This window comes from Saccopteryx bilineata, chromosome 2 (genome assembly GCF_036850765.1).
Source record: "Saccopteryx bilineata isolate mSacBil1 chromosome 2, mSacBil1_pri_phased_curated, whole genome shotgun sequence".
Lineage (NCBI taxonomy): Eukaryota > Metazoa > Chordata > Mammalia > Chiroptera > Emballonuridae > Saccopteryx > Saccopteryx bilineata.
The window spans coordinates 378,584,697-378,704,910 of NC_089491.1; the positions used below are offsets into that span (position 1 = coordinate 378,584,697).

Consider the following 120,214-nt stretch of genomic DNA (forward strand, 5'->3'; position numbering starts at 1 on the left):
GGAATGCCCCCTTGTTCATCGTCAGAGCTCCAGGACGTGGCACAGCGTCTGGTGCGTGGTAGGTCTCAGCAGTTGTGGGCGGAAGCTCTTGGGGGAGTGAGGGGAAGTAGCTCTGCGAAGGCTTTGAGGTCTTAGAGCAGGGGTCTCAAACTCGCTGCCCACGGGCCGCATGCGGCCCGCCCAACAATTTTGTGCGGCCCGCAGACTAATCCACGAAGTTCAAAATATTTTGGATAAAATTAAGTAAGCCTAGGGGCCTACTTGTATTTTTCATTTCTCTAGAATCCTAGCTAGATATTAGCTAACAGCAGTTGTGATGCAAACTACAGTTTCTGGTCGTTTTGTGACACTGAGTAAACTGCATGTACGATTGTGCTTGTTGTACTGATTTTTTTTTGTTTTCAACTGCAGTGAGAAAAGTGTTGCGTAACAGTTACCTTTTGTAGACCTAGTGCGGCCCGCCGAACGGCTGTGATCTTGCTCTGCGGCCCACATGCTGAGTTGAGTTTGAGACCCCTGTCTTAGAGGGAGGCCCGACCAGCCACAAGAAGGCAGGTACGAAGGGGTAAACTTGGGTGCTAAGGACACATCTGAAAGAATCCATATGCCCCAGTCACTGTCTTGGATTGACCCGGAGGACCCCTGGACACACTCCAGTGAGGACCCAGGAGGCCTAGTCCGCTTCACAGGCACAAGGACTCCAGACCCAGCAGGCGTGGGGCAGCACCCACTGAGGTCGCTCTGAACAGTGCCCCCAGGTGGTTTCCTTGGCCAGCAGCCACAGAACCCTGTCCTCTGGAAGAGTGCCAGCCACTGCTCTGTCCTCCTTCCTCTCCTCTCTCTTCCAGGAACCCCTTCCCTCAGCCCAGGCCCCGTGCCTTCTGACTCATGGTGCAGCTCAGCTGGGAAGCATCTGGCCATGCCCATGGCCCTGGCCGCTGGCCCACTGGCCCTGTAAGAGGGGCACTACTCCCTCAGACTTTCCATGAAGTCCTCCATTAGGATGCGGGCCATGGAAAACTTCCTTACCGCCCCCCCCAAATCCTCTTTAATAAGTGGGGGTGGCAAAGCACCCCACCCCCAGTGCTCCATACCAGGTAGAGTGGGAGTCACATTCCACACATTCCTCATGGGTGGGGGAGGGTGGCCAGGGAAGAGAATGCTGCTTGACTAGGATCGCCCCGGCGTCTCAATTTGCTTGTTTCTCCCCAACCCGGACCCAAGCCACGGGCTCAGTTCTTTCCACGAAACTCCCAGGTCCTTGGACGTTGGACTTGTGTCTGAATCCTTACTCCTTCCTTTTCTGGTCTGTTCTGTTCTTTCCTCCCCCTCCATTTTCTCTTTTCTTTCTGAGCCTTCTCCTCTCTGTCACCCTTAGAGTTTGTGGTAGGAAGTGGAGGGGCCAGGCTAGAGTTCTCCGCCGGGACTTTGTCTCTTTTCTAGGCATCCAAGCACTCTGGGTTGGGTCTGCCCCCAACTCGGCAGCACTGCCTGCATCTCTTGGGTCCAGGACCTGCCCTCTCTAGTGTGAGCTCCTCCTACCCTCTGGGGCCCTGGAGCCCTGAGGTCCTAGGGTCCAAGTCCTTGACCCCTAAGCCTCTTATAGATTGATGGTCTGGGTCCTACCTGGAAGTTCCCAGAGGCCTTCTTCTAAATAGTACAGGTCTAAGAGTGAGGGCTAGCTCCTCCACCTGCTCTGCTTCCCACCTCCACAGGTCCTGAGCCCCCTTCCTCTCTGGCTGAAGGAGGGGCTGCCTGCCTACCTTCTTTACCCAAAAACTGTGGGTTTTGGGCCCAGTACGTGAACAAAGTTGTCCTATTCTTAAAACACTTACACGTACATTGCTTTGCCTTCTGACCACCTCTCAAACCCTGACCCCAGAGCAGTGACTGAAGAGGGGCTGGGGTCCAGGAATCTTGAGTTCTAATTCTGACTCTGCCACTAACTTGCTGTGTGACCTGAGCTAGTCCTTACCCTGATCTAAGTCTCAGTTTCCTTGAGGAATGACAGGAATAGACTGCTGGGCTCATGTTCTAGAGCCAAAAGAAAATACCCAGTGACTCCCTACACTAGACTAAAGCTTTGATCAGGTTTGGATGGAGGACATGGATGGGAGTCACCATGGAGGTTTCCTCCTCTGGAGCCAAGTCTGTTTTGGTTTTTGAATGAGAAGCAGGCTACTCCCAGGGGTCCCCTTCCCTCCAGTGCTCCTCAGACCATTCTCTTATCAGAAAAGTGTGTCTAAAAAGAAGTACTATGAAGAGTATGAAGAGTACCTCCAACCAACCAACCACACATACACACACACATACATACACAAACACACACGTACACACACACAGAGTCAACATCAAGCTTAATGGTGAAATATTGAAAGCTTTTCTACCAAAATGAGGCACTAGACACTACATCTGTCCAGCACCATAATGGGAGTCCCAGACAGAGCAATAAGAAAAGAAAAAAATGTTAAGAGTTGTAAAAGAAGAAATAAATATGTCAATATTTAGATGCATAATGGTACACAGAAAAAACCCCCCAAAATATCAAAACTGTTAGAATAAGTAACTGAATTTAACAAGGTCGCTAGATACAAGATCAGTATAAGAAATAGAATGTTCTTCAATATACTGCCAATGCACAATTAGAGAAAGGAATTAATAAGACACCATCATTTATACACCATAAAAATTTCACATACCTACCTAGAAATAACTTTAACCAAAAATGTGCAAGATCATGCAATACACAGTAAACTACAAAACATTATTGAGAGATAATTTAAAATACCTAAATAATAAAGGGGTTATACCAGGTTCATGGATTAGAAGACTCAATATTGTAAAGGTGTTAATCCTTCTCAAATCAATCTATAAATTCAATGCAATCCCAGTCAAAATCCTATCAGGAGTGTGTGTGTGTGCATGTGTGTGTGTATGTGTATGTACTGACAAGTTGACAAACTTCAAATTTTGACAAATTTGTAAATTCTTGTAAAAAATTTGCAAATTTGTCAAAATTTGTAGTGACAATTGATAAATTCTAAAATTGATATGGAAAAGTGAAGACCAAGAATAGCCAAGACAGTGCTGAAAAAGAGCAAGGCTGGAGGACGTCTAGCGTCAGGGATTAAGACAGTGCAGTGTTAGTGCAAGGACAGAGCAGTAGAATAAAATAGAGAACCCTATAAAGCAGGGGTCCCCAAACTACGGCCCACGGGCCACATGCGGCCCCCTGAGGCCATTTATCCGGCCCCCGCGGCACTTCTGGAAGGGCACCTCTTTCATTGGTGGTCAGTGAGAGGAGCATAGTTCCCATTGAAATATTGGTCAGTTTGTTGATTTAAATTTACTTGTTCTTTATTTTAAATATTGTATTTGTTCTCGTTTTGTTTTTTTACTTTAAAATAAGATATGTGCAGTGTGCATAGGAATTTGTTCATAGTTTTTTTTATAGACCGGCCCTCCAACGGTCTGAGAGACAGTTAACTGGCCACCTGTGTAAAAAGTTTGGGGACCCCTGCTATAAAGGATCCACACAAATAGAGCTGCTTGAGTTTTGACACAGATAACACTGCTCTGCTATACTAGGAAAAGAATGTTCTCAAATGATGCTGGGTCAATTGGATATTCATATGAAAAAAAGTTATCTTGACCCCTACATGCCATACCAAAAATAAATATCAGATCAATTTAGATCTAAATATATATAAATGATAAAACAACTCAAAGAAAACGTAGACTTTTTTCATGGCTTTGAGGTAAGCAAAGATTTCTTAAACAGAACACAAAAGGTACTAATCATAAAGAAAAAACCCTGATGAATTATTCTCCGTTAAAATCAAGAATTTTTGCTTTTCAAAAAGCACCATTAAGGCTCTGGCTGGGTAGCTCACATGGTTAGAAAAACATTCTGATAAACCAAGTTTGCCATTTCAATCCCCAGTCAGGGCACATACAAGAATCAACCAATGAATGCATAAATAAGCCAAACAACAAATTGATGTTTCTCTCTCTCACTCTCTAAAATCAATCAATCAATCAGTCAATCAGTCAATCAATCAATAATTTATTAAAAGTCACCATTAAGAAAGTAAAAGACAAGATACAGAGTTGGAGAAGACATTTGCAATACAAAAGGCTCATAATCCAGAATATATAAAGAACTATTACAGATCAATAGGAAAAAGAGAGGAAGAATCTGAACAGGCACTTCACAAATAAGGCTTTCTGGCCCTGATCAGTTAGCTCAGTGGTAGAGCATCAGCTTGGAGTGTGAATGTCCTGGGTTTGATTCCCAGTCAGGGCACACAGGAGAAGCGATCATCTGCTTCTCTACTCTTCTCTCTCCCCTTTCTCTTTCTTTATCTCTCTCTTCTCCTCCCACAGCCATTCTTTGGTTGGAGCAAGTTGGCCCTGGGTGCTGAGGATGGCTCAGTGGCCTCGCCTCAGGTGCTAAAATAGCTCAGTTGTCAAGCAATGGAGCAACAGCCCCAGGTGGGCAGAGCATCTCTCCACAGGGGGTTTGCAGGTTGGATCCCAGTCTGGGTGCATGTGGCAGTTTGTCTCTCTGCCTTCCCACTTCTTACTTAAGGAAAGAAAAAAACAAAAACAAATAAGGCTTTCTGAATAACCTGCAAACATATGAGAAGCTATGTGATACCATTAGTCACCAAGGAAATGCAAAACCTGCAATGAGCTCAAAGGAAAAAGACTGACACCATTCAATATTGGCAGGGATATGAAGCATGTAGCACTCTTGTATCCAGCTGGTGGGAGGATAAAATTGGCACAACTTACTTCGGAAAACTTTATAACATCAACTAAAGCTGAACATATTAGATCCCCATGCCCCAGCAATCCCACATCTGAATATGTGTCCAATAGGAAAGCAGACAATATGTGTGTTCTCCAAAGACACACATGAGAACATTCACCACAGCACTACTGTCAGCAGGCTGAAACTGAGAACATCAGATGTCCATCAGCCATAGAGGAGATAACTAAAGGGAGTTACATTCATGTTGGTACCCTCTACAGCAATGAAGGAGCAGACAGCAATCACAAGAAGCAATACAGATGAAGCTCACAAGCTTCAAGTTAAACATATGAGCCCTGGCCAGTTGGCTCAATGGTAGAGCATCGGCCTGGCGTGCAGGAGTCCCAGGTTCGATTCCCGGCCCCTGGCCAGGGCACACAGGAGAAGCGCCCATCTGCTTCTCCACCCCTCCCCCTCTCCTTCCTCTCTGTCTCTCTCTTCCCCTCCTGCAGCCGAGGCTCCATTGGAGCAAAGATGGCCCGGGTGCTGGAGATGGCTCCTTGGCCTCTGCCCCAGGTGCTAGAGTGGCTCTGGTCACAACAGAGCGATGCCCCGGAGGGGCAGAGCATCGCCCCCTGGTGGGCAGAGCATTGCCCCCTGGTGGGCATGCCGGGTAGATCCCGGTCGGGCGCATGCGGGAGTCTGTCTGACTGTCTCCCCGTTTCCAGCTTCAGAAAAATACAAAAAAAAAACAAAAAACAAGTTAAACATATGAAAGAACACATACTGACCTCAGCTGGTAGCTCAGTTGGTTAGAGCAGTGGTCCTCAACCCCCGGGCCGCAGGCCATTTGATACCGGTCTGCAGAGAAAGAATAAATAACTTACATTATTTCTGCTTTATTTATATCTAAGTCTGAACGATGTTTTATTTTTAAAAAATGACCAGATTCCCTCTGTTACATTCATCTAAGACTCACTCTTGACCCTTGTCTCGTAAGTTCGACAATTATTTAAAAATACCACAGTTTTTACGCCGGTCAGATAATTTTATTTTGTGCATTTATCCATCCCACCCTAAAGGCTGGTCTGTGAAAATATTTTCTGACATTAAACCGGTCCGCGGCCCAAAAAAGGTTGGGAACCACTGGGTTAGAGCATTGTCCTGATTCAACAAGGTTGCAGGTTCTATCCCCGATCAGGGCGCAAGAGTCCACTAATGCATGCATAAAAAAGTGGAACAACAGGTCAATGTTTCCTTCTCTTTCTCTGTAAAATCAATTAAAAGGCCTGGCCAGTTAGCTCAATGGTAGAGCATTGGCCTGGCATATGGATGTCCCAGTTTCAATTCCCGGTCAGAGCACACAGGAGAAGTGTCCATCTGTTTCTCCACTACTTCCCCTCTTGCTAAGAAGAGCTCCGTGGTTGGAGCAACGAAGCAACACCCCAGATGGGCAAAGCATCGCCCCCTAGTGGGCTTGCTGGGTGGATCCCAGTTGGGGGAACATGGGGGAGTCTGTCTCTGCCTCCCCTCCTCTCACTGAATAATAATAATAATAATAATAGTAAAATCAATTAAAAAAAGAACGCATATTGTTTAATTCTGTTGATAGAAAGTTCAAAAACAGGCAAAACTACGCTATGGTGATAGAAGTCAGAATGGTAGTGACTTTCGGGGAAAGTAGAGATTAGGAGAAGGCATGAGGGGTTTGGGGGATGCTGAAAATATTCTATTTTTCTCTCTGGGTCTGGTTACATAAATGTGTTCATTTGTGAAAACCCACCCACTTTTCTGTCTGTATGTGACACATCAATAAAGTATTCACTCACACTACAATAGAATAAAATGGTGGTCCAGAAAGACTGATTAACTTGCCCAGAGTCACACAGCTTTTAAACGGGCAATTAAAAGTCCAAGGTTCGCCCTGGCCAGTTGGCTCAATGGTAGAGCATCGGCCTGGCGTGCAGGAGTCCCAGGTTCGATTCCCGGCCCCTGGCCAGGGCACACAGGAGAAGTGCCCATCTGCTTCTCCACCCCTCCCCCTCTCCTTCCTCTCTGTCTCTCTCTTCCCCTCCCGCAGCCAAGGATCCATTGGAGCAAAGTTGGCCCGGGCGCTGAGGATGGCTCCGTGGCCTCAGGCACTAGAATGGCTCTGGATGCAACAGAGCAACGCCCCAGATGGGCAGAGCATCGCCCCCTGGTAGGCATGCTGAGTGGATCCCAGTCGGGTGCATGTGGGAGTCTATCTGACTGCCTCTCTGTTTCCAGCTTTGGAAAAATGCAAAAAAAAAAAAAAAGTTCGAGGTTCTATTTTTGCTTTGTTCCTCACTTTTTAAGGCCCTTGCCAAGTCATTTTCTCTTTGGGGGCCTCAGTCTTCCCATCTGGGTGGAATGGGGAGAAAAAAAATCACACTTGCTGTTGTAAGAGCTGTTAACAGAATCTCTGTGGGAGAAAGCTCTGTCTGGGAAAACACTTTGCTAGACTCTCTCTGGATATGAAGTGAAGTGTGGCTCCAGCTAATAGTCTAAGAGCATTCTGGGTTTCAGGAGAGAGTTCTTAAAGAAAGATGTGGGACAAGGAGAGGGTTGTGGAGAAAAGAGAGAGAGAGAGAGAGAGAGAGAGAGAGAGAGAGTCTGAGACCCAACAAGATGACAAGATGGTGGACAACGGGGGTGAGATAAAACCATGGCCGTGGGCGGACAGGGCCGCCATGGTGCTTGAAGATCAGTAGTATCTTATATTCAGCAGCCTCCTCCCTCCGCCATCACCCACCCCTCAGGCTCACTGCCTTGAGTGAATAGTATTTAGGGAGGAATTACAGGAAAGGGGGCTGCATTCCACACCTGGGCTGACAAAGTGCAGAGCCAATGGCCCTCAGGTGAGAGCAAGACCTGGAGCATTCAGCAAAAGCCTGAATCAAAGGGAGAGGGGAGCACCCAGGACCTTGGGGGTGGGGGTTTAAGCTTAAAACCCCAGTATGGTTTGAATGTGAGAGGGAAAGGGGGAGCCCGGAGGGTTGGAGAATTCAAAGTTCTGGGTGACTGACCCTTGGGTTTCATGAAAAGTGATCAGGGGAGGTTAGACACGGTGTAGGACCCATCCCTAGTGGTGAACTTGCCTCAAGCCCCTTCCTGCACTGGCGCAGGGCTGTCTGCAGAACCCTCTGAGACAGACACAGCACAGACACGTGGCCAAACACCAAGATGGCTGAAGGAGGCCATGCAGACTCACCTCACTGATATCCAAAGGCTGGAAGGAAAGACAACCTTCTCAACCCCCTCCCCAGGCCTGGCCTTGGGTAGCTCAGTTGGTTAGAGCATCGTCCTGATTCACAAAGGTTGCAGGTTTCATCCTGGGTCAGGGCACATACAAGAGTCAACTAATGAATGTGTAAATAAGTGGAACAATGATCAATGTTTCCTTCTCTCTCTCTCTCCCTAAAATCAATTAAAAAAAAAAAAAAAGAGCACATATTGTGTTCATTTAACCCCAAAGAAACAAGGGGTTAAATGCAGGCTACAGGCCCCAAGGAGAGAGTCAGCCCTCAGGAGCTGGGAACAGTGTCCTACTGCCTTGAGAATGGGGAAGGGGAGGGACGAGCAGCTTGGGGGAACCGAGACTGAAGGCCAGGGGTCTTCAGCCCCCCCCCCCCGGGACCAGCGGAGGAGAACATTGACCTGCAGTATCTCTTCTTCCTCTCACAAGTCGGAATTCCCTGCGCTCTGCTGCCTCTGCTGCGTCCCCATGGGCCCTACACGGAGGGAGCCCCTTATGCGGGACCTCACCGTTCAGGGGAGCTGTCAGCAGCACGACCCCAGGCCGTCAGTGGGAAAACCACGAGAGTCAGTGTTTTACTCTCTCCGTTGCACAGATGAGGCTCCGAGAGGTCCCGTCACATGTCACATACCCCAGGAGCACGGACTCCGGGAACATGACGGAGGTGGGGCTGCAGAGAGGAGGCTGGGCCTTGGGAGAGTTGCAGGAGCGCAAGGAGCATGCGTTTCGTTTCTGCTGGTGGTTAAGGAAGTTTCGTCAGGTCAGTGTGGGGGTGAGGGGCCACCAGGGTGGACATAGATGCCAAGAGAGATAGGGCCCTCTTCATCAAGACCCTTCTCCAAATGCCACCTCCTCCAGCAAGCCATCCCAGATGCCTTCATCCGAGAGGCCACCCCCATCATCATCTCCCTCCACCCAGCCTCCCAGAAGAACACAGGCCACACTAGCCTTCCCCCTTGAGTGGGAGGCCTGTTCTGCCTGTCTCCCCACTTCGTGCCGACCGACATCTGAGCAGCGGAGGAGGGGCTCCTCTGGGTTTCTCCCGAGGTGCCCAGAGCGGGCTTTGTGCAGGGTAGGTGCTCACTAGCGCTTTGTGAGTCACCCAGAGGGGGCTCAGCTTCCTGAGGGAGGGAGGAGCCCTTGACCTCAGGAGAGGCAGGAGGATCTTCCAGAGGAGTTGGTGGTGGTGGGGGAAGCAGTGGTTTAGTGCTGGGGAGAAGGACTCTGCTCTCCTACGATAGACACGTTTCCCACCACGCATCCTGCTTCCAGGGTGGGCCTGCCCTTGCTACCCTGGCTGGGAGCCCCCACAAGGTATGAAAGGCCCAGTCCCCCCCCCCCCCTGACCAGCCCCAGCCAGGAAAGCACAGGTCAGGGAGAAGAGAGGTCCTGACTGACCAGAGGGTCCATCGCAGGGCCTGGAGTCTCAGGCCAAGAGCCCCTCCCCACACTGGCTGTGAACGGGATGCATCTTCCCCACACGGTCCTCAGGGGTGTCTGTGGGGAAGGGTGACCTTGGGGCAAAGAGGGGCAGATGTTTACCTGCTAGGAGAGGCTTGGCTGAAGGACTCGCTTAGCTACTTACACCACAGCAGGAGAGAGAGGTGCGGTTTGTTCCTACGCTGCTGCCCGAACCTTTCAGAGCACGGTGGGGACTGGACGGGACAGAGGAGGCCGATGGTCTGGGCTCTCAACGCTCTAAGAGGGGCACAACCACTTCTCCTGGCCTAGACCCCTCCTCCCACTAAGCTCCTGCCAGGTGGGCAGCACCTGGACTCCTTCCTGCCCCAGCCCCTCTGTTCAGAGATGAAAGGTAAGGAGAGGGGACAGAGAGACAGGGAGACAGAACAAGGGGCCAGAAGTGGGGTGATGGAGGCTGAGGAGGGGCCAGGGAGAAAGCTCCAGAAGGGCCCTGGGAGTGGGGCAGGCCCCCTGTTGTCCTGGCCCTGAGGGACGGAGCTACGCAGGTGACCCCTGTGCACTGCGCAGACTGTGTCTTAGCATCCCGGAGGCCACCCCAGCCTAAGGCTGCAGTGCATGTGACCTGAGCATGTGCCCTGGGGGGGGGGGGTGGCTGCTTGTCAAGTGAGGGAGACAGGCCCAGGGCAGAACCCCCAACCCTGTCAAGCGCCTTGATTATTTTTTCCTGTCGGCTCTGCCTCCAGGGACTACTTCCCGCCCAGGATGGAAGGCAGGCCACAGCTTGTCTGACCCAGCCTGGCCCTGAGGGAGTCCAGCTCTTGGGGGTCTGGCTAATCTGAGCCACGGGAGGGGGGGTAAGAGCGACTGCTCCCACCCCTACCCTGAGAGCCTAGGAGGCCCCCTCCAGGCCTCCAGTTTCCCACCCGGAGAGCAAGCTCGGGCCTCTAGGATGCAGCCGGATCCCTGCCAGGCTGGTGGGCTGTGGGAGGGAGCAGCAGGCAGGCTACTGCTCTGCGTCGCCCATCCCCCCAGCAGCGTGAGCCAGGCTCCTGCCTCCTCCCGCCTCCCCTCCCTGTGTCCAGGGCCTGCTTGCCTGAGTGAGACAAGAATAATGGACACAGCCAGGGCCTGACCCAAGGGCCCTGGCTCCAGGCCCAGCGCTAGGAACACAGTCCGTAAATATTTGGGGAGTGAATGGTGCCCACCCCTCCGCATACAGCTGTCTCCTTCCTACAGCAAACGGAAGGCTTGCAGGGGATGGAGGAGAGGAGGCCATGACGTCCATCCCTCTGCCTCTGAGCCGGGATCGGCATCAAAGATCCTGGGGTCTAGCCTCCTGGGCCCTCAGCCAGGTCTGGCCACAGACAGGACCACCATTTCTTCATTGCTCAGTGCAACTCTGCTTAGCCGTCTGCCACCTCCTGCACCACTGTCAGCTGCAGCCTGGGGCCCCCAGCCTTGTCTTTTAGGTACAGAATCCTTCCTGGGGAAGTTCTTTCTGCAGTCTAGCTTCTGCCCTTCCAGGACCCCTTTATTTGGTATTGAGATGGAAACAAACCCTGTCCTGCCTTTGGAAAGTTAACAGTGGACCTCGTCCTGCTCTTCTGTGCCCCTTCCCGGAGTGCTGTCCACGGGCTGTCACCCTGTCTGTCACCCTGTCTGTCACCCTGTCTGAAAGGGCTCAGCTCCGGTGGATGCCCCGAAACTCCTTGGGGGGGGGGTGTCTCCTTCTTTGACCCACCAGGAGCCAGGAGGGGGACACACAGCCCTCAGCCATCTCTGATTTTCCAGCCTAGTGCAGCCTCAGATTGAGATGAGACCACAAGGGTGTCTTCGGAAGGACCTCTGAACAGCTCCCACACCAGGAAGCAGGAAATTTGAGGGACCCACCAACCGCCTGGGGCAGGGGAATGGCTAAAGTGCCTCCTGCCCCCACTCCTAGGGTCTCCTTGTGGAGCAGGGAGGCTAGAATTGGGGCTGGGACAAAAGCAGTTGGAAAAAGGCCGCCCTGCTCCATGGGTCAAGTTATTGTAATCCTCTGGGCCTCAGTTTTGACATCTGTAAAGTGGGAATAATAATGGTACCTATTTTATAGGATTTTTTTTTTAAAGATCAGATGAGATGATGTATGTAGGACACTTAGCTTTGAACAGAGGAAAGAGTAAGTACTCAATAAATGTTATGACTAAGACTTTTAAGACTTAAAGGTCAAGTACCCCATTGAAGTCTGGGTACGTTTCTCATGGCCTGGTGGAAGAAAGGCTAAGTGGGAAATAATATACTTTGGGACCAGACAGACCCCTGCTCTTACCTGCTTGGACCCGGTCAGGCCAGTCTGCTCCCACCCACTGTCACCGTCCTCACTGGGCTCTCCTGAGCCCCCAGATCTGTTGCCTGCTCCACCCTGCCCCGCCCCTGTCCTCTCCAGCCTGACCAGGCTGCTGCCCATCCCACTTCCAGGAAGAAGGACATAAACACGGCTCGGACAGATGAAAGCCGCCAACATCCTCTCCGGAAGCACCAGGGTGGTCAGGGCTCCTGTCTGGGTCAGGGAGAGTCTGGGAGTTCCTGGGTCTTAGGTCATGGAGCCCAAGAAGGGGGGAAAACACCCCTTCTGGGAGTTATGGAGAGAGAGGGTAGGGTGGTCTCCCCAAAGTCCATGTCCAGACCCCTGCCATCCCTGCCTCCACGTCTAGCTTGTATGAAGCGATCTCACTGTGGTTTTGATTTGCATTTCTATGATGACAATAATGTTGATTATCTTTTTAAGTGCTTACTGGCCAATTGTATATCTCTTTTGGAGAAACGTCTATTCAAATGCTTTTTAGCCCCCCCTTGCTGGCACCAAGCCACTAGGTTGTCCCTCCCCCTTTCATTTTCCCCACCACTAGCCAGGTCCTTCCTTCAATGGCTTAAACCTTCAATGACTCCCTATGACCGCAGCCAAACTGCCCAAGTTACACTCTGTGAAAAATGTTTCATGCGAGGTTAAGAGAGGTTCCTCTGAAGATGGTTCCATGATCAAACTACGATCAAAGTTTTGGAAAATACTGCATATTCTAACCCAGCCCAGGAGTTTGCCAATGTATATTGGCCCAGAGAAGTCCCAAAATAAACATTCTCCTTTGTAACCCAGCTTTTCCTAAATGAATTTGATGATTCAATCTCACCCCTTGTATTTTCGTTTTCACGGCTTTATTGAGATATAATTCACATATCATACAACTCACTTCCTTACAGTGTACGAGTCGGCGGTTTTTAGTATAGTCAGAGCTAGGCACCCATTACTACAGTCAACTTTGAAATATTTTCATCGCCGCCAAAAGAAACCCTGGACCTTGTAGCGATCCCTTTCCCACCTGGGCTCCCTCGTTTCCCTCTCTCAGCCTCAGGCAACTACGAATCTACTTTCTGTCTATATTTGCCTGTCCTAGACATTTCATGTAAATGGAATCATCCGATGTGCAGCCTTTTGTGAAGGGCTTCTTTCACTCAGCAAAACGTTTCCCTGGTTCACCCAGATCGTAATGTGTATCAGTGCTTCACCCCTTCTCACGGGCAAATAATGCTAGTCCCCCGTGGGAATCAACTACATCTTGTTCATCCATTCATCAGTTGATAGACATCTGGGTTGGTTTTACTTTTGAGCTATTACAAATAATACTGCTCTCAATACAAGTTTCCATGTGGACATATATATTTTTTCATTCTTTTAGGCATACACTTGGGAGTGGAATTTCTGGATCAAAAGGTAGCTCTATGTTTAGCTATTTGAGGAAATTCCAGACTAGTTTTTGAAGAAATTGTATCATTTGACTTTCCCACCAGCAGTGAAAGAACTCAGTTTCTCCCCACCTTCCGTCACCAACACGAATCTGGCTTTTTGGTTCTAGCCATTCTTGTGGATGTGAAGGGGTATCTTGCTGTGGTTTTGATTTGCATTTCCTTAATAATTAGTGATGTCGAGCATTTCTCCCATGCTTATTGTCCATTTGGATGTCTTCTTTGGAGAAATGTCTATTTGGATCCTTTGGCCATGTTTACACTGGGTTGTCTTTGTTATTGATTTGTAAGCGTTCTTTTTTTTTTTTTTTTTTTTTTTTCATTTTTTCTGAAGCTGGAAATGGGGAGAGACAGTCAGACAGACTCCCGCATGCGCCCGACCGGGATCCACCCGGCACGCCCACCAGGGGCGACGCTCTGCCCACCAGGGGGCGATAATCTGCCCATCCTGGGCGTCGCCATGTTGCGACCAGAGCCACTCTAGCGCCTGAGGCAGAGGCCACAGAGCCATCCCCAGCGCCCGGGCCATCTTTGCTCCAATGGAGCCTTGGCTGCGGGAGGGGAAGAGAGAGACAGAGAGGAAAGCGCGGCGGAGGGGTGGAGAAGCAAATGGGCGCTTCTCCTGTGTGCCCTGGCCGGGAATCGAACCCGGGTCCTCGGCACGCTAGGCCGACGCTCTACCGCTGAGCCAACCGGCCAGGGCCTGTAAGCGTTCTTTATATATCTTAGATTCAAATCCCTTTATTAGATATATGATTTATACGTATTTTTATTCTTTTCTATGGGTTATCTTTGAGCTTTTTTTTGTAGTTTTTTTTTTTTAAGGTATCCTTTGTAGCACAAAAGTTTTAAATTTTGATGAAGTTCAATGTCTTTATTCAGGCTGCTATACAAATTATAGCTTATAAACAATAGACATTTATGTCTCACAGTTCTGGAGGCTGGAAGTCCAAGGTCAGGGTGCCAGCATGTTTGGGTGGGAGCCCTCCTCTGGGCCTCAGAGTTCTTACTGTGCCCTAACACGACAAAGGGGTGAGGGAGTTCTGTGGGGCCTCTTTCACAACACCAATCCCTATCACAAGGGCAAAGCCCTCGTGACCCCATAACCTCCCAAATGCTCCATCTCTTTAAGCAATTACTTGGGGATTAGGGTTTCAACATATGAATTTAGGGGTGGGGCACAAACATTCAGACCAGAGCATTCAGTTTATCTATTTTTTTTCTTTTGCTGCTTATGCTTTTAGTGTAATACCTAAGAATCCATTGCCAAATCCAAGACCGCAAAGATTTAGCCTTATGTTTTCTTCTAAGAGTTTTATAAATTTAGCTCTTATATTTAGATCATTTTGAGTTAGTTTTATATAATCTGAGGTAAGAATCCAACTTTTTTTCTTTTGCATGTGGACATTCAGTACTCCCCCCTCACTTCCCCTTGTATGTTTGCAAAACATCCAGTAGCAACTCATGAAACTCAAGTGCCCCGGGAAACACCAACTGGGAAATCTAACTGATAGGATCAGGCCCCAGTATTTCAGGCCCGGGCCAAGGTCTCTCAACATCTCCTCCCAACTTGCCTTTTCCCAATGTATCTGGGCCGGCCTCCTGCTGTCCCTTCGGCTTGCACCGTTCCCACACTCTCCACTCCCACACTCAACACCCATCTTTGCTTGCTGAAATCCAATACCTTCAAAGGAGTAATAGTAGCTCTCTATGTACCAAACATTTTCCTAAGCACTTTGTATTAACTCGGCTAATTCTTATACAAACCCATGTGACATATGTTTTCATTACTCCCATTCTGCAGGTGAGGAAGTCTAAGTGAAACATGGTTAAGTCACTTGCCCAAGGTTACACAGTCAGCAAGTGTGGAGGGAGCGCTGGAACCAAGGCCATCTGACACCAGAGTTCCTGCTACCCTCCCGTCAACTTTTGCTTTTCACCACCATTCTGTTCGCTGCTTCATTGGTACCAAAATATATTTACTGAGCTCTGCCATGTATTTCGCTGAAATAACAAGTTAGCCAAGTGAGTAAAAGAATTAATAGAACTGCATTGCTGGAGCTGGAAGGGACCCAAGCAGCGGCGTGCATTGCAAGATAACGGCCGGCTCTAATGGACCGGGAGCTCCTCCAGGGTCACGAGGTGGTGCAGAGACCATGTCAGGACCAGGTCCTTCCACCGCCCGCCTGGCAGTTTTAACGCCACGCCTACTGCATCTCCATTCAACACACGCTTGTTAAGTAACTTCTCTCTGCCAGGCCCCAATCTGGGCTCTGTCTGAGGCTAACAGAACAGGAACCCTGGAACCCTGCCCTGTCTCTCTCCTCAAGGACAGGGGACTTAGGTGTGGCAGGGTCCTCCTGGACTTCAAGACCCTCCTGGTTGCTCCGCCATGCAGGGCCATCCTCTGGGACCCAGGGACGTCTCCTTTTCCTTGGAGGGAGTGCTGGGAATGGGAGGCGGCCAGCAGCTGGCCAGGGGCACAGGGCGGGCCGGGAGGAAGGGCCCTGGGTAGGGTTCATTTCCTGGCAACCTTGTTTGCCGCGTGCCCTGGCTTCTGGTGGCTGTTTCCGCCCCACCCACAGCCTCCCTGGCTGAGTGGGTCAGCTGGCCTGGACTGGAATTCTCCCACCATCCTTAGTTTCAGCTGTCTCTCAGCTGGGCCCTCTCCTCGTAGCCCAATAGTCCCGGATGCGAATCCTGCTCCACCTACCAGCTGTGTGACCTTGGGCATGTCATTTTGCCAGTGTGGGCCTTTGTTTCCTATTCTGGAAAAGGGGATAATAGACTGACCTCACAGGCTTTTTTTTTTTTTTTTTTTAAAGATTTTGTTTATTGATTTTAGAGAGAGGACAGAGAAAAAGAAAGGAAGGGGGAGGAGCAGGAAGTACTCGTAGTAGTTGCTTCTCATAGGTGCCTTGCTTAACCTGGCAAGCCCGGGGTTTTGAACTGGTGACCTCAGCATTGCAGGTCTATGCTTTATCTACTGTGCCACCACAGGTCGGCCTGACCTCACAGGCTTGTCATGAAGAATAAAGCACATATCTCTGGCTGGATAACTCAGTTTTTAGTTAGACTTAGAGCACTGTCCTGAAGCGCAGTGGTTGCCAGTTTGATCCCTGTTCAGGGAACATACAGGAACAGATCAATGTTCCTGTCTGTCTCTCCCTCTCTCCTTTCCTCTTTCTCTAAAATTAATACAATAAACATTAAAAAAGAAGAAGAAGAAAGAAGCCTGACCAGGCGGTGGCGCAGTGGATAGAGCGTCGGAATGGGATGCGGAAGGACCCAGGTTCGAGACCCAGAGGTCGCCAGCTTGAGTGCAAGCTCATCTGGTTTGAGCAAAAAGCTCACCAGCCTGACCTGTGGTGGCACAGTGGATAAAGCGTCGACCTGGAAATGCTGAGGTCGCCGGTTCGAAACCCTGGGCTTGCCTGGTCAAGGCACATATGAGAGTTGATGCTTTCAGCTCCTCCTCCCCCTTCTCTCTCTCTGCATCTCCTCTCTCTCTCTCTCTCTGTCTCTCCCTCTCCTCTCTAAAAAATGAATAAATAAATAAAAAATATTAAAAAAAAAAAAAAGCTCACCAGCTTGAGCCCAAGGTCGCTGGCTCTAGCAGGGGGTTACTCAGTCTGCTGAAGGCCCACGGTCAAGGCACATATGAGAAAGCAATCAATGAACAACTAAGGTGTTGCAATGAAAAACTGATAATTGATGCTTCTCATCTCTCTCCATTCCTGTCTGTCTGTCCCTATTTATCCCTCTCTCTGACTCTCTCTCTGTCCCTGTAAAAAGAAGAAGAAGAAGAAGAAGAAGAAGAAGAAGAAGAAGAAGAAGAAGAAGAAAGAAAAGAATAAAGGACATAATTTACATAAATAGCCTGGAACAATGAGACTCCCAATATAAATTATTACCCCTTTCCTCAGCCTAGCTCTTCCCATTTTCCTCCTTCGGGAGGCCTTCCAGGATGCCTGCTTTCCCTTGTCTCCCAATTCCTATGTTGGGTCCCAGGCTGAACCCTGGGAGAAGCCTGTGATGAGAGTGATATGATGGGATTCCCTAGGTGTTGATACCCCCACCAGCTCATGGGTGTCCATTTCCTTGACATAGGCCCATGTCCCACAGTAAATGAGACCAAAGGGGACCCTCAGGGAGCCTCATCAGTTTTCAGTGGACCAGATTCAATTTGATACATAGCAGTGACCCCCATTCCAAGCAGAGCACTGTAGTGGGAGCTATTGGGGGGGGGTCTGACTTGCTTTTCCTGGAGAACAAGACTATTGAGGGAGAGATAGCCACTGCTACTCCTACCCGCATTCCAATAAAAAGATAACATTTATCGAGCTAATGCTATGTAGCTGGCACTGTGCAACTTCTCTTTACTCTCAAAATGACTCTATGATCAGGGTACAGTTTTTAACTCAATTTTACAGTAGAAAAACTGAGGCATTGCATGCTAGTCAGTTGATTTTAAAGGAAGGGGAGCTGTCAACGGGCAGGAGGAAGCTGGGGTGCTCCTTGCAGGCAAAGGTTTCAAGAAAAAGGCCAGCTTGGCCTTGGAGGCGCAGTGGATAAAGCATCGACCTGGAATGCTGAGGTCACTGGTTCGAAACCCTGGGCTTGCTGGGTCAAGGCACATGTGGGAGTTGATGCTTCCTGCTCCCCCCCTTCTCTGTCTGTCTGTCTGTCTCTCTCTGTTTCTCTCCTCTCTTGAAAATGAATAAATTAAAAAAAAATCTAAGAAAGAAAAGGAAAAGGCCCGCAGGCGTATGGGGGATGATGTCCCGCCCAGTGGCTGTGTGGGGAGGGTGGGAGTGTGAGGGCTGAAGGTAAGCAGGCAGTCATGGAGGCCCTCAAACCCCGGGCCGAGGCAGCCAGGTTGGGTTTGGAGTGGGGTCAGGTCAGAGGGAAGTAGCAGGGCCTGTTGGGGCCAAGTGACGATTGTCTAAGAGAAGAGAGGGAAGGACACCATGTGCAGCCTGCTGCCTGCTGCCCTTTGTATGACCTCAGTTAACCCTCCCACAGTTCTCAGAGTTGGGCACCATCATCACAGCTTTACAAATAAAGAAAGTGTGGCTCAGAGCTGATAAGAGGTGAGTTAAGGCATCAAGGTGGGGAGACCCCACTGTCTGCGGTGGGGTCAGGGCCCAAGCCATGTTTGCACCCTGGCATCGAGGGTGGTTGTACAGAGAGAGCTATGACGTCTTCTCAGTGCATCTGTGACTGCAGAGAGGAGGGGAGGCCTGGGTGAATGAAGTGGGGCCCAGGAGGTTATAGCCGGGGTCACCAAGGAAACAGGGCAACCATGGTGCTGGAAGGAAGGAAGGAAGGAAGGAAGGAAGGAAGGAAGGAAGGAAGGAAGGAAGAAGGAAGGAAGGAAGGAAGGAAGGAAGGAAGGAAGGAAGGAAGGAAGAAGGGCAGAGCTCATGGGCTCGAGCCGAGGAGCAGGAGCTGAGCAGCCTGTGGGAGCTGGGGCCCCAAGGGGCTATGCGGGCTGAGCCTGCTTGGGCCCACCTGATACCTCGGAGCCAGGCTACGTGTCCTGACCGACATCAAAGCCAAGGGTGGTGCTCCTGGGGAAAGGCCTCTAAAAAATCTCTTCTGCTGATGGGTTTGGGGTGCACCACCTTGCGATCCCTCCTGGGCTCTGGCCTCCTTATCGATCTCCACCCTTGTCCTGGGGCCTCGGGCAGTTACCAGCAAGACCTGTACCTCTACCATAGAGGCCCTAGAAGTCTCCAGCCTCACTGGCTGTCCTTGATGCTGACCTGTCCCTTGCATCTCACAGCCACCAGCTCTTGCCCTCACCCCTCAGCCAAACACAATTCCACGTATATCTCTATAACAGGGCAGCCTTCATTGCTTCGCATTCCTATCCCTGGACCAGTCCCCCTTTGGGTCTCCTTGACTTCCAACCAGAGAAAGCTTCTGACTCCACAAAAGCTGTCAGCTCATTCCAAGATCAGCACGTGGGAGCCCAAGCTCCTGGCCGCAGTGCCTCCCTGAGCGGTTTCCTGTAGCCAGCAGTGCGGTGCTCACTGCCCTGCGGCCCTCGGAGGTGTTGTCGTCACTCTGCCTCGCTGCCCTGCCCATCCTGGGCTGCCCAGGGCGGTTCTGCCACTGAAGGAGTGGCCTGGCATCCCCAATCCCCATCTGATTTCTTCCCTCACAGCCAGGTGGGGAAGTGGACCTCCAGAGGGAAAAGGTCAAAACCCTGGTGGTTTGTGTTGCAAGAAAGTGAAATCTCCTTCACTATGGCACCCATCGTGCTAATAGTTAACTGGGGAGGGCAGTGCCAGGGACCTGTGTGGAGCCCCTGCCTGCCCCACCCATCTCCACTAAATCATTCTTTGTCTCCGCTCTTCCCTCAGCACCTTACCAACAGTTTCACAGCTGCCTGAGTCACTTGTATGTATCCTAGGGCCCTGATCTCTGAGGGTGATACTGTAATACTCGCCCCGCCCCTACTAGGGAGCCCACGTGTTACCACGCCTGCCTGCGTTTCATAGAGACGTTTTGGAGAAGCCTTAAGCTTCGGAGGATGGGCCAACCATGAGTATTTCTGTGACCCAGGCAGGAAAGGAGAGGGGGGACTTCTGCTGCCCTCCTGATCAGGTTCCAGAGGGGCACCCTGCCTTGCTCAACAGAGAGCAAGCAGGGCCGGTGCTTCCCCAGCTGCCTGGTAATCTACTCTTCAGCTCCCACGTGGGTGTCAAAGGCATGGTACCCGGCTCCGGTCCCCTTCTGCTGCTGGTGGCTCAGAGGTGAGGTCTGCAGTGAGGGGCGGGAGGAGGGGTTGTGTGTGCCAGGATGAGGGGTGAGGGCTAGGTGGAAGCTGCAGCCTGTGTTACTCAGGGCCCTGGCCTCTCGGTCCGGAGCGGGCGGGCGGGGAGGAGGAAGTGAGTCAGTGGGCACAACGATTCATGCCTCAGAAATCTGACTTTCCTTTTCAACCCACTGAGCCGAGACATTTGTGTCGACAGGACCCTGTGGTGGGGGAGGGGACGGGAGCCAGAGGCTATTTACAAGACAGAGCTAGCCTGCCACTCACCTCCACTGGATACTCTCTGTTTTAGGGCCAGAATGACTATGTGGCCGACTGAATTTGGTTGGACACAGTGGTTGAAGACCTACTGTGTGTGAGGGACTGTCACAGGTGCTGAAAGTACAGGTGTAATCAAGAATGAGCTTAACTGCTGGGTCCCAGTTCCACTCTTTCTCAACACATCTGTGAGTCTGGTATCCTTATGTCCACTTCACAACGAGGATACTGAGGCTAAGAGAGGCGAAGGGACTGGTCCCAGGTCACAGCCTGGCCAGTCTGTACTCACACAACAGGCCCAGGCTACAGTCAATGCAAGGCCTGAAACATTCAAGAGGGACCACATGCGAGGTGGGGAGGAGTGTGGGTAATACAGGAGCCCAGGGTGAGGGAGGAAAATGAAAACTCATGAAATATTTCAAAGAACAAGTGGATATTTTCCAAGCGAACAAGGGTGTAAAGCAGGGGTCCCCAAACTACGGCCCGCGGGACACATGCGGCCCCCTGAGGCCATTTATCCGGCTCCTACCGCACTTCCGGAAGGGGCACCTCTTTCATTGGTGGTCAGTGACAGGAGCATAGTTCCCACTGAAATACTGGTCAGTTTGTTGATTTAAATTTACTTGTTCTTTATTTTAAATGTTATATTTGTCCCCGTTTTGTTTTTTTACTTTAAAATAAGATATGTGCAATGTGCATAGGGATTTGTTCATAGTTTTTTTTATAGTCCGGCCCTCCAATGGTCTGAGGGACAGTGAACTGGCCCCCTGTGTAAAAAGTTTGGGGACCCCTGGTGTAAAGGGCACTCCAAGCAGAGGGATCAGCATATGCGAAGATCACGTGACATGACTGGCTCCAGCGTGTCGTGGAATCCTGCTGGACACAAGGTGCTGAGACAGAGGCTTCACAGGGTAGTGGGCTATGGAGACAAAGAGGAGATGCTGAGCCCGTTGTGGACACTCAGAATCTGAGGAGCTCGTGGGTGACCAGCCGCTTGGCTGGCGAGAGTTAAACACCAAGGCAGGAGCCTGGAGGAGCTTGGGTGGGGTCAGGAGGAGACAGGAGAATGCTAACACATGGAGGGTGGTCTGAGAGACAGAGGGAGGGATGAGGACCGTGAACAGAAGCCCAGGGTGGGCTGGGGAGTCTCGCAAGGGAGTGGGGTGTGCTGGGAAGGAGGAAGGCCAGGAGAGGGTTCAGAAGAGCTTAATACAGAGGGCAGTCAGGGCCACTACTGCTGTCCTAGAAAGGTCAAGGGCAAAGAGCCAAAGACAGCTATTGGGTTTGCCCATCAGAGAAAACAGGTGCCAGAGATAACTTTCCTGTGAGATGGAGGGGGCTAAAGCCAGGTTGTGGAGCTGGAAGGGGCCATGATAACCCCAAAACAGGAGTCCTTCTCCAGGGAGAGAGACAGGTGACTCCACTCAGAGAATGTGACTTCTAAGCACTGGTGTCCTGGAAGAATAGAAAATAATCAAGATGATTGTGGTAAAGGGTACAGGGGGCACCTGGTGGAGATCCTCACACCTCTTGCACCATGGGCATCTCAGTATTTTTACCTGTAAATTGGGAGTCATCTTTGCCTCATAGGGTTTTGGAATAAAAATACATAAAGGACCTGGCTCACAGTAAGGGTTCAATAAGTATCAGCTCCCTTTTGGCATTCAAATGTGCATATAACATCAGAGACACATCGTCACCTAGGCACAAAGGACTACGTGCACAGACACATGTTCTAATCAAGACACAGGCAAGAACATTCCACTGAGAAGCACACAAGGTCCTCCAGCCCAGGAGAACCTCTAGGGAGTTAGTAGACTGAGGGGAAGATGAAGCCCCCCACCTGCCCAGATTTCCCATCTGAGCACAGAACTCTGCCAGTAAGAAGGCATCTCCCCCAAAATGCCAAAGCCCCTGGGGGCTGATGACTCAGCTCAGCTGGGATGAGCATGTACATGGACCACCATGGCCTCCCAGCCATGAAGGGGCCAACTTGGCATGAGGTAGGAAATGCCGGAGAGCCCACCAGTGTTCTAGCTGCCAGCCAAGGAAGAGCGTGTTTAGCAAGGCCAGGGAATGGACCGCAGTGAGGGGACCGTGAACAAGGTCGGAGGAATCAGAGTGACTGGGGGGGGGGGTGTTGGCTGACAGGGAGTTTGCTGATTTTTGGGGTCCGTATACCAGGCCTGTGTGGGGGGCATTGCCTATTAATTCTATAACCCTTCTGCTCTTTCTCTCCCCCATCCCCGGCATGCGCTGCCACACTTGTGCCTGGAGTGCAAGTCAAATCTGTGACATGGGGCCTTCTCACTCACAATCTCTCCCTCCTCTGCCCCTCACCCTTTGCCCAAATCATTATAGCAGCCCCTTCTTGCTGGCTCTGTCTCTTTAGGCAGTGCCAACTTCATGCTGTAGCCAAAATATTCTTTCTAACATTGCCCATTGCCCCACAAGCACCAGCCCTAAAATACAATGTAAATTTGAGAGCTTTCAGAATGGGATGAAACCCCAGCCTCTGGAACACACTCTGGTTCATCTCTGACACCGCTGGGTGTTCCCAGCTCTGGGCCAGTACTTATAAGGTCGTCGATGAACGTTTGAGGCTGACAGATTCCGAGCTAGGGAAGTTGCCAGGAGGCACCTGCCCCACCCGCCCCAGGCCCAGGCCCGTATCTGGGTCACAGGAGAAAGGAAATCTGATAAACTCATTCAAGCTTCACAGCTCCTCCCTTTCTCCTCAGTTATTTGCATTTTCAGTTCAAGTCACAGATAGAGACCTGAGTCTTAGTTCAATAGTGTTATTTGGCCGGCTTAGTTTAACGAATATTATGAGCCTTGGGAGACAGGATATCGGTAGAGAAATAATGAAAAATTTCCTCCCGCCCTTTCCTTTGACAGATGGGGAAAGTGAGGTTTGGAGGAAGGAGGTAACTTGTCCAAGGTGAGAAGGCAGAAGGCAGCCTGCATTCAACCCCAGCAGCACCACAATCCCACTCCATCACTATCTGTCCACTATCTGCCTGTGAACATCATGTGCACACCCTGAACTTCCTGTGAGAAGTGAGTGAGCAAGTGGTGTGGTCTGGGCTGGAGATGAGGGTGCAGGTGGGTGGCAGGCAGAGGAAGGCTGGTGTGAACATGGCAAACACTGAATAAACAAAGGTGCTTTTATAGAATTCTGACATCATTGTTGCAACTGGGAAAACTTCACCCCAAACAAGGCCTCAACTCTTCTGTTTCTTCTCTCTCGAGTCTCCTCTTGCTGGTCCTTTTCTTCTCCCTTGTCCAGATACTCCTCCTCCAGGAAGCCTCCCTGACCCTACAGCAGACTCCACAGTTGCATGTTGTCATGGTCGTGTGCAGAGGTAGAGGGATCCCATTCAAGATTTGGTTCAATGTCAAGACGGATGACGCCACACACACCAAGAGGGTGTGACAAGTTTTATTTACATAATTGAGGTCTCTGGGGAGCAGGGTCAGCCTCTTAAGCAGGTCTTAGATGGCTGAGAGAGCCAAGAAAGGAGATTGGCCCGGGATTTTTACTGCGGTTAGGGAGTGAGGTCAGGGCGAGCATTTGTGTGGGGAAGAGTTGACGTGATGGAGACAACTGAGGGATGAGATGAGGCTGTGGATGATGTCACCGAAGCCAGAGCACTTTGGATGTTTGGCGTGAGCTCTCCAGCCCAGAGGCCCTTCAGTCTCCGAGTCTCCCTTCACCATCCCCTCTCCCCCAGGTCTGCCTGACACTCCTCCACATTCCTTAGCTTGAGCCCTCCTTCGACCAGGAGCCCCTGCGCCCGCCCGCTCCCACATTCCCTCTGGACCTTCCCCTGGAGTGGAAAAACCATTGCTCATCCCTTTCCTGCTCCCAGCCCTGGGATCGGACATGCTGAGCATTCCTGTTGGGGATGGCCAAAAAGATAACGCTTGGCGTGGAGCCCTTCCGTGGCATCACAGGACTCTCGACGCTATTTCAGGCAGGACTCCTGCCCACACTGCGTGTCCGCCCTGGTCCCTGAGCGCCGGGCCCCGGCTGCCTCCCCTTCTCCTGGAACAGGTGGAGAACCCAGCAGCCAGCCAGAAGGAGAGCAAGCAAGATCACGACTCAACTTCCAGCCCAGTCAGCTTCCTATTCCTTCACCGCCAATCTCTCCAAACTCCTGGGGGCTCTGGGCCCCAGGTGGACCGCGGAGAGAGGCTGAGTGGCTCTGGGCATCACAGCTTGGGAACAAATGCTGTCCTAAGAGCAGACAGGGACTAGTGTTCTCTCCCGAAACCCACAGAGAACACTGTTATCGCAGCTGCTTTTGTTTAGGCATATCTGGCTGTCTGACCAACATCTGCCTGGCGTTTGTCTCTTAAAGACACAGCTATATGGTCAGTGGCTTCCAGTCCTAACTGTCTCCCATGAGCCACGTGATTTTGGACATCCAGGTTCCCTTGGAAATCAGTTGAACATGATAATCCTGACCTTGCAGGGAGGCCAGGAGGATGAAATGAGAGTCTGAGTGTGAAATGATTCATCGGCTTGAGTCCTTCTCAGGCTCTGAATCTAATGTTGTACTCTGAATTCTTTGTTTCTTTCCTTAAAGAGGGCTCCAAATTGTACAAGCTTCAGGCCTCACCAAAACTAGATCTGCCCTGAGCATTATATAAATGTTAATTATTAGCTTACGTGGTCAAGAAACGCTCTGGGGTCAGATAACAGAGGATTAAAATTCAAGCTGTGTGGCCTCCACCAAGTTGCTTAACCTCCCTGAGTCTCAGTTTTCTTATCCTAAAACAGAGATAACACCTCATCAGTTGTTGTGAGGATAATTTAATATTTTTAAAGCACTCAGCATAGTTCTGGCTGCATAAGGACGTACCACACGGTAGATTACTTATTATTATAAACTCCCAGAGATGGGGGGTCTAAACTGAACTTGAAGGGACTGAGCACTAAGGGCTGCACTCCTGGACCAAAAGAAGAAAGCTCCTTTAGCCTAGTGAAAAGAATGATCAGGGGAAATGGGTCTTCGTGCTGCAACAAGGGAAATCTGAGTCAGACCCAAGAAAGTACATAGTGACCTCTTGAGGTTCCCTTTCAGTCGATTCTTTACGAATAACCTTTAGGCCCCGCCCACCTGACTTCAACTGGCACCACCCACTACACACCTGTGGGGGCTGGCATGTCTGCCCAGCTTCCAAACACTCAGTCTGAGCCTTGGTGGGAGAAGGGGGACTTTGGGATTCTGCTGGGCTAGTTCCTGGAGGCAGGGGTATGTGAGAAACGGGTGTAGTCTGGGTCCAGCGCCCTGGCCACGCAGTGCACTCTCCAGAGAAGGGACTCATTTCCACATCGATGGTCTTACAGGGGATACCAGAAAGCGCAGGCAGCCCTTTGGCGGAAACGCTGTCTTATTGTTAATTACTACGGAGGGTTGGTTATTCACTACTGCTAAATGGCTGTCTGGCTTTGCTGAAGGATCATTCCTAGCTGGGATCAGGGTGGGTGGGGGCGGGTGGGCAAAAGAAAAAAAAAAAATCTCGACGAGGACAGCGAAGGGGCTGCGTGCGAGGAAGAACGCCAGCCGCAGAGGCGAGTCGGGCATTCCAGCCAGCAGAGCGCGGAGTTCGGTTCGCCAGAGTTCTCCAACCCGGCCAGAGGTGGCCGCTCCCAGGAACGGCCTTTGCAACAGCAGTAACTGCCGCAGCAAACTGTCGGGACAAATCCCACCCCCGGCCCCGCCCGCTCAATCCATCTCGCTCAAAAGGCGACGCTTCTCCGGAGAAGCAAGGGGCGGGAGGGGAAATCCAAGCCTTTGGGGGCTCTCAACAGGTGTTTGGGGGAAAGGGCGGAGCCGCTCTGGGGAGGATGAGGAGGGAGGGGCGGTGCTGCCCCTTTAAGAGGCGGTGGCGGAGCTGGGACCTTTTCTCTTTCCCCGGAAGGAGAGCGGAGCCGCTGCTGGGCGCGCAAGGTGGGGAGGTGCGGAGCTGGGCGTCGGGAGGCGGGGCGCGCGCGGGGGCACCCTCCCTCCAGTCCTCCTTGAAGTCTACCGGTCTGCCTGCCCAGATCCGCCGCCGAGCTGGGATCGAAGGCTACCGTGCGGCGAAGGGGGCGCGGCCCAGACGAGCTGTGGGGCAGGGTGTCCGGAGCGGGGGCACAGTGACCCGACACAGGGCTGGCGGGGGAACGGACCTGCGGACCTCGGAGGAGAATCTGAGAGCGCAGACATTGAGCGGACGCGAAACCGACCAGGGCTGGGGCCCAGACACGGATCAGCGCTGCAGGGCTCCACGACGCGGCGGGCGGGCGGGTTTTCCAGGGGTGCGAGGAGCAGGTGAACAGGTCCTCACTCCCCGCTCCACGTCCTCACGCGCTCTCGGCCCAGCTCCGGCTCGGGCTCGCAGCCATCAGCCATGAGCCCCAGTCCCCGCCGCGCCACCCGCGCCCTGCGCCGGACGCTCTGCGCGCTCGCCTTGATGATCGCCGCTGGCGGTCGCGTCGCCTTCGCCTTCAACCTGGACACCAGATTCCTGGTAGTGAAGGAGGCCGGGAACCCGGGCAGTCTCTTCGGATACTCGGTCGCCCTCCATCGGCAGACGGAGCTGCAGCAGCGCTACCTGTGAGTGAGGCAGGCGGGGTGGGGTGGGAGAGAGACAGTGTGCGCGCGCGGGGTGCGGACTGGAGGTGAGTCGGAGTGAAGATTAAGGGGGCGGGGACCTGGGCAGCCCTCCTGCTGCCGAGGTTTGGCGGGAAATGGAGGGCTTAGGCGTGGGATTGGGGGGGGGGGCATTAATCATTGGCAAGTGCTGACCCAGCCAGAACCTGTCTAGACGCAGCCCCTCGGCCTTTTAAATTTCTATGGAGAGCGGCATTGATGTCCTGCTTTCCTGAGCCTCTTGCGGTCTGTGAATTGAGTACGTAGTATACTGTATGCCTCTTCTCTCCAAGGATGGGAGCTGGGGAAAACTGCAAGATAAACACCTAAATGCACATGCATTTGAGCCCTCTCTCCCTTTACACCTCGCATTTAGTCTGCTGCCACGCCAGCCGCACCCTCTGCAGAGCCAGACTGGAGGGGTTCTCAACCTCTTGGTGGTTGGAGGGTGAAGTGATGAGTCTGGGAGTTTGGAGCTGTCCAGGGGCTCCCCCTGATCCCTTGAGGGTGGAGGAGTAGAAGAGAGGAAGGGCTGTTCCAAACCCTGCTTGGTCTTCCGCACCCCCACCCACCCATAGTGACACTTCCCACCAGTCATCTTTCCTGCATTCCACAGATTCATGTTGAATCTTCAACCCTGAGTGTGTTTGTTTGGTTTGAAGAGGAAAATGGTGTTTTTCTCTTTCTTCTGTTCTCCTTCCCCAACAGCTGCAAGAAGAAGGGGAAGAGCTAGGCATAGGGGAGAGAGGGGAAGGAGAGTGCATCCCGCTGCCTGTGTACCCCCACCCCCGCCCCCAGCACTCTCACCACACACACTCATGCCCAGAGGGACACGTCCAGGTTTCAGATACTCCTCTGCCATCCACTCACAACTCATGAGGTCAGCAGTTCCGGAAGATAGCTGGGGGAGGGGAGACTGCCCCAGGAGGGAGGGTGGTTAGGACAGGTCAGGCAGGCCCTGTCACTTTGAGCTGGGTGACCTACCAGACATCTGCCCCTACCTGGTGTCTGACCCCGCTGAGCAAGAGGACATGGTCAGAAAAAGGGTGGGTTGAAACCTCTCCCAAGTCTGGCTGGGGCCCGCAGAAACTTGAGGAAGCTTGGAATGCCCAAAGTCCAAACTTGGCTCTGTGCTGCTGGCCCAGCCCCTGCCCGGTCTGCCTACCTGAACTTGACCTCAATTCTATCTAGCTTCTGCAGAGACTAGGGGCACCACACCCTTCCCAGCCCAGCCCCAGCCCCAGCAGCTGCAGTCTGGCCTTGGACAATCCTCCATCTTTTCTGTTTTAATGTTTTGGGGTTTTTTTAATTGATTTTAGAGAGAAAGGGGGAGAGAGAGAGGCAGGGACTTCAATCTGTTCCTGTGTATGCCTTGACCGGGAATTGAACCGGTAACCTCTGCTCTTCCGGACGATACTCTAACCAACCAAGCTATCCAGCCAGGGCAATCCTCCATCTTTTGGAGACTCTAAGTAATCATCAACACAAGTTTCTATATTGGTGCTCTTTCTGCCTCCATCCAGAAAAAGATTTTTCATGCTAAGGCAGCATAGTGTAAAGAAAAGATCAGAAAAGCAAGAGGAAATAAAGGAAAGTTGGAGTCAATAACGGATTCTGCAATACCACCACCTTCCTCTGCTAGGTGACCTTGAGCAAGATACTTTCCTTTTCCCAAAGAGGAGTTGTACCTGGATCCATATGCTCCTTCCTGACTCTGTTGCCCTATAAGAGGCAAGTTGTCATTGTGGAGAGAGAAGAAACCTCAGAGTTCCATTGCCAATTTCCTATCCTGGATCTGTCACTAATGCCTGAGCCCTCATTTCCTCACATGTCAGGGGAAGGGGGACAACACACCTTCTTCATGGGGTGATAGTGGGGCTTTGATGAGAGAATTGTGTAAAACGCTCTGCCTATGCCAGTGTGCCGCCAAGGCCTCTTGTACTGAAGCCAGGACCTGGATGCACCCTCAATGCCCATAAACCTCATCCAAGATGGCTGAGCAGAGTTCTGTTTTTCTTCCTGGGCAGCTAGAGATGGCATTCGGCCTAACAAGAGCCAAGAGATCCTAAAACTAATGAACCTCAGAGAGGCAGGTAGGTCTAGGTAGACTTCTGAGTCACTCTCGTGGGTATCCTCAGTCTTTTCCAGGGGTGGTTCTAGATCTTGGCTCATCTCCTCATCTCACTGAATCCTGCTGCTTGGCCCTTTGGGAGAGCCAACTGGCCAAGCTGGGCTTAGCTACCGCCAGCTGTGTAGCCAGATGTGAACAGCTGCTTGAATGCATAACTGAGGGAAACCAGCAACTGAAGTCGCAGTCTTATATTCCGTTAGCTTCAAAGTCCCTTTGGAAAAGGGGAGGATTCATGGTCCTGGACAAAGTCTTAACCTGGTGTTCATAGGTTTTCCAGAGGTGCAGGGACCTCTGAAAGTATACGTAGAAGCATGTGTGTTTGTGCATCGTTCTTGAGACAGGAGCAGAGGAGAACATAGCTTTCATCATATTCTCAAAGAAGGCCTTATTCCAGAAGTGGTTAAAAACCCAAGTGTAGAGGCTTTTTGTTCCCCATCCCTTTCATCTCTGGGCTGCGGTTCCTTGCCCACAATATCAGAGGCCCACCCCAACCTAGGTCCCAGTTTCTCAGCCTCTCTGGATGTGAGGGGTGAGGAACAGGGCAGAGGACCAAGGTGCCTTGGGCTTCTTGGTGAGATGTATGAGGAGCCCTGGGGAAGCAGAGGGACTCTTCCTCCTGGAGATGGCCCCTGAGGCCCCCACACCAGCACCTGCTTTAATTCCCTCCTGGGAATCCAGGTGTCCTGGTCTGGCCTGACCTTGTGGGCTATAGGAGATATCTCTAGGGCCCTCTCTGCCTTTCGCCCTTGCCTGGCAATGAGAGTTTCTGGGAACCCTGGGGTGGGGGTGTCTGGGACTCTTGGAAAATGAGGTCATACCCGAGGGAGGCAGGAACCAGGATTACCTGACGGGCTCTCTTAAAACATGTTTCCCTGGCAGAGCAGCCACCTGGCAGCTTCCAAAGCTCATGCCAAAGGACATGGGCAGAGCAGCTGCGGCTGCAGGCAGAAGGCCTGCATGCATAGTGTCCTTTTCCTCTGGCTCTCTCCAATCGCCAGTCCAGGCCGAGGAGCTTTAAATTGAGTGGGAAGCAGGGGAAGCCTATTCTTGTAGAAAAAGAAAGGGGCTTGGTCAGAGCTAAACAAAGGATGAAGAGGATGTCTGTTGCAGCAAGAGGAATTGAGGTTAGATGACATGAAGGACGCCCTAAGGGATCAAGTATGGAAAAAATACTAAGGAGCAAGGGAGAGGGAGAAGAAATGAGAAAAACAGCCTTGTTCTTTTTTCTTGGAGGTTTGGGCCAAGGTCTCTTTCTCCTGTCCTCTCTCATTCTATTGCTTCCTCCAGCTTGTTGCTCTGGTTCTAGGGCTGAATCACCAGAGGGGAGAGGGGGCTGGCTGGGCAGCATACAAAGTAGGGGGAGGGCAGAGAGGGCTGCCGTTTCAGCTACCATAGGAGCAGCCTCTGGGGAGATGCCTAATTCGGGCAGAAGGGTTGGCACGGAGCTGGGAGCCAGGCATCTGAGAACTGCCGCAACCCCACCCCCAGGCCCAGAGCTGGGGCAGCCCCCTCCCCAACCAGCTTCCCGACCTGCAGTGGAGGGGAACCCCCAAGAGTAGGGAAGGCATGGGGGTCTCTTGGCCTGAGTGTGGACCCCCTGGCCCTCTGCAGCCTCTTCCCACTGGAGCCACCCCAGCGCCCTCCTGAAGTGAGGAGTCTGGGAAGTGACTCACACGCTTTTTCTGTGAGCATCACCCCACACCAGTGCCCCTCGGGGGGGCCTTCTCTTGGGGGCAGGTCAGCCTGGTGCCCTGACACCCCGGGACCTCATGCCCCAGCCCCTCCCATACTACTACCTTCTACTTGGCTGTTCCATTAGCCTTGATCAGCCCAGGAGTGATGGGGCAGAGGAGAGGAAGTGCTTCTCCAGAACGTGGAGCTCAGGGGCTCCCCAGCATCCAGGAGATGTTTGGCTGAAGCCCATGGAGAAGGTGAAGAGGCAGCTGTTTGCAAGCCCTTAAGAGGTCATTTTACCCATCCCCCGACCTCGCAGAGGGGCTCCCTGCCCACCCACCCCACCCCAGCCTGACTCCAGGAGAGGTTGGTCTCATCTCCTTTCTTCCTTGCTTCAAGAGCTGGGCAAAACCTCTGATCTAGCCTCCTTTCTCTGGCTGCTGCTGGGAGGGTGGGCTTAGTGGTGGTGTAGAAGGGGTAGGCTTTGGATTCTCTGATCTGGACCAGATCCAAACAGCAGGCTGCAGAGTGCTCATTTGCATGTTAATTTGCATTGCATTTACCTATCACTAAGGTCTTTCCCACCGTCTGGGTTCTCTCACACCTGGCTGTGGCTGGAGGCAGCTGGACCTGCCCCTCTCCACACCTACTTCCCCCTTCTACTCGCAGTCCTCTGGCTGTAAACCCATTGGAACCCGGGCTGGGAGCCAGAGGGCCTTAAAGGGCCTCTGAGCAGGCCAAGTTAGAGCTAAAAATATTCCGGGGGGGGTGGTGGTGGTGGTGGAGGTGGGGGCTCCCTGTGGAATCTCTGGGGAGGGAGGGGCTTGGGGCTTGGGATGTGGGCCTGGCATTAGGGCACTGGCCCCGCCCCTCCGCCCATCAGTAGGCCAAGGCTGGTTCAGGGCAAGGGCGGTATAGATGGTTAGGGGATTTATTTCAACTCCAATGCCACTTGTGCCCAGCTCTGCCCGCTCAGTTCCCCAGGAGACGAAGAGGAGGGTCCCTCAGCCCACTGCTTCAGCCATATGGACAGGCGGCAGTGGGCACGGCACCACCTCCACTGTACTGCAACCTGGGCTCCCCTGTCCCCGCCCCCCCCCTCCCCCCCGGGCCTGGACCCACCTCTTTAAGGTCACTGTAGAAAGCCTCCAGCCTCCACTTCCAGCTAACTGTGAGCTCCCACCCTAACTGCCAGGGCCCCGCCCTCCTCAGCGTCTGTCTCCTCGCCTTAGGCATTGGAATTGCTACTAAGTTCCTCTGCTGCCTCTAAAGAACTGGGCTAGCCGGCTCTCCGCCCTCTGCTCCCGGCTCCCTAGTCTGGTGGGACAGAAATGTCTGGCCCTGGAGGAAGACCTGGGCTGTGTCTCAGGAATCAGGATGGCAGTGCTCACGTCAGCCATGGTTTCACAGTCAGAAAGTCCTTTCAAAGGAAGAGCTCGTTTGTCCCCCCAACAACCCTGGAGATTGAGGGGACAGCTGCTGTCCCCGTTTGACAGAGAAAGCGCTCAGCGCTCAGAGAGGGAAAGCAGACTGCCCCGGGAAGCAGAACAGACCTTGCAACCAGGCCCTATGCTCCCAGGAAGAAATGCTCCTTTGCCATGGCTTCCCTCTCTCACCTGCCAGGCTCCCCAGAAGTGGGTGTCCATGGGTGGCCAGGCAGCGACTCACCGGGCGCCCTGCCGAGCCTAGACAGAAGGTGACTAACTGGGCCTGGCTGCGTCCTGGCCCCCGGCCAGTCTTTCTGCCTCTCCAACACTTCCTCAGGCTGAGGGCTGAGCTGAGCTGTAAGGTGCAAGCAGAGGTCCCGCCCCTTCACAGCACCCCCAGGCAGTGCATTCCTGACACCCAGTGGGCAGAGGCGCCCAGGCCCTGGCATGCCCGGGCCCCGCCCTGCCCACTCCCTGCAACCGGCACTCACAGGACCCAGGTAGGAGCCAGAGGTGGGGTACAGCTCGCACCTCCAGGTCTGGCAGGAGGCCCAGAGGTGGCAGAGATGATGAGATGATGCTGGGAGAGCTAAAATGGTAGAGCTGGTTCTCAGACTGGGGTATACACTATTTGGGGTGCATGCTAAATATGTATCTTCCAGACCTCCACCCATGTTCCGTTCCTACGGCCTGTGATGGGCTGAGGAATTTGCTTCTTTAACACACATCCCAGGGATTTCTGATGCTGGTGGTCCACGGACTCTTGAGATATTGTTCCAAGGCTAATCCCTGCCTTTCTGTCCTCTAGCCACCTCTCTGGTATGGGATGGGTTGCCATAAGGATACCCTAGGAATCCTTGTAGGAACTTGTAGTCAAGGTCCCTAAAGATGGGGACAAAGTGATAGTCCTCAGTCAACTCCACTCTTCTGAGAACACTGCCCTCAGGCCACATTATCCAAAATGTCAGGTTCCAACTCCCACCCAACACCCATGTGCCTGTCTTAAGGTGGCAGTAAGGAGTGGCTATCACCTACATCACTTAGGGGTCTACGCCTCCTAGATCTAAGTCCTCAGACAGTTTAGAGTGGAAGGACGCATGTTCCTAACAACTGACCCTACCCCACCCCTCACACGTTCTCCCCTTGGGCCCCTGGAAGGTGGACCCTGAGCCAGTATTTCTCCAGTCTTGCTCTTTTTTTAATTAATTAATTAATTAATTTATTTTTAAGATTTTATTTCTTGATTTTGGAGAGAGGAGAGAGAGAAAGGGAGGTGGAAGGAGGAGCAGGAAGCATCAACTCATAGTTGCTTCTCGTATGTACCTTGACCGGGCAAGCCCAGGGTTTCAAACCGGCGACCTCAGTTTCAGGTTGATGCTTTATCCACTGTGTCACCACAGATCAGGCCAGTCTTGCTCTTTCATTCTGCCTTCACCTCAGACGCCAGAGCATTCCTTCCAAAACCCTTCCAAACCCTCCATGGCTCCCCCAAGCCCTTCCCCTGCCCTCCTCTCCCTCCTATGTTCCTGAGTTCCAGTCTTCTATCAGGCCCTGAAGGTCCCTTAGTCATGCTGCTGGTTCATGCTTCCTGGCCCTTGGCACACTTGCGCCTGGACTGCCCTTCCTCCCCTTCTCCTGGTGAACCCTGGGCACCATCCCCACACAGACGGGTCCCCTCTTCCCTAACCGCCCCTCATGCAGACGCTGGGCTGTCTTGCCCTCTGCTTTCCTCCCCTGAGGCACTGACTGAGGAGGTCTGCTTCCTTGCCTGCCTTCTCCAACATGCGTGCTCCTGCAGGGCAAGGGCCAGGATCCATTTATCTCCCGACCCCAGAGCCTGGCACACAGCTGGGCAGAGCAGATGCTCAGTAAGCACATGTAAAATAAATAGCAAGTTGTTAGAACTGGGCTTTGGGGAGTCTGAGCCCAACCCCTTACCTCTTTGCCCTCAGGCTCCTGGTTGGTGCCCCCCGGGACCTCGCTGTGCCTGATGGCTACACCAACCGTACTGGTGCTGTGTACCTTTGCCCACTCACCGACCGAAAGAATGACTGCGAGAGGATGGACATCACGGAAAAGAGTGAGGGGCCAGGGCTGGGGGCAGGGCTGGGCCAGGAGCCTGGGGGGAGGGGTGGGCAGCAGAGCAGAGAGAGGAGTGACCTGGAGGAGATGGAAGGCTCACCTGGGCAGTTTCTAGTCACTTGTTCAGCTGGGAAGAGGGAGTCCTGGAGGACAGTGGGGCCATCTGGGATGTGTGGAGCTCAGACTGTGAGGGCTGGAGAAGGGGAAGAGGGATGGCTCTACTGTGAGCGGAAGATCCAAGAGGGACCACTTGCCTTCTGGAGACTCCAGGCACTGGGAGAATGGGCTGTCCTGGTTCATGATCCTCCCCCCCACCCCCATGCCCATAGGTGACCCTGGCCATCACATAATTGAAGACATGTGGCTCGGGGTGACGGTAGCCAGCCAAGGCCCTGCAGGCAGAGTCCTGGTAAGTGGGCACTCCAGTTGGCTCTTTCCCTGCCCTACACCCCCCCCCACACACACACACTTCATTCAGCTCATCAGCTCCCAGAACGTGGAGAGAAAAACAGGACAGAGCCGATCCTTGCATGAGCTGGGGTTTTGCAAATATCCAGTTCTGTGGCTATCAGTGTCCCTCAATCCTGCATTTATCGGGGGATGGGGTCTGGCACTCTCCCAAGACCCGGCATGGCCTGGTCCTGCCTGAATCACACTTCCTCCCTGCCCCACCCCTGCCACCCTCTGGGTTGCTCACCCTTCACGGGAGAAGGGCCAGAGAAAAAACCAGACAAGGCCTCGGGCGGCAGTGGCGTGGCCTGATCTCTCTCCTTCCTGGGAGGCTGGCTCCCCGGCAGAGAGGCGGGACCTGCTGACCCCAGCTCGCTTGGATTGGGTTTGAGGGCCACTCCCTGTGGTCAGTTGTCACCTCCAGCTCACATGTCACCTCCCATTCAATGCTGGCCCCTGGGGGGAATCTCAACTTTTGAATCCCAGATAGACAATTTAAAAAAATGGATGTAAAATTTTCATACAGCAAAATGTACAGATTTAAAATTTCAGTGGGTTTTAAAAATTATACACCTATGTAACCAACATCTATTAGAGAAATGGCATATTTACATCGCTCTAGACAGTGTGCCCCTTTCATCAGTTATCGTCCATAGCCGTCCCTGTCACGTTTGAACACTGTTTTTATGTTTGTTGGTTTTTTGGGTTTTTTGTGTGTTTGTTTGTTTTTATTCAGTGAGAGGAGGGGAGGCAGAGACAGACTATCACATATGCCCTGACCGGGGTCTACCTGGCAAGCCCAGTAGGGGGCGATACTCTGCCCATTTGAGGTGTTGCTCTGTTGCTCAGCAACTGAGCTCTTCTTAGCACCTCAGGTGGAGGCCGTGGAGCCATCCTTAATACTCAGGGCCAACTCAGTCCAATTGAGCCATGGCTGCAGGAGGGGAGGAGAAGAGGGGGGGAGGGGTGGAAAAGCAGCTGGGTGCTTCTCCTGTGTGCCCTGAACAGGAATCAAACCTGGGACCTCCACGCACCTGGCTGACACTCTATGCCAACCGGCCAGGGCCTGAACACTGTTATAAGCTCCAGTTTGCAGCAGTTCACTCAAACACCGTTTCTAGGCTGCTATTATGGTGGTGTGAGTCTAGGACCCTTTAAGGTAATTCTAGATCCTGGGTCCTTCAGCCTTGTCTGCTCACCCCTCTGTTCCTTCAACAAGTGTTTAGTGAGCACCTCCTATGTGCCACGCCCTGTGCCCGCACTAGAAACTTAGTGGAGACAGGTCAGCCTCGGCCGGTGGGAGTGAAGCTCGCAGATGGAAGGGACACAGAAAGCAAGCCCACAAGAACTAAGCCTGCTTCTGGACTTTTGCTTGGCCTCTGGCTGTCTTAGTAGCACTCTATTCTGATTGATTTGCCCCATAACTACAATTTACCGGGCACTTCCAGCTACGAGAGAGGCAGCGCAGCCTAGTACTTATCAGCTTAGACTTCAGAGCCAGACAGCCTTGGTTTGAATACTCTGCCTCCCTCTAGATTGAGATCTTAGGCAGACACTTTTTCCCTGTGCCTCAGTTTCCCTATCTGAAGTGGAGAAACTGTCCCTACTCCATAGTGTTGTTAGGAGGCTTAAAAGGGTTAATATGTGAAAAGTTTAGAATTGCCTGGAATATATGTAGTAAGCACTTGATTTTAGATATTATTATTGTTGTTGTTATTAATGGTCCTTTCATTAAGAGATCGGGGTCATTTGGGGACAACAGAGAAGCAAGTTCCTTAATCTGCTTGATATCTGCTCTTTAATGACCCGAGAGCCTGAAGCCACATTCCCTCATCCTTTCCCTTTCTTTTTTTGCCAAGATCTCGTCTCAACTCCAGTACCTTCTGGCCTTCCAAAATATGTTTCCAATCTTCAGAGCAGATTTCTGAAATCTGAAAAGGAGAGGCAGGTCCAGGCCTCACTGTGGGAAGAAAGAAAGGCTAGGAAGCCCCTTTCAACTCCTCCCCTGCACAGCCAGAGGTGCCCAGGGCCAAGGAGACCGCTGGCCCTGGGCCCCTGCTGCAGGCTCAGGCTGTGTGTTGGGGTGGGGTCCCCAGGTCTGTGCCCACCGCTACACCCAGGTGCTATGGTCGGGGTCGGAGGACCAGCGTCGCATGGTGGGCAAGTGCTATGTGCGGGGCAACAACCTAGAGCTGGACCCAACTGATGACTGGCAGACCTACCACAACGAGATGTGCAACAGCAACACTGACTACCTGGAGACAGGCATGTGCCAGCTGGGCACCAGTGGCGGCTTCACCCAGAACACTGTGTACTTTGGGGCGCCTGGTGCTTACAACTGGAAAGGTGAGGAGCACAGGGGAGGGGGTGGAGCAGAGACCACCCACCGGAGTTAGCCCCTGGGACAGCTGGCAGAGACTCCACACCGGAGGGCAGAAGGGACAGGACCCCTTTGCCAATATCAGCAACCACCGTGACCTCTACCATTTCAAAGCATTGACACATATTATCTGAATTAATCTTAAAATACTCTGTGAGATAGGTATTATTATACCCATTTTACAGAAAATTGAGCCTCAAAGAAGTGAAAAGTAAATTGCTCAAGCCAACAGTTAAGTTCTAGAACCTGAATTAGAACGCATGTCCATCTGACTCCAGTTTAAGCATTTAAAAACTGATTTAAACAGTAAAACGTGCTCCTGGTACTCAACGGTACAGTAGGGTTTGATGAAATGAAAGGCGGAAGTGCCCTGCTCCCTTCCCTGCCGTCTCCCACGCACCTCCCGCCGATTTCCCAGTGCACTCTATCTTGTGGTCCTCCCGATTTAGTTTAGAATACATAGGTGCCTTTAAAACACACACAAACAGGACCACACCGAATATGCTGTTCTGCTACTTTCTCTTTTCACTTTTCAATAAACTGTGGGCATTTTTCCTGTCCACACATATCGGGCAACCCTTTGGGGGCTGCAGAATATTTCCTTGTACCAAGACCCATGCTTGTAACTGCCACAGCACACAGGCCTGCCGGCCCACACCCCTCCATCTCTGCCTTTCTCCACCACGCAGGTTGTAGCACAACAGCCCCTCTCCCTTGATTGTTCCCTATTATTACAATATCAATAGGCAGGGAGAGCCAAGAACCTTGTCCTTTTGATCCAGATGGGGTTGTTGTCACAGCTCCAGGCTCACCCGAGGCTGAGGCCTCTGCTTGCCCCTGGGATTCTGGGGGTCCTCTCTCCCTGCCCCCCCTGCCTATAGGACCCTGGCAGAGTGGCAGGTACTCCCCAACATCAACCCTGGGGAGCAGGGCCAGGTGTGCAGCCCCAGTTTGGGGACAGGACCCGGAGGAGATAATACCCTGAAGTGTCTAGAGCAGGGGAAGTGTTACATAGTATCTGGGAGCCTGGATGACCAGATTCCAGCTACTTCTCTACAATTACCACCCCAGCTCCGAGCTTTGCTATTCTCTTCTGCAAAACGGGGTCATCATTTTACCTTACAGAATTGTTAAAATAAAGAGGAAGTGATTTACACATGGCAAAGTGCTCACAAATACAGTGTGTCCATAAAGTCATGGTGCACTTTTGACCGGTCACAGGAAAGCAACAAAAGATGATAGAAATGTGAAATTCTGCACCAAATAAAAGGAAAACCTTCCAGTTTCTGTAGGATGCTGTGGCAGCATGTGCACATGTGCAGATGATGACTTAACATCATGTATACAGCAGAGCAGCCCACGGCCATGCCAGTCTAAATGTGGACGGTACAGAGGAAAGTTCAGTGTGTTCGGTGGCTTGCTAAATTTGAATCTGTGACCAAAGTGCAACGTGAATATCAACATGATTATAACGAAGTGCCACCACATAGGAATAACATTACTCGGTGGGATAAGCAGTTGAAGGAAACTGGCAGTTTGGTGGAGAAACCCCGTTCTGGTAGGCCATCAGTCAGTGATGAGTCTGTAGAGGCTATACGGGATAGCTACCTAAGGAGCCCTAAAAAATCTGTGCATGAGCCCACATCGAACTGCACTGAATAGGTATGAAACTGGGAGAGTTTTCCTTTTATTTGGTGCAGATTTCACATTTCTATCGTCTTTTGTTGCTTTCCTGTGACCGGTCAAAAGTGCACCATGACTTTACGGGCACACTGTATTTAAAAAGGTTATTATTATCCTCCTGGGGGGGGCTGGACATGGTGGAGAAAAGAGGTGCTGACTTATACTCCCTCTCTCCAAATTCTTGTGAAGGAAACAGCTACATGATTCAGCGGAAGGACTGGGATTTATCGGAATATAGTTACAAGGACCCGGAGGACCAAGGAAACTTCTATATTGGTGAGGCCAGTTGTGGTGGCCCACGGGGTGAAAGAGGAGGGAGGGGCTTAGGACCTGGGATGCTGGCCCTCTCACCTTCAGTGCCTGGTGGAAGAGCGAGGCCAGGGTGCAGGTGCAACTAGTGGCATTTAGTTCAACTAGCACTTAGCACCACAAATCAAAGTCCCTACCCTCGTGGGTCTCAGTCCAGTGTGCAGACAGAACTGGGGTTGGCATCCAGAAGCCACTTTCTTGCCCAACTTAGAATAGAGAAATAGAACACAATAGGGGGGGTGGCCTCAGGTGTGGCTCTAGAGTAGAAGGAGACAAAGTTTACTGGGGCCCTGATTGACCACCTTCCCCCCTTCACAGGGTACACGGTACAGGTGGGCAGTGCCATCCTGCACCCCATAGACATCACCATCGTGACAGGTGCCCCACGGCACCAACATGTGGGCGCTGTCTTCTTGCTGAGCCAGGAGGTAGGCGGAGATCTGCGGAGGAAGCAGGTGCTGGAGGGCACACAAGTGGGCGCCTATTTTGGCAGCGCCATTGCCCTGGCAGACCTGAACAATGATGGGTGAGAATCCAGGGGCAACCTCTGGGGCCAGGGAGAATGGTGAGGGGGGCAGGCTTGCCAAGGCAGAGAAATGGAGGCTTGCATTTGTGAGCTTGTTTGCATGCTAGTGCAGATTTGCAAATCAATTGTGCCTGCTGATTCTCAAACAGACTTTTCTGGGATTCTGGGTATTTGCATGTCAATTGCATGACACCTGCATCTCCTCATCTATGCCTGTCATTTCTATGACTAGTGGAGGTGGGCTGTTTGGGTGTGATCTATGCCTGTATGGCTCTCCATGTGTTTTCTATTAGATGGGTCATGTTGGCATTTCCCAGGCTTTCCCACAACCTATAGCCAGAGGTGCCATTTGAACAGTCATGTGCCCTGGCACAATTGTGGCTGCTAAACAAGACTTAGGCTGCATTTTGGGGGCTGACCTCACACCCCCATTTCTCCCTCCTTCTTCCCTGTGCAGGTGGCAGGACCTCCTGGTGGGTGCCCCCTATTACTTTGAGCGGAAAGAGGAGGTAGGGGGTGCCATCTATGTCTTCATGAACCAGGCAGGCACCTCCTTCCCTGCCCACCCCTCCCTCTCTCTTCATGGGCCCAGTCGCTCTGCCTTCGGCTTCTCTGTGGCCAGCATTGGTGACATCAACCAGGATGGATTCCAGGGTATGAGCCAGCACTCCCGCTCCAGCACCCCCGCTGACTGGGTGCCAGCTGCATACCAGGCTTGATGGGGCCCGAAGAGGACGGGGCCCAGGCCTGGGGAGCTCACAGTGGCACTAGAGAGGGGCCGTGCGAGGGAGCCACCCTACGCACGGAGCGAACGTGCTGCTGGGCAGCGAAGGCTGGGCTGAGTGTGCACCACGGAGAGGAGCAGAGGGGGTGCCGTATGAGGGTGGGGTACTTGCCCGGTGTGCCCAGATCAAGCAGGTGTGGGTTGTTCACTTCAGAGATGAGGCTAAAGAAGTAGCGTGGGAGTGGGGTGGATGTCTTTGAAAGCCAGGCAGGGAAACTGGGGCTTAAGAGTTGGATAATGGCAGAGAAGTGTCCAGAGAAGGTTTGGGGGCTGGGATATGATATGATTGCTTGGTGCCTTGGTACCTTGTAAGATCATTCCGGAAGGAGGTGTGGGATGAATGCAGGGAGCAAGGCTGGGGTGTTAAAATCAAGAATGTTGAGTATCAGGTGGGGGATGCTAAGAGCTGGGACAAGATGGGACCCCTCTATATAGAGGATGTCACCAGGACTCTGCAGCACTCAGGGACCCATCAGACCTGGGTGGCAGGGAGAGGGACAGACCAAGGGGTTGAACCTGGTTGCCATGGGAGCACCTGGCTTATCTGGAAGTCACTTCTCTGGCATCCTCAATTGCCCAGCATGTAGCTGAAAACCAAAAGGAAGGCAAAGGAGCCTCTAAAGAGTCAGATTAGGACAGAGAGTTCAGTTAACGAAGCCCAAAGCACTTACTGACACAGGAGTCCTCCAGTTTCCACTTAGGACCTACTTATTCTTCCTTTACATACTTTTCTAACAAGCTTGGCATTCTGTTTACTTCGGCCTTATCAGCAAGCTAAGAGCTGAGTACAGTTTAAGAAGCTAAAACATTTTGGGTTTATGTGTGGAAATAATGGTTGGACTTTTATAAGTCTGGATATTTTTAAACAAGTAAAGTTCACTATAGTGCTGTGATTAAAATCCCAGCCCCCCATGTTAGATAGACATGGGCTCCAATATCCTTTTTTCTACTTATTAGCTGTGTGACTTTGGGTTTTCTGAGTCTATTTCTTCATCTATAAAATGGGGACAGTTGTACCTACAGCCAGCACTCTTGTGAGGATTAAATGAGATGGGTGCTTGATAACTACCTGGCAAAGTCACTACCAATGGGGAACACTTGCTTTTGTGACCTTGTTGGTACATGACATTAGAAGAATCAGGTGTCTGGAGGGGAGGTTGATGAGGGAGATGGAAGGCACTGTAATAAGCGAAAATGAACCCCAGCCAGTGGTCAGGAATCCGGAGGGCAGGCCTGCCTGAGACATGAACTTGCTGTGTGACTTTGGGTAAGTCACTTCCCTCTCTTGCACCGACTTTCCCACATATAAAAGGAGGCAGTTGGGTGCCGATGGTCCCAGTTTTAATCCTGAGCCACAGAGCTCTGCTCTCTCTCATGGTCTGAGTACTGCCAGGCAGGGTGAGGTCAAGGCCATGCTGGGCTCTGTGGCTGGAGCACAGGGTTGGGGAGACACGGGGCCCACAGTCCCCAGGGTGCCTCCATGCCGCCTCTCTTCCCCAGACATCGCTGTGGGAGCTCCGTTTGAGGGCTTGGGCACAGTGTACATCTATCACAGCAGCTCCCGGGGTCTCCTGCGACAGCCCCAGCAGGTATGAATGGACAGCGCTGGGGGCCTTCCCTCCTGGGGCTCACCCGCCCTTTCCTTAGTCCTCCTGGGCCCCGCCCCCCAGAGCCCACCCTAGAGCCTGTCTTCAGTGCTTCTCCCTGCCCCCAGGTAATCCACGGAGAGAAGCTAGGACTACCTGGCTTGGCCACCTTTGGCTACTCCCTGAGTGGAAAGATGGACGTGGATGAGAACTTCTATCCAGACCTGCTGGTGGGGAGCCTGTCGGACCGCATCGTGCTGCTGCGGTGAGCCAAGGCGACGGTGAATAGGGGCATCTCTCCTCCAACCCTGTCTACATGGAGCCCCAACTCTGTCCACCTCCATCACCAGGTCCATGCAAGCTTGAGCCCAGCCTGGCCTGGCCTGGGGCAGACACCAGATGCTGATATCTGTGTGTTTTCCATGCAGGGCCAGGCCTGTCATCAACATCCTCCACAGGACACTGGTGGCCAAGCCATCTGTGCTGGACCCCGCGGTCTGCACAGCCACCTCCTGGTAAGGCTCTCAGTCCTTGCTTTGCCCACCCATTCCTCCTTATGTACAGGCAAGCCAGGAGGGGCCCCAGCTCCTAAACCTCCCCCTGGCAACTCCTGATATCCCATCATTAGAAGGTTGATTCTTGGGGTAAGCATTGCCCAGTCTACCTGACCCTATTAAAAAGCAAAATTCCTTGCAGGAGGTAATGGATGAATGTGGGGGGGGGGGCAATAGGGCACCGTGGTTAGGCTCTGGACTGCCTGCTTCAAATTCCAGCTCTGCCCACTGCAGTGGTATGGTGGGCTCTGGGGAGTGAGATCCCAGGGAAGGAGGGACAATGGGGACTTTTAGTTGGATGGATGTGAGGAAGAAGAGAGCCACCTTGAACAAATTATTAATCTTTCTTAGTCTCAGATTCCTTGCCTATGAAACAGTTAATAATAAGTAATTCGCAGGATTGTTGTGATAATTAAATGAGATAATATACAGAAAGCACTTAGCATGGCACCCGGTACATACACCCTAAGTGCTCAAAATATGTTGGTTGCTAAGATGCTGACCTTGGTGGTGATGACCCCCAGGTCTTTGGTGAATGAGGATATGGGATCAGAAGGCAGAGGGAGACAAAGCAGGGGGCGGGGTGGGTGGGAGATCTGGACAGGGGATCCTGCACGAGACTGGCTGGGCCACAACTTCAGGCAACTCCTTCCGCTTTCAGTGCCTCAGTTTCCCCATTGGCCTCTACCCCTGTTTTCTGTGGAGTGGGGAAGGAAGGAGCCAGGGACACTCCAGACCAGCTCTGTGGACTCCCCAGTCTTGCCCCTGCCTTTCCCTCTGAAGGACACTGCTTCCCCTTGCCCAGTAAAGGGAATAACAGCTAGGGCCGTGGATCTGGGTCCCACCACGATCAGGCCCTCTGTACGTCTCCCACCCCCCAACAGTGTGCAGGTGGAGCTGTGCTTTGCTTACAACCAGAGTGCCGGGAACCCCAACTACAGGCAAACTATCAGTGAGTGCCGGGGTGTAGGGTGGGGGGGGCATGCTCGCCTGGTCACCTGCTGACCACCCCGTCCTCCACCTGCAGCCCTGGCCTACACGCTGGAGGCCGACCGAGACCGCCGCCCGCCCCGGCTTCGCTTTGCACAGAGCCAGTCCGCTGTTTTCCACGGCTTCTTCTCCATGCCCAAGATGCGCTGCCAGAAGCTGGAGCTGCTCCTGATGGTGAGGGAGGCACCAGGGGAGGGCCATGGGCTCCATGTCCCTCCAAGAGGTCAAGGGTGAGGGACAGGGTCTCTCCAGAGACAGAGGTCGGGGACGGTGCCCAGGAGGCCATGGTCATTAGGGTGCACAGAGCAGAGCCCCCAGCATGTGGTAGAGAGACAGAAATCCTCGGAGTGGGGATGGGATCAAAGGGGTCTATGAGTCGGAGGCAAGCTCGGACACTCTAGGACATCAGGGCGGAAAGGGACAGCTCAACCTGGGGGTCCCCGGATGAAGAGATCTCTCTGGGCAGGAGGAGCTCCATCTCCTCACTTGTGAATCAAGGTGGTAGGAAGGGAGTCAACTTGGTTATAGGACAAGAGGAGGTTCAGCCTTACTGGGAGGGGGCTTTCAAGGAGGAGGGGGCCTAAGTTCATCCCTGGGGGCCCAGAGTGTGTGAGGATTCAACTCAGTAGGGAGGGCAGTGCAGAGCGGGGCTCAGCTCGCCTTCTTTCCCAGGATAACATCCGCGACAAACTCCGTCCCATTGTCATCTCCATGAACTACTCCTTACCTCTGCATTTGCCGGAGCGCCCCCGGCTGGGGCTGCGGTCTCTGGACGCCTACCCGGTCCTCAACCAGGCACAGGCTCTGGAGAACCACACGGAGGTGGGTGAGCCCGGGCCCGCAGGGTGGGACCAAGAGGGCTGCGGGAGGAGGAGGTTGTGGGTGGTGCGCTCCTCACACCTCTGGCTACCCCCAGGTCCAGTTCCAGAAGGAGTGCGGGCCGGACAACAAGTGCGACAGCAACTTGCAGATGCAGGCAGCCTTCGTGTCGGAGCTGGGGCAGCGGATGAGCAGGTGCACTCCGGGCCGCGCCGATTGGCCAAGGGTGGGGCGGCCTTCATTGGCTAACGGGAACTGAGGGGCGGAGACCTGAGGGGTGGGGCCTCAGAGAGAAGGGAGTCTGAGAGGTTGGACTTGAATTGCGCAGGCAGGATGCGTAAGGCTGACCTTCACTGGCTAAAAAAGGGGCTCTTTTCCACCAGGTGAGACTAGAGGGCGAGCCTGGCTGTCCCTAGAAGGAAGGGGCTTTCTTGACCTAGCAGACACGAGGGGCAGATCCTGGTTGATCGGGGGCGGGTCCAGGGTGGGGCTTTGGGCTCAGTCCGAGGCTCCTCCCTTTTCAGGCTCCAGTATAGTAAAGACATCCGGAAACTATTCCTGAGCATCAATGTGACCAACAGCCCAAGCAGGGAGCGGGCTGGGGAAGACGCCCACGAGGCGCTGCTCACCCTGGCAGTGCCTCCCGCCTTGCTACTGTCTTCAGTGCGCCCTGTGAGTACCCAACCCCGGCACTCCCACGTATTTGTATCCTTATATGCATGTCATATACATGTGTTGTTATTTGTCACGTGTCCTCTTCTGTGGGCTAGGCCTCCTCAGGTGCCTCCAGCATCTCTGTTGCTAGGGGAACCCTGTTCTCAAGCCTCTAGGGCTTCAGATCCTGTGCCACCGGGAAGGGGCGGGACAAGCCCTACTCTGACCACCCAGACTTGATCATCTTCTTTCCTCAGCCTGGAGCCTGCCAGGCCAATGAGACCATCCTTTGCGAGCTGGGGAACCCCTTCAAACGGAACCAGAGGGTAAGCCCTGGCCACACCTTCCCAGACTACTCCTTATTCTTCTCGCTTCTTCCTGCCTGCTTCCTAGCCTTCCTGGAAGCAAGGAGCCAGAGTGGGGAGGAGGAGACAAAGGAAGGGGTGAGGAGAGATCCAGAAACTGAGAAAAATGGAGCCACTAGGGAGCTCTGCACAAAGTGAGAGGAGGTGGAGGTAGAGGTGAGGAAACCAATTTTGCTGAGCATCTACTATGTGCCAGGCATCAAGCCCAACACTTTGCTTGTTTTATATGATATAATCCTCACAGCTTTCTGCGGTGGTAGATGCTGTGTTACAGAAAGGAAACACAGGCCTTAGAAAGTTTTAGTAACTTGCTTCAGATTGTGCAGCTTGAAAGTGGCAGAGATGTCATTGACAAAGAAGAGGAAAGGGGAAACGAAGATGAGATGGGGAAGGCAAAAGAGGGGGGACTGGTGAGGAGGTGGCGACCCCTCACCCAGATAGAGGGAAGAGGGGTCCAGAGAACCAACTCTCTAGCATAGTATTCAGCCCTTCTTCCCCCGCCCCCACCATGGCATCACCCCTGCCTGGCCCCAAACGCCTCTCTCTGCATCCCTGGCCCTCATGGCAGATGGAGTTGCTCATCGCCTTTGAGGTCACTGGGGTGACCCTGAACACAAGGGAACTCCAGTCGCAGCTGCAGCTCTCCACGTAAGTGATCTCGCAAAGCCAGTCTGTGTTGGGGCGAGGTGTCCTGGGGCCTCCCCCTGCCCCAGCCTCAGCTGACACATCTCTTTACCTCCTCCCTCCACTGCTTTCCCAGGTCAAGTCACCAGGACAACCTGTGGCCCATGACCCTGACTCTGCTGGTGGATTACACACTGCAGGCCTCGCTCAGCATGTGGGTACCCCCCCCCCCAGTCTGCTGTTTCTGAGCTAGGGCCTCCCTATCCTCAAGTTGTTTCCCCAGGTTTCCTGACACTTACCTCTTGGCCTGATATCCTTAGGCCTCCACTTCCCTTAATAGCAGCAGTTGTTAACCCTACTTTGCAGATGAGGAAACTAAGGCTCAAAAAAGATAAATAAGTTGCTTGAGGCCACACAGCTATGGCAGGGCTGGAGTTCACCCCGGGTCTGCCTGGTGTCAGAGGTAGTTAAGCAGCCTGGGTACCCACCCCCTCTGCCAGGGCCCACCCGTCTCCTATGACTCCGGCATCTCTCTTCCTGCTAGGGTGAGTCACCGGCTACAAAGCTACTTTGGAGGAACAGTGATGGGCGAGTCCGGCATGAAAACAGTGGAGGATGTGGGAAGCCCTCTCAAGTATGAGTTCCAGGTGAGGGGACGTCTGGAACCCTGGGCTGGAGACTCCTGGCAAGGGGGGTGGGGCCTTTCTTTCTGGGTCTGGGCTCTTAGGTTATAAGAGGTGGGGGTTGGTGAGATCGAGATGGTTTTCTAGAAGACCATGGACTTGATACCCCTTGTGCCCCACAGGTAGGCCCCATGGGAGAAGGGCTGGCAGCCCTGGGGACCCTGGTCCTAGGGCTGGAGTGGCCCTATGAAGTTGCAAATGGCAAGTGGCTGCTGTACCCCACGGAGATCACCATCCGAGGCAACGGGTCCTGGCCCTGCCGACCACCAGGAGACCTTATCAACCCTCTGAACCTCACTCTCTCTGTAAGGACACCACGGGGTCTGTCAGTGGCATCTCATTTGCATTGCATCTCATTTACATTTGCATCTCATTTGCATTTGCACGCTGCAGGTCAGAAAGGCCAGTGCCTTCCTCTCCGGCCCCTCACACCCTTAGGGCGCTGCTTCTCTCCTGCCCTTCCTCCCTCTCCTCACCTCTGCTCTCATTCCTTCCTCCCAGCAAAGCTCCTCTTCCCTTTCCAGGTCCCTGAGGACAGAACACCATCTCCACCATCTCCACAGCGCAGGCGGCGACAGCTGGACCCAGGGGGAGGCCAGGGCCCTCCGCCTGTCACTCTGGCTGCTGCCAAAAAAGCCAAGTCTGAGACCCTGTTGGTGAGTGGCCAGATTTGGAGAGGATTGTGGCCACACACCCAAGGAGCACACAAAGCGAGGGAGATAGGGGCTACTCATAAGGAGACCCCAATCCCATGAAGTGATGTGGCCCCTGCCCTGAGGAGCCGCTGGTCAGCACAGGCAGACTCACCTCCTGCCCTCGGAGGCACCCATGGCCCTTGCCCGGGTAGCGGCCGTTACAGTGGCCAAAGGAAGAGACGCTGACTCTGTTCCCAGGAGTGCCAGCCTATTGGGGTGATGCAGCAACTCAAAGCCTTGGACACTAAGGTTGGGGGGGTGGGGAAGGGCAGGACAAAGGGAGGGGAGGGTACTTCTGTCCAAAGGGAGAGAGGAAGAGGCCTGGGAAGCAAGCTGAGGCCCAGGTGGGTGGAGAGGTAGGAGGAAGCAGCATGAACAGAGGCTCAGGGGGCCGGGGGCTGGGAAGGGAATGGCATGGATTGGGCCCCATTTCCATGAGCAGGACTCAGACTCCATGTCATACGTGTCCCTGGCACCTGTGTTTCCTTGGCCCAAAGAATGTGCCTTGAGTGTGTACGTGTGGGGCTGGGGGTTGTGGGTGAATGAAAGGACGAGGCCAGGCCCCTCTGGGTCAGCCATGGGTAGGACAAGGGCAGGGGAGGAGTCCGAGGGAAGGAGCAGAGCATGAAGAATCTGGAGACCCAGCTCGTCTCATGTCCTGTGTTCCCTGGCGACCTCAGAGTTGTGGCAGCATCCAGACCCACTGCGTCTGGCTCGAGTGCCCCATTCCTGATGCTGCTGTTATCACCAATGTGACGGTGCGGGCTCGAGTGTGGAACAGCACCTTCATTGAGGTCAGTGCCTGGGTCTGGAGGTCCCCACGGCCACCACCTGGGTGGAGAGAACAACAAGGAGGGGGAGTCCAGGATCACAGGAAGGCCTCGTGCGTGTGTGCGTGCGTGTGTGCGTGCGTGCGTGCGTGCGTGTGTGTGTCAGGGACAGCATTGTGTTTTATGAGTGGCAGATTTACATCTATCACTTTGTGCCATTTCAGTGTTAGTTTCTTTGCCTGTGTGTGGACATGACATGTTTGTCTCCAGCCAAAATGACTTTCTCTCATGTGCTCATTGTTCTGTCGTGTGTCCACGATTTTCCCACCTCTGTGCCTTTGACAGGCTGCTCCTTCCCCCTCGAATACCACCAGCTCCCCCTCTTTTATCTCTGCAGCAGACTCCTATTCAGCCTTAAACGCCCCCCCTCCGATGCTCCACCACCAGTGAGGTCTTTTCCAGCCAAAATGACCTCTCCTCCTGGGTTATAAATCTTTTCAGCTTCATGGGCAATACAGTTTCTGATGTAACTACGCAGTTCGGCTGCTGTAGCACAAAGCTGCCCTCGACCACAGTAAATGATCGGGTGTGGCTGCGTGCTCCAAATACTTTATTTACAAAAGCAGGTAGCAGGCCTGATTTAGGCCACAGATCTGGCCTAGACCGTGACCTTCACTGTCTCTGTGGTCCTCAGCCTTCAGCACAGGACCCGATGCACAAATGAATGAATGATGCGCATTTGCGTGGGGGAGAGTACCATGGGGGAGGGGAAGTTTAGGGTCAGGAGGGAGGCTCAGCTGCATCTTTTGACCCACCCCTCTTCCCTCCAGGATTACAGAGACTTTGACCGAGTCAGGGTAGCCAGCTGGGCTACCCTGTTCCTCCGAACCAGCGTCCCCACTATCAATATGGAGAACAAGACCGTGCCGGTGAGTGAGCGTGTTAACTGGACAGGGAATGGGAAAGCAACATCTTTTCAGGGCACTTTTACACACTTTAGCTATGTGGTTCTCAGTCTCAGCAGCACATTGGAACCCTCGGGAGGATTTCTGCTGTCTAGACCACAGCCTGAGCAATGAAATCTGAGTGTGTGGAGTTAATCCATTACTGGTTTGTTTCAGAGCCCCCTCCCCAGCCCCATTATTCTATTTATTTATTTATTTATTTTTTACAGAGACAGAGAGTGAGTCAGAGAGAGGGATAGACAGGGACAGACAGGAACGGAGAGAGATGAGAAGCATCAACCATTAGTTTTTCATTCCACGTTGCAACACCTTAGTTGTTCATTGATTGCTTTCTCATATGTGCCTTGACTGTGGGCCTCCAACAGACTGAGTAACCCCTTGCTGGAGCCAGCGACCTTGGGTTTAAGCTGGTGGGCTTTTTGCTCAAACCAGCTGAGCCCGCGCTCAAGCTGGTAACCTCAGGGTCTCGAACCTGGGTCTTCCGCATCCCAGTTCGACGCTCTATCCACTGCGCCACCGCCTGGTCAGGCCCCAGCCCCATTATTCTAATGTGCAGCCATGGTTGAGAACCTCTGTCTGAGCTTATTTGATTAACACAACACCTCCATGAAGATGTCTCATCTCCAAGGAAACTTGGAAAAAAGTTCCCAAACTTGATTCTGAGTTATATCTGGAAGAATAAATATATGACAGCTTGACCAGGTGGTGGTGCAGTAGATAGAGTATCGACCTGAGAAGCTGAGGACCCAGGTTCAAAACCACAAGATCGCCAGCGTGAACAAAGGCCCATCAGCGTGAGCGCAGGCTCACCAGCTTGAGCGTGGGGTCACCAGCTTGAATGTGGAATCATCCACATGACCTCATGGTCTCTGGCTTGAGCCCAAAGGTCACTGGCTTGAAGCCCAAGGTCACTGGCTTAAGCCCAAGGTTGGTGGCTTGAGCAAGGAGTCACTGGCTGGGCTGAAGCCCCCGGTCAAAGCATATATAAGAAGCAATCAATGAACAACTAAAGTGCTGTAACTATAAGTTGATGCTTCTCATCTCTCTCCCTTCCTGTCTCTGTCTCTCTCTCTTGCTAAAAAAATACATTTGAGTTAGATTAAATATTTAAAGTAGGAAATAAAACCTAATATACCAGAAGAAAATTCAGAAAATGATTTAATGATAATCTTTAATTATGTGGAGAGGGAGTTCTTTTACTAAACCCAGAAGTCACAAGGGAAAAATTTGACAAATTAGACTATATGAAATTTTAAATCTGCTATATATACAGGCAGACCTTGGGGATACTGCAGGCTTAGTTCCAGACCCACCTCAATAAAGCGAATATCACTATAGAGTGAGTCATACCAAGTTTTTGGTTTCCCAATACATATAAAAGTTATGTTTACACTATACCGTAGTCTGTTAAATGTACAATAGCATTATATCTAAAAACACACTGTATATACCTTAATTAAAGAGTATTTCATTGCGCCATGGCCGGTTAGCTTAGTTGGTTAGAGCATCATCCCGAAGCACAGAGGTTGCCAGTTTGATTCCCAGTTAGGACACATATAGGAACAGCTTGAGCTCAGTGTTCCTGTCTCTCTGTCTCTCTCTCCTTGCCTCTCTCTCTCTCTCTAAAAAAAAAAAGAATACTTCAGCCTGACCAGGCAGTGGTGCATGGATAGAGTGTCAGACTAGGATGTGGAGGACCAAGGTTCAAGACTCCGAGATTGCTGGCTTGAGCACGGGCTAATCCAGCTTGAGCACAGGGTATCTGGCTTGAGCGTGAAATCATAACATGATCCCATGGTTGCTGGCTTGAACCCAAAGGTCACTAGCTTGAAGCCCAAAGTCACTGGCTTGAGCCCAAGGTTGCCGGCTTGAACAAGGGGTCACTTGTTCTGCTGCAGCCTCCGGTCAAGGCATATATGAGAAAGCAATCAATGAACAACTAAGGAGCTGCAATGAAGAATTGATGTTTCTCATCTCTCTCCCTTCCTGTCTGTCTGTCCCTATCTGTCTCTCTCTCTGTCTCTGTCACACACACACACACACACAGAATACTTCATTGCTAAAAAATACTATCTTCTGAGCCTGTTGGAAAAATGGTGCCAATAGACTTGCTTGATGCAGGGTTGCCACAAGCTTTTCATTTGTTAAAAAATGCAGTATCTGCAAAGTACAATAACATGAAGCGCAATCAGACGAATTATGCTTGTACAGCGCAAGAGATGGTAAGGGAACTAAAAGGGCAAGTGATATATTGCTTTTTAAAAAGCTTACAGCATATGTAACAAAGTATCGATATATTGATACATAAAGGCCTACGTAAAAATAAACAAGCAGTGCACATATTATAAAATACAAACGTTTAACTCGGTAGTAAAGAGATATAACAGCAACAAGGCTCTTTTATCCTATCACATTGGAAAATATGAGAGAGTAATGCTGTCTGGTGCTGATGAGGTGGAAGGACAAGCTTTTGATTGGAGTATAAATTGATGGGTTCTTTTGGAGATGAATTTGTCAATACCTATTAAAATTTTAAACGCACATTTCCTTTGACCAGCACGTGATAATACGTCTTAAGACACTAATAGGCCAAGCATGTGAACAGAAGTATATGGGGATATTTTAAAGCGTTGTTTATAATGGCATAAAATTAGAAACAATGTAAGGGGTGTCTTTCAGAGGGTTGCTTCAACAAATTATGGTACATGTCTGCAATGACTGCAGTTATCTGAGTAAAGTAGGTTGAGCTTTATTCATTGGCAGGAAAAGCTGATTTTAGGTGAAAAGGAAAGCGGGTTGCAGAAGAGTGTGTGAAGTACACATAGATTCCATTTATGTGGAAGAAAAAGGTATATATTTAATATATGCATTAAAATAGGGAAAGAGAGTCACTAAAATGTTGAAGGTAATTATTTCTCAGGAGTAAAATTACTAGGAACCTTTGGTTTTCTTTATAGCATCTGTATTTTTTTTAAAAAATGATCAAAATAATTTTTAAAGCAATAATCATGTATAGTCAGAAAAAACTTTGTTTATATGTAAAACATTATAATTATATATATATATACACACACATTGTAGAGTAAGAAAAAGAATGATACTATATGCTATGCATTCTTTGTTTTATTTTGTAAATATACATGAAGAGCTTGCTGTGCACCAAGTATTGTTCAAAGCAGTTTAGTCATATTAAATATATTTAATCCTCTCAGCAACCTATTAAGTAGGTATTATTATTCTAACCCCATTTTACAGATGAACAGAGAGGTTAAGTGACTTATCCAAAGTCACACAGCTAGTGAATAGCAAGCTGGGACTTGATCCTAGTAATCTGGCTCCAGAACACATTGCTTTTGGCTACTTGGCTGGTACCCAAGCCTGGATCACAAACCCAGGCTTCAGGCTATCACCCAGGTCTGAGGCTGCTCCTTTGGAGAAACAAGAGGTTGGATGAATCTAATGCTGTCAGGGGGTAGGCAGGGGCTATTCCAGTGTCCGAGTACCCCGTACTGGCAGTAGGTCCAACAGCAGGGGCGGGGACCAAGCTGGGACAGGAAGGCTGAGCATGGGAGTCTAGGGGCAGACGCAGGCTGAGCCCCTTCTCACCCCGTCCAGTTCTCTGTGGACATTGACTCTGAGCTGGAGGAGGAGCTGCCAGCCGAGATCGAGCTGTGGCTGGTGCTCGTGGCTGTGGGTGCCGGGCTGCTGCTGCTGGGCCTCATCATCCTCCTGCTGTGGAAGGTTAGGACCCCAGCCCAGCACCTGGACTCCTGCTCCGGGGCCTCCTGCCAGCAGACCCTCAGCACCTGTCCCTGCATCCCATTCCTCCCCTCCATATCACCCCCATCCTTCTCCCATGTCCTCCCACCTGCTCCCCAGCTTTCAGTCTCACCCCCTGCCTGCTCTCACCTTGTCTACCTGGGTACTTCCACCTGGGTTAATGGGGGGACCTGCAGGCTGGAAAAGGGAATCCAGGAACTCTGGCTTCGGGCCACACCACCCAGCTGGGGCTGGAGCCCAGGCCTCCAGGCTCCCCAGCCCGAAGCCCCAGTCCGCGAGTGCTGCTGGCAGGGACCCCCCAGCTGCCCCTGATGCCCCTCCTCACCCTCCCCTCCGCAGTGCGGCTTCTTCAAGCGAGCCCGCACTCGCGCCCTGTATGAAGCTAAGAGGCAGAAGGCGGAGATGAAGAGCCAGCCGTCAGAGACAGAGAGGCTGACGGAAGACTACTGAGGGGGCAGCCCTGCCCCCACCCCACCTGGGTAACGTGGCCTCTGGGCCCTCTTCGCCAAGCCCGCCGGCTGGCTGGGGCCTCTGGATCTGTCCTCTCTGTTCCTCTTCCTTTATGGGATCTCTCTGTACCTCACTCTGTCCCCAGGATCACCCCTAAGAGCGGGCCACGCCGCTGCCCCTGTGTGCCCTGGGAGAGCTCGAGGTGTCTTCTCTCACCAGTCTCCCCACTGAGCCCCTCGAGCACTTGGGACCCCAAGGGGTAGCCATAAAACCATCCCCCTGCTTCCTGCAGATTGGAAAAGGGTCAAGACCAAGGTCAGGTCCCATCTCTGTAGTTCACAAGGCTAATTTCCAGAATGGTTCTACACCTTCAGTCCCACCTAGAGATGAAGGGGACTAGTAGAGTCCTCCCTCCTGGGAACCCCCACCAGGGTGACAAACTGACCCCTCCCCACGCTGTGGTCAGGATAGGTCACCACCCTTCCCAGCCATCCCATCAGCAACCCTGGTGGCTGCCCCACCTCCATCTGCCTTTCCTCCTCCTCTCGGCTTTCCTCCACTCCTTCCTCTGGGGACCGGGGTGGGGAACACCCTCCCTATCTCGGTGCAGGGAGATGGTGTGTGTTTGGATCAGGGGTCCTGGGTGGGGGAGGAAGGGGCCAGGCACATTTCCCCACCGGCTTGAGAGCCGATGCTGATGTTCTTCCTCTTATTCCCCCAACTCCAGTGTGACTTCTTTAAGCGGACCCGCTATTACCAGATCATGCCCAAGTACCACGCAGTGCGGATCCGGGAGGAGGAACGCTACCCACCTCCAGGGGGCACCCTGCCCACCAAGAAGCACTGGGTGACCAGCTGGCAGACATGGGATCGATACTACTGATGTCCCCCCTGATCCCACCTCTGTGGCCGTGGTGTCCCCCTCTTCTGTTTATCATAAGTTATGCTCTGACTGCCCACAGGGACCACTGCCTTTGGCTGGCAACGTTAGGCTTGGGCACACACACCTCTTCAAGTGCATGCACGTGCTGTCTGGCCATGAGCTTCTCCCTGCAGGAGGGCTGGGGCCGTGGACCTTGCTATGCCAAGCACACTGCAGCCCTGTGCCCTGGACACGTGTGACACATGTGGGTCCCACTGCTTGTGGACTGTGCTTACGCATCACAGGTGGTGCGTGGACATATGTGTCCCAGCCTTTGTCTAGGCCAAAACCAAGCCAAAGGACCTCTGCCAGAGCCAGGAGGAAAGGCCCCCAAAGTGGTGACACCTCCCCCATTCACACTGGACCCATCTTGAGCCATAGTCACCGGATGGACTCTGCTATCAAGATTAAAACTACTGACAGGACAGCCAACCCGACCTCCAGCTGTAGTTCCTGGCACCCATGCCAGAGAACAGGGGTAGGGGGGGGGCTGCCTGAGGCTGTCCCAGGGGGCGTTTGCAGCACCTGGCATGCTCAGATGAGCAGAATGAACTAGAAAGAAGGTCCCTAAGGTGGCTCTCTTTCGTGGACCACTGCAAAGCCTGTTTCTTCGGCCACGCATGCACTAGTGGGGAACGCAGCCTGAAGGAACAAAGATGGACAAACCGCTAGACAGCCTGGATGCACTGCACTGAGACTGCCCTGGGTCGCAGTGGAACTAGACGCACTGCACTGAGACTGCCCTGGGACGCAGTGAACCCCCCACAAAGGGGGCTCTGGTCCTGGGCCCAGGAGATGTTGGAAAGATGCAGAGGAAATTCCACCTCTCACCCACCATTACACTCCTGGCCTCTGAAGGGCCTGGAGAGACCCCCGTGAGATCATAGAGGGAGCGACATTTGAATGTAGGACAGGGAGGGAGCCCTGTCCCTGCCCCATTGGCCAAACCCCACTCTGGCCCCACCGGCGATGGATTGGGAGCCTAGAAGTGGAGTTCTTGGCTGTCCTTGGCTTTCATCACCAGTCGGCTCTGCCTTCTCCCCTATGGGCTGAGTCCTAAGGCCTGTTCTAGAAGTGGAAGCTGGTTCCAGAAACCCTCTCCTGCCCCCTGCCTATTGGCGGGCCCTCCAGCCCCGTCCACGTCCACGGTACTGTAGCAGGGGAGCTCCCTCCCCCTCCTTGTGCCTTCTTTGTATATAGGCTTCTCACATCAACCAATAAAAGGCTCCCAGTTTGTACACAGTGCATCTGCCTCTACCCTGCACCAACCTCATTTATTCTGATGGGTAATGACATATAGCTGACTCCAGGGTGGACAAAGCCTGATGCAGCAGTCTAGAGGTTGGGAAGGTGAAGATCCATGGGGGAGAGATGTGCCCCTGCTCTCAGTGGTGCCCCAGGCTGGTCAGAGGAAACTGAAATGTAGAACATAAGAGTAGGGGAAAGATCTGAGTAGATTGAATGGAATCAAAAAGTGGCTTCTTGGTGGCCAGTGAGCTGGCTCTGGGAAGGGAGGAGGAAGGAGGGTGATCTGCAGGGTCTGGAAGAGGCAGGAAGCTACTTGCTGTACAAATAGGTAGTCCTGGAGAACGGTGGAGGGAGATGGTGCAAGGATGGGGAGCAAGAACCCCCATCTGGTGGCTGAATTCAGATAAGAACCGGTTTTTCGGTCTCAATTTTCCCACCACCATCTGCAGGTATCGTGACGAGTAAATCATTTGAAGGTGAACCAATGACACGAGGCTGGAGGGACTGAAAGGTCATAGTATCCATTCCCCAGCCTCCCGACAGGAGTGCCTGAAACCCTAGTCCCATGGAAACTCCCCCGTGGGGCTTCAGTACGGGGCTGACATAGCCCCCACACAGCACTGGATCAAGCCCTCCACTCCCACGTCTGCGCTAAGGTTGTACCCTCCACAGAGAGGAAAGTAACCAGTTCAGATTTGCAGTTGACTGAGCCTCAATTTCCTCATCTATAAAGTGGAGATACTAATAGCACAATAAAGCTGTCTGGAGAATTAAATGAGGAAATGCATGCAAACAGTGCCTGGCACATAGGTTATTATTACTCATTCAGCTAAGAGTCCCCTGTGAAGCTTCTCACATAGCTACATGTTGGCCATCATCACATTCTGTTATAACTATTCACCTAATTATTTACTTAAGCAGCTATCTCCCAAGCTGAGAAATGACATGATCGAAGGAAAAGGCCGTGTCTTAATCCTGTCTGTATTTCCTGTTCCCAGCACAAAGCCTACCACATATTAGGCACTTGGCAAGCGCAGGCTCAGGACTGAACAATGAAAGAGCAAAAACATCAAAAGGGCGAGTCTGAGGACAAGACATACCACGTTTTACCGCAAGAGGGCGCGCTACGTTCCCATCAGAGAGCTGGGGCTGCTGGGGTCGGGGCGGAGGGTCGGCTCTCGGCCCCCCAGCACAAATCACCTTCTAGGACCTTTCTCCAGGGAAGCCCAGTGCGGAGAAGGTTGCTTTTTCAGGTCAAATAAGCTAGAGAATAATAAGTATTTGAAAACTGCATTCGTCGCATTGATGGTAGGGGCTCCTTCCACCTCAGTTTGCGGATGGATATTTGTGGAGTGGGGGGGAGGGGCGCACGTCTATACGAGGGATTACACGGGCTTGCATCCTGACCCCGATGTTTGCAAACATTCACAGCCACTGTCATCCAGACTGGGAACCTACTGAGGGAGAGGAGATAGGGATCAGGACAGGTGACACAGGACCCTCTGGGAGCACAGGGATTCGTTGAAAGCCACTCGGACAATTTCAGGGAAGGCAAGTAATGGAGATTCGGGAAAGGAGCGGGGAAAGGAAGAAGTGGGAAAGGAGGAGGAATAACAGGCCTCTGAGAGCGAGGGGTTAACCCGGTTGGTCCGGGAGGGGAGCAAGGCAGAGTGAGCGGCCTCTCCCCGCGGTCTCCAGAAAACAACAGGCCGCCCCGAGCCAACCCGGGTTAAGGGGGCGGACCCGGGGGAAGCCACGTGCCGGTGGGGGAGGCTATTGGCTGTCCCAGAGTTGTTTGTGAGCGGCCATTGGCGGCGACGGGGAGCCACCTCCAGCCGATTGGCCAGGTCTTGGAGGACAGCCAGGGCCGGGGAGGGGAAAAGGTGGTGGAACCGCTAGGCCGGGCCGGAGTGGGCCGAACCGGGTTGAACCGAGCGCGAGAGCCACTGGCGCGGGCATCCGAGCCCGAACCCGAGCGCGAGAGCCACTGGCGCGGGCATCCGAGCCCGAACTTCCGCCGCCATGCGCTGGGTCCGCGCGCTGCTGAAGAATGCATCCCTGGCAGGGGCGCCCAAGTACATCGAGCACTTCAGCAAGTTCTCCCCGTCCCCACTGTCCATGAAGCAGTTTCTGGACTTCGGTATGGAGTGCGGGGGGGAGGGTGGGGGAGGCGAAGGTAGGGATTCCGGCCAAGAAGGATGAACGCAGCGGAGAGAGGCCCTGAGTGAAAGGAAGGGTTGCTCGGAGGGGAACAGGCCGGAAAGGGTTAACGGGAAGGAAGGGACCACCGGGCACGAAGGGTTATGGGTATCCCGGCTGAAGAATCTCCAGACTGAACTCTTGTTGGTGGGATGTGAGGGGCACTGATTAGGAGGGGTCCAAGGTGTCTTCCTGGGCTTTGTCAGGGGTCTAGGAGAGTAAGGGGCTCCGAAGTGGTGATATCAGGGCAGGAAGGGTGTATGGTGTGTCCAGGCATAAAGGGTTTGTTGGCTCTGAGAGTGGGAGACAGAGAGGAAATGGGGGGAGGCTGGTGGGAGTAACAGGCGGCATTGGAAGGAGACCCGGGCCAGCTGGGGGAGGGCCTCCCTCAGAAAATGCCCACAGGAGAGAGGTCCTGACCAGGATACCTCCACCCGCTGAGGGAGCTGACCCCAGGCCTTCACAGTGGGCAAGAACACCAATCCCCTGAGGCCTGACTGCCTGTGCTCAGCTGGGCAGGGGCCCAGGGCACCATGACACGGAGGCAGGCGGCTCGTACCCACCTTTGGCTGCCCCTGAGATCTTAGGCCAGGATCACCCCCCATCAGGGTTCTAGGGGCGGCTCTGGAGCAGGAGCAAAGCTGTGCCAGCCGGTGACTGAAATAAACATTGAGAGGGCCCTGTCCATCCACGTGTATTCCCGTGTGCCACCTGGAGATTAGGACGGGGTGCCCAGGGCTCCCAGGAGTTGAGGAGACAGGTCCTGGCTCGGGTTACAGCTGCGTCACTGGTGGGAGAGGACAAGGAGGGGCAGCCAGGATACAGAGCACCTGTTTCCCTGGACGTGGCCGCCTGCCCTCTGCTGGGTTTGAACCGCCTCCATGTAGGAAAGCCTCCTATGCCCACTCCCAGCCCCCAGTAGCTGTTCAGTCCAGACTGGATGGACCCCAGTCACACAAATGTCACAGCTGGAGGGGCTCACAGTAGAATTTGGTCCACATGTAGTGCAGTGGAGGAAACTGAGATCTTTAGGAGGATAGTGACATGTCCTGGGTGACAGCGTTGGGAACAGAACCTGGGCTAGAACCTAGGTCTCCTGACTCTAGCCTGTGGCCTCATTCAATCCTTCGCTCTTTCTTCATCCTGGAGCCAGGCCAAGGACCAAGGTATTTGGTTTACCATCCTTTGGTTCTGTCAGCCTCCCAGGTGGGTGGATGGTAATGCAGGGCGGGCAGCTTTACAGCGGTCATCGAGACTAGCCTGGGTGAAGACGAGCTGGGCTGGAGGTGACGCTGGGAGCCGGAAGCTGCAGTGGTCCATGGACAGCTCCCCTCAGCCAGGGCCCAGCCCTGGGAAGGGATGGACTTCCCAGGCTGCTCCGCCCACCTGGGTCAAGTCCCCAGTGTGTCTGCTAGGAGGGACCGAAAGAGGAGGCAGAGGCAGCTCCAGGAGGGCCTGGGAGGAGTCCTGCCGCTATAGTGAAAGGAAAGCGGGGTTCAGCTGAGGGTGCGGTGGGGACGCAATTCCCCAAAGGGTTAGCGGGGTGGTGGGGACATCGGGACACGGCAGGGCACTGGGACAACTGCCTGCTCTGTGCCCCCAGTCATTTCTCCTCTGACCCCTCAGGAAATGAAGGATTTAAACAACCTGGCCCCTGAGATATCCTCTGGCTTTGATGGTTTGCAGCTGTGTGCACTCACCTCTCTCTCCCTTCCACCAGGGTCCAGTAATGCTTGTGAGAAAACATCATTCACCTTCCTCAGGCAGGAGCTGCCTGTGCGTTTGGCCAACATCATGAAGGAGATCAACCTGCTTCCTGACCGCGTGCTGAGCACACCCTCAGTTCACCTGGTGCAGAGCTGGTGAGACCCTGGGCCAGGTCCCCACCCGCCCCTCCCTCCACATCCCCGGATTCATGGGCTCAGAGATGGAGGTGGAGACAGAGGGAGGCACAGGTCCCGGGAGGCTGAGGCCAGGGAGTCACTCAAAGTCAAGCATAAAGTCAAGCATAAAGTGAGGTCAGAGCAGAGACTCAGGCTCTCAGCCTCATGTCTGTGGGACAGCCCTCTACTCACTGCCCTCCTTTCTCTAGAAACCCTGGATCTGCCTAGAAAATTGTTTTCACAGCCAAAACCCCAAATCAGCTAATGTCAGCATTCATCCCAGCCCTGACTCTAAAAACCCAGTTTCTGGAGGGTGATATTTATCTGAGACAAACTTTGTGGGAAATGGAGAAACAGGAAGAAGCAAATCTTCAAATCATATCATCTGAGCTATAAGTCAGACCTTTTGGATTTTGGAAAACACTCACGTAGACATAGGACCTACCCCCAAAGAGATTCTGAGGGCCAAGACTGAAAGTTGATTGCACAAAGCAGCAAAGCCAGTCCTGGCTGGATAGCTCAGTTGGTTAAAGCGTCATCCTGATACACAAAGGTTATGGGCTCGATCTCTGGTCAGGGCACATATGGAAACAGATCGATATTTCTGATTCTCTCTCTCTCTCCCTTTATTTCTATCTAAAAGCAATAAATAAAATTTAAAAGAACAGGAAAAACAAAGCAGCAATAATACCAGAGGAAAATTCTCAGTAAAGCTCACTCAACAACTCTGTCCAGGGTTAAGTAGCTGGATGACATTAGCCCATACCAGTCACGTGAAGAATAAACAAGTTTGTCATGTAATTGGGCATATAAGCGGCTAGTTTCAGTTGGTATGTAGTGGCACCCGGCTGGAAATCTGTTGCTAGTTCTGGCTGGAGTGGGTGAGATCTGGCTGCGGTTTCCTTTTGGATTCAGGAGCACCATACCTTTGAGCCCAAGGTCAGAGGAGGGGAGCCCTCCATCTCTTGGGGAGAATAAAAGGGGGAGAGTTAAGTGCTATGTAGACAGTGGTAGGAGCAGTGAGCTGCTGAAGAGTTCATTTTATTTAAATTAAGAATAAAAGTATTTAAAAGTAACATTGATGAGGTTCTCCCCCCCCCCCCCCCCCCACTGAGGAAGTGTAACATGTTCACTTGGACGTTTGGGAAACACTGGAAAGTAGGTAGAAGAGAAGGCCGATCACTACCCTCCACCTCATAAGCAAACACTGTTAAGGCTTCGTGAGCTTTTGTTGGCGCTCTTCCAGCATCTTTTCTGTGCCGGGATCTGTATGCCCCTGACTTGTTCTGACTACACGAGTTCTGGGAGCAAAAGTGTTTTGTGCACAAAGCCAGGCACGCAGTCAGTGCGTAGCAAATGTTAGTTTATATCAGAAAGTTGTGGGGAAGTTGAAACGGATATGAAATGCATGGAGGAGGCACTGGGTTGCTGGACAAAGCGCGTCAGTGAGCCTAGGTCTAGAGAAAAGGGCAGGACATTGCAGGCCAAAGGAACTGTGTGTGCAAAGGTGTGGAGCAGGACTGCACCCAGCGAGGGCATCTGGGAACTTACTCTGTGGATGCGATGCTATCAGGGAAAGCTGAGACGGTGCCATGAGGGGACAGAGGTGATTTTCATGTAGCCTGGCCAGGTCACCCCTTGCTGAGCCCTGTGTCTCACAGATCCGAGACCTCAGCGCTAACTGGCATTTCCAACCACAGGCCGGAGTGGAAGCCGTGGGAGGAGACAAGAGAAGTCATCTGTTCTCTCTACCCCTTCTCTGGCACTGGCTGGCTGCTTGACTTGGCTTCCTCTCCAGCTGGTCCTTGACTCCAGGACATGGCTTTGCAGGCCCCTCCCTGGACACTGTGTTCCCGGGAGAGCCAGGGGATTAGGGGGAGGGTGGGTCAGGGAGCTGCTGACTGTCCACGATGTTCCCAGGCCCCACAAAGTCCCTTCCTGAAGAATAGTTATGTGGGGACTTGGCCAGATTTATTCTTCTCTCAATAATGTCAACCAACAGCAGGAGGGAGTGAAGGGTGACAAGAGAGAACACTTCCCAGGAGATGACTCAGCTTAGAGGAAAGCAGGCGAAGGGATTGCTGGGGTGTCTGAATCACTTGAAGTGACAGCCTGCTGAGATTGTTTTCAGCATGGACATCAGCCACAGCAAGAGAGACTGAGGTCTGAGGGAAGGAAGGACTGTCCTGTCAGGACAGGGACGTGGTGGCTGCCTTGGGACAGTGCAGACCTCCTTCTCCAGGGGACACCTGCCAGCTTGGGTGATGGAGGCGGTGGAGGTGGGTACAGTTTGCACATGATGAGGGGGATGATCTACCAGGGAGTCTGACAAGAGGGCCATTTCCTCAGAGTCTGATGAATAAGGAACAAAACCTCCTCTTTGAAAAATAGAAAAGTCTTTTGCAAATGCTAGGAGTAGAGCTGGTGCTTAATAGTCAGTATGGGAGGGATAGCTAATGGAGTTTCTACTCAGCTGGGGAGAGGCGCTAGGCAGGAAGCACGGCGAGCAAGTGGAATGAATATTCCTGGTTCTAAATAACCCTGAGAAACTATTTCAGCTGCACAAGCTTGGGGTAGGAGACCTAGTTTGGGAAGTGACTGGAAGGTGGTCAAAAGCCCCTGGCCCCGCATCAGCATGCTTGGCTTTGCAGCTTGGCTTTGCTGCTTGCTGAGCACTTGGTCCTTGGTAAACCATGTGGCCTCTCCAAGCCTTGGTTTCCTCATCTGTAAAATGGGGGTCCAGGCTGTTTCTAAGGGCCAGATGCCACTGCTAGATGTGAAAGTGTGGGGAAGTTTATAAACACAAGTGATGTCCCCAGCTTCTGGGCCACAGCACCTCCTGGCCGAAGACAATGGGATTATGACAGAAGTTCTCTCAGACAGCGCAGTGGTAACAGTGATGACAATGACAAAAGCAAACACACATGGATGGCCTGCTGTGCCTTGGAAACTGTTCTAAATGTGTCCACATAGTAACCATTGAACCTTCACAGCAGCCTGATGCAGCAGGCCTTGTCATTTCCCCCATTTTATAGATGAGCAACCGAGGTTCAGAGAGATTCAGAACCTTGTCTGAGACCATTCCCATCGTCAGCGGGAGAGCTGGGCTCCAGCCTGGGTTCTGTGATCTGGAGGCTGTGTTCCTTTTTTCTTTCTTTGGAGAGAGAAAAACGTAATATTTTGTATTTTATCAAAAGTATCAATACAATCGTTACAGAATAAAAAATTGGGACTATATTGGTCTTTTTTATATTAGGCAGAAAAGGCAGCCTGTCTGTATTAGGATTCTTCAGAGAAACAGAACCAATAGGGTGTGTGATTATTTGTATGTAGTTGGTACATGTGATTACGGAGGCAGCAAATCCACAATCTGCAGGGTGGGCCGGCGGGCTGGAGACCCGGGGAAGAGTTACAGCTGTCATCCGAAGATGCAGTCTGGACTCTGGAAATCTGGGTTCGAGGCTTTGAAGAGTTGATTCCTTCCGAGGCCTCTCTCCTTGGCTCGCACGTGACCCTCTTCTCCCTGTCTTTCCATGGTCTTCCCCCTGTATCTGTGTCTTCATTTCTTCTTCTAAGGATATCGGTCATTTCGGGTTAGGGCCCATCTTAATGACCTCATCTTGACTTAATTAGCTCTTGAAAGACTCTCTGCAAATGCAGTCATGATCTGAGATGTTGGGGTCAGGATTTCAACATATGAAGGGAAGGCAGAGTGCTACGTTCTGGGGCCGTGACCTGAAGTAGAGACCCCACGTCACAAATTCGTGGGAAGTCGGAGTCACATTACAGAATTTTGGTTGATGGCTGGCGTTGCTGGATCCTGGAAGGGGTGACCTTGACTCCTCTCAGGGGACAAAGACAGCCTGAGGGAGGGTGTGGATTTGGTTGGGATGTGCTTCCTGGAAACAGAGGGTTGAGGGAGAGTTGCAGAGTAGAATTCAATGACAGTGGGTCACTCCTGTCACTAAGAGTCTTTGAAAGGGTTGTAGGGAGAAGGGTAGGAGGCCATGTCATATGGTCAGCACCTTTCTAGGAACCTCTCTTGCCTGTCAGCAAGGTGTATGGACCCCAAGCCCCACCCTTCCTACAGGAACAAGTCCTCACCCCGAAAGAGAGTAAGCACCATCACCACCCAGGCTCCCAGCATCCAGAGCCTGCTCTGCCGGGCACGGAGCTGGGGCCGCTGCCAAATCCTCATTGGCTCCCTTCGCCGCTCCTTATGTAATCAGAGTAGAGACTAGTGGACTGCCTGCGTCATCTCCTGTGAGTGCCGCCTGCTGCGAACCCCGTTCCACACATAGGGGCCTGCATGGCTCAGTGGCCTCCTCAGGGCACAGTCAGCATGGAACCCCAGGCTGCTGGCTCAGGGTCCCCACCTGCCACCCTTCCACAGAGTGGTTTCCAGGTGCAGGACACATCTGTCACCTCTCCCCTTCTCACGCGGCCATCATCTTGTCTACACCCTGTCCCCAGCAGCCTTGGACACTAGTGCACGGTGCACACAGACTTACACACACTTCCCCACTCACTCAGCACTTCCTCCTGCTTCCAAACAAGCCTCTGCCACCTCCTCCCCCAATGCACACTCATTCCAACATTCCTGCACATGCACACACACACACACACGTGCCCGCACTGCCTCCTCCTTTCTGGAAGTCCACCCCTGCTACCTCCCCAGCCCAGGGCTCTGGGCTGGCTAGAAAGCCTCAAAAGGCAGCGTTTGGGGGTAGGGTGGGGAGGGAGCTCCTGATCTCAGCCAGGGAGTCCCGGGTGGCCTTGTTTACTGCTGAGGTGGGCAGGCCCAGGCCTTCCCTAGTCCTTGGGTTGACCCCCACTGTCTGTTCCACTTGCCCAGTGAGTAAACCTGAAGTGACACATCCGTCATTGCACCTGCTTTCAGGCCACCCGTGGCCAAGCCCAATTCTCTCTCTGGCCTTCGGAGGGGTGCGCAGCCCAGGAGCCAGCATGGCTCCAGCCCAGGGTCTCTCCCCTTAGGACCAAGATCTGGCTCCTAGGGAGGCTTCAGGCCAGGGCTGGAGTCCCTGGGGAAAATCCTTCCCATCCTCTGCTCTCCCTTCCGAGAACACAGCCAGAACGACCCCCTGCAGGGATGGTCCTGCGAGGGAGGCAGGCAAGGATTCGGAACCCTCTTCACGGTCCAGTAGACGGAGGCCTGAGGCCAGCAGCTCTCCCCACGCCCGCACTGGCGGCCACTGCCCATTGCCGGTGCGTCCTGGTGCCCTTTGCTATACTTCGTTGGCCACATGACCAGGCCCTGTTTCTGCCCTCTAGAGTTCATTAGGCAGCCAGGGGAGGGCGGTGCTAGCAGCCAGAGCACTTACCCCACCCCTGGGTGCTGGGACTCCGCCCCCACCATTCTCCCTGCTCCTGGCCAGGCAGCACCCAGCTGTCAGGGCCTCCTAGCTCCCACCCCTGCCTCTCTGCCCGCCCTCTGGGTCTCAGAGGGGGTGCCAGGGCCCCCACTCTCCAGCTGGCCTGCTCCCCTGCATTGCACACTTGCAGGTTCTCTCCCTCTACGATTCATGTCAGCACGAAGCTTTATCCCGGGCCTGATTGAGGAACGAGGGATTGGGGTCACACGGGCCTGAGAGGAGAACCCTCCCTCTGCAGATTGACTTTCTCGTCTGGAAGACAGGACTCACAGTAGCACCCGCCTTACAGGGTGATGGCAGAGGGTGAAGGGGGGAGCCGGTAAGCACGGAGCAGAGCCCTGACACAGGGCCGTGCCCAGTAAATGCTGCCCGCTGTGACCATCGGCATCGGCATCACTGTGAGGACCAGTGCCGATGGTGAGCAGTTGGCCATGTGGTGTAGGCCTGACACCAGACAGACCTGGGTTTGACTCCCAGCGCACTGCGTGCTCACTGTGTGGCCTGGGGCATCTCACCTGCCCTCCTGGAGCTGGGTTCCTTGTCTGCAGAAAGGGGGACGTACTCCAGATCCTCGAAAGCTGTTGTTCCAGTCTATGTCATTTCGTTATGACAGTGAGGAGATGCTGTAGGCACTTAACTCGTTTATGTCAATTAGCCTATGGTAAAACTGGTTTTGCTATACGTGTTTTGCTTAAAGTCAAGATGTAGATGACAACATTAAGTGAGGACTTACTGTACTGGATGCTCATCAAGGCAGCTGGAGCTGAGTGGCCCCGTGCAGACTCTGAGCACAGGGGGCCACTAACAGATACTACTTTGTAACTGTGAGCTGTTACTGTTCTCCCGGGAGAGAGGTGAGGCCTTAGCAGGACCACCCTGTCTGCTGGGACTACCGGGGTGGTGAGGGGGCGCTGAGGGGAAGGTCACCTCTCCTGCTGTCTGCCCCCCCCCCCCCCGTCAGTGACTGTGCTGAGGGGAAGATCATCTCTCCTGCTGTCTGCCCCCCCCCCGTCAGTGACTGTGCTGAGGGGAAGATCATCTCTCCTGCTGTCTGCCCCCCCCCCCCCCGTCAGTGACTCTGCTGCCTCTCGCTGAGCACAGGGCACACCAGGGCTGGGACAGCCCCGTTCCTGACATTGATGGCTGCCCAGACCATGATGGATTAAAACATGGTGTGATGCAGAGTCTGTCGCCAGTACAGCCAGGAGGAGGGTGTCACATGCTGCCCGGGGACTCAGAGGATGCACTCAGCTGTTAACAGTGTCTGAACCACCATTCATAACAAAAGCAAACATTTAGAGTGCTCACTATATACTAGGCACTGTGCTAATTGTCATATTTAATCCTCACCAAAAAGCAGTGACGGCAGGGAGTATAAAACCCTGCCCTTTCCTAATGAGAAAACTCAGGCCCAGAGAGGTTCCGTGACCTACCCAGAGCCACACAGCTCAAGGGGGTAAAGCCAGGACTGGAACCTGGCAGAGCTGGCTCCAAAACTAGCTCTCTCACCCTCTTTTCTCCTATCTTAGGCAAGAGAGGGAAGGTCCTTTTCTAGAGAGACTGGGAGGCGGGGGGGGGGGGGTGGCAAGTGGTGGCGGGGGGGGGGCGTTTGCGGGGGGGGGGGTGCCTCCCGCTGAGGGCTGCCCTGGGCAGCCTCCCTTTCCTGTCGGCTGGAACTGTCTCTGCCAGAGAGAGGCTCAGCCCTCCGGCCTTCCCCAACAAAACAAGCTGCAAGCTGGCGTGTTCGCAGGGAAACAGTTCAGGTGGGCAGGGGACAGCGGCTCCAGGTTGGTGCCACCTGCTGCCTTTGGGAGACCTGACACCCTTGCAGAAGCGAGCCTCCTGCTGTCCCTGCATTAGGGGCTTCTCAGTGTTTCCTTTGGTTGCTTAGCTCTGTTCTAGGTCCTGGGGAAACTGGCCTTCTGACCGGGCCTACGGATAGAGAGGCACCAGGGGGCGGCCCCTTCCTGTGGGGTCCTTCTCGTGGAGTGAGCTCCAGGCTTGTCGGAGCTGGGCTGCCCACCCCCCCCCCGGGTTCTCCCCACCTACCATTTGATTCAGTCCCCTGGGTGGATTGTACAACCTCTGGTGCCCAGCCCAAACCCGCCCAGCTCCGAGTCGGGGTAGGGTCTGTCATCCTCCTCACTGAGTCCCTGCTTTGGGGGAGCCTTGGGCTGGCCACTCTGCCAGCTGTGCCCATGGCATGCAGCAACCTGTGGGACAGAGAGCAAGATCTGTTTCCATGATGGGGCTCCGGGAGGTAGATTGGCCCCAGCCTTCTCTCACTGCCGGCCCGTGGTCAAGTGTCCCCTGCCCTGTCTGGGCCTTAGTCCCCTAATCCTTAAGACCATGATGGCATGGTCTGCAAGGCCCTTCTAAGACTCCTATTCTGGGATTCCAAAGCAAGGGTACTCCAAGGGGGGCTAGCACATTGGAGGTTTTCTTGCATTACTCACTGTGCTGTGAGGGAGACTCGCCTACACATGGCATGGACCGAGAGGATTTGTGACACAGCTTGTCAGCTGGCACAGCCCTGTCTGGTGCCCGCAGGAGACACGAAACTAGAGCGAGGGCAGCCGAGTCAGGTGGGAAGGGGGCCCGCCCAGAGCCGAGATGATGTCTCTCCATCCTGCTGTCCACAGGTATGTCCAAAGTCTCCTGGATATCATGGAGTTCCTGGACAAGGACCCAGAGGACCATCGCACCCTGAGCCAGTGAGTGAGGGCCCTGGTTGGGGGCAGGAGGGCGAATGTGGGCAAGTGGCATCTGCGGTCCCAGCCCCAGGAGCAGAAGTACCAGCAGGATGGAAGAAATGACCCCTGCCCTCAGCATACCCAGTCTGACCAGGGAGATCTCTCCTGTCCTCAGTGTGCCCCGAGCCTGGTGGGGGACCCAGGGAGCCCCCCAGCTGTCAGGCAGCGGGGTGAGAGAGTCAGGGTGGGCTTCGGGAGCAATGGCATGGGTGTGATGCGACCATCATCGGGTTCGGAAGGGTTTAGTGGAAAGGAGGTCAGAAGTAGAGGACAGGCCCTGGCCGGTTGGCTCAGTGGTAGAGCGTCGGCCTGGCGTGCAGAAGTCCCGGGTTTGATTCCCGGCCAGGGCACACAGGAGAAGCGCCCATCTGCTTCTCCACCCCTCCCCCTCTCCTTCCTCTCTGTCTCTCTCTTCCCCTCCCGCAGCCGAGGCTCCATTGGAGCAAAGATGGCCCGGGCGCTGGGGATAGCTCCTCGGCCTCTGCCCCAGGCGCTAGAGTGGCTCTGGTCACGACAGAGCGACGCCCCGGAGGGGCAGAGCATTGCCCCCTGGTGGGCGTGCCGGGTGGATCCCGGTCGGCGCATGCGGGAATCTGTCTGACTCTCTCTCCCTGTTTCCAGCTTCAGAGAAATATAAAAAAATAAAATAAAAAAAAAAGAAGTAGAGGACTGTCTGAGGGTGTCCCCAGGGCTAGGCCCGGGTGGGGACCAACGTCTGCCCTCCCCCACAGGTTCACTGAGGCCCTGGTCACCATCCGGAACCGCCACAACGACGTGGTGCCCACCATGGCGCAGGGCGTGCTCGAGTACAAGGATGCCTACGGCGACGACCCCGTGGCCAACCAGAACATCCAGTACTTCCTGGACCGCTTCTACCTCAGCCGCATCTCCATCCGCATGCTCATCAACCAGCACAGTGAGCGGGCGGGCCGTCCCGGCCACCGGAAGGCAGCCCTTTAACCGCCAAATTCTGTCACCTCTTTACCAAGTGTTCAGTGTGGTATTCGTGAACCGCTCATGGCGGGCTCAGGGTCAGAGGAGAGAGGGCAGGAGGGTGGGAAGGGGTGCTGCTTCAGGGACAGAGGCGTGAGAAGTGGAGGTGCAGAGTGGGGAGCCCCAGGAAGAGGGGGAGCAGGACAGGCTCTGCGGCCCTGCCACAGCCCCCTCCTTCCCCCCACAGCCCTGATCTTCGATGGCAGCACCAACCCGGCGCACCCCAAACACATCGGCAGCATTGACCCCAGCTGCTGCGTCTCTGAGGTGGTGAAAGGTAAGCTGTCCCCATGATGCCTGGTCCACAGAGGAGCCCCTTGACCCCTCCAAGCTCACCTGGCCAGAGGGTGGCCCATTCCCCAGTGGGGGGTCACGCCCCCACGGGTTTAATGTTGGCGATGCCCAGTGTTGGTGTCAAGAGGACTGCCTGCTGGGTGGGCCACCCTGTTCCCTGAATGACTTCTCTCTTCTCTCAGATGCCTATGACATGGCCAAGCTCCTGTGTGACAAGTATTACATGGCCTCCCCTGACATGGAGATCCAGGAGATCAGCGGTGAGTGAGCAAGGCTGTGTCTGTGTGTGTGTGTGTGTCTGTGTGTGTCTGTGTGTGTGTGTGTGTGTGCGTGTGTGTCTGTCTGAGAGGTGAGGACGTGGGAAAGCAAGGTCAGTGGGGAGTTAGGAAATAAACTGTAATCTGGATGGGGGAAAGCAGAGCTATTATTATATTATTATTTTTTAATTATTTATTTGGCAAATATTTGTTAAGCAGTAAAGGTAACAGGCAAAGTCCCTGTTCTCATGGAGCTTGCTTACATTTTTAGTGCTGGGAGGTTGAGGAATGAGGCCTTTGACCAACAGACAAATACTAAACAAGGTACTTTCCTATCATGAGAAGTGACGGGAAGGCAACACAACGGGACCACGTGACAGTGAAGGGGAAGAGTGGTGGCTCGGGTGGGATATTGGTGTGGCTGCTTTCCCAGAATCCAAAGAACAGTGGCTTAATTATGTGCGGTTCCCCTCTCTCCAGGCCGGAAAAGGGGAAGGGAATGTGGAAGGCAGGGCCCAGGGGCGGGACACATCACTTCCCTAAGTCCCCTGGCTTTCCCAGCTGCAGTGGAGACAGAATTTAGTCTCCAGCTGAGCAGCCACGAGCCAGCTAAAACTCTGGGGGAGGGGTCATCTGTTAATGACAGAAGAAGGGAAGAACGAGTTGAGAGGAGAGTAACGGGTCCTACTGGGGATGGGGTTGTCAAGGACTAGAATGACCAGTGTGCTGGGGCTGGGAGGTCGCAGGGATGATGGACTGGGGAGAGAGGCTGAGTGCCACGGACAGAAGCTGGGGTTTCCAGTGCAGGAGGAGCTTGAAGTGCTGGTGATGACAGGATCTGACAACTTACATTCTCAAGCTGTTTAGAGGTTGCAGGAGGCAGGAGAGGACACCGGAAGGCCAACTAGGAGGTCACAGCAGGACTCCAGGCAAGGGGAGGGGGAGGCATCAGAGGTGAAGAGAAGGGGGTGGATTAGATAAATATCTTGGAGGGGCTTGTTGACAGGCCAGGGGGCATGGGGAGAGGAGGATCAGGGACCTGATTGCCTCTGTACCCCGGCAACCTGCTCCTCAGTCACGCCCTGCCTGTGTGCCAGAAACCAGGGGTGTCCGTGTCCTGTGCAAGTCCCCCTGCCCCTATCCCAGTGTTCTCGTAAGGCCTAGTTCAAGTCCAGCTCTGAAAAGCCTTTCCAGACCTCCCAGAGAAGACAGGCACCCGCCTGTCCCAGGTGTACCTCTGCATTACACTTTTTGAATTATTTGGGGACCTGACCTGTGGTGGCGCAGTGGATAAAGTGCTGACCTGGAACGCTGAGGTTACTGGTTCGAAACCCTGGGCTTACCTGGTCAAAGCACACATGGGAGTTGATGCTTCCTGTTTCTCCCCCCTCTTTTCTCTCCTCTCTCTCTCTAAAGTGAATAAATAAAAATCTTAAAAAAAAAAAAAAAAAGAATTACCTGGGGACCGAGACGAAGGGCTGAGAAGGGCCGGTTTACTGTAGTATCCCCAGGGTTCAGCTCAGGGCTTGCACGCGGTTCTAGGAACAACACTTAAGTGAAAGTCAAGTGTGTCTCTGTCAAGACTTGAGTTCCTAAGAGGGTAGGGCTGAATTTTATCTCTATGTCCCCACTGCGCAGCACAGGGCCTGAAATCCCTTTATTCATCAACCTATTGCACATTGATTGAGCTCCTGCTACTACAAAGCTCTGTGCCAGGTACCAGGGAAAACACTTAGTTTTTAACACCAAGAAACTCCAGGCTGGAGTGATTCTTGGAAAGCAGGGGGCTGGTGTCAGAATCTCCTGGGAAGTACCCCTGCCACCTCCCTGCCCTCAGGGTGAAGAATCTCTCCAGGGGATTCTGGTGTCCAGGTGCTAGGAGGCTGGAGATGTATAGACAGGTACTATTTGAATGTATATATCATGAATAGATGGATAGATAAAACAGTGAATGAAGAGGAGGATAGATACATACTCTCTGAATAAATATAATAGGTAGATGGGTAAGGATAGCTGTTTGAATAGATTGACAGACCACTGGATGGTTGAATGGGTGGGTAGATAGAGGAGTTAATGGCATTTGAATGGACACGGTGGGTGGATGCATGCATGCATGGATGGACAGATGGACATTGTATAATGGATGGATATTATATGGGTAGATGGTTGAGTGGACACCAAATCAATGGGTAGATGGATGAATAAAGGCTGGATGAATGAACAAGCAGATGGACACATAAGGATGGTGGTTGAGTGCAGGGTGCTAGATGCTGGGTGAATGAAGGCTGATTAGTGACCTCTTGACAATTTCCTGATCATTCGTCTTGACGTCCCTGGCAGGATCCAACTCGGAACTGCCAATTCACATGGTTTATGTTCCCTCCCACCTGTACCACATGCTGTTTGAACTCTTCAAGGTGAGGAGGCTGGGGGGTGGTACTTTGTGGGGGGTGAGGGTTGGTTAGTGGCCGGCTTCTCTCACTCCCCTCTGACCTCTTTCCCTCCGCAGAATGCCATGCGAGCGACTGTGGAGAGCCATGAATCCAGCCTCACTCTCCCGCCTATCAAGGTCATGGTGGCCTTGGGTGAGGAAGATCTGTCCATCAAAGTATGTGACACTTGACTTTGGGGGCCAGAGCGCAATGGGGGGGTAGGGGGCTTCCCTCCTACCAGGAGATGGGCTCTGGAAGACCCTGGGGGTAAGGAAACCCAGGAGAAGATCAAGGGAGTCAAGGGTGGGGTGTATAGAAAACGGGTCTGGAGAACCCCTGACGTGTGTCGTCTCCCCTAGATGAGTGACCGAGGAGGGGGCGTCCCCTTGAGGAAGATCGAACAGCTCTTCAGCTACATGTACTCCACAGCTCCCACCCCCCAGCCCGGCACCGGGGGGACCCCGCTGGTGAGATGGCTTCATCCCAGCTCCCCGCCAGCCTCCTAAAGGATGCCTGCCTGTCTCTTCATCTCTTCTTCAAACGGTCGCTCTGCCCTCTCTCTGGCTTCCTTATCTCCCATGGTCTCTCCATCCCGTGTGGCTGTGTGTGATGTCAGTCACCTGTCCCCAGGCTGGGCCTCCTTACTCCTCCCATCTCTGTCCAGCCTGCCCCTCCCTGCCTATCTGTGGGTGTCTGTCTGTCACCTTTCCTCAGTTCTCCCTCTCTCCCTGACTTCCCCAAAGTTACTACCTCTTTGTTCAACTCATTAGTACCTCCCTGTCCATTCCCAGTGGAGTAGGCAGAGCTGGGTTTGGGAAATTGAGACTCAGAGGAGCCCCGTGACCTGCCCAGACCCCCTGGCTACCAGGGCCTAGCTCCTCTCCTTGCCCTGTGAGTTCCCCCCACCCCCACTGTGCCTCCTCAGCTTTCCCCCCACCCCCAGACCGACCTCCCTCGTCCTACAGCTCCGGTCACCTGGGAGCCTTCCCTTTCTTATGTCTGTTCCCATCCCAGTTCTGGGAATCGCCTTGCGTAATTACCCCCAGCTAGCACTACTCATTCAGCCTATTGGTCGCTGTAGCGCCACCCCCCTCGTCACACTCCCTTTCTGTCCCCTGGCAGGCTGGCTTCGGATACGGGCTCCCCATTTCCCGCCTCTATGCCAAGTACTTCCAGGGGGACCTGCAGCTCTTCTCCATGGAGGGCTTTGGGACCGATGCTGTCATCTATCTCAAGGTGAGGGCCCCTTCCTGCAGAGCCCGGTGGGCTTTGCTGACAGGTCAGGCGGGATCAGCCTGCTGTTAGATTTCTTTCCCATCCCCTCCAGTTCTTTCCCAATTCCAGACTGAGAATCATAGCAAAGCTGCCATTCCCTAACCCCAAGAGGCTCCCAGCGTGCACGCAATTTCAGGGAGTCCATGGTCTATGACTCTGACCTCTGTTCTGGGGAACCTGGGCTTGTTAGACCCAGAAGGAAGTGGAGGGGACCATAGAGAATGTCATTCAGCTCAGGAGGAGGTGGAGGCCCAGAGTCGGTGACCTTCTTTAAGAACACCCAGTCCTGCTTTCTCGCTCTCTCCGTGACCGAGTGGGCGGCCTCCTCGAGGGCAGGAGCGAGACGCAGAGGGACAGACCCTTTCTGTGGAGGGTCCTCCTGGGCCAGGTGACCCTGAGTGGGCAGCCTCCTCGAGGGCAGGAGCGAGACGCAGAGGGACAGACCCTTTCTGTGGAGGGTCCTCCTGGGCCAGGTGACCCTGAGTGGGCGGCCTCCTAGAGGGCAGGAGCGAGACGCAGAGGGACAGACCCTTTCTGTGGAGGGTCCTCCTGGGCCAGGTGACCCTGAGTGGGCGGCCTCCTCGAGGGCAGGAGCGAGACGCAGAGGGACAGACCCTTTCTGTGGAGGGTCCTCCTGGGCCAGGTGACCCTGAGTGGGCGGCCTCCTCGAGGGCAGGAGCGAGACGCAGAGGGACAGACCCTTTCTGTGGAGGGTCCTCCTGGGCCAGGGTTGGCTGTCAGCCAGTGCCTGGCACTTGGCTGGGCTGACATACGGGCTACAGTCAGCAGCCACCACAGCGCACCGTGGGGTCAGGGTGGTCTGCTGAGGAGTGGGCAGAGCCCAGGGCAGTGGGAGAGCTGAGCCTGCTGCTCCCCAGGCCCTGTCCACGGACTCGGTGGAGCGCCTACCCGTCTACAACAAGTCAGCCTGGCGCCACTACCAAACCATCCAGGAGGCTGGCGACTGGTGTGTCCCCAGCACGGAGCCCAAGAACACGTCCACATACCGTGTCAGCTAGGGGCCACCCCATGCTTCTGCACCTGAGAGGATGGACTGCTTGCTGTCTCTGGACCTGGCCACCATGGTTACCTTCCCCACTCCACCCCCCACCTGGGGAGTCTCCCTGATGACCAGCTCCTTCCTGTCTCTATGGAAATTGCTGTGGTGACCCTTCTGTGGTGGCCCCAAGTGCCAATCTCTGTCTCTGTGGAGACTCTTAGGTGGTCTCTCCAATGTCCAATCTCTGTGGGCAAGCCCTGAGGATTGGGGGTTGTCTCCACCCTGCTGGGGTGTCCCAGAGGCATGTTTCCATGGCAGTCCTCTCTGAGCCCAGAGCTGCCACATTTCTGCCAGGGGTCCTGGGTCCCCCGCACTGCCCTCCACTGCCTGGCCTCCCAGACGGACACTCCTGCTTGCCCAGTTCCCTTAGTTTGTCCAGGCACCCCAACCCTGGCCCTATGTCAGTGTTAGGAAAGGGCTCGGTGCCCCCCCCAGATCTGGGTGGTAGGTGGGGAAAGGGGTTGTACTCTTGGGCCCCTGGGTGGGGACCTGGTCTGGCAGCTTGTCCCTCTACTGTGAGCTTCGGGTCAAGGTTAGGAGGGTGGGGATTCTCACCAGGGCCTCACCCCTCGATTCACTGCTAAAGTGGAGAAACCTGGGAGGACCCCCTGATGTACGTGCCCAGCCCTGCAGGTGGCCCCAGCAGTGTTCCCCCACATGTCCAAACATGCGCACCCCCCCACCCCCAGCTCACATCCACACCGTCCGCCTGAGCTCCCGACCTTGATTCCCACGGTGCCCAGACTCGGGCGTGCCTGGGGTGGCCTTCTCCCTAGAATGCTCTGTGTACATAGCCCCCAGCCTTCCCCTTAGCACACGAGGTTAAAGTGGTGTGCTCCTCCCAGTGGCTGTGATGGTGACGATGACATTCATAGTAAAGAGGAGATCCAATGAGAATTTGGCCTGGATGCTTTCCTGGGGTAGGAGGTGGGGGAATCCACACGTACAAACAAGACAAACCCGTGCAGACTGCAGTCCTGTGACCAGCATATGACGCGCTCGGGACACCCAGGCAGCTCAGGGCAGGACTCTGTGTGTACCACGAGTAGAGCAGCAGGCACAGCTGTCCATTCAGAACCCCTGACAGCACAGCCCCCAGGACAGTCACCCCACCACACGGGGCGGGGCACGGCACAGCCCCCTGACCCGGGCCCCTGTCCCCACCAGGACAAACAAAGATCACTGGCACATCGTAAATGTTTATTGAAATAAATTGAGTACTGCCTCCCCCCTTCACATGCAGGTGGGCACCCATATAGCTCCCCAAACTTTCAAGGGCCTGGGTGCCTTCCAACCTCCCCGCCAGCCCCTCCATGGGCCCAGGTGGTGCCGGTGGCCCCATCTCAGTTTCCCTCTGAAACCCCTCTCCCAGCATAGACAGCAAAGAAGAGGAAAGGGCTGGGTCCCAGGGACAGAGGTGGCCCCTAGGCCACAGGCCCTGGCTGAAATGAGTCGGCATGCAATGCGTCCTGTCCACCGCTCGAGACAGATGGGAGGGGGGGGCCTAGTCAGAGGCCCCAGGGCCCCATTGGTACTCTGGCCAGTGCTCCAGAGCTGGGCTAGCTGCTGGCCAGCACCATACCTGATGCTCCCTCCCTGCAAGGACAGGTGCCACCCTGGGCTGCTGGGATATACTCCACCCTCCCCCCCTCCTTGTAATCAGAGCTTGCACTGTCTTCCAGTTCTGGAGCTCACTGAGGCCCCACTGGAGACCCTGGCAGATGGGAGGGCTGACCAACCCTTCCAATCCAGCAGCTTCCAGAGGACCTAGATTGCCTCTGCCTGGCTAGGGTGAGGGGTCACCAGTTCAGTCCCATGTAGACCTTGGTAGGGGGTGCCCTTTGTCTCAACCAGCTCCTAAGTTTCTTCTGTCCCCGGGGAGGGTTCAAGCGCCCTCTGAGGGCAACAGTAGGAGAAGTAGGCCTGCCTTAGAGAGCAAGCCAAAGCACACAGCTGGCTGGGCCCCGGAGGGACAGATGTACAGAGAGGTTGTCTCACCACTGGGCCCACAGGACAGGAAAGGGGAAAAGAAGTAGGGGTTCAGTCTCCCTTCTCCGGAAGTCCTGCAAAGACCGTGTGGGATAACCATGCTGCTTCCTCTGTTCTGTTGAGGCAGACTGGGAGTCTATCCTGAGTGCAGCTTGCTGCAGTGCCCACCAGCCTCCCTGGGAACAGAGCAGAGCTGTCCCCCCACACAGCCACCCTGGAGAGCTAGAGAGCAACAACTCTATTCCCCTATTCCTGCCAAGATGCTCAGCCACCCACCTGAGCCCCAGGACCCTGGCCCCATGTCAGGGCCTCTGGGATGTAGGCAGGCAGACATGCTCGCTCACTGCCAGCCCAGCACTGCTGTGGCCTGAGAACAGAGGGTCAGACTAGCCCAGGTGCCTCTGGGCTCCCAGACTAGCTTCAGCCCTGGCCTCTCTGCCCTCTTCCCATAACCTGCCACCTCCCCCAGGAACTCTGTGCCAAACGAGTCCTTGAAATCGCTTTATCACCGGGCCCTCTCCCTAGGGTCTCCCTTTCTGGGGGGTCTTGGTCCAGACAGAGTGACAAGGTGAGAGAGGGTGTGTACCCCCTGAGAGCGTGGGGCCAGGCCAGCCCAAGCTTGGCGCCCAGGCCCTGCTTCCCTGGGGAGGCCTGCGCCACGGCTGCGCTGCTGGCTGCCGTGCCGTACCCGGGTGCTGCCTGGGTGCCACGCCCGCCCGCTCTGCCTAGCTCTTCTTGGCCTCCTGCTCCCGGCGCCGGAGCTTCTCGCGCTGCCGCGCAGCCTTCTCCTGGGCCTTGCGCTCCTTCTCGGCCGCAGCCGCCAGCTCCTTCACCTTCCGCTTCACCAGCGCTCGGTCATGCGAGCTGCTGAGCCCCAGGCTCTGGGGGAGGGATGCGAGGGTGAGGGAAAGCGCCCCGGAGCCGCCCGGGTTCTTGGTACCCCAGCTGTGCCCTCTCTGGAGCCCCGCCCCATCCTCTCTGAAGTGTAGCCTCTATCTCCCAGACTCCCGCTGGAACAGAACCCTCAGGGCAAGACCAGGGAATGGGAGTAGCTGGGAAAGATGAGAGTGGAGAGCACCAGGCCCTTTGCCACCCCCACCATCCTCCCACTTCCCATGATCCTTGGCTCCCATTCCGCCACTCAGGATTTCAGCCTGGGTATGACCCTGCCCAACCCCCCACCCCCACCCCGGGGGGAAATAGGGAGCAACTTGCCCAATGTCACACAGCTGGTCAGATGGTGAGGCCCCTCCCCACCCCAGAGACATCCTGGGGGACTCTCCTCTCCACCCCTTCCCCAAGCCACTCAGCAGAGGTGGAAACAGGCCAGAAACCTCCCAGTACAGAGATCATGGGCCCCTCCCGATCTTCCCTCCCTACCACCTGTCTCCAAGACGGGGAATCAGACAAGGTGATCAGAGGTCGGGGCAGGCCTGCTTCCCACGATACCAAGAGATTCATCAGAGTTAAGAGTCAAATGATAGGAAGTCCTAGAGGTCAAGGTCTGGAGCCTGAAGTTCAAACTGAAGAATTGGGCTTGCGTTTCAAGTCAGACTAAAGACCCATGCTAGAGTACAGAGATTAGGCCAAGGAACTTGCCTAGAGGTCAGAGGTTAGGGGCGTGCCAGGATGAAGGATCCCAACCCTTGAAGGTGGCCTCAGGCCCTGGCTGGGTCTGGCCCATTTACTGGGACCCACCTTCAGTTTGCTTCCATCCAGCTGCAGCAGCTGCGGCCCGTCCACCTGCCGCGCGGCAAACTCAGCGGCATACTGCTCCAGGTTGAGGCTGTGCAGCCACTGGCCCACCTGCTGACTGGTCCAGTGGTGGATAGTGGGGAGAGGTTCGTCCAGGAACTGTGGTGGGGACCAAGGAGAGTGAGGGGGGTGGGGAGATGTGGCCTGTGGCCTGCACACCTGGCAAGGTCAGAGGCCAGGCCTTGCTCACCTCATCCGAAGACTGGGACAGCGTGTGGTAGGGGTAGGAACACTTGGCCTCCTGCCGGGGACCACTCGGGATTTTGGGGCTGCTGCTAGGGGGCGTGGAGTCATCACTCAGGGTGGATTCCTAGACAGGAACAAGTGCGTGCTGCTGAGGAGAAAGCTTGCCCCAGCCCAAGGGAGTCCTCCCCCGCCACCCCCACCTGGACAGAGGTGGAGTCCTGGATTAGTCCAGGAGTTGCTCAGTGTACCCAGTGCATGAGCCAGCCGGGTAGGCACATATGACATAGTGACTCATGTGAGACATCAGGACCTGAGGCCTTTGGGAGGACATGGGACTAGAACTGAGCCAGGCACAATAGTTAGCAGGAATGATGGTGGTCTTAGAATAAATGTTGATTCCTACAGGCAGTCAGCCAGGATTCTCCTAGGCTGCATCAATCAGGTGGTGTCTCTACTTTCTGCTTCCCCATCCTGGCCTCTGGTGCCCTAGCTGATAAGTGCTGATTAGAGGTCCTTGTCCTCACCAGACTGTGAACTCTATGAGGACCTGGGCAGTGTCTCTTCACTGTGGTACCCCCAGGGCCCAGCACAAGGGAAGGAAGAAAGGGAAGGCATGCTGGGAAGGAGGAAAGAAGGAAGTCTCAGGTGAGAAGGGACCCCTTCTTCCCTGACTTCCTAGCTTTCCAATCTTCTCCTCTGCCCCAGCCGCACATAAGAAACAGAACCACAGCCTGACCAGGCGGTGGCGCAGTGGATAGAGCATTGGGCTGGAATGCCAAGGACCCAGGCTCGAGACCCTGAGGTCACCAGCTTAAGTGCAGGCTCATCTGGTTTGAGCAAAAGCTCACCAGCTTGGACCCAAGGTCGCTGACTCGAGCAAGGGATTACTCAGTCTGCTGAAGGCCCGTAGTCAAGGCACATACGAGAAAGCAATCAATGAACAACTAAGGTGTTGTGATGCGCAACAAAAAAATAATGATTGATGCTTCTCATCTCTTCATTCCTGTCTGTCTGTCCCTGTCTATTCCTCTCTCTCTGACTCTCTCTCTCCCTGTTTCTGTAAAAAAAAAAAAAAAAAAAAAAAAAGGAAACAGAACCACAGAATAATCAATGAGCTGGGGGTCGTGGAGCCTGGCAACTCAATCCATGCATGGCTGTGGGCAAGTCCCTTCTCTCCGGGCCTTCCTTTGGTCATCTGTACAATGTGGGTGGGCATGCTCCCCTACTTAACTGAGCCTTTGTGAGTGTAAAGCACAAACATACCTTTGAAACTTTGTAAACTGTAGAGTGCTGTCTGAGCATAAGCAGATGCTCATTGTTGCTTCTGTTACTTAGACTGACTTCTCCCAAAAAGCTGCAAGCTTTGTGAGCACTAGCCAGGGTGAGGCCCTATTCACCTCTGTATCCCCCAAACCTCAACCAACCACACAAGTCACCCAGCTGCTAAGACAGGACATGGGGCTAGAAATGAACTAGGCAGAAAAGTTCATGGGAATGGAGGAGTCCTCAAGCTGGGTATACACTAAGGGAAGCACAGTGTTCAGGGATGTGTGTTGAATGGATAAAGTAATGAATGAATCAAAAGCTACTCAGAACATGAATGGATAAATGAGTAAATGCACAGAGTCAGAGATGGATGAGTGAATAAATTACTGAATGGCTCTGCGGAGGACAAATGGACTCTAGGAACACCTGGATCCCAACCCGAGCCAGGGGGGAGCGTGCCCTGTGTCGCCTGCGCTTGAGGGCCAGCACGGGGGCGAGAAGGCCACAGTCTTACCTGAGAAGCTGACTTCTTAGGGCTGAAGCTCTCGTGTTTAGGGGAGCAAGCAGGAGAGGTGGTGCTGCCGGAGGACGCCGAGCCCTTGCCACTGTCTGTGAACCAGGAGAAGGGCAGGAACGGGGATGCTCCTGACCTGCCGGACCCCTCCACCGACTCCCTGTGGAGAGAACACCCTGCATAGGTGCGCGCACCAAGGGGGGGCCGGGCCCACGGGGAACTGTGGGTGGCAGCTGTGGCTGAGGCTCCGTGGGTACCCGTACCTGCTGCCCATGGACAGGCGGTTGCTGCCCTTGTCCTTCCGGCTCTTGCTAGTAGATGCCCGGCGTAAGGTGACCCTGGGGAGAGGGAAGCGGAGTGGGCACTGATGTACCCCAACTCCCCCAAGGTTTTGGTCTGGCCCCTCCCCCACTCACCCCAGGTCCAGGAACTTCCTCCGAGTCTTCTTATCCAGGCCGATGGTGGGGCTGGCAGGCTCGGGTGGGCTGGCATCCCGACTGTCATCTTTTGGGGAAGAGGGGAGGAAACAGCCAGTGTGGCAGCCGGCCTGCCTCCGTCAGCCGCCAGTGTGAGATGGTAGACATTCTCTTGACTTGGAATCATGCAAGCTGGCTGTGTGACCCTGGGACAAGTTCTTTTCACTCTCTGAGCTTCCTTCATTTCAAATATGAGGATAATAACACCTGCCTATTTCATGGGACCTAATGGGATGTTTACAAAAAGCCTTATACAAACTGTAAACAACTCCAAAAGGTAGGAGTTGCTACATATTTGGTGTTAGTTGTACCTGGCCAACTTCTAATCAGCCTTCCTATCTTGCATTCACGTGTCACTTCCTCAGAGAAGCCTTCCAGGATGCTTCCAACTAGGTCCTTTCACCCTTATGTGTCTCCCACCACCGTGCATGTTTCACACATAGCACATGGCTTGTGAGAAACATACATTTAGTTAAAGGATGAATTGACTGCTTCCCCCCTAGACTATAAGGACTTGTTTCATTGTTTCTCCCCTAAATTACAAGCCCCAGGAGAATAAGAACTGCTCGCTTGCGTGCCAAATGCCCAGTAGTTTGTAGCACGTCCTAGGTGGTCAGTAGATGAATGAATGAATGAATGAATGAATGAATGAATGAATGAAGCATGACATCCTGTCCCGCTTGTCGCAGCCCTGCGTTTCCGCGCCGCTGCGCTCCCCGGGCGCTCCGGTAGGGGCGCTGCGTCCGCAGCGCTCACCTTCGCTGTGCGGCTCCGCGCGCAGGTGGCGGCGGACAAAGCTGGGCGAGCTGTCCGAGGACGGCGCGGAGCGCGGCGGCGAGCAGGAGGCGGCGGCCAGGCCCTCGTGCGAAGCGGCGTTGTGCAGGGGCCGGTAGCGAGTGAGCGGCGATGGTGGCGGCTCGTCCTCGTCCAGGCTGCGCCGCAACCCCGGAGGCTCCAGGCAGAACGAGCCCACGGCCGGAGATCCCGGGCCCGAGTGCAAAGGCGAGCGCAGCCGGTGCAGGGGGCTCCCGCAGCCGTCGGTCACCTGCGGGGAGGAGGCAGCCGCTCATGCCATCCCTCCTCCCCGCTTCCCGGAGGCGCTGGGAGCCGGGCACCCTCTACATTGCACACAAGCCTCCGAGGTCTGGAGTCTGGACTCCAGTGTCTTCCGGGGGGCCTGGAGGGAGGGTTTCCCCATGCGGGGCGGGGGGTGGGGTGGTGGTGGCTGGGCAACAGGGTGGGCGGTGCTTCCAGTAACATAGTTGAATCCCACCTCCTTCCATTACTCTGACTTTGTCACTGGAACCTCTGGGCCTCAGTTTTCTCATCTCTAAAATGGGGCTGAAAATCCCTTCCTTGAAAGGTTGAAAGGAGCCAAAAGTGAATGCAGCTCAAGGTTATGAGCATTATGTCAGAAGTCAGGTGTGGTTTCCCTGGAGGAGCAGTTTGGAGGAACTATCCAGGGGCAAGAAGGGCGGGTGGGGTATGTGTGATTGCGTGGGTTGCCCCAACCTTGCCTCCGGGCCCGTCGGAGCCTTCACCGTCCTCTGCAGAGCTGGCACTGTCCCGAAGCCTGGAGCGGGAGGGCCGATGTCTACGGCCCTTGGCCAGCAGCTGGGCGCGGGCTTTGTGTAAACTGCTGTCCAGTCTGACAGTCTCTGGCACAGCCAAGTCCAGGTCTGCGAACCAGGCGAAGGGGGCAGAGACCAGACACATGAGGACAGCCAGCCCAGAGGCTCACCTCCAGTGGCCACCTGCAGTCACACCCCAGTCAATGAACATTCTGAGTGCAGAGGAGATGGGAACAGGGTCTCACAGTCACTGGGGGAGCCAGACATGCCAGCACATAGATACAGCAACATGATGGAAAACCTCACAGGCAGAGAAGGGGACAGGACCGCCCTGTTTGGATGGGTCGGAGGAGAACACGGCAAAGCTGGGTTTTAAGGTCTGGGTGGGAGTTTATGAGAGAGGAGGTTGGCAGGACTAGTATATGCAATGCTGGGAAGTAGGAAAGCAGGGCAAAGGGGGCACCTCCAGGGCAATGGGAGGGTATAGGTTTGTGGAGGGAAGGGCTGGGGGTGAGGCTGGAGAGGTCACAGCAACCATGGCTATCAATGGAGAAGTGCCTACCGTGTGCCAGGCTAGGGACAGTTATTATGCACATTTTAGAGCTGAGCAAACTGAGGTTCAGAGATGTTAAATCTCTTGACTGAAGCCACCAGCTAGCAGTGGTCTGGGATTTGAGCATGGCTAGTCTAGCTCCAGAGACTGGCCCTGCTGGGGACACAGGTCTGCTCTGCCATGCTCAGGGTCGCACTCAGAGACAGCACTATTGAGCACCTAGACTGCTCTCAGTTGAACTGGAGCAAAAGGATTACTCTCCCCCCACATACACACACACAAGCCAGTGGCGGGAGCAGGGAGGAAAACCCACAGTCCTCTGAAGCCTGTGTCTCCTATGCTGGGGGCTGTGGTCCAGGGCTAGGTCTTGGATGAGGATATGGAGGAGGAGTTGGCAAACCCCTCACATAAACCTATTGCGCCGAGTTTCATTTCTCATTTGCTCCACCCGAATGAAGCCCTCACCCTACAGTGTCTCTCAGCCCCCGACCTTGGTTGGCACCGGAGTCTCCAGTCAGAAAATGTTCTTCCCAGACTTGGGGGTGGATTAAGACCTTCCTTCCCCACTCCACCCCCAGTGATCTCAGGGAACCCATCCCACCACCCATGCACATTCTGTGTTGCTCCTCTTTCTCATGTCTACAGGCAGCCCAGTGGCTCTCCTGACTTAACTCCCACCAAGGTCTCCTTCCAACGCTGACCCTCCCCCGAATTCCAAGCCTGGGCCCCTCAGCACCTGCCAGGAAACTTGTCCTGTCCAGGCACCGGCACCTCAAACTCAACCCATCAAAACAAAACCACCTCCTTGCCTCAAACTGGCTTTCCCTCTGTTCCCTGGCTCAGTGAAAGGCCCATCTTCCACCCAGTCACCCCGTTCAGACAGCTCCGAGCTGTCCTGCCCGCTCAGCCCCAGACGCAGTTGGTCACTCATGTGTCTAGCTGCCTAGTTGACATTTCCACTTGGACATCCAATGGACAGCTTCAATGCGCATGTCCAAACTGGACTCCCCACCCCCATGCTGCTCCTTCCAGTCTGCCCAGGTCAGCAAATGGCAGTGCCGTCTTTCCAGTGGCTCCGACCAAACCCCTGGAGTCATCCCTAACTCCTCTTTCTGCCTCCCACCCTACAAAACGACCCAACCACAGTTCCTCTTAGCTCGACTTCTGAAATATATCTAGACGTACTGAAATATTTATGGTGGAATGACAAGGTGTTTTGAATTAGGTTCAAAATAAACCAGGGGAAGAGTGGAGTATGCAAAGGGCCGTAGACAGGACAAGAACACCCATGAGCTGGCAATGGTGACGTTGAGTGATGAGTACATGCGTACGACGGAGTGCAGAGAGCTATTCTGTCCACTTTTGATTTCCCGCAGTAAATTATTGTTTGTATGTGATACACACTCACATACATGTATATATATGCGGAGAAAGAGAGCATGGGAGAGTAGGGAAAAGACGGGAAGGGAAAGGAAGGGGAGGGCAGGGGAGATGAGTGAGAACGTCTCACATCCTGTCTAGGTCACCATTGTCTCTTGCCTCCCAGCTGGTCTTCCCTCCTCCTCCTCCTTTTACAGTCTATTTTCAACACGGCTACAGAGTGATCCTGATAAAACATGTCAGCCATGTCACTGCTCAGAACCCTTCAGTGACTTCCATCTCATACAGAGTAGGAAAGACTCCCAGTGGCCTTCCAGACTGAGTATGGGCTACCTCTCTAAGCTTCTGCTTCTCTCCCTCTCCCTCCCTCCACTCCAGCCATGCTAGCCTCCTGGCTCTTCCTTATGCAAGCTTAACCTGTACCTCAGGGCCTTTGTACTTCCTCTTCCTGTCCTGCAAAGCTCTGGCCAAAGATTTCTGCATGGTTCTTCCCTCAGTTCCTTCAGGTTTTGCTTGGCTTAAATACTTTCATTGAGGACTCCCCTGACCACCCAGTTTATGCCCCCCAGCACCCCACACCCATTTTTTCCTACATCATTTATCATTCCCTAGCATACTATATACTTATGTAGTTTATTGTCTCTCACCACCCTTTAGAATGTTAGCTCCATGGGGGCAGATGTTGGTATTTTGTTCACTGCTCTAACATAAGTGTAGAATGGTGCCTGGTACATAGTGGTTAGTAAATATTATTTTACTGAAAGAACAGATTTGCCTCCTCACAGCTCTGGAGCCTGGCCTCTTCTCTCCAACAGGACTAAGTGCCTTAGCTCAGACCTCGGCCAGCTGTCCTCCCCCCACATGCCCCTCCACCACCCCACCCCACCCCACCCCACTGTCCCAGAGCATGGCCTCAGCACCTGGCCACTTTGTTCCCTGCCCTAACGTGTGCCAGGTTCTGTTCCACCTCCCCACCCACTTGCTACAAGCTGAAAGAAACTTCCTGAAGGACATTTCTGACTGTCCCGTACTCTCCTGCTTTTGAACCTCCCAACATAAAGCCCATGGCCTTCAGCCCTCCATTCAGGTCCGGGGAGGGGCCAGCCCACACTCTCCTGTGCTGCCCACACCCCTCCTCTGCATAGCACGCCCTTATATGCACCTCGGTTAGGAGGTTAGGAGCAGATGCCCTGGAGCCAGATGGCCTGGCTAGGGCTGCCACTTGCTGGCTGGGTGGCCCTGAACAAGTTACTTACGTTAAGCTCACAGTTCTTCATCTGAAAAACGGGGTCATAATAGTATTTTCCTTATAGGGTTGTTATGAGCATTAAGTAATGCTTGTGACTTGGGAAGTGCTCGTAGGCAGAGCAGGTGGCGATGGTGGTGGGAACAGCATGGAACCGCCTACACTGACTGCCAGGTACCCAGCTCTGCCTCCCTGTCCGCCTCATCCCTGTGCTCCGGCTGCTCTCTGCTTCATCACTCTCCACCCGGTCTGGCCCTCACCTCCACCATGTCACCCCAGCGCCTCCCCCTATTCTAGACAGCCACACCTCTTCAGGCTTGCCACTGGGATGTGGTTGGGAATGAATGTCCCATGCCAGTCTACCCAGCAGAGGGTGGCACACTTGGCCCTCTGCCGTGTATCCTGAGAGCCTGGTGCAGGGACTGGCAGAGGGTAGGTGTTCAGCAGGTGTTTGACAGATGGAAGCAAAGTCACACTGCCATGGACCAGTGGTGCAGGGCTGGGCCGAGATGACTCCAGATACACACAGGTGCTGATGAGGGTCACCGGCAAGCACATGCCCACATTTCATCCCAGCCCACGTGTTATCCTCTGCACAGCACTCCTCACCATCTAGTATTTTCCTGGCTTAGTCACATGTTCTTCAACATCGGGCCCCCTGCTTGCCCCTGTGCCAGAAGTCAAGCCCCATGAGGGCAATGACTTTGTCTGGCTTGTTCGGTGCTGTCTCTCTAGGTCCTAGAACAGAGCCGGGCACACATCGGGAGCTTTCATATTTTTCGAATGAAGAAGACACAGGGTGACTGGAAGGCTACTATTTCAGCTGAGGGAGCCAGGCGAAGGTCTGAGCGAGAACCAAGAGCCGAGGTTGTAGAAGGAACAAGAGGGGATGGTGTCATGGGCCTGGAGTGTCCGAGGATCAGTGGTGGCTGGTGGCTGAGGGTCAGTGGTGGCTGGTGTCTGAGGATCAGTGGTGGCTGGTGTCTGAGGATCAGTGGTGGCTGGCGGCTGAGGGTCAGTGGTGGCTGGTGGCTGAGGGTCAGTGGTGGCTGGTGACTGAGGGTCAGTGGTGGCTGGCGACTGAGGGTCAGTGGTGGCTGGTGTCTGAGGATCAGTGGTGGCTGGTGTCTGAGGATCAGTGGTGGCTGGCGGCTGAGGGTCAGTGGTGGCTGGTGGCTGAGGGTCAGTGGTGGCTGGTGACTGAGGGTCAGTGGTGGCTGGCGGCTGGAGCAGCCTGTGAGGGGAGAGGCTGCCCAGCTGAGTGGGAAGGGGGAGCAGAGAGGGAACTGTCGGGGGGCAGCTGGCAGGAACTGGGAGAGGGGAGAGGTTCTGTCAAAGGACTCTATTTTGGACTCCAGATTTGACACCACTGCTCTAGTCCCTTAGCTGTCCCTGCTTCAGTTCTGGTGTTTCCAGACCCTGGGCTTGAGCGTGGGGGGAGCCTTCTGTCCCCTGTCCTCTGACGCAGGATCTCCAGGCATTGCCTGGGAGCAGGGAAGACTGAGGACCGATGAAACGGTACTAGTAGCTAATACTGAGTCCTCACGGTGCCAGGCACCAGTCTAAGTGCTTCGCAATTACTAGCTCGTTTAAACCTGCCCACAACCCTACAAGGAGGAGACTGCGGGAACCCCCAGGCAGCCTTGGTATGGCCGATGGAGAGCTGGTGGGGGTTCAGGCAGCCTGACTCCAGTGGCTCAGATGGGAGTGACCTCTGAGTCCAAACCCTCCTGTTACAGGTGGGGGAGCCGAGTCTGGGAGAGGCCAGGTTTGATCCGGGTGCAGAGACCACAGCACCCAGGTCTCCTGGCTCCCAGGCCAGCACTCCTGCGCTTTGGCAGTGCTAGGACTCAGTGAGCGAAGCGCATGAAGTGCATATTCTCTCTACCTGTGATTTCTCCCAATAAAATATTGTTTGCCTTTGCCTGCGTCACACACACTCACAACATGCCCGTGGATGGGGAGAAGGAGGATGGCCGGGGAGAAGGGCCCTTGGCTCTGACGCGGCCACATCAGGGCCATGGTCATCTCACCTGCGAGGACCTAGGGAGCAAGGTGGGGCCAGTCTCTCCTCTAGTCCGCTGCTCAACCAGGCCCCCTCACCTACCACCTTCCCTCTAGGCCCCCCACACTCATCCCACAGGGAGTGACTCTGCATGGGGCAGTGGGAAGTCTTGAATATTTAATTGCAGTCCATATCAGGAAGCAGGCTGGGCTGGGGCTACCTCAGCAGGTCAGGGAGAAGGAAAACAGGAAGGGTTGAGGTGGGAGGGGCAGTGGAGACCAAAACGCCCCAGAAAGGGGTGCTCATCGATGTCAGGCCAGAGGTCAGGCCAGGCCTGGGTGGAGATGAAGCCGCTCAGAGTCTGAGGCCCAGCAGCAGTTCAAGCACAGAGGAGTCCCAGAGGCACACCCTCCGTGCCACAGGCCCCAGGGAGGGCGAATGGAAAACAGCACGCCCCAGGAGTCCAAAGACAGCAGCTCCTGGCACTGCCGGGGCACGTGGCAGCGGCAGGGGAGAATGAGCTGAGCAGGGGACAGGGAGGAGGAGAGGGGAGGAAAGGTAGGGATGAAGAGAAGGCAAGGGGCCCTGGCCGGTTGGCTCAGCGGTAGAGCGTCGGCCTGGCGTGCAGGCGTCCTGGGTTCGATTCCCGGCCAGGGTACACAGGAGAAGCGCCTATCTGCTTCTCCACCCCTCCCCCTCTCCTTCCTCTCTGTCTCTCTCTTCCCCTCCCGCAGCCCAGGCTCCATTGGAGCAAAGATGGCCTGGGTGCTGAGGATGGCTCTGTGGCCTCTGCCTCAGGCACTAGAGTGGCTCTGGTCGCAACAGAGCAACGTCCCAGATGGGCAGAGCATCGCCCCCTGGTGAGCGTGCCAGGTGGATCCCGGTCGGGCGCATGCGGGAGTCTGTCTGACTGCCTCCCCGTTTCCAACTTCAGAAAAATACGAAAAAAAAAAAAAAAGAAAGAAAGAAAGAGAGAAGGCAAGGGAGGGGAATCCAGGAGCCCCTCAAGGTCATGCACACAAATACAAGTTCTGAAAGCTGCACACATGTAACAGGCTTCAGGTGCCTCTTTCTGTCTCCATCTCTCCTCCACGTTCCTCCATGTTCCTTTGCTCACTGACTCCTCCAACGAATCCAGCTGAGAGACAGCCTTTCCACCCCATTGCATGCCGGGAACTCTGCCCTGCCTGGTGGTCTTTCTCCAATCCACACAATGAAAGATCGCAGGGGATAAACGATGGTGCAGGCAGGTGTGCGCATGCACCCCAGTGTGTACTGTGGCTGAGCGTGTGTTATGCATTTGATTTCTGCGCACATCCATGCCGAGTGAGGTCCCTTATGTATGCAATATAAAAGTAACATGTGTCACCTGCTCTGGGGAATGCAGGTGCCCAGCATAGTGACTGAGAGCAGAGAGCTGTCTGCAGTCCCAGCTGGGCAACTAACCTGCTTCATGATCTTTGAAGCAAGTCGCTTCAGCCCTCTGTGGCCTAGGTTCCTTGTCTGTGAAATGGGCACACTCCATAGCACTGGTGTGAGGTTTCATGTGCATGCGAGACGGAGGTACTAGTCTAGTCCCTGGCATGAGACTAGCACTTAATAAATGGGGGTCCTTATTAATATCGCTCTTTCTGTAATTGTCATGTCCTCTCAGATAGCAGTGAATACGAATCAGGCTGAAAGGCCACAACACACACACACTAAAGTCCCCAAGGGACTCCCTCTCCACGCCCCCATCCCCAAGTGCCAAGTGGCCTTGGCCAGAGATAGAGTCAGACAGAACTTACCAAAAACCTCATCAGCAGGTTCTCGGAGCTTTGAAGAAGCCATGACTCAAGAGGGCTGGGAGGACAAAGGGAGAGAGAGAGAGAAAAGGACTGTGGGTAAGAGGTTCAGGTTGGTGGGGGCCAGGCAGCTGCCAACGGCTACTGCTCTTGGCCTCTGGCCTGTTACCTTCCCTCAGAACTCTCGCTCCAGCTCCTGGAAGAGAACATATCTGAACTATAGCTCAGATTGTGGTGGTTGGAGGGGCGGGGGGTGCAGAGACAGAAGGCAGGGGCAGAAGCAGGTCCAGGATGCAGACCCAGGCTGAGTCCTGCGGTCACGGTCCCAGCTGATTTGCTGCGTGCCTTCACCCAGGTCACTGAACTTTTCACCTTCACTCTCTTATGCCTTTTATCATTAGCCTTCCCCCCAAAAACTTTTAATCATCATAAATTGTCCAACAGAAAGTTTGGGAGAAATCTTAGAGGTTATTGAATCCAATCCCCTTATTTTACAAATAAAGAAACGGGAGAACGACTGGCCTAAGATCACATAACAAGTTAAAGGAAATATCAGGACCAGAACTCGGGTTCTTTCATCCATCCATCTACCCACTTTTACCCATCCATGTACATACTTGCCCATTCACCCATCCATCATCCATCCATCCATCGGGTCATACCATCCATCCATCCATCTTCCCACACACCCCAGTCATGCCCCCCTTCCACCCTCACTGGTGCACTTACCACCTGCCTTCCTGAACATGGGCTGTTCAGGAAGCTGGCGCCATCGGCAGTGGAGCCACTGTTCTTGACAAACTCACAGTTCTAGACAGATTCACAGATGCCGTAGGGTATGAGGAGTACTCACAGCACAACAGGGACAGCCAAATCTCTATCTCTATGATGCATCAAGTATGTTTTGGGAAGAAGTGTGGATGGGTGAGGGGTTGGTTTTGTGGTTTTGGTGGGGAAGCAGGAAGGAGGGCAGGTGGGGAAGCGGGAAGGAGGGCAGGTGGGGAAGCGGGAAGGAGGGCAGGTGGGAAGCGGGAAGGAGGGCTGGTGGGGAAGCGGGAAGGAGGGCAGGTGGGGAAGCGGGAAGGAGGGCTGGTGGGGAAGCAGGAAGGAGGGTAGGTGGGAAGTGGGAAGGAGGGCTGGTGGGAAGCGGGAAGGAGGGCTGGTGTGGTGGGAAGCGGGAAGGAGGGCTGGTGGGAAGCGGGATATATGCAGCTGAAACAGCTGGGGCAGGCTTCCTAGCAGATATAGGATTGCAGGAGCCAAAACCAAGGCCTGGGGGTCAGGGCCAGGGGAATACCAGATGAAGGGACAGCAAGAAAGCTCAGGAACACGGGCACACTGCATCGCTTGGACATGATCTTCTGTTACTTCTAACACTCAGGCCAGCATGAGAAAGGCGGGCCCCAGACTAGACCATACATTTGGCTGCCAGGTGTAGGAAAGCTAGGCCACATGCCTGCTGGGGCCCTTTCCCACTGTCCTGTTATTTCATAGACATCATCTCGCCGAGAGCCAGCCAGTCTTGGGATGCTTAGTGTCCCCACTTTGCAGATGGGAAAACCGAGATGCAGGGGATAACTGGCAGAACTCAGACCTGACCCTGGTCTCTTGCCCTCAGCCCCACCCTGGGTGAGGATAGGCAGTTTTGGGGGTGGCTCATGAGGAAAGGACACCGAGGGGAGAAAGACGGGGGGGGGGTGGAAGCTGCTCCGCACTGGCCAGAGCCGAGAGAAGCAGATTCCATGGCTGCCTGGGGCTGACAATAGGGGATGAGAGATCAGAGGGAGCCAGGGACATGGGCCTTCCAAGAACCCCCTGCCATTCTTGAACTTGGGTGCTATTAGCAATGAAGTTTTAGGACCACTCTTCCTGTCCTGAGGGGCCAGATGGGAAGGAAGGCTACCCCTAAGAATAGACCAGATAGCCTCACTCAATCACAAAGCTTCATCTGACCAGGACACAGCTGCCACCTCCTCCAGAAAGCTGTCCTAGCTGGCCCTCCCTCCTCCCGTTTGTCTGCATAATTTCTAAGTTCCCCCTTTCCCAAACACTGGGAAATGAGGAATTTTTCATACGGCATCGATTTCCTAACTGGGTTGTATCTCCCCCATACCAGATGGAAGCTCCCTGAGGAGGGGGCAGTGTTCTCCACTAGACAAGGTGAAGGTAAGAATGGAGGTTCCCTGAGGAGGGGGCAGTGTTCTCCACTAGAGAGGGTGAAGGTAAGAATGGAGGCTCCCTGAGGGGGGGGCAGTGTTCTCCACTAGACAGGGTGAAGGTAAGAATGGAGGCTCCCTGAGGAGGGGGCAGTGTTCTCCACTAGACAGGGTGAAGGTAAGAATGGAGGCTCCCTGAGGAGGGGGCAGTGTTCTCCACTAGACAGGGTGAAGGTAAGAATGGAGGCTCCCTGAGGAGGGGGCAGTGTTCTCCACTAGACAAGGTGAAGGTAAGAATGGAGGCTCCCTGAAGTGGGGGGCAGTGTTCTCCACTAGACAGGGTGAAGGTAAGAATGGAGGCTCCCTGAGGAGGGGGCAGTGTTCTCCACTAGAGAAGGTGAAGGTAAGAATGGAGGCTCCCTGAGGTGGGGGGCAGTGTTCTCCACTAGAGAAGGTGAAGGTAAGAATGGAGGCTCCCTGAGGTGGGGGGCAGTGTTCTCCACTAGACAGGGTGAAGGTAAGAATGGAGGCTCCCTGAGGAGGGGGCAGTGTTCTCCACTAGACAAGGTGAAGGTAAGAATGGAGGCTCCCTGAGGACCGCTGCGGTACCTCCTCTCTCAGTCCACCCAACACAGGGATCCCATGTGTGTTTTCTTTTAATGATTTGAGAGAGAGAGAGGGAAACATCAACCCATTGTTCCACTTACTCACGCACTCAGTGCGAGACTCTGTGTGTGCCTGACCAGGGATGGAATCGCCATGAGTCAGGACGATGCTCCAACCAACTGACCGAACTCATGTGTTCTTTATTCAAGGTCCCAGTCCAGGGTAGAGACCCTCTGGGAAAGCCATCCTCTCTCACCCCTGCCCCCAATCCATCCTGATTCAGCACAAGTTGCTTTCTTTCCTCCCTTCCACATATAACTTCCTGAGTGTGATAGGGGACCCTCCTCACTCTGGGAAGCAGGACCTCCAGGAGGTCACTAGGCCCCTGCTACCCAAACCCCTCATTCCAAAACTGAGCTATCACATTTCTACACTCTCTCTCTCTCTCTCTCTCTCTCTCTCTCTCTGACCTACACAGTCAACCAGGTAACTGCCATGGAGGGGAAATGAACCTGTCCCTCTGCACAGAGTCTGAGCTCCAACTCTACTGGGCCACTTCTTCCAGTTCCTGCAGGAGCACCAATGACCTTTGCCCTTTCTCTGGGAGAAAAGGGGACAGGTGAGCTCAAAGCTTTCTGGGACCCAAAGGAAGGAGAAAGAGAAAGAAAGGGGCACAGCCAGAGAGAGAATGGGTATTAGAAACATAGACAGGCTGACGATGGGGCGCGGGTGTAGGGGGAGGGTGTCAATCCACAAAGCACGGAGAGAAGGAAGAAAGAGCAGGAGAGAGAGGAGAAAGAGAGTGGGCCCAGGGAAAGCAGGAGAGGAGAGGCCCCCAGCAGCCCCGAGTGAGGCCCAGGGCGGGGTGCGGAGGTAGAAGGAGGGTCTGCTGCGGGGCGGGGGGCAGCCCCGGCGGGGCAGACTAGGTAGAGGAAAGGAGCTCTGGAACAGCAAAAAGGGACCCGGAGAAAAGTGCAACTGGGAAAGTCTGGGGAGCCGGAGCGGAGGCTGGGGACCGGGGGAGGCAGTTGTGCAGCTAGAGAAAGCCAAGCCCCTCTCCCATAGGCCCAGGCTGGGAGCGTCCGGCGAGCGTCGCCCCTACCACCACCAGCGCCGCTGGAGACGGGGTAAGGGTGGAGACCTGGCCCCCAACTGCGCTCCAGAGCTCCTAGCCCGCCTACCCCGTGCCCCCATCAGAGCCTCGCGGCTAGTTTCTTTCCAATCCATCAGCCCAACTCCGCGCCGGGCAAGAAAGAGTTAAGCCCTCTCCCCCTCCTCCCACACCAGTTTTTTAAATTAATTTATCTGGGCGGCGGGCGGGAGGGAGAGGATTAGGGACACAAATCCTATCTCCGCCCCCTCCCCTGACAGCCCAGCTCCCTGGCTCCGCGCAGCCCCTTCAGGGACAGGGGAAGAAAGGCCCTTGTCGCTTTACTCCGTCCAAGCCCATCCGGGGTCCCACCGCGAGCTCCAGTGAACCCCCAGCCCCGGCTCGGCTCCCCCGTCCACCGCCGGGCCCTTGGGTTCCCGGCCCCTCACCTTCAGCATCAGTCATCTTCAGCGTCCGGCGCCTAAGGAACCCCTCGGGCCCATGGTGCTCCGGCGGAGGCCGTCACCCCGGCCGCGGGGGGCTCCGGGCGGGCTCGAGCCGCTCCATCCCGGGAGTGGAGTGGGGGTCGGCGAGGAAGGTCCTGGAGCCCGAGGGAAGGGGGGGCGTGTGGGAGAGATGGAGTAGGTTTGCAGGGAGCAGGCGGCGCGGGCGGGGCTGGACCAAGAGACCTGACGGGAGGATGCTCCGTGCGTGTGCGTGAGTGTGTGCGCGTGAGTGTGTGCGCGCGTGTGTGTGTGTGTGTGTGTGTGAGAGAGAGAGAGCGAGCGAGAGAGAGAGAGCGAGCGAGAGAGAGAGAGAGCGCGCGAGCGCCACCTCCCCGCCCCGCCCGCCGGGCCCCACCGGACGCGGGCCCCCGCCTGCAGGCCGTTGCGCGTCGCGTCGCGTCGGCGGGGGTACTCGGGGGTCCCCTGGAAGGGGCGACGCGGGGGGTGCGTGGCGGGGAGGCCAGGCGCCCGGGAGACAAAGAGAGGGAGGAGGGGTGGGGAGGGAGGGGCGGAGGCAGCGCGCGGAGGGGCGGAGGCGGCCCGCGGCGCGGCCCGGCGAGGGGTTTCGAGGGGTTTCGGACTTGTAGCTACTTCTCAGCTCGCGGGAGTCGGGGCCGGGGGGGGGGGGGCGGGGAGCAGCCGGGGAGCGGCCCCGCCTTAGGACCCACGGGGCTTCTGCCTGCTCTGCGAGATCCGTGAGGGCTCCTGATTCATCCACTCAGCAGATGTTCACCGAGTGGTCGTTTGCGCTGAGGCCCGAGGGGACCGCGGGGAGCAGAACCTACCCGGTCCCAGCCATCGGGGCTCCCGGCGTAGTCAGGAGGAAAGACGGGTGGTGAGGTCCCCACAAGCTCGGTGCTGTGAGGCCTGGTTCAAGGAGGAGACCGCAGCGCTGGGCGAGCACACGGGGTAGGGGTGTGGAGGGGTCACTGGTCCTCGCCAGGAGGCGGGGTGAGGACGCGGGTGGAGGGAATCCAGAAGGATTCCTCCATAGAAGTGCTAGTGGGGCTTGGGTGGGAGGGGGGAGAAGAGGAGTGAGACAGCATTGGTGGGGGTGAGGGCTAGACAGAAGGCTTGCACTTGATCCCCAGCGGTAGGGAAAAAAGTAACAGGAGGGAGGGGCTCAGACTTGCATTTTAGGAAGAACCATTGGCTCCTCAGTGGAGACTGGCCGGGAGAGGGCAGCCTGAGGCTGGGACACCCCTCCTGAGGCTGCTGAGAAATGATGGCATGGACATGAAGATCAAAGACCAAATTGAGAACTATTTAGGATGTAGAAGTGAAGAGATTGACAGCATTTGGGGATGGGCTGGCCACAGACAGAGAAGGGTCTAAGGAGGACTGTGGGGCTTGGCCCTGCAGGTGGAACTGGCAGGGATGAAGAATAAGAGGGATGAGATCAGACTTGGACCTGGTGAGCTGGAGGTGGAGGCAAGCCAGCCAAGGAGATAATGTAAAAATCAACAACTAGCTACCACCATGTGATGGCTCAGGAGGTGCCAGGCACTATAGTAAGCACTTTTCTCATTAAAAATGAGGTAGGTGTTCCTATTACCCCCATTGGAAGAGGGGGAAACAGAAACTTAGAAGAATGAAAAGAACAAGTGGTGAGGTTGGACTGGGTCCAGAGCTCAGGGGAGAGGGGTGTGGTCCGTAGGAACAGAGTTCCCCAATGGCCAGTGACTCTGCAGACCCAGGTCTCCGAGGGGCTGTTAGAGGGGGCATGTTGAGCCAGGATGGTCTTGGGACTGAGGACAGAATAATTTGGGGGGCTGAAGGTATTTCAGAAGATCTGATAGTTTGGGGGGATCTCTGGGGTGCTGGCTAGAATGTGGAGATCTGGGAAGGGGTGGTACCTCTTGTGACAGCCTGTTAGGGCTATGTCTGGGATCTTTATGGAGGAAAGTTTGCACGTGAGATCTGGGAGGTAAGCTGGAGTGGGGAGGTTGATTATATAGCCTCTGTAGGGAGTGGGAAGATGATGGGTATGTCAAGTCGGTGCTGGGGGCAGCAGGCAGGTTCTTGGGAGGGTGTGTGCTAGGCCACAGGACCTGGGAGGACCCCCTATTCCTAGTGATGCTTAAACTCCTGGGAGTGGTCTGATTTCCCTCCCCTCTGGAAAGTGTTGTTGTGGCAAACCTGCCCAACCTCCTAAGAACAGGGCAGGTGACAGGGTGGGTGGAGGGAACAAGCCTTATTTCCTCACACAGGCCTGCCCACAGCCTCGACACACCGCTCCAAACATGGCAATATCTCATGGGCAAGTCACATAGCAGGCCTGAGAAACTCTCAGCCAAGCCACACACCACACTTAGGCTTAAGACAGTGTGTGAGGGGCGTGGCCCACCTTCTGGAACATACATTGTGCAGGCCCCTCCCCTAATGCACGGGACAGATGGAGGCAGCAGAATTCCTTCCTGGATGCTCAACCCAAGTCAGACCAGCAGAAACCCTCACTAAAACCCTTATGTTTGCTCCCCATCCAGGGAGGTCCAGCCACTTCACTTGTTGGGACTTCTTGGCAGGTTTCCTGGGCCTGCCTCAGTGACTTCCAACTCTGAAGCAAGCCCCGTGACCTTGTGGTTTGGTAGCCTCTGATCCTGGGATTGTCACCTGGATCTGCCTTCCCAGGGGTGTTCCAAGGATGATTTACTTGGATAAGATGCCTTGAGAGGCATGGTCATCCCCAGGATTCCAGGTGACCCTCAGGTAGGTGGCAGGACTGCCTGTAGAATGAGGATGTTTGAGAGAAGCTCTAGTAATCTAGAATTTGGCTTTACAAAGAAAGACTTGTGTGGCATAGCCATCCACAAAGGTGCTTCAGGAGCTGATTGCCACTGGGAGTTCTGATAGAGGCTACTCATCTCAGGTGTTGTCAGGAACACACCACGATGGCTTTGAAGGGCCCTCATGTTGGGCCTTCCATTTATGGAGGCAAAGGGGAACATGAGAATCTCCCTGGGGTCAGGACACTGAACACAAGTGACTCATGCTTTAGTTCTCACATATACACATTCTAGCACCCAAAGCACAGAGAGGCTGGCGCTGGGAATGGCCACAAGCCTTGGCCCACTTCCCCCTGCTCTCACCTGTTTGTAACTTCACTAAGGCTTGTCCCTGGAACCCCAGCATCCGGACTCCCAGGCCCATTCATATTAGAGCTAGTGCGTTAGCAACCAGACCTGCTGGAGCAGGAAACTTACCAGGCGTCCCCAAACTACGCCTGCGGGCCTGCATGTAGCCCCCTGAGGCCATTTATCCGCCCCCCCCACACACACACTTCCGGAAGAGGCACCTCTTTCTTTGGTGGTGAGAGGGGCACTGTATGTGGCGGCCCTCCAACGGTCTGAGGGACAGTGAACTGGCCCCCAGTGTAAAAAGTTTGGGGACCCCTGACTTAGACTATTTAGGCCTCTCCAGTGGGCCCACAAAGGGATTCTCAGGACCCTGGGGACAAATTGCGCTGACATGTCAGCTCCCACCACTTATAAACCTTAGATTCTTCAGGGTGCCTTGTGAGTAGGGGCTGGTACTCTCACCAGGTTAGAGGATTTCTCTCGGGAGGGGCTTGGGGTTCACCTTATCATATCTAACCCATCCTGGCTTTCCATTAGAGGCCTTATAAAAACAGAATGCAATGCACCTAGGGAACTCTCTAGAAATCGCAGCTTTGCCCAGTTGAAATGGATAAAAAAGCATGGGTGCTGATGAGGGCAATGGTAACGGGTAGTTTGCGGGAACTGGGAACAGGGGGTTTCCATATAAAGACCCTCATAAACAGAGCAGTGCTGGTGGTAGAAGTGGACCACTGGGCACAGATTGGCATCCCGGTCCCTCTTCCATCCCTCTCCCACCAATCAAGAAACCAGGCAACGAGGCTCTGGGGCTGCTTTTATGGGGATGACCTGACAGAGGGCATGGTCCGTACAAAACCGGGAACAATACATACATATATATATTATATACAGAGACGCAGTCCTGTGGAGGGCGGGGCAGGGATGGCCACCAGCCAGAGAAACCGGAAGCAACCCGCGGCCCCACCCACCTGACCCCGCCCCCTCCATCTGCTGGGGCGTAGTGGGTGGAGTGCGCTGGCTGGGGCACTGAGACCGTCAGCTTTTTCTGGGAGTAGGGAAACTTCTGGGGACAGGAAGGCGGGGAAGGAGGGGGAGAAATACTGATCGATGGCATGGTCTATTTATATAGGACGAGGAGAGCCAAAACGGATGGGGCAGGGGTTGTCTGTTTAAAAAATGAACAGAACCCTAGGCTGGGGCAGGGGCATCAGGAAGGGGCAAAATGAGAGATGGATTCTTATAGGGGAGGCAACCTGGGGGGGGTCTCACCTCCCTTGGTCCAAGCCCCAATTTGGGGTTAAAGTGAGAAAAAGAGTCAATTTCACTTATAAAGCAGGCTGTCAGCAGGGCAGCCCTGGTCTCCAAAAAGTGTAGTAGTAAAATTTTGCCCTCCAGTCAAAACATTGGAAGGATGTGGATGTGGGTGGGGTGAGGCTGAATCTCTGTGGTGTTAGGACATGTGGCCCTGGGCAGGGCAGGGCAGAGCAGGGCCTGGCTCCCCGTTAGAAATGTTCCTCTTGCCTAAGACCAGGCTTTCTGCAGCCAGGCCCCATAAGCTGACTTCCACTAGACCCTGGCAGTCCCAGGCTTGCCAGGAAACTGCACCCCAGAGAGTCCACAGGAACAGTTCCAGGAAGAGCTTATGGCTATTTGGCACCAGGGAAGGGCTGGGGAGGAGGCACAGGAGAAACTGAGGGTTGCTGCCCCCCTTTTCCTACTCTTACTCCCCTTTTCCTGAAGGATACATGAGAAATCAGTGCAGGGCCAGGCCCAGTCTCCAGGATCTGGGGTGGACTCTGTCCCTCCTGGGAGGGGAGACAGGGTGTGGAGGGGAGGAGGTGTGGAGGCAACCCTTCCCAGCAGGAGGGTCAGAATGAAACAGACAGCACAATGATGGGGGAGGGGCCAAGACGGTAGAATCTCAAGGAGCCCTGTAGGCAGGGAGCAGCCTCCAGGGGGTGAAACCGGGAGAGCCCCCAGCCCCATTCCAGTCCAGAGACAAAGGTTGGAGGCTGTAAAGTCTGGCAGTTTGGTCTGCAGGTCCTTGTGTCCATCTACCCAAGCCAGCCCTCAACATCCCTTGGCCTCTGTGCCTCAGCCCCATGGGATAAGAAGGAGACCATCCTTCTAGCCACCTGTCTGCCCGGAGCCACCATAATGGGGCCTGGGATATGGGCCCTCTGGTCCCTGAAGCTGGGGGAGGTGAGGCAGAGGGGTGGGGAGTTGGGGCACCTGTCCCCAGGCTGGTTGGGGGTAGGGTGGAATATTGAGGACAGGGGAGGGAGGACAGTGGGAGAAGATTAATTATTGTCTGGTCAAGAAAAAATTCCTGTTAAGTAGAATTGGAATTCCTCAGTGTTTGCAGGTTTCCTTCCAGTTCTGAGATCTGTAAAACACAGGGGAGAGGGGCTCAGGCCCTGCGCCGTCTGACCCACTAGTGGGTATATGACCCTGCACTCTCAGCCCGCAGCACGATTCCCCTCTCCCCTCCAGGATCCAGAGTGGGTGCTAGATGTGGGCTTACCTTCCGTCCCCCCCACAAGGCCTTGCTCCAGGGCACCCCTGGGCCTACCTTGTCCAGGAGCTTGTCCATCTCCTCCTTCCTAGCCAGCTCTGACTCCTCTAGAACCCGGCGTTGTGCGGTCTCCTTTTTCAGGAACTCGATCTCCCTGGCAATCAGTGGGGCACACAGTGAGTAAGGGTGTGTGGCCTGGCTTCCACAGAAGTATCAGGGTCCTAAGACCCTAATCTCGGCTCTAGCTGGGCAGCTCTACCCTCTCACTGTTCTCAGGTCAGGGGTGGGGGTGGGGGTCCAGGTGTTCCCAAAGCCTCTGGGGTCTGGTTGTGCTGGCTTTGGTGCCTGGTCCCTCTGGGCTCAGGTACCCCTGGGTACCATGGGGCTGTCCAACCTCTGTGCTCCTTACCTCCCCACTCAGCTGGGAATGGGCAGGGACTGCCACCACAGGGCCCTCCATCCTCCCTGGACCCAGCACTCCCAGCCCCCAGCCCCCAACCACGTACTTCTGCTGGTAGTCCTTGATGAGGCGCTTGGCCTTGCTGTACTTGCGCTCCAGGGCCTGGTACTGGGCCTGGGTCTCCCGCAGGTGCTCGTCCACAGCTTGGCACAGGCTCTGGGCCTCCCCCCAGTAGCCCTCCAGCTTCTCCATGCGTTCCTTGTTCTCCTCCACACTCTGCTCCAGCTGGGCCTTCTCCACCCGCCACCGCCCCTTCTCCTGCTCCAGGCTCTGCAGCTGAGAGAGGAAGCAGTGGCCCTGGGTTGCTGGGGGCCCGAGGGAGCCCAGGAGCACCCCCATCCTGCACTGGGGCCGTAGCCTCTGGATGATTCCTGCAAGATATGGAGCCCACTGCCCCCCTCCCTACTAATTCTACCTGGTTGGGCCTGAGACCTGAAACTGGAGAAGGAAGAGGTGGGACCTCAGCCTCAGAGCTCCCAACCAGAGTCCCTGACACTGTGACACTCCTAGAAGGCAGGAGGCCTGGGTTAGACGCTGACTAGATCTGTGACTCAGAGCAAGGCAACTTCTGTCCTAAGTCTTGGTCCGTCCATCTGTAAAATGGGAGTGATTCCTGCCTTGCCACGCTCACAAGGGCTACAGTGAGATGGTAGATGTAAAAGAACAGGGGAGGTGAAGATCATCACTGCCCCTGTAACCCCCTCTGTGCCTCTGGCTCTACTGACCAGTCCCTGCTTCTGCGGTTGCTTGAACAATCCTGGCTCCTCTCCTGGCTCCCAGGCTACCCCAGTGCAGACTTCCCAACCCCAACCGCCCAGTCCTGCAGCCTGTGTTCTCTCTCCCCTCCCACACCACTCTGCACTCCGAGCCCCGAGTCCTGAGCTCCAGCCCAACATCACTGCCAACTTCTCCCAGGCACCATGTCCCAAACCTGTGCCCCCACCACACAGACCTGTTCCTCCTTTCCTCTAGCCCACCTCTGTTCAAAGGTGCCCTCTTCTCACTGCCATCCCAGCGCTCAGCCTCCAGCCCCTGCCTTCCCCTCCAACCTCGGTGGCTGCAAACGCGATGTGCTCTGTGTGCTCTCGGCGCCTCAGCCACAGGCCTTCCTGCAGATCCTCAGGCTCACCAGCTTCCCCCCTGGCTCCCGGCTTTTGCTGTGCCGTGCCGCTGTCCGGAGTGCTCCCGTCTCCCCTCCCCCTCGCCTCATCGTTTCCCACGAGCTCACCCTTGAGTTCTCTGCTCAGTGTCACTTCCCCAGAGAGGTTTCCTGCAAGTACCTGCATCAGTGCAGTTCCTCCTCCCTCCCCAGAGCATATCAGGTCCTGATGCTCTAGGCCAGGGGTCTCAAACTCGAAGCCTGCGGGCCACATGCGGCCCGCAGAACAATTTTGTGCGGCCCGCAGACTAATCCACGAAGTTCAAAATATTTTGGATAAAATTAAGTAAGCCTAGGGGCCTACTTGTATTTTTCATTCTCTAGCATCCTAGCTAGATGTTAGCTTAGTTAACAGCAGTTGTGATGCGAACTACAGTTTCTGGTCGTTTTGTGACACTGAAAAGTGTTGCATAACAGTTGCCTTTTGTAGACCTAGTGCGGCCCGCCTAACGGCTGTGATCTTGCTCTGCGGCCCACATGCTGAGTTGAGTTTGAGACCCCTGCTCTAGGCGCTCGGTAACCCTGTCCTCGCCTACAGATCCCCACGTCTGTCTGTAACGAGTCAGTCATTGGTGGACAGACTCTACACTGCCAATGGCAAGGATCAAATCTGCTTTTGCCCATCACAGGGACTGGAATAGTGCCGGGCACCTAGAAGGCACCCAACAGATGTGTATTGACCGAAGGCAGGAACTCTGACTTCCCCCTTCCCTTTATGCTCTGCATCCATCCAAAAACGAGGCCTACCATCTCAGCCTCAGAAATGCCAACCTACCCTTCCTTCCTTACCCTCTGCCATACTCTGCGCAGCCCTGGCCCACTCCTGACGCGAATGTGCTGGCCTCCATGTCCTGCCACCTACCCTCGTGTCCTCCCACCTCAGAGACAGTGACCTTTCCCGTTCTGGCCCCCATGTGGCCACAGGTCCAAGGCTGGAGTCCTTAGGGGAAGCCAGGACACTGCAGCTCCAGCCCCCTGTGGCAGTCCAGCTCTGCTCCCCCCCCCACCCCAGAGGGACAGCTGCTCCAGCCCATGGCTCTCCTCCCTAAGCTGGTCTCCTGCCAGCAATGCCTTCCTCCGCCTCAGTCGTCTAAGCCCTGCCCGCCCCTCAGAGTCGGCTGCCCACTCCTCTCACCATGCACAGCGGGTGTAAACTCACCTGTGGGCATGCACACACACACTCTGGTGTACTGTGTCCACATGGTTCTATGCACCCCTGCCTCTCCTCACCACCCTGGAGACCCTGTGCAAATTGGGACTCCTAATGTCCAGGCCTAGCGGTGCCCAATACAGATTTTTAAGGTGAAGTCTGTGTATCTCCACGCCTGTGAGTGTTGGCACCGAACATACTTGTGTGGGTGTCTGTGCATGGTGCATCCGCATGATTGTGTATGTCGTGTGTGTGTCACCATCTGGGAGCGTCAGCATCAGCACCTCTGTGAGAAGGCTGATGTCCTGTGACACTTCCTGCGCGATGGCCGTGCCTGTGCTTCTTACATCAGCAATGGGGGGGGGGGGTCTACATATCCAGGCCGGCGCATCGGGTGTGACATCATGTGCAGCACGGGTCCAGCGTCTCTGTGTTCTGTCTGCACTGAGTAGGTATCTGGGTGAATGGTTCTCTGGGTTCAGTACTGTGTGCCTGGGTCCAGGCTGGCTTGTGCCTGTGTATATCTCTGAGCAGTGTGTGTTGATCACTGGCCCTGTATGTAGAGGTCACAGGTGGGACAACATAAAGACATCTAGAGTGTAAGTTAGTATACTTCAGTATAATAGCTAATTGCTCAACCTTTTATTGAACACCTATGATGCGTTAGACTTTCCATGTACTATTTAATCCTCACAACAATCCAATGGTGTTGGCACGATTATTGCTCTATTTCATAGGTGAGGAGACTGAGGCACAGAGCAGTAAGTGAATGGGAGAATAGATGGGTCCAGCGCTTGAGCACCTAACACAACCCTTCCATGACTCAGAATAGCTTGCCCCATATGTGTGTAGGCACGAGGGTGGGTGGTCATGCCTCCAGCCCTCAGACCCAGCTTCTGCCCCCTTCCCCACACCCCCCCTCACCTTTCTTTTCAGCTGCTGGATCTCTGCCTCAGTCACAGCATGCTTGATCTGGAGCTGAGGGGGAGAGGGGCAGGTGCTCAGCGCAGCCGGGACAGGCAGTGCTGCCGGGCGGGATGCTGGCCTGCCTCTGCCCTCCACCACCCCCAGGACCCCTTCTCCCACCTCCTTAAACTTGTGCACCAGCTTCTCGGGCTCCATGTCCACAGGGGACAAGGCATCCTCGTTCTCTGCCAACTCGAACACCTCGATGGCCATCTCACCACCTGGGAACGTGGGGCTCAGCTCCTCATCCTCATCAGTGGCATATTCTCCTGTCTGCGAAGGAGAGAGGAGGCTATGCACCCTGCCCACCCCGCCCCCCTCGGGCCTGACAACCGGCGCTTAGACCAGAAATAGTCTGCTCGTGTCAGACTGGGAGCTACTTAGGGGGTGTGATTCATACCTCTCCCACCAGACTGGGGACCACACCAAGGGCACCGTTTGTGTCTTCTCCTGCTTAAGGCACGGGTAACACCCCCATAAGGCTGAGACCCCTGAAGAAACAGCCTGTGCTCTCCCCCTCACACTATGGGTCCACTGAAGTCTGGAGCTATCTCCATCCTCAGATTATGTCCCCTGAGGTTAGGGGCTATGGCTCCCTGTCAGAGTGGGAGCTCTTTGAAGACTTGTATTTTCCTTGTAGGACCAGGAAGGCTCTCTGAAGAAAAAGGGTGTGACTCCTCCATCAGACTCGAGGTCCCTGGAGGGAAGGGTCTGTATCATCTCCCTCAGACTTGGGGCTCCCCTAGGATAGGGAATGGTGCTCTGGGCTCTTCACAAGGCCTGGGAAAGCTGCAGAGGCAGGGGCTGGCTGTAAAGCTCCACCCAGCCACCAGGGGGCGATGACGCTGGCAGCCAGGCCAGGAGTCCCTACCTCCTCATCATCCTCCCCATACTGGGCGTATCTCTGCTCCATCATCTCCCGCTGCCATCGCTCCTGTTCCAGGGTCTGCTGAATTAGCTGAGCCACCTCGCTCTGCTCGCCAGGCCGCTCCCGGCCAATCATGAACCTGCAGGGGCACCAGGGCCTCAGTTCTCAGCTGGGTAATGCCAGCATCCTCCTCACCGTTGCTTCTCTCTCCACACCCAGGCCTTCCCAGGGGAGGTGAAACAAGAGGGCTGAGTCCAGAGACTGCAGAATGTTAATAATGAATGGAGAAGCTGGGGAACCTTATTGGGTTTCCTTCCCAGGAGAGGCAAAGGCCCACTAGCCCTTCTGGCCAGTTTTGGGGGAGGGGCGATATAAGCCACCTTCAGGCTGGAATGCAGGGGGCACGAGTTCAGGAGCTGCCAGTGTCGGGCTCTGCCCCTGCCACGTGGGAGAGAAGGAGGCAGAGGTGGTGAAGCTGACCCAGCAGAGCAGGAGCTATGGGGGGGTGCTGGGTAGCTGCTCCCAGGCCCTGAGCTTCAGGAAGGGGCGGGATGATGGTGACTGGAGATTAGGATGGAGAGGAAACAGTGGAACTTCCAGGCACTCTCCCCTCCTCTCCGTGGCCACCCACATCCTGTTTCTCTCCACCGCCCTTTCCTGGGGGCAGTGCCCCTCTCACAGGGGGCAGGGTGGTCCCTGAATGTTTAACTGAGAGAGACAGTGAGCTTCTAACACCACCCCCTTAACTGACAGGCCCAGAGGGGAAAGTGCTCCCAGGATTCCACAGGGCAGGTGAGGAGGAAGGGATGAAAAGCTCAGTGGAGGGCCCCCAACCCGCCCGGTATCTACCTTGTACATCTTGGTTCTTCAGTGAATGAGTTGGGACAGGCAGGGGGAAGAATGAGCCCAAGGGGTCTGTTTGGAGGTGCAGTGGACAGCAGGCCTTGAAGCCGAGTGCTGGTGGCCAGCAGTGGTCAGGGGCTCAGGATGGGAAGGCAGGCCTGGGGCAGGGGATGTAGGCACAGCAATTCCTTTGGGCAGGGAAGCAGTGGGACCTCCTCTGTAGGTTGGGCAACCCAGAACCTTAACTGTGTGTGGGCGAGTGGGCAGAGTGGCTGGATGAAGGCAAAGCCTCCGCCTGCTCCCACTCCACAGCCGCCCCACCCCCCCGGCGCTCACCGCACGCGGCCCTTGGTGTTTCGGAGCACGGAGGCTGCAAAGCTCTGGGTCACTCCCACCAGACTGGTTCCATCCACCTCCACCAGGAGATCATTCACCTGGATCCTAGAGGAGGTGACATTCGTTAGGGGGGTCATGAGAAGAACTATGGAGCTGGGGTAGAAGGTGGCCCCCTCCCATCAGAAACTCGCAACTCAGTCCTCATAGAGACCTGGCACTTTGTCTCCGTGCATAAAATGCATGAGGCCTGAGGATCGGGTATCAGCCAGGCCCACCTGTGGGCAGTGAGGCCTGGGCAAGCAAGGCACACAGAGGCGAATAGGATCAGGCACAGTGGCAAGCTCCCTTCCCGTGATAATCATACCCCTGTCCCCTCCTTCGTCAGCCCTGACAGAGCAGTGTGACATCCACAGAGCTCATCACTGCCATGCACACAAGCAAGGGCCCACGGCCCTTTTACACATACATGTCTACAGAGACCTGAGTCTGAAGATGTCCTTCCAATTGTCTGAGACCTGCATAACACACTTGTATTTGCAATCTGTCCCACAGGGTCACCTCGCCTGATACAGGAGCATACCCCCAACATGTTCCAGCTGTGGCACCGGAAGCCCTTGTTCTCCACACACGAGGAGAGAGATGGGCTGGTCCAGCCTGGCCTGCTGAGGGGGACCCTTGGTCCCCCCTCCCTCCACTCCCACCTCCTTTGGAGCTCCAGGCCCTTTCACAGGGCTCCCATGTGGAAAAGGAGAAAACGGCCTATTGGAAACGCTTCAGCTCCACAGGCCTCACATGTGGACACGAGTTCATGGACACTCTCTCACATGTGCATACACACTCCCCAAAAAGCCCACCTGGTGGCGTGGGAAGGGTTCTGGAAAGCCCCAATGGGGGGGAGTGAAGGAGCAGGGACTGTCATATCCTTTTCTCGACCCCCACGCCTCGCCATGCTACCTGGGCTGGAGCAGGCAGAAGCCCCGTGAATGAGGCAAGACCACCTCTGTCAACCTCTAACTTACAACCCTGGGGTGCCCTAGAGTAGTGGTCCCCAACCCCCAGGCCGCAGACCGGTACCGGTCCGTGAGCCATTTGGTACCGGTCCACTGAGAAAGAATAAATAACTTACATTATTTCTGTTTTATTTATATTAAGTCTGAACGATGTTTTATTTTTTTAAAAAATGACGAGATTCCCTCTGTTACATCCATCTAAGACTCACTCTTGACGCTTGTTTCGGTCATGTGATACATTTATCCGTCCCACCCTAAAGGCCGGTCTGTGAAAATATTTTCTGACATTAAACTGGTCCGTGGCCCAAAAAAGGTTGGGGACCACTTCCCTACTGCAATACACATACAGTAGAGTGGTCCCCGGTCCCCCAGAGGGGTCACTGGGCTTCCCCAGACTCCTAGAACCTTCTGATGCACAGATGTCCCCCTCTGGCCCCAGATGCCAAAACACAGGCGCACACACAGGGAGCAGTCTCCTCTCTAGGCAGCCCCCTCCGGGCTTCCTAGCCGCACGGTCCAGCTGGGTCCCCATTCTCTAGGCTCTAGCCACACGTGCCTGCTTTAGTTCCCTGCTTGGAACCTTCCGCATGTAACACTCCTTTAGCTCATCCTTCAGGTCTCAGCTCCAATGTCACTTCCTCCAAGAAGCCTTCTCTGATCACCAGAGAGCTCAAGTCCATTTTATGCCTTCATGGCACCCTGTATTTTCCCTCCATTTCACTATTTTCTGTGTGTCCACTTGAATGTCTACCTCGCCACACCATAAGCTTCACAAGGGCAAGGTCCTCGTGGCTGACATCAGGGCCTTACACCAGCCCTGAAGTGGAGCCGAGAACTGGCTATTGTTTGAGGAAGGACAGAATGCTCACGTGCACCCCACCAGGCATGCAGCCTCCATGCCCGTGCTCACCTACGTGGCCAACACGCAAACCAGGGGCCAAACCGTGGTTCAAAAACACCAAGCTGGCCCCCCAAGTGCAAGCGCCTGAGAGCAGGGGTTCCACCTGTCTTACCCACCTCTGTAGCCCCAGGCCCAGTCCAGCACCCAGCACAGCACTGCTCCACAAACCCCTGAGCCCCACAGGGAGTGGCGCACCCAGCGCAGTGGCCTGCCCTACAGATGACGGCTGGCGGGGGGCGGGGGGCGGGGGGTGGGGGGGAGCAGTACCTGCCATCCCGATGGGCTGCACCACCCTCGGTCACAGTCTTGACGAAGATGCCCAGCTTCTCCAGGCCCATGTCTGCCCCGGCCCCCATGCCGATAATGCTGATGCCCAGGCCCTCAGAGTCTGTGGAGCAGAGGGGGGTGAGAGATGATGGGGGAGAGCTTGCAGGGAATAGAGAGGCACCCCACTATCACCACCCCAACCCTCACTCTGGAGCATGGCCCCACCTCAGGAATAGTCCCCACGCTTAGGAGTGTCCCCCGACTGGAGAAGGGATACGGTTTTGTCTACCCCTCTTTGCCAAGTCAACAAGAATGCTCTTGGGTCACTCCCTGCCCTTTGTCCACCCAAAGAACTGCTAGGCAGCAGGGCCTGCAGAGGGTGACCCACACGGGTGGTCCAGAGGCTACTGTGTGCAGATGAGGGTACATGAAGGATGGGAACGGGGAATGGGGAACGGGGCATGGGCGGAGGCCATGGCTGCTCTTCTCTAAGCAGTGTCATCCGTACTCACAGCCTCAACGACCAGAGACCTGCTCTCCTCTCCCGTGGCCCACTCCCCTCTCCACAGCTGCCCCTGGTCCCATGGGCCTCTGACACCCCCACTCAGGATCTTCCCCCCACAAACAGGCTCTTCCTGTCTGCCACTCCCTCTCGGGGCCTGGGCGTCACCTGGATTCCTCCCTCCCCCTCACAGCCTCTGCCCAAGCCAAACAACCGCCTCTCCAGGGCCTCTCAGGTCCGCCCACTTCCTGCAAGGCCATGAGCCTGTCCACACCACAGTGGTCTTGGGACCCTTCTCTCCACATTACAGTCTGGACTGGTCTTTCTAGAATACCTTTCCCACACCTTGCAAAGGCTTCCCACCCATCTGAGAAAAAGACAGTGTCCTTTGTTTACACGGTCTCCGAAGCCTTGTCTGCATTCCCTTCTTCTCTGCCCCGTCCAAACCTAGCCAAGCCTGGCTTCTCTCTTTCCTGCACGTTCCCCTGAGCTCCTCCTCTGCAGTTCTCCACGCAAGCATCATTTCCTTGGTGAAAACCCCATCCCCAAGTCTGGTCAGATCCCCTATAAAATGATATTATTTCGGCCCCTCCCAACCCTCCCCAGCACCCATCATAGCACATAAGGGCGTTGTTAGACGTGACTGTTCCATCAATGTCCGCCGCCCTCATACAGCTCCCATCACGTCTGGCCAACACACAGCCCAGGACAACCCACAGTGCCCTTGGGAACCTGGCAATTGAAGAGCCCACAGGACTGGTGGTGGGAGCTTGGGGCGAGACTGGAACCATATGACTGTGAGGTGATGACAGGGGCCCAGGGAAGAAGGTGGCACCAGAAAGTATCCACAGGGCCTGGCCCTGGCTCTCACCCTTCTCCAGCTCCACGGGGAACAGCTCCAACCTCTCCACCCGCTTCTCCAGTTCGTACTCTGCAGAGGCTGCCATGGGATCCACATCCTCGTTGCGACGATCATAGTCCTCGTTAGAATATGTACTGAACACCTGAGGAGGGGCCACTTGTCAGAGGGCCAAAGCAGGACTGGCTTGGGGAGCCCGAGTAAGCCAAGCACCCGCCGATGCTCCCCTTCTACCACAGGCCTCCTCCACCGCCCCGCCCCCCACAGGTGGAGAGAGGGCTCCCCCAGCCCTTCTAGCCTGGAGCCCCTGGGGCAAGAGAGAAAGGGACCCAGCCTTGTCCAATCCACACCATTCCTCTCTTCCCCAACCCCAACAGCATAAGCGTGGCCACTGTAGAAGGAAAAGAAGGGCCACGCTGGAGAAACTGTCCGACTTAAGAACCAGGTCCCCAGGTTGTAGACAGACCAATAGACAGGTAAATAGAAAGTGAGAGATGAGGGAGAGCCAGACCAAGGTGAGGGTGGTCACAGATACAGACGGACCCAGACAGCAGGACAGAGGAAGGAACAGGCTGAGCAGGAGGGGGAAATAGGAGGAAGGGAGACTGGAGAAGCTGGAGGACGCCAGATGGGGAGAGAGGAGGGAGCGGGTGTGAGATGCAGGGAGGAGGAGGGGAGCAGGAGAGACACCGATGGGGCGGCAGAGGGGCACCCAGGATCCAGTGCCCTGAGCCTGAAGTTCAGGCCAGGTGGGGGAGGGGGGCAGGAAGGACCACCTCCACCCTCACGGAGGAAGGGGTAAGAAGCAGGAGAGGACACCCAGGGCCTTGCCCGTGGCCAGGTGTCAGTCTCCCTCCAGGACCTCAGCTTTGAGGCTGGCCCCTGTTCCCAGTGCACTGGGCTCTGGGGAAACAAGGATATGGGGGGGGGGGGGAAGCAGCCTCTCTAACCCTGTCCACAGCGCACTCAGCCTTTGTGGTGGCCCCGAGGCCAGCTCTGCCTTACTGTCTCCTTTGCCCTCTGCTGTCTCCCTCTTCCCATGTCGCTCAGCAGAAAGGGGGATTCCCCAGCCTGACTCTCCTCCAAAGAACAGAGAAGACAGGGCAGGGGCTCTGTGGGGACACTGAGTTCTAGACCCAGGCGGGAGGGCCCCGGGGGGAGGTTAGTGAGCACCATTTGGGGTACATGATGTGCTTGTGCTCCATTGCCTGCTGTGACAGGCTGGCACCACGTGGAGCTGAGTGGGGGCGAGAGCGGGTGGGAGCAGCTGTCAGAAGGCTGGACCTGAGGCTCGAGGAGCTGGAGCGGGGTACGGTCCTCCCCGGGAACCCTCCCAAGGCCCCCTCTCCTCCAGATAAGCTGCCCTAGCACCCAGCAGGCAGCAGCACTGCTGAGTCCCAGCTGGAGTCCGGGCTCCTCACCACCCTCTCCCCCAGCTCAGAAGCCCATTCCCAGGCTGAGGTACAGAGGGTTACACGCATGGCTGGGGGAGGGGGCTCTGTGGCCACTTCACTCACAGCCCTCAATTCCAAAGCCTCAGAAAAACTCCTGCTCGGGCCTTTACAGTTCATCATGGTGTGCAGCAGGCAGTTGGACTGCCCTCGTGACATCTGGCCAGCAGCCTCCAAGCCCCTTGGCGGGAGGGCCACCCAGTGTCCACATGGTGCGAGATGCCAGGTCCCACGCCCTGCGTTAGCCAGTGGTAGGGCAGAATGACACTGTGCCCAGCTGGGCTCTGGTGCGTGGGTCATCTGTGACTCCGTCCCCATTGTACACATGCCCCAGGCCCTAGGACAGGAGCTGGTGTGAGCCTGGACCCCACAAACTGGCTTTGGCCCCCTTCTGTATCTGAGTCAGGGTCCCTTCACCCCTCAGTCTTTGTGGTGGCATGGGTCACCGAACCCCTCCCCTTGCACACGTGTGCACATACACACATACACCCAGAGTGACCTCCAAAACACCCTCGCAGCCTGTCCTGGGTTTTGCCCTCATCCTCCTTCCTCACTCTATGAAATCCTGTCCCCTGCAGGAAACCTGGGCCTGAGGCGCAGGGTCCCAGACCAGCCCTCACACAGCTCACCACCATGTGCCCAGCCTATCAGAGAGCCCTGGGCCCAGTCCCCTGCCCCAGGTGACAATCTGGAATCAGGCTCTCTGTCCTCAGCAGAAGCCTCCATAAAGGCAATAATTGGGTCATCAGCGGGACACAAGGCCCTGGACTTAGTATTAATGTGGGGTGGGCACAGGGAGAGGGAAAAACGGGGACCGCTGCCCAAAGCGGGCAGGAGGAAAGCACCAGCAAGGTCAAAAGTCAGACACAACAGGCAGCACCCCATGCCACTGGCTCCCACACTCAAGCCAGCAACAGTCACCAGGGAGTCGGGGAGCACTGCTCCAAATCATGCGCTATTTTTTACCAAAAAAATCAGGGTAAGGTGTCAAATATAGACAGAGGCCCAGGACTGAAAGACCAAATTCCACCTCTGAGGGGCCCAGGCGGTTCAGAGAACTGGTGGTAGAGGTGGTGGTGGTGGTGGTATTGGTAGTGGGGTCCTGACTTCCTCAGTGGTCCCCACCCCCTTCCTTAGCATCCCAAGAAACACCATAATTCTCAGTTACCTCCAGGATCTCGTCCCTCAGGAGGGGAGAAGGGTTGGGAAAGGGCTTGTAAGGTCATAGTTGGGAAAGGGGCTGGCCTATTGGGAATAACACCTTTCAGGCCTCTTGATGAGAGGGACAGAGGTCAAGATACTGTGGGCAGAGGAGAGGAAGCTGGGGCAGCTTCAGTGTCCACAAGTAGTTAAGGAAACTGTGATCAAACAGATGAGGGTTTTACTAGAGGGCCAGAGGCAGGATCCAGGCCAAGGCAAGTCCAGGGGCCTGGCAACCCCATGCAGCAGACCTGGCCACCACACTAGCGGTGGCGAGACAGGGCCACCTAGGCTGATCTTGCCAGTCAAAAGTGGCGGATGGAAGGAAGTGAGGGGTGGCCTGGGGTTCTTCAGTTTCCCCAGAGGATGCCCCCTCCCCCACCCACCAGCACTATTCTGAGCATCACAGGGCACTGGCATGATCCACAAAGCAACCAGAGTGGTGGCAGGGATAAGAAGGCAAACTGAGACCTCCCCAAAATAGGCAGCTCTCAGCCCTCTTTCAGGGCACCCAGAGAATGTGGCAAGAGCACCTGGGGCCTGTCAAGGCCACGGGAGACTGTCTTATTGAGCAGTCAAGAGCAAAGGCATGCAGGCTGCTGCCAGGTCCCCTGGGTGAGGGGGTGGGGAGTGGGGGGGTTGCCAGCCCCTCCCCTCTTCCCTGACTTGCTTAAGGCCTAGCCCCCTCAACTTCCACACAAAGTGCCTACTCCCTGCAGTCCCCAACATTCCCCCTGGCCCACACAGGCCCCAAGAAACAGGACCCCAGCACTGGCCTTCTTCCCACCCCCAGTCACATGGCCCCAGACCAGCTCACCCTCAAAGAACTGGTTCCTTCTTTCACTTCTGCAAAGTTGAGGTGGGGGCTACAGATAGGAGGGAGGAAGGGCTAAGGTTCCCTATACCTTAGCTTTTTGAAGTTCCTAATCCTCCACCCCACATCCTATACAACTCCTATATAGGGGGAAATCAGGGGGCTTCTGAGCCCCCACCCCCCCTCCTGCCCAGAGTGGGGTACGGACCAATGTGGGGAGGCTCTCCTGAGAACACACACACACCTTCCTACCACCCAAGCCTTCGCCTCTGCACCTCTGGAGAAAGATGTCTGGGAAAGGAAGGGAAAGCAGGTGTCCCGAGACTTTGGGGGGCAGGGTGGGTACTTCACGAGCGCTGGGCCAGGCAGCAGGCAGAGGAACCCGAGGACAGGTCGGGGCAAAGCACCCTTGGCGCAGGCCGGAAAATCGTCCCCTTCTGACAAACAGCTGGAACTCCCCCACGTCCCTCTCAGGGTGGGAACTTCTAGGCAGGGGGCTGAGTGGCAGGGGCTGACTCAGCCTGCCAAAGCCCGCTGGCTGGCGGAGTGGGGGCGACAGCGTGCACGTGGCAAGGGCGGCGAGGGGGCGGGGAGGGGGCTCACTTACTTGGATGGGCGCTGTGCTGAAGTGGATTTTCCGGCTTGGGGCCGGGTCCTCTTCCTCCGACAGCCCTGGGATCTCCACGCACCCCGACTCGGGCTCATAGGGGGACTCGCCATCCTCCTCGTCGTCCTCGTCGTCCTCCTCCAGGGCACTGCCCCCAGAGTCCTCCCCCAGCCCACTGTAGGCGCTCACGTCTACCAAGTCTGCCTCCGAGAAATCCTCCTTCTTGGATTCATCCGCCTCCTCCGGGGCCACATCCGGGGCCCGGTCGCTGCCCACCCCTCTCTCAGGCGCCGCTATGGTCGCCGCCTCCTCCTCGGGGGCCGCTTGGGCCTTCTGCTCTCCGGGCACGGGGCCGGCTGTGGTGGCCGAGGTGCTGCCATTCTCCAGGGCAGCGTGGACCGTCACCTCCGCCTGGATCACCTCCCCGGGCGCCGCCTCGGCCTCCGACTCCCCGCTCTCCTCCACCTCCACCGGCTTAATCTTGCGCACCTCCCGGGGCTTGGGAGGCGGCCGGACGGGGGCCACTCGGTGCTGCGGGGGCTGCTGCCCTCCGGTGCCCCGCTCTTTCTCGGCTGGGGCATCCCCCGATGGGGCGGGCGGTGGCTGGAACACCCGGGACCGCTTCGTGACCAGCTTCGAGTTGACCTGGGGAACCCCGGCGGCCGCAGCCCTGGGGAGCCCCGGCCCGCGGTGGAGGCCGGTCCTCGAGTCGGCCTTCTCAAAGACGGCGCTGAGCTGGCTGACCGTCGGGGACACGGCGTCGGCGTCCAGCTTGTCCAGCGCCTCGGTGCTGCCGTTGAAGCGCACCACGACGTCCAGCTTCCGGTCCTGCAGGCCCGCGCGCTCCTGCCTCAGCAGCCGCCGCGCCGCCGCCTCCTTGTCGCCGCCCGCGGCCGCCGGGACGCTCCGTTCGAACAGCTTCCGCGTCTCCTGCAGCCGGGACGGCGGGTGCGGCGGCGGCGCGGGCTGCGCGGAGGGCGCGGGCTTGGAGTCGAAGCGGCTCACGCGCTCGGACACGCTGGTGCCCAGCTTGAGCAGGGCGCTGTGGTCCACGTTCTCGTTCAGGCTGCTGGCCCTCGGCAGCGACAGGCGCACGCCGCGCTCGGGCGCCCTCGGGGCCTCGGTGGGGCCCGCGGCGCCGCCCGCCTCGCCCGGCGGCCCCGCCGTTGTGCCCATCTGCAGGAACATACTTTTGATGCGATGGACGTTGGAGCCATATTTCTTGTGGTGGGCTGCCTTGGGTGCCTCGTCGGGCCCGGGCGCGTCGGGCGGCTTCAGCGCCTGGATGCCCGCCTCATAGGCGCTGCGGTGCGGGGAGGCGCTCCGGAGGGGCCCCCCGGGCCCCCGGGGCTCCGTCTTCATCATGGTGGGGGGAGCCGGGTTTGCATACCCCCGCTTCCCGCTCCCCCCCTCAGGCAGGCGGCTGGCCAAGTCGAGACCACCGCCCCCTCCCCCCGAGAAAAGAAACCCCGAAGGGCCTTTTGTAGGCTCCCCCCAAAACCAAGCTGCCAGAGACAGTTAAGGCCGCTTAAAAAAAAAAAAACGGTAAAAAAAAAAAAAAAAATCTCCGAGCGCCCTGTGTGGGTCGCCTCCCCCAATCAAGCTGCCAAACACAGCCAACCCCTCTTGCAGCGCCCGGGCGGACTGATCCGGTCGCCCCCACCCAAATCAGAAAAGCGGCGGCGGGGCCGGTGGGACCGCGCGCCCTGCCCGCGAAGCAGCGGCGGAGGCTCCGGCTCACATCGTCCGAGGCTGTGTCAGCGTGGCTGGCAGCCCCGGCGACCCCCACCCCGGCCAGGGACCTTGGCTCTCGGGGGGCCCGGCACCCCGGCGCCCATGGCTGCTCGGCCGGCCCGGGCCGTTCCGCCGCCGCGCCACCCTCCCTCCCTCCCTCCCCCCCGTGCCCCGAGCCTCGGTCTTTCTCTGGCTCTGCCCGAGCGGCGGCTGCCCAAGACCGAGCGGCTGCCCTTCTCGCCGCCGCCGCTGGGGAACTGGCACCTCTGGGTCCTAGAGGGATCGGATTTCCGGGACCGGCATATCTGAGCCCTCCCCTTCCCCTCCACCCGAGTGTATCTCCGCCCGGTCCCTCGCCGACAGCCTTCCGCTGACCCCAGACCCTGGCCAGTCTTCTTCAACGCTTCCATCCCAACCTCTCCGACTGCGGTGTATCACAGCCCACACAACCACACCCCCACTAAATATTGCGGGGAGGCCATCCAGCCGCAGGGGTTTCAGTACCGCCCCTTTCCACCCCAAAAGAAAAGGGAGATTAGTGGGGAGGGGCACGGATTCTTCCATTCCAGGTCTTTGAGTTCCCTAGCATAGTTCAAGGCCGTCAACATCAAAATCGCTCTGGGATTTTACATTTTTAAAAATTCGGATATGGCCTCCCTCCCCAAATTTTGGGAAGCAGAATCTCAGCAGCCTGGCCCAGGAATCTGCATCTTAACCATTTCCCACAGGGAACATTTGGCACCCACCCTTTAGATGTGAAACCTTGGCCCAGCGTTGCTGGCCTTGTGGTGGAGGGCCAAGGGACTGGAGAAAGAAAATGGCTCTCACTCATAACCCAGGCTAGACTTGGAAGTCTGAAGAGGGTGTCCTGCCACCTGCCTGCTCTGCACCCAGGCTGGAAGTGATCCCTGTCTTCGTGTCTCTACTGGGGCACTTTTCCTCTCAAACGGGAAGAAGGAGTTTTGGAGTATCAATTCTGGAAGCTTAGAGCCAAAGTTTCATCAGAGCACTAGGTTGGGTCTCCGATCTAAAGGATCCTGGCCACTCTTGTGCAAGTGTGTTTAGGGAGAAAGGGCAAAGGGGTGGGTGGCTGTGACTTCCACATCCTCAGTCTTGGCAACCTAGAAAGCTGTTCCGGTGCTCCTCCCACCCCCTATGCACACAAGGGGCCTGTGGTTGTCCTCTGTGCCTCCCCAGCTTCCAGGACCTGGGAGTGGAGGTCCACCCTCTAACAGTGACAGGTCCAGATGCACTGCTTCACTCCACAGATAACAGAAAATGATAAACATTGTGGACCCTAGGACCCAGAGAACAACTCAGGCACAAAGCCTCCCCCCACTCCCAGCTGCTTCCTGCATCTCAGGCCTTCCTGCGGCCTCTGCCTCCTCCCCCGCCCTCTTCCCTTCCATCCTCTTCCTCTTCTTCCCAATCTCCCACTCTCACCCCCTCCCCCTTTACCCCTTGCCTAGAAAGGCTGTCAAAGGGGATCCTTCTACCTCTCCACTGTAGGAGTGTGTGTGGGTTTCGTGGAATATAAGCCGGTTAGCACGTGTGAAAGAGCATGAGGGGGATGGGGTGATGGGAAGCCGCCTGGGAACCCTGAATATTGGGACAGGGAGGGGCCAGGAACCACTGGACTGGATCCTGAGGCTGGCAAGCTTGAGGCTAAGGGGGAAGATTTGGGTTCTGAGCTGGAGCGGGGAGTGAACCCAGACCTCTGACTTTCTAAAGCCACCTGTTCAGGAAACTTCCTCCTCCCCAGTTTCACACTGGCACAGGGCAGAGTGGAAAAGCCAACCGCAGTCTCCCCTCCTTCCTAATCTGTCTTAAAAGACTGCTTTCAGGAACAAGCTTTACTTGGGTTTTCAAACTCAAGTCTGGTTCTTGACCCCCTCCCCACTACCTCCTTCCCCAAATCTGTGGAAGAGGTAAGACAGAAATCTCACCTAGTGGGAAAAGGGGGGCATTGGGGCTTGGGGCAGACTGTCCTCAAAAGCTCTGTGTGAATTGGAAGAGGGTGCAGGCCCCTGGGTGTTCTGCCCAGAATCTCCCACACCCTTTGGTGAGTCATCTTAACTGGTTCCAGCCCAAGGGGTCTGTGCCCACGCTTCTGGCCAGGTGGGAAAGATGGCTCCTAAGGGGAGGAGGAGGAACTGAGAGCCAGCCTTCAAGCCCAGGGACCCTAGGACCCCCAACAACATCTTCGGCAACACAGATTGAACTAGAATTCTTGGGATGCTTGGATCTGCCTTGTCCCGAGACTTCCAAAAGTGAAGCCCCTTTAAGGGCTCTGGGATGCAGGAGGGTGGAGCCAGCCCAGAGTTTGGATGGCCAGGGCCAGTGAGTGAGATTATTATTCCATGGGCTCCTAGTTACCTCAGTGACACCTCCAGCCAGAACTCCCAAAGAAGTTTTTACAGAGCAACAAGTGCTTTACCATCACTCCTTCCCTGGAGTCAGGCAGTAAGAGGGCTGGCCAGGGAGACAGGTGGGGAATGGTGTTGCCTCCTTCAGCCCCTTCCTGCCTGCCTGGAGCAGTACATTTTTTTGGCCAGACCTCCCCACACATGTGAGGATGAGGACTATTACTTTAGAGAGGGTTACAATCCAAATTGGTGGGTTTTAATCCAATTTTTATTCTTCAGGCTGTGATCCTGCAGTTCAGGATCCCAGGGTAATTTAACCATTCTTTTTTTTCCCATTTTTGGATGTGGCCTTAATGGCCAAGTTGCCTGGTGATCTTTGACTGAAAGTTTCTTCCTTACCTTTGCCCTGGAATTGAGGGTAGAGTTCCCCAAACTGGCCCAGGAGCTAGGCTGACAGCGTTCAAATCCTGACTGTACCACTTACTAGCTGTGTGACCTTGGACAATTCACTTAGCCTCTCTGTGCTCTGAGAGGATAAACTGAGGTGAAAGTGGCCGGAACACAGAAGACTTGGTGTGTGGGGAAGGAGATGTCTTTCACCATCTTTGCTAAGAAGGCTGGGGGCTGCTATAGGGAGAGATAATCTACCCCAAACCTGATAGAGCTCCTCCCTGTTTTCCCACCAACCCCCAAATCTGATAAGGACCCTTGAACTCTGTTTCTTGAGGCTTGCTAGTTCTGAACACTAGGTGTAACTATAAAGATGGGCAATGACGGCAGGGGGAGACCTGACTTGTGTTCAGTTCCAAACCCTCAGTGCCCTGGGATCAGGCCCCACCTAGTTTCCAAGGCTGGCTTCCCTTCCCAGGCCTGGGGCCTTGAGACTCAGCCTCTGAAAGTGGTGTTTCCCTGGCCACAGTCATCTGATCAGAGGCTGGCCTTTAGCCATTTTATGGTGAGCAGTGGCTGCTGCCCCAGCCACTCTCCTTTGTCTGCCTTCCTCTGCTAGGGACTTGGGCTGAAGGGAGAAGGCTGAAAAGGTGTGTGGAGGTGTGGACGTGCTTTATATACCGAACTCAAATCCAGGATGTCAGTGTTGGATGACCTTTAGTGGCTCTTGGCTGACCCCTTCCCAGGAGGAATGAGGAAGGCTGAGATGTGGAGAGAAAAGCTACTTATCCAGTTTTGGAGGAAAGGGACCAGACTAGGGTTCAAAAGTCTGAATTAACTCCTAGCTCCACCCATTTGCTGGGTGATTTGGGATTAGTCATTTCTACTCTCAAAACCTCTACTTCCTCCTCAAAATGCCTAGTTTGGATGTCTGCAGTGTTGCCCGAGCATCAGTATCCTGGAGCTCCACCACTCAGTGTGGAGCAGAGCAGAACGTGGGCTTTGAAACTAGAGCATCTTCATTAGAACCCCCAACCTGCCACTTCCCAGTTAGGGGACTTTGAATTCCACACCATCAAACTGAGATAATAGACTGATCTCCTAGTGTTATGAGGATTAAATGAGTTCGAAATGCATAAAGCATTTAGAACAGCTTCTGACACAGGTAGGAGCTTGGTGTTGGCTGTTATTGACGGCATGTGTATCTGAACACGTATGAGTGCGTGCCCACGTGCTCATGTGTGGGGTGGTATGGCTGACAGTGGATCAGAGTTTGCCTCTCTCCATGTGTCTTCATGGGCACACATGGGCCTCTTGTTTCCTTCTAAGGTCTATTCTAGAAAATTCTGCAATATAAGCACCCCCTGACTGCAGTGCCTATAAATCTTTTGGAACCATCTTTTGGAGTGAACATGACCTCCTTTCTCTCCGTTCCAAAGGGTTATTTTTTTAATTCCTGCTTCTTCTTCAGTTCCCCGTTGGCCTTGCAGGGCGAGGGATTCCTTGGGGTTATTGCATAGCTGGGCGACTGCCTTGTCTGGTCTGCCCCCCTTTCTTTCTTCCCTTCTCCACACCTCACTCTAGGGCCACTGGGAGAGTTTGGATAGATCTTGGAGATATAGGAGGGAGAACAGGAAGGAGGAGAAAGAGAGAGAGAGAGTGTGTGTGTGTGTATGGTGTGTGTGTTGGGGGCAGGGGAGGGGTGGAACGGAGAAAAGATTTCTCCAAATCATCAGTTGCTTTAAAAGAAAGCCTATATTTAGCCAGACTTAGAGGGCCTGTAAATATGTATTTTGCAACCCAGACAGGCATAGCTGTGGGAGCTCCAGAGATATGTGGGGAGGTCAAAGGAAAGAAAGAACTAGAAAGATTGGGCAATATCTTTTGTCATCAGCAGATTCAAAAAATTCTTTCTACTGCCCGCTCCAACTGCTAATAATACGCATTCCCGCTTTCCTGAGTTTTGATGGTGGTTTCTATTCTTTTTTTGTGTGTGTATTTTTCTGAAGTTGGATACGGGGAGGCAGTCAGACAGACTCCCGCATGTGCCCGACCGGGATCCACCCGGCATGCCCACCAGGTGGCAATGCTCTGCCCATCTGGGGTGTGACTCTGCTGCAACCAGAGCCATTCTAGCACCTGAGGCAGAGGCCACAGAGCCATCCTCAGCGCCCAGGCAAACTTTGCTCCAGTGGAGCCCTGGCTGCAGGAGGGGAAGAGAGAGACAGAGAGGAAGGAGAGGGGGAGGGGTGGAGAAACAGATGGGCGCTTCTCCTGTGTGCCCTGGCTGGGAATCGAACCTGGGACTCCTGCATGCCAGGCCTACGGTCTACCACTGAGCCAACCGGCCAGGGCCGGTGTTTTCTATTCTTCATCTGCTCTCTGGACCTTGTGCAGTGGGTGCTAGAGGATAGGACTGGCTCTCAGAGTCAGCTTCCTCCGCCAGCCTTGCCTCCCCTGCCCTGGACCAAGGGAAGGCACAGCCTGCTCTGCCAGCTCCCTCCTGGTTGGTTCTGCCAGGTTCCGCCAGGCTGCTGGGGTGCTGGGCACAGGTGTAGCCTCCGTAAGCCAGCTCTCAGATCTCCCACACTCAGCCCCTTGCCCTTCACGTGGTCTTGGGGGTGAGGGGTGAGGGGTGGGGGAGACAAATCCTGCCACTTTAGGTCAGCTCTTCACAGAACTCTTCTGTCTAAAGATGTTATGTATACAGTACTTATTTACTTTCAGTTTGAAAAGTTTCTTTAAAAATAAGAAATATTCAGAAAATCACTTAACAAGCCGAATTTACAAATCTAGCACTGTGTCATTTTTGTGTCAGGATTTATCATATACGAGAACTAGGACATCCCTGGCTGGGTAGGTCTGTTGGTTAGAGCCTTGTCCTGACACGCCAGGCTTGTGGATTCGATCCTCCATCAGGATTCACACAAAAATCAACCAGTGGATGAATAAATAAGTGGAACAATGAATCGCTGTCTCTCTCTTTTTCAAAATGAATAAATAAATAAGAAATAAAATATAGACTATGAGAGTTTGAGCTGAAGTCCCCGCCCTGTCTTTCTGTCTGCCCTACCCACTCTCACAAATTGGGTATGCATCCTTTAGAGACCATATTTTCTTTTATCTTTTTTTTTTTTTTTTGTATTTTTCTGAAGCTGGAAACGGGGAGAGACAGTCAGACAGACTCCCGCATGCGCCCGACTGGGATCCACCCGGCACGCCCACCAGGGGGCGATGCTCTGCCCCTCTGGGGCATCGCTCTGCCGTGACCAGAGCCACTCCAGCGCCTGGGGCAGAGGCCAAGGAGCCATCCCCATCGCCTGGGCCATCTCTGCTCCAATGGAGCCTTGGCTGCGGGAGGGGAAGAGAGAGACAGAGAGGAAGGAGGGGGCGTGGAGAAGCAAATGGGCGCCTCTCCTATGTGCCCTGGCCGGGAATCGAACCCGGGTTCCCCGCACGCCAGGCCTACGCTCTACCGCTGAGCCTACCGGCCAGGGCCCTTTTATCTTTTTTTTTAAAGATTGTATTTATTGATTTTTAGAGAGAGAAGAGAGACCGAGGGAGAAAGAAGGATGGGGAGGAGCGGGAAGCATCAACTCATAGTAGTTGCTTTTCATAGAAGTGCCTTGACCTGCAAGCCCA

The 120,214-nt window shown here is 54.8% G+C and overlaps 4 protein-coding genes and 1 non-coding gene across 5 annotated transcripts; 2 read left to right on the forward strand and 3 right to left on the reverse strand.

Annotated features, from left to right (window-relative positions):
- Positions 1 to 13,865: 13,865 nt before the first annotated feature.
- On the reverse strand, positions 13,866 to 13,941 carry TRNAA-AGC (transfer RNA alanine (anticodon AGC)). Its single transcript has one exon. It is a non-coding gene; the product is annotated as a tRNA-Ala (tRNA).
- An 11,860-nt stretch (positions 13,942 to 25,801) lies between these two features.
- On the forward strand, positions 25,802 to 55,472 carry ITGA3 (integrin subunit alpha 3). Its single transcript, XM_066263925.1, has 26 exons — positions 25,802 to 26,888; positions 34,109 to 34,236; positions 34,568 to 34,647; positions 36,785 to 37,034; positions 38,941 to 39,027; positions 39,379 to 39,586; positions 40,044 to 40,240; positions 41,871 to 41,959; positions 42,085 to 42,221; positions 42,385 to 42,471; positions 43,395 to 43,462; positions 43,538 to 43,674; positions 44,173 to 44,322; positions 44,417 to 44,514; positions 44,844 to 44,991; positions 45,231 to 45,299; positions 45,907 to 45,986; positions 46,099 to 46,176; positions 46,507 to 46,609; positions 46,768 to 46,950; positions 47,170 to 47,301; positions 48,021 to 48,134; positions 48,941 to 49,039; positions 52,691 to 52,816; positions 53,195 to 53,334; positions 54,033 to 55,472. Exons 1-25 carry the CDS (start codon positions 26,683 to 26,685, stop codon positions 53,303 to 53,305), a joined length of 3,165 nt encoding a protein of 1,054 aa, XP_066120022.1. The 5' UTR covers positions 25,802 to 26,682; the 3' UTR covers positions 53,306 to 53,334; positions 54,033 to 55,472.
- A 1,852-nt stretch (positions 55,473 to 57,324) lies between these two features.
- Positions 57,325 to 74,911, forward strand: PDK2 (pyruvate dehydrogenase kinase 2). Its single transcript, XM_066263929.1, has 11 exons — positions 57,325 to 57,615; positions 59,395 to 59,536; positions 67,593 to 67,664; positions 68,435 to 68,619; positions 68,884 to 68,973; positions 69,173 to 69,250; positions 71,588 to 71,664; positions 71,757 to 71,855; positions 72,039 to 72,146; positions 72,802 to 72,915; positions 73,833 to 74,911. The coding sequence occupies exons 1-11, from the start codon at positions 57,498 to 57,500 to the stop codon at positions 73,971 to 73,973; spliced, it is 1,224 nt and encodes a 407-aa protein (XP_066120026.1). The 5' UTR covers positions 57,325 to 57,497; the 3' UTR covers positions 73,974 to 74,911.
- Positions 74,912 to 75,193: 282 nt separating this feature from the next.
- SAMD14 (sterile alpha motif domain containing 14) lies at positions 75,194 to 93,524 on the reverse strand. Its single transcript, XM_066263927.1, has 10 exons — positions 93,041 to 93,524; positions 88,743 to 88,797; positions 81,713 to 81,879; positions 80,957 to 81,245; positions 80,141 to 80,228; positions 79,988 to 80,062; positions 79,725 to 79,884; positions 77,949 to 78,068; positions 77,702 to 77,857; positions 75,194 to 76,884 (listed from the first exon to the last, which is right to left on the reverse strand). Exons 2-10 carry the CDS (start codon positions 88,783 to 88,785, stop codon positions 76,729 to 76,731), a joined length of 1,254 nt encoding a protein of 417 aa, XP_066120024.1. The 5' UTR covers positions 88,786 to 88,797; positions 93,041 to 93,524; the 3' UTR covers positions 75,194 to 76,728.
- Positions 93,525 to 96,976: 3,452 nt separating this feature from the next.
- Positions 96,977 to 113,583, reverse strand: PPP1R9B (protein phosphatase 1 regulatory subunit 9B). Its single transcript, XM_066263926.1, has 10 exons — positions 112,083 to 113,583; positions 108,023 to 108,155; positions 106,650 to 106,770; positions 104,472 to 104,576; positions 103,296 to 103,431; positions 102,545 to 102,697; positions 102,383 to 102,436; positions 99,196 to 99,425; positions 98,747 to 98,843; positions 96,977 to 98,560 (listed from the first exon to the last, which is right to left on the reverse strand). Exons 1-10 carry the CDS (start codon positions 113,445 to 113,447, stop codon positions 98,507 to 98,509), a joined length of 2,448 nt encoding a protein of 815 aa, XP_066120023.1. The 5' UTR covers positions 113,448 to 113,583; the 3' UTR covers positions 96,977 to 98,506.
- Between the last annotated feature and the right edge of the window lie 6,631 nt (positions 113,584 to 120,214).

Bases quoted from the DNA above. Each gene is read 5' to 3' on its own strand.
- ITGA3 (XM_066263925.1), top strand. From the start codon at position 26,683: ATGAGCCCCAGTCCCCGCCGCGCCACCCGCGCCCTGCGCCGGACGCTC. The intron at 39,587-40,043 runs GTGAGAATCCAG...TTCCCTGTGCAG, and splicing joins GCAGACCTGAACAATGATGG to GTGGCAGGACCTCCTGGTGG. The intron at 45,987-46,098 runs GTAAGTGATCTC...CTGCTTTCCCAG, and splicing joins TCGCAGCTGCAGCTCTCCAC to GTCAAGTCACCAGGACAACC.
- PDK2 (XM_066263929.1), top strand. From the start codon at position 57,498: ATGCGCTGGGTCCGCGCGCTGCTGAAGAATGCATCCCTGGCAGGGGCG. The intron at 68,620-68,883 runs GTGAGCGGGCGG...TTCCCCCCACAG, and splicing joins CATGCTCATCAACCAGCACA to CCCTGATCTTCGATGGCAGC. The intron at 72,147-72,801 runs GTGAGATGGCTT...GTCCCCTGGCAG, and splicing joins GCACCGGGGGGACCCCGCTG to GCTGGCTTCGGATACGGGCT.
- SAMD14 (XM_066263927.1), bottom strand. From the start codon at position 88,785: ATGGCTTCTTCAAAGCTCCGAGAACCTGCTGATGAGGTTTTTG. The intron at 81,880-88,742 runs GTAAGTTCTGTC...CCTGGTTCGCAG, and splicing joins ACCTGCTGATGAGGTTTTTG to ACCTGGACTTGGCTGTGCCA. The intron at 80,063-80,140 runs GTGAGTGGGGGA...CCCTCTCCCCAG, and splicing joins AGGAAGTTCCTGGACCTGGG to GGTCACCTTACGCCGGGCAT.
- PPP1R9B (XM_066263926.1), bottom strand. From the start codon at position 113,447: ATGATGAAGACGGAGCCCCGGGGGCCCGGGGGGCCCCTCCGGAGCGCC. The intron at 108,156-112,082 runs GTAAGTGAGCCC...GCCCCTCCTCAG, and splicing joins TCAGCACAGCGCCCATCCAA to GTGTTCAGTACATATTCTAA. The intron at 102,437-102,544 runs GTGGGAGAAGGG...TCTCCCCCTCAG, and splicing joins TGGTGCACAAGTTTAAGGAG to CTCCAGATCAAGCATGCTGT.